The sequence below is a fragment of the Rana temporaria genome, chromosome 1 (assembly GCF_905171775.1).
Source record: "Rana temporaria chromosome 1, aRanTem1.1, whole genome shotgun sequence".
NCBI classification, from domain to species: Eukaryota; Metazoa; Chordata; class Amphibia; order Anura; family Ranidae; genus Rana; species Rana temporaria.
The window spans coordinates 492,069,787-492,213,965 of NC_053489.1; the positions used below are offsets into that span (position 1 = coordinate 492,069,787).

The following is a 144,179-nucleotide window of genomic DNA, read 5'->3' on the forward strand; positions in this document are numbered from 1 at the left end:
CATGGCTAATTCCATGTATTCTTTTGTTGTCTAGTTACAAACATTTGTGCATGGATCTTGTTTTCCCCTGAAGAAGCGAAAAATGTAGGGAACATGCGATCTCCATGTATTGTAAATCAGAATAATGTGTTTTAATGACCATCACTAATCTCAGAATTGATTGAATTCTGCTCTTACTCATTTGTAATACAAATATTTTTGTATTTTCGTGAAAATGTGTTCTTTCTCATCATTACCGCCATACCCTATGCACCGCAAAATATCTCCTTCCCTCTCTTGCTTTGAATTTAGTATATATGTGTATATTTTTTTCTTTAACCACTTCCATACAGGGAATTTTCACCACCTTCCTGCCCAGACCAATTTTTAGTTTTCAGCGCTGTTGCACTTTGAACGACAATTGCTCAGTCATGCAACACTGTACCCAAATGAAATCTTTATTTTTTTCCCCCCACAAATAGAGCTTTTGTTTGGTGGTATTTGATCATCTCTGCGGTTTTTATTTTTTGCGCTATAAACAAAAGAAGAGCAACAATTTTGAAAAAAAACACCATATTTTTAACTTTTTTACTTTTTTCCTCATTTTAGACCGATATGTATTCTTCTACATATTTTTGGTAAAAAAAAATCGCAATAAGCGTATATTGATTGGTTTGCGCAAAAGTTATAGCGTCTACAAAATAGGGGATAGATTTATGGCTTTTTTTTTTTTTACTAGTAATGGTGGCGATCTGTGATTTTTATTGTCACCGTGACATTGCGGTGGACATATCGGCCACTTTTGACACGTTTTTGGAACTATTCACATTTATACAGCGATTAGTGCTATAAAACTGCACTGATTACTGTGTAAATGTGACTGACAGGGAAGGGGATAACACTAGGGGGCGCTGAAGGGGTTAATATGTTCCCTGGGAGTGATTCTAACTGTAGGGGCAGGGGGACTCACAAGGGGAGGAGACCGATGTGTGTTTCTCTGTACTGGGAACATACATCGGTCTCCTCACCTCTGACAGGGGGTGGATCTGTGTTTTTACACACACAGATCCACACTCCTGTCGTGATTGCCAGCAATCACGGGTGCCCGGCGGACATCGCAGCCGCCGGGTACGCACACCGGGTCGCAAGAGATCCTGCAGGCGCGTGTGCCCCCTAGCGGCCACGAACCCGACGTCATTTTACTATGGCTCAGTAGGGAACTGGTTAATGCTGTCACCAGTCAGTGTCCCTGATCACCAGCCCCGACCAAGTATTGAGTGCATACTATACTGTACATTGACATACTTTTAGTAAGCCAACAGTTTTGTATTAAAATCTTTTTTTTATTTCTTTTTTTTATTGGTCTTATGTAATAATCAAATTTTCTGAGATACTGAATTTGGTGTTTTCCATATCTGTAAGCCATAATCATCAAAATTAAAAGAAAGACATGCTTGAAATATATCACTCTGTGTGTAATGCATCTATATAAAATATAAGAGTTTCACTTTTGAATTGAATGTACTAAAATAAATAACTTTTTGATGATATTCTCTATGCACATGTATTAAACTAAATAATATACACTGGGTTATTTTCACCAAAAAAATTAGCAGAATACACTTTGACCTAAATTTATGAAGAATAATTATTTATTTGTAACATTTTATAACAGAAACAAAGAAAAACACTTTTCTTTTTCCAGAATTTTCAGTTTTTTTTCTTTTGTTCAGCAAAACCCCAGTGGTGATTAAATACCACCAAAAGACAGCTCTATTTTTGTGAGCAAAATTATAAACATTTCATTTGGGTACAGTGTTGCATGACCACACTGACAAAGCTGGGAATTGGCTTGGGCAGGAAGAGGGTAAAAGGGCCTGGTATTGAACTGGTTAACTTATGCCTAGTATTAGAGAAGAAAAGGATCCAGAATCTGCTGCACTTCCTCAGTCTTTATTGCATATGCCATAAAATCATCACAGACAGTGTTGGGTGCAGCTGAAAGTTAACACATTTCGTGCTACAACTAGTGTTTACTTACTTTATGGCACATGCAATAAAGGTTGAAGAAGTGCAGCAGATTCCGGTTCCTGGCCCCTCGGGCCTGGTATACATTGTATTTGGGACCCAACACAAAAACCAAGAACCAAAAAAATAAAATTCCATACCAGGCCTTTATCCAAGTATGCAGCCTAGCAGGCCAGGAAAGGTAGGGGGCCCAATTCTCAGTCATGTAAATGAATAGGGCTGGTGATATCACTGGTTGTTAAGGACTGCAGTGTCTGTCATGTATAATAGCAGTAGTAACACCATTATTATCAGGGCTGGCCCAAAACATGCATCAAAAATCACAAGACAAGCAAAGCGAGTCATTTTAGACAGGGTTATTGTTGCCTCGTTGTATGAGAAAAAATAACCGGCTTGTGATTTCTTTCCTATTAATAACTGTACACAATAAAAAAAAAATTTTGCTGAAAAAATACCTAAATGCACAAAAGGAGGCTTTTCTGCACAATAGCAGGTACTTTGTGGTGTTTGTAGGCTGCTCTTTTAGTTTTAATTTTTTTTTCTCGATGGCCAGATGACCCTATATATTTGGGGAAAAGTAAAAAACGATGTATTATTAAAAAAGTATTAACAAAACATTAACAGCGCTAAAAAGAGCCTATAAATGGCTTATGAGTCCAATACGCATGTACTGCAATGGTAAATTGAGAAAAAGGTTTGTGGGACTGTATATATATCGCATAAAAATTATGTAACATGTATTCCCACTGTTTGTGAGTCAATTAATAATAGTCCGTGCAATTCTTCAAATGTACAGTTCTTTGTTAGGAGTGATCTCACAGTATAGCTGTTTGTCTGCTCAAATGCTGATAGGGACTCTCTGTGATTTCCCCCTAAGGTTTTGTACTCACCAGAATGTAGTACTTTAAAGGCATTGGATACATCCACTTGTAGTAATCACGCATCGGTTCTCCTCCTCTGGTGTGTGGTGATGATCCGTGTGCTCTTCAATCAGTGTAGCTTGGCAGTCATGCAGGGAGGCAAGAGAGACTTTGCATAGTGTAAAATCCTTTTATTTAGACAGTAAAACCCCTGCTACCCGCTCATGCTTACACAAAGTTAAGATAAAAAGCGCTTGTCATAAAGGCTGCTGCCTCTGCTCACTCAGGAATATGGCTCCAAATTGCTCAGGCTCAAATTTTCCTTCGTAAGTCCCGGGTAGAAGCTAGGCTGCCTTGCAAGCTGAATCGTCGTGTAGTCACGCCCTGACGCGTTTCGTGATAGGTCCACGTCTTCAGAGGGCGTGGCTACACGTCTTAGTCTATTTAATTTATAGTGGGGACTCTGCTTTGGGTACCTCCCCTCTGTGGACCCTATTGGACAGCATTTGACAGGGCTGTAGAGAACCTCCCCATCAGCTGTGCATCATTGCTCTGGGTTCACTTGCCGTGACGTCTACCGCTCACCTCTGATTGGTGCGCGGCGGTCACGTGGTCCAAGGGATCGGGATACAGAGTTCCCACCCCTCTGCTATGCTGACTGGACGCACGTCAGCAGCCTTGGTAGAAGTCCTCCCACTTTGCTGACCGTGCGTTCCAGTCACTGAAACCAGCCCTCGTTTTGACCATCGCTTGTATTAGCTGATGTGTCTAATCGGCTGATGGATACTCGCACTCCAGCCATTCTTATGCGATTGTGGAGCTATGTATCCTTCCTTGTTAACCCCTCTGGCTCAGTTATTCCTCTCGGATTGTCGCTGATCCTAGTAAGGGAAGTAAGGGGATCATTTAAAATAACTTTTAAACAAATTTATATTTCATATTGTTTAAACTGATTATTTAAACGGATTTTTTTTTTTTTTTTTTTTTTTTTATTTAAAAACTTTTTTTAAAAAACATATGTTATGAATAAACTCTTATTATAATAATTAAGGTTTTATAATAGTTTTATACAAACTATAAATAAATATATACATATCTTGGTGACAATATATATGTGCGGCTGTCACCCTATTACTGTGTGAGCAGACACTTCTGACAGCCGAAAACCATTGAAACCATTATGCATATCTAATAGTATTATATGTAAAGAAATATATAGCAGCATCCATCATTAATGTAGCTAGAGTGCAATCTCTGATATTTATCCACAACAATTGTACATAGCTAATTTTACAGAAAGCAATGATAAGAATCCTCTCACTATAATCGTTATTATCATCTGATAGATGGATCTGAGTCAAAAGTTTTTAAATAAAAAAAAAAAAAAAAAAAAAATCCGTTTAAATAATCAGTTTAAACAATATGAAATATAAATTTGTTTAAAAGTTATTTTAAATGATCCCCTTACTTCCCTTACTAGGATCAGCGACAATCCGAGAGGAATAACTGAGCCAGAGGGGTTAACAAGGAAGGATACATAGCTCCACAATCGCATAAGAATGGCTGGAGTGCGAGTATCCATCAGCCGATTAGACACATCAGCCAATACAAGCGATGGTCAAAACGAGGGCTGGTTTCAGTGACTGGAACGCACGGTCAGCAAAGTGGGAGGACTTCTACCAAGGCTGCTGACGTGCGTCCAGTCAGCATAGCAGAGGGGTGGGAACTCTGTATCCCGATCCCTTGGACCACGTGACCGCCGCGCACCAATCAGAGGTGAGCGGTAGACGTCACGGCAAGTGAACCCAGAGCAATGATGCACAGCTGATGGGGAGGTTCTCTACAGCCCTGTCAAATGCTGTCCAATAGGGTCCACAGAGGGGAGGTACCCAAAGCAGAGTCCCCACTATAAATTAAATAGACTAAGTCGTGTAGTCACGCCCTCTGAAGACGTGGACCTATCACGAAACGCGTCAGGGCGTGACTACACGACGATTCAGCTTGCAAGGCAGCCTAGCTTCTACCCGGGACTTACGAAGGAAAATTTGAGCCTGAGCAATTTGGAGCCATATTCCTGAGTGAGCAGAGGCAGCAGCCTTTATGACAAGCGCTTTTTATCTTAACTTTGTGTAAGCATGAGCGGGTAGCAGGGGTTTTACTGTCTAAATAAAAGGATTTTACACTATGCAAAGTCTCTCTTGCCTCCCTGCATGACTGCCAAGCTACACTGATTGAAGAGCACACGGATCATCACCACACACCAGAGGAGGAGAACCGATGCGTGATTACTACAAGTGGATGTATCCAATGCCTTTAAAGTACTACATTCTGGTGAGTACAAAACCTTAGGGGGAAATCACAGAGAGTCCCTATCAGCATTTGAGCAGACAAACAGCTATACTGTGAGATCACTCCTAACAAAGAACTGTACATTTGAAGAATTGCACGGACTATTATTAATTGACTCACAAACAGTGGGAATACATGTTACATAATTTTTATGCAATATATATACAGTCCCACAAACCTTTTTCTCAATTTACCATTGCAGTACATGAGTATTGGACTCATAAGCCATTTATAGGCTCTTTTTAGCGCTGTTAATGTTTTGTTAATACTTTTTTAATAATACATCGTTTTTTATGTCACTATTTTATTATAATAGCTGCTTTTCTACTGCATAAAACAATTATACATTTAACTACCTTTCCATTGAGCGCTAGGATCAGAATAATCCGTAGGTTTTTTCTGATATAATTTCTTTCATTTGGGGAAAAGTACTCACCGCATTCTGTGTAACTAAAACCTAGCTGTCCAGCATACATAAATTCTAATGTCTCACCAAAAATTAACATAGAAAATAGCTTTTTGGGAATCCTAGTTGTATAACGATAATGACATTTAGCTATACAAGAATGCATAAAAAATCATAAACATTCAATGAATTGATTTAAAAACATCTTTGACAATCGGCATATTTAATTCAATAATGCAGGACAACACGTTTTTTATTTACATCTGATTAAAAATCGTATAAAATATAATATTTTTTAATTTTTTTTATAAAATACAATTTATACAAGCATTAAAGAAAAGGTTACATTATCACATTCATTTTAGAACTACAGATGCATAATGTGACAAATGAAGTGGAAAAACAAAATTATACTATGAAATAGCGTACAAAACTGTGGAAACATAATAGTAGATGATTGTTTTTTAAAAAAGGCTTAAAACACTTTGAATTCTGTTAGTAACGATAAGTAAAACAGTAAAACAGGAAACAGACTTTTTTTTGCTAAAGTTTAATAATTTACACACGCACAAATTCTTTTTACATAACATTTTATTCCTACATTGTGGCCTTAAAGTGGGTTACCAGGGTTAAGGCTGAACCTATCAGCCCATTTTCTTTCTCATAAAAGCGATCCGAGCAGCTGACTTGCCACTGGATCGCTTTTAGAAGCAGGGGGAAGGGTCTTTTCCCCACTTCCGCCGGTGTTCCTCTGGCTTATTGTTCTTCCATGCGAGAATGGAAAACGATCCGACGGTTCATGCAGCTGGTCACAGAGGTGGGGAGAGACCAGATCATGTCTCGCCACCTTTCTGATCTAGGAGGAACAGAGCGACGTCATGATGTCACTTCAGGTCTAGGGCAGAGTAAGCTATTTTTTTTTAAAGCTTCAGATCAATGAGTTTTTTTTTTTTTTTTATCTGATGTTTTCAAATGTAGAAGACAGATTTGGGGTCTTATGGACCCCAGATCTCTCCATAAAGGGGACCTGGCATCCCTTATTTCTATCACAAGAAATGTTTACATTCCTTGTGATAGGAAATAAAGTGATCAAAAATAACAAAAATTAAAGGTACAGTGTAAAAATGTAAAAAATAAATAAATACGTTTTTTTTTTTAAAAGCGCCCCAATCCCTCTGTGCTTGCGCACATAATTGAATGCATACATAAGTTGCGCATGCATATGTAAACAGTGTTCGCACCACACATGTGAGGTATTACTGCCAGCGTTATAGCGAGAGCAATAATTCTAGCACTAAGCCTCCTCTGTAACTATAAACAGATAACCTGTAAAAAAATATGAAAGCGTCGCCTATGGATATTTTCAAATATCGTAGTTCGTCGCCATTCCACAAGCGTGCACAATTTTAAAGTGTGACATGTTAGTTATCTTTTTACTTGGCGCAACATCATCTTTTAGTTTACCCACAAAATGTGCTATATATTGTGCTTTTCTGCCTTAAAATCCCATAAATTGTATTTGTTCTAAATACACCCACGTTTGAAATATGCAGTGCAAATACTCTGTGAAATAAAAAAATTGCAACAATTGCTATTTCATTATCCAGGGTCTCTGTTAAAAAAATATATTATGTTTGGGGGTTCTAAGTAATTTTCTAGCAGAAAATGCAGATTTTTATTTGTAAACAAAAAGTGGCAGAAAATGCCTGGTCATTAAGTGGTTTAATCCACCTTCAAAAATGATACAGTTAACTTAAAAATATGATGGTGAACAGTAATTGCTAAAAATTACACTAAAATGCAAACAACTGGAACAAAAGACAAGCACTTGTGTTGCCTATGGCAACCACTCAACTTTTTACATTCATTGTTAAGCTGAACTGGAGAAATTACAAGTTCCTATGAGTTTCTATGGGCTGCATTTTAAGGCTTATAAATAAATAAGCACTTTGAACCTTACATAATAAAAAATTAAGAAACTAAAATGTGGAGGTCTACCGTCTTCCTATAACAAACACATTCTTGCTAAAAAAAATATGTAACAGAAAAATAACACCTTAAGCGTAGATCAATACTGGAAAACCCCCCGTGCTTTGCTACACTATAGTTTTACAAAATGTTTATGGTCTGTTTATAAATGGTAACTATGGCACAGAACAGTTTATTTTCGTGAAGTATGAGTTGTTCAAAACTTGTAATGCCGCATACACACCATCACTTTATGTGATGAAAAAAAACGACATTTTTGAAACTTAAATTTTCAAAGACGAAGTTGCCTACACACCATCGTTTTTTCACAATGCTCTAGCAAAGCGAGGTTACGTTCACCACTTTTTTCCATTGAAGCTCGTTTTATAACTAGCTTCTGGGCATGCGCGGGTGTAAAAACGTCGTTTTAAACGTTGTTTTTTGCTACACACGGTCAATTTCTGTGAAGTAAAAAGCGACGTTTTGAAAAACGACACATAAAATTGAAGCATGCTTCAATTTTTTTTTGTCGTTTTTCACAAGACATAAAACAACGTTTTCCCCCACACACGGTCATTTAAAGTGACGTTTTTAAAAACTTCGTTTTTTTTTCATCACATAAAGTGATGGTGTGTACGTGGCATAAGAGTTCTAAAAATAAAGGTAGTTGGTTTAAGTGATTTAATAAAGTTTATTAATAAAAAAAATTTAGATATTCTATGGCCCCTTTCACACTGAAAATACGACTAAATACCGCTTGAAAAACACCTTGAAAAACTGCTTGAAAAAAATCTCCTGCAAGCAGCATCTTTGGAGCAGTGAGAGGAGCGGTGTGTATACCGCTCCTTCCCATTTAAAACAATGGGAAACGGCGCTAATACCGCCCGCAATGCGCCTCTGCAGCGGCGCATTGCGGGCGGTATTTAGCCTTTTTCAGTCGCTAGCGGGGGTTAATACCGCACCGCTAACGGCCGAATACCTCTCGCCCCAGTGTGAAAGGGGCCTAACTGTGTGAATTCACTATCTCGAAGAAATAGAGTTCTGACATAAAATATTCTTTACGGTTTTGTAGGATTTGAGTCACTGTGGTGTTGTCAGGAATATGGAGTGTGGAGCTGTTTGGAATTCCAGATTGCAAAACAATGGTGACATTGGACTGGGTTTGAATAATGATAATGTTAAAGAGAAGCTCCAGGCTCCTTCAGAAAAAAATTAAAGTCAGCAGCTACAAATACTGTTTTTAATCGGCTCATTTTTGGTAAGAAAAACCGACAGTGAAGCCTTGCGGCTAGACATGTGCACTGCCGAAAAACTAGTTTGTTTCCTTTCATTCGTATTTTGTTTCTTTTGGTGATACTCGCACTACCACCACCCCCCTGGCAATCCATAGCCTCCTTATCTTGTACAGCAAGAGGTGCGGGGAGGACGAGGTGGTGGTGCACTGCTGAATCAATCCAGGGTAGGGCTCTAGGAGAGAGTGCTTCTGCCGGGGGCCTATGGATGCTTCTCCTACTGGCCGAACAGAAGGCAGGTCCTAAGACCTGTCCTGAGGCTAGTGGCCATTCGGGTCTCAGGAGTCGCTTTCTGATTGGCCGGAAGGAGAAACAGGAAGACATCAGCAAATATTAATTCCCTAATGTCACACAAGTGGGTGGGCTCGAGGCACAGTGCTCTGCACCCCAAGTCCACCCCTTTTCTTAAGCCAATTAGAGCCTCCACCTCTAATCACATGCTTAAAAAAAAAACACATTGAAATGAATGTGTTCTGCACCCTGCATGGAGATTAGGGGCTGCGCGCATGGACCAGAGGGGGGGGGGCGGCGCCCCTAATGAATGGGACACCACTGGATTGGTTTAAGTCTATTGCCAATGACTTTGAAGTATATGTGGACATCTAACAAGTGTCAAAATTAGTTTTCTGTAAAAGACCAATTCTGACCTTATGTATGCAAACAGAATTATGGGTTTGGTTGTTCTGATTTATTCCTCTGGTGTTGAAAAGCAGATTTTAATTGGAGCTGTTTAGATCTAAAACATTGTCAGTTAGAAAGCCATTGATTGTATTGATAACAGCAGTTGTGCAAGTCAGCTATTTAAAGTGAAACTTTACCCATAACAATAATAATATTAATAATAAAAATAATGTTTTTAGCAAGAAACATACATTCCACATGAATAATTATGCTACCAAAATTAGAGTGTGCTGTAAATTGCCTCCAGCATTGTTCCTGTCTATTCTTGCTGGAGGCTGCCATTTTGCTGAAGCCCAAAGTCTCTGAGCAGCAGTAAATCTTTAGGGTGTCAGCAGACCGGCCTCTACAAATTCAGTGTAGTGCCTAATAATAGAGAGCAACTGAGCATGTGCAGAGAAGGCTGAGATGGTGTATTACTGGATTTTAAACAGTATAGGCACTTATTTCTATGTTTTATTTAGCTATACAGGCAAAAGGGACCAGCCTGACCTGACCTAGCAGGACTTAACTTTCTGACAAAATTTCCACTTTAAGGACACTGACATTTTGTACATTCCTCTCTTTCAAGGAGAGATACACATGGGCACGGTCAGACCATAAACAAGTTACCTATGGTAGACTTTGAGGATAAGGTAAAATGTGAACTGGTGAGGGGAAAAAATCTATTCTGTCATAGGCAATGTGAGCTGATGGGAAGGCTTAATCCTTATCATTAGATTGAGATAATCTCCTAATATCCACAAGATTCTAGGCCTGTGTATGTGGACTTCTATGTGCAGACAAGTCCATATCAGGATCTAGTATAAAGCTGAAATTCCTGATCTTAAAAATGACCACATCTCAATTTCTGAATGCTACACTATTAGATTGGGAAATTAGGAGTTTGTGCATCCCCGCCCCCAGGAGTTTTTATAAAGTTTCGATTTTTTTCCTTAAAATAATGAACACAACACACTGACCTGCTCTGTGCAAAAGTTTGGCATAAAGAAGCTCCAATCCTCCTTTTCCTGGGTCCCCCTTAACCCCTTCTGGCTCCTCCCCCTTGTGGGGTGCACCCAGGCTGCTTGCTCTGGGGGCACTCGTGCATGTTCGCTCCCGAATCACCTCTTTGAGTCTATGGGACAGTATTGCCTCTCCCATGTTTCTGTCTATGTAGTATCTTCTCTTGCCATTGCAGCTGGAGATAGGATGGGGCTGTCCATATCCAACACATCCCGGGAGTTTTCGCTGGTATATTGTTGGGGTATATAAAGGGTATGTTAGATCTTGGCATAGAGCTGTATGAAGACACACCTCTAATCAGTTATCTACAACCCACACCCTCTCCTGCAGGTCAATTGTGAACCAAAAAAGAGAATTTGAGGTTTGTATGTGTGGAAATCTGTTTGCCGCTTTGCAAAACTTCTCATCTCTTTGTGCTACCTCACTGAAGCTTCAATTTTTATTATCAGAATGCTTGCATATTGAAATCGCCATACAGCTTAAAAGTATAATATTCATTAAAAAAAAAAATCTAATAAGTTTTACTTCTGTCACATATTTCTGTCTTAAAGTATAACTAAAGACAAAACTTGGATAGTTGAAGAGGGATTAGAACCTTTTTTCAAATTGTTATTGCTGTCTGTGACCCCATTAGGGAGACTCACCCTCTCTAATTGTCCCATTTACCATTAAAAGTGAAAGTAAAAGAAAATCCCCAATTTTGGGTTGTTCTCAGAAATGTAATAGAGGAAAAAATCTTCCAATAGGAGCATTAGTTCTGGTGACCTGGGGATCCCCAAGGAATTCCCATCATTTGCAGGGATTTGGTCCCACTTCTATTTGACTATGGCACAGAAAATGAAGGGAAATCTTCCCTATGGGACATAGTTGGAAAAAAACACAGGGGTTATAACCCTCCCTTACTCTATCCAAAATGAAAAAAAGAGTTGCCTGTATTTCTACTTTATTTCCAAGATAAAAGTTCTGATTATAATGGGCTTATGGTGTCCAAAAAATAGCAATGAGTATACATTTCTTATGAATACATGTTCTGTTTAAGTACAGTATACGTAAAACCCTTAAAGGAAATTTAAGCCTTGAGAGAAAAGGATGCAATTTAACACCATCAAAAATAAATACTTTTTTCTCTGACGAAATACACATTTGCTGGCCTCAGACATTATAACCACAGGCATTAGATACTTTTATTTGAAGGGATTTATAAAACACAGTTAATCTCATATAAAAGACACAATAATAGCATTCGTTCAGATGATTTTGTACAAGTGTCATAAAATTATAGAAATTTAGTTACTTGATATTGTCTGTACATTTGATGTGCTGTTGACTGGAGTCCATTGTATGCTGTAAGACAATTTCGGCTAAAAAAATCTCAACAGTCAGGCCCCGTACACACGACCAGTTTCCTCGGCAGAATTCAGCTTCCGACCGAGTTTCTGGCTGAATTCTGCCGAGAAACCCGGCCGTGTGTACACTTTCGGCCGAGGAAGCCGACGAGGACCTCGGCGAGGAAATAGAGAACATGTTCTCTATTTCCTCGTTGTTCTATGGGAGCTCTCGGCCCGCCGAGCTCCTCGGCGGCTTCAGGGCTGAACTGGCCGAAGAACTCGATGTGTTTGGCACGTCGAGTTCCTCGGCCGTGTGTACGAGGCCTAAGTGTAGCATAATCAGGGCAGCCATCAGAAATTTTGGGGCCCCTTACACAGCTTACGCATCTCACCTCGTCCTCCTCCTGCCGCAAATTGAGAACGGGGAGGGGGGGGAACATGCTGCTGAAAATGAAAGTTTTTTTCTCTCCTCTCCTCAGCCGCAACATGAGGGGGGGGGCAACCGGGCCCCTGGGAACATTTGGGCCCCTTACAGGTGTAATGCCTGTACCCCCTGATGGCAGCCCTGATTAATAATCACTTTTTCAGGTTCAAATCTGTCACAAACACATTTACTGATAATTTTTGTAAATGAGAGTGATTGATGTGTCCTCTTTTGGATCCGGCACCTCATCCCTATAGAATGTATTGTAGGATTGTGGAAGAGTGGGAGGGATTATAGCGGTGCCTTTTAAACACGTCATACAAAGTAATCAAATCAAAATTGTAAATATAAACATTTTAGTGATAATAGAAAATTGGTATAAAAACTTTAAGGATGTATGTATTCTTTATTAGATTGTACAAAATATATTGACTGACTCATACCTCTGAGGAAGGCAATGATTTGCCGAAACATGACGGGACTCTGTAACAACTCATGTCAATTTTAGTCGATCCTTAAAGTTTTTATACCAAATTTCTATTATCAATAAAATGTTTATATTTACAATTTTGATTTGATTACTTTGTATGACTTGTTTAAAAGGCACCGCTATAATCCCTCCCACTCTTGCACAATCCTACAATACATTTACTGATACGTTTAAGACATTCCAGGAAACTGTGAATGCTATCTATATCTCTTTTATATACAGGAAATGGGTGTTTTGTAACACATGCTCACGAATTAACAATGAGTTCGGAGGAAAATAAGTGAAGATGTCTTTTTGAGGTCTTTTTAGAAACAGGTTGTTCAAAAAATTTCACCTCAATATTGCCTTCACTAAAAGCTTCTCTCCTAGTCTCTTCACTTGTATTGTCTCTTGATTTTTGTTGAGTTAATGTAATGCCAGAGTTTCCAGGTCTCCTTGAGGGTGAAGAGGAGTCTTTTATGAAACAAAAACATATGGCAGACAAGAAGTTTTTTTTAAAGTTTTCATTCATAAAAGCATATACAATTGGATTGCAAATTGAGTTGAAAAATCCAATAATTTGCACAACAGCAAATATTATCTTGATCGTGACATCATCATAGTCATTTTCAAAATTACCTGGAAAAAAATTGTCTTGGGTTAAAACATTGTCAAAAGGAAGTTACCATTATTTTTGTGCTAGCAACCCTATACAACATTTTAAAGCCATCATTTTGAGATTCTTCATCTTCTTTTCTTATATTGCTATCTTATTCCATCATTTTGTATACACCCTCTTTCAACAGATAGTGCCTCCTAGACAGTGTCGTTCTCAATTCAGACCTGAGAGACCTTTACAAATTTTTCAGATCATGAGACTGTAAATATACTTGGGTTCCTGATGTTTACAGTGTGGCACTGGCTATATATATGTAGCGCTACCCCCACAGTAGCTGCTGGTTTAGATATATTCTCGCTGTCCAGGGTAAAAGGAGAGTCCAAAGTATTTCAATGCCCACACACAATGTACCTCTTTTCGCTTTGGGTTTATTTTGGAGAACATTAGTAGAAAAGAGGAGTAAGGGGTGGAAGGGTAGGTAGGTTCAGATGCACAGTCACAAAGTAAGGAAACACTACTGTCTCTGCCACAGACCTTCCTTTCTCGGTGAGATATTTTTTTCCGGAATCCTCTGCCACAGGATTCAGCACCCGGATCTCTTTAGCTTTTCTCACTAAAACCTTTAGACCCGACAGGCGACACTGTCAAGCCTCTCAGTGTATGGTGCATGAATGAAGCTTCCAGGCCTTCTCCTAAGGATCCAGCCTCTTGCATAGTCCCTATCAGGATAGGTCCTCCCCTGGTCTCCTTCCTCAAGTGGCTTCCTCCCTCAGAACGGACAACACATGATCACTTCTGCGGTACAGCCACAGTCAGACAACTGGGCCCAACAAACGAAGCCGCAGCCCCGGAGCTAGGATTCACAACACGCACCTCCAGCCAGGCGGGCCACGAGGCGCGAACGGACGGACCCCGCACCAATGGTGTCTGTCTCTTAAGTACCCCTCCCCAGAATGCACAGCGGGGTAACCACTCCCACAAATTCGTTGCTGAGGGGGACACTCAATATACCATGACCTGACTGCTGCCACCCTTGGTCTGGGGTGGTAATAACACCCCCAGGCGATCAATGGTGGATCACTCCCAGCACAGCCATGGCTAGAACAGAGGCTAAATTGCCTTTTAATCACTCTGGTCTGATCCAAATAACAGCTCAGACCCCCATTAGATTTGAGGCAGCACCTATTCTTCAGGAGCAGGGCGCTACATATAAATATATATATATATATATATATATATATATATATATATATATATATATATATATACACACATATACACGCACACACATAGGGGGTTATTTACGAAAGGCAAATCCACTTTGCACTACAAGTGCAAACTACAGGTGCAAAGTGCACTTGATATTGCACTGAAAGAGCACTTGGAAGTGCAGTCGCTGTAAAACTGAGGGGTAGATCTGAAATGAGGGGAAGCTCTGCTGATGTTATCATCCAATCATGTGCAAGCTAAAATGCTGTTTTTTATTTTCCTTGATTGTCCCCCTCGGATCTACAGCAACTGCTCTTCCAAGTGCACTTTCAGTGCAATTTCAAGTGCACTTTGCACTTGTAGTTTGCACATGTAGTGCAAAGTAGATTTGCCTTTAGTAAATAATCCCAATAGTATATAAGCACACATATACACGTTGTATATACATTTATATAATGTACTTTATAAATATACTGAGATTAGACCCACTATAACTTCCTACAGCCTAAAGAAAGTCCAAATAGTGGTGCTATAATTATTCAGGACAAATAATAATTGACAGAAAACATAAAAAATATTGGGTATTATGATAATGAGGAAAATTACAACCATAAAGTACCACCAAGGTCAATAATGTTCTCATAGACAGATAGACAGATACACAGTGGTATAGGAATTGGGGTAGCACTAGGTCAACAAATATGGATGTCTATACTTTGATAATGTCAGGTCTTTCATCTAACTTTATTGTACCAAACAAAGCAAACTGCAGTCCCGCTTGGGACTACCCCACTTTGACGCATCTCATCCTTACACAAGACTAATCATTGAGATCTCTGTGATTAAAACTGCATAAAAGTGAAACATGTCCAAGTGGGGTGCATCCAGGCAGGGCTGTAGTGTGCTGTGTCTGGTACATTAAAGTTGGATGAAAGATCTAATGCCAAGTACACACGATCGGTTCATCCGATGAAAACGGACCGATGGATTTTTTCATCAGATATCGGAGCTGACTTTCATCAGTCTTGCCTACACACCATCAGTTAAAAATCCAATCGTGTCCAACTCGGTGACGTAAAACACTACGACGTGCTGAGAAAAATTAAGTTCAATGCTTCCGAGCATGCGTCGACTTGATTCTGTGCATGTGTGGATTTTTGACCAATGGATTTCCCCACAGACGATCGTTTTTTTCTATTGTTTTTTTAACCATCAGAAAATTTTAAAACAGGTTCTATTTTTTTTCACCGATGGGAAAAAAAAACGATGGGGCCCACACACGAACGGTTCGTCCGATGAAAACGGTCCATCGGACCGTTTTCATCAGACGAACCGATCGTGTGTACAGGGCATAACACTGTCAGAGTGTGTCCATCAATTTTAGCTGACTCTATACCCAGAGCCTGGATGAGCGTCTATTTGGTCTGTACCTATTATTCCAGAGGCTAAGTACTGACAATAAGTGGAGCAGCGACATCTATTTGCCTTCTAAACTGAGATAGCACGGGGGATAATGCTAGATCTTTTCTACCCTACCGTAAACTTAGATTTTGGTAAGCTCACAGTGATATAATAAGGTTGGGGAAGTGGTACAAAACAAGGGGGAAATGTTCAGAAAATAAGAAGGGCACAGTCAAAAAATTGTACCAGGGCCTTACATTAGTAGATATGCCTCTAAAGGTGTATTCATTTTTGTCAGTAAATCATCCCATAATATGTTATTTTATGTGCACAAAAGGCCAGTTTTATCTGTGGTAGTATTAGAATGTTTAAGGAATTGTGTGGGTACAGTGCCCAACAGAGTAAGGGATTATTAACACAAATTTTCCATGAACTATTGTCCAAATAAATTACTGGCCAAAATCACAAAATGGAGCTGTGCAAATCTTTAGGGGGGCATATTAGTTAAAAATTCATTGGGAAACAGGACAAGAATCAAATAAACCCAATTCCAGTACATAATAACAGTAGTACTACTCCATTTAAGAAAACTAAAGGCCCAATTCAAAAAACTTTATCACAAATATAGTTTTTTTTATTTTAGCCACATGGCTGTAATTTTTAAAATGGGCCTAACCATCATTTTTTTTTCAATAATCGTGATGTGTCAGCTATGCAAACACAGCCTAATGCCGCGTACACACGATCATTTTTCGGCATGAAAAAAATCTTGTTTTAAAAAAATGGCCTTTAAAATGATCGTGTGTGGGCTTCACATCATTTTTCGGGTTTCGAAAAACGACAATTTTTTTTTCCGAACATGCTGCATTTTTTAACAACGTTTTAAACAATGTAGTTTTTCGGGTTGTAAAAAATGATCGTATGTGGGCTAAAACGACGTTAAAAACCCGCGCATGCTCAGAATCAAGTTATGAGACGGGAGCGCTCGTTCTGGTAAAACTACCATTCATAATGGAGTAAGCACATTCATCACGCTGTAACAGACAGAAAAGCCTGAATCGTCTTTTACTAACACGGAATCAGCTAAAGCAGCCCCAAGGGTGGCGTCATCCGCATGGAACTTCCCCTTTATAATGCCGTCGTACGTGTTGTCGGTCACAGCGCTTTGCTAGAGCATTTTTTAAAAAACGATGGTGTGTGGGCAACGTCGTTTTAATGATGAAGTTGGAAAAACTTTGTTTTTTCTACATGCCGAAAAACAACGTTTTTTTTTCATGCCGAAAAAATGATCGTGTGTACGCGGCATTAAGCCCCATACACACTATCAGTTTTCCTGCAGGTTTTTCACTTCAGATTTACCAAAACCATGTAGTGCAATAATGGCACAAAGATGTATTGTAGTCCTAGACGAACTCTAGTTTGTGTCTAATTTATATGGGAACAATTTAAGTTTCTTTTAGCGATTCCCACTAGATATAAATTCTCCTTCTCATTATGAGTTCTTTACAAGCAATGGAGGAAGAAAATCCTTAAAAATAGGATCGAGCATTATCACTAACTAAAAGACACAGCAGATACTTACTGTATTCTATCATCATGTGCACAACATGAAACGGTGCCCAGCAGACTGTAAAAAGCACAACCACTGTTATCATCATAATGATTGCTCGTTTCTTCTTCCTGGTATGAAAATGGTTGCAGATTAATCAGGATCATGTATCATGCAATTTGTTGTTTAAACAATTCTTTATCTTAATTGTTGTGTTTTTTTGTTCATTTATCTGATTATACACTCACACATACATATATCTATATATATCTATATATATCTATATAGATATATATATATATATATAATGATTTGTATATCACACTTTTTAAAAGATTTTCTTTGTTGTGAATTTCTCTTCAGCCTTCTAGTGGTCAGCAGTGGCATCACATCCCGGCTGTGCCTTTTTTGTGTTTTCCTGTGCTTGAGCTGCTCTCAGTTTTGCCTCTTACAAATTCATACAGTATATAATCTACTGAGTAGCCCTAGGATAGACAGGCTGAGGAAGAAGCTTGATGCTTGGAAACACATCCCTGTATCCTAATGCGCATATGAACATGAGCTATGCCGGGCGATCTCTGGTTCTGGGTTTGTACATCGATAACAGTGTTTTTTCAGTGACAGCGGCTTTATTCCATCACAAGTGCTCTCTTATACCCTTGCCGGTGGCCAACGCAGAGGTCCTGGTTCCAGGGCCATCCTAATAGCATCATGGGCCCCTGGGCAAAGTAATGCTCTGGGTCCCCTACAATGATGACAGTGCAGGTAAACAGAAATCAAGTAGGTAGGAGGTAGACTGCCTCCCCTGTGTATCTATCACTCTGAGTGCCATCATGGGGCCCCCAATTTCGGGGCAGCGTGGGCTCATGGACCAGCTGCTTTGGGGAAAGTGCAGGGGCCCCCCATGCAGCTGGGGCCCCTGGGCAGTGCCCAGGTGTGCCCTCTCATTAAGACAGCCCTGCCTGGTTCACACCTCCTCACTGTTGGCTTTCAGGTGACCCAGACTGTTATGTCTAGCACATGCCATCTTTGAGAGGACAATTTTATTAATTTAATAAATGCTTTCTGCTTAATATTAATAAAGAATAGGTTTTTGAACCCTTGTTTTTTCCTTATGTTTCACAGCTCCAATGAAACTTGCCATATCTCTGTGATATAATTATCTTGTATATTCAGTGGTACCATCTAGTGGCCATAATGTGTTCATTTTCCTTCATTGAGGTAATAAAAAACAAATACCACATTATGGCCAGTACATGGCACTAACAATTATAGGAGATAACTACATTACACAGAATACAGGAAGTTTTTTTTGGAGCTGTGCAGATGTGTGTCCTATTTTTTTCAGCAAGCTTTTTACACATAGACCCCATAAACTCAGTGGACAAAAATATTGAGTTTAAAGGGAAGAGGCGAGGAACAAAAAATCACCCCTTTAGAACTATGTGCTACATGTTAAGGAGGATAATGAATTGGACAATAAGGTCAACAGAGAATCTACCCACACACTAGTATCTGCTTTTTTACTCTCACCGCCCATTGTAAAACAAACTAAGGGTCTATTAGAACTCTGCAACATCAAGCTGAAATTGTAATAACAAACACAAAGTCTAAAGACAAAACATGGAAATCTCAGGAGTTCTTTAAAAGTTTGTGGTTATGGTCCATATGGAAAACCTTTTGCAGATTCACCTTAAATGTCCTAACCACCGTTTCTCCTTTCTTTCCTTCTTTTACCACACTGGTTTCACACCTTGTTCGTTGTTCGTACACCCACTGATACAGATTGCAGGAAGGGTTAGTAGATCTTGGGCCAGATTCACAGAAGAAGTACGCCGAAGTATCTACTTATACTCCGGCGTACTTTCAAATTTGCCGCGTCCTATCTTTAGTTTGAATCCTCAAACCAAGATCCGACGGCTTCTAGCTTCGATCCGACAGGCGTACGGCTTCGTACGCCTTCGGATCGTAGGTGCAATACTTTGGCGCCTGCTGGGTGGGGTTTGCGTCGTTTTCCGCGTCGGGTATGCTAATTAGCTTTTTCCGGCGATCCACGAAGGTACGCGCGGCCGTCGCATTCTCTTACATCGTCGCTAGTCGGCTTTTCCCGGCGTATAGTTAAAGCTGCTATTTCGTGGCGTATAGATAGATCTGCCATGTTAAAGTATGGCCGTCGTTCCCGCGTCTAATTTTGATTTTTTTTTTTTTTTGCGTAAGTCGTCCGTGAATAGGAAAGGACGTAACTCACGTCTACGTTCAAAAAATTACGTTTGTGCGACGTCATTTCGCGCAAAGCACGGTGGGAAATTTCAAAACAGAGCATGCGCAGTACGTTCGGCGCGGGAACGCGCCTAATTTAAATGATCCACACCCCCTACCCGGATCATTTGAATTAGGCGGGCTTGCGCCGGAGGGATTTACGCTACGCCTCCGCAACTTTACAGGCAAGTGTTTTGTGAATCAAGCACTTGCCCGTAAAACTTGCAGCGGTGTAACGTAAATGCGATACGTTACGCCGCTGCAAATGTACCTGAATCTGGCCCCAAGTGTTTATCGACCCTCGCTAGAAACCCAAAGTCTCTCAGCAAATCAGCTCAAGCTTTTATTTTTTATTTCCGTTTCATTTTTTTTTTATGTCTGAGTATAGCATGACTTATTGCACTCAGTATGGGAATTACGGTTCCAGGTTTAACCACATAAATGTGTTGTTATTAGATGTATATGCATCTTCATGGTAAAGATTCATTGGGGGTTATTTACGAAAGGCAAATCCACTTTGCACTACAAAATTACACTGAAAGTGCACTTGGAAGTGCAGTCGCTGTAAATCTGAGGGAAAGATCTGAAATGAGGGGAAGCTCTGCTGATTTTATTATCCCATTATGTGCAAACTAAAATGCTGTTTTTTATTTTCCTTGCATCTACAACAACTTGTAGTGCAAAGTGGATTTGCCTTTTGTAAATAACCCCCATTGTCTTAATTTTCTCTATTCTCTGTATTTTGATGAAACTCAATAAAAAACATTTGAATTAAAAGTTTGTGGCTATCCAGATCGGGCTTTCACTAAATATCCAAAAGTTCAAGTGAAAAACATGGGACCATCATGAAAAGCAGACCACATGCAGTTATATAGCCATCCAATATATACTGTAGCTGGTGTGTGTAGGAGAAACTCAGATGGATCTTTAACAAACATCACATTCTTATGTCCTTCAAGCCAAACAATACACAGAGGCTTGAACATCCAAAAACCCAACACCCCAATGTAACCTCAATAACTTGATAGGCCGTGTCAGTGATCCGTCCTCCTCCGGTCCGGTTCACTTTCTCTTCTACAAGTTCCAGTTAATCAAATCCCCCCTCTTCCTCTTCCCTTCCACTCTTTTCTCTAGTTCTTCCAGTGGGCACAATGCAGGAAAATGTACAGGGGGCAGCAAATAGAAGCTGCATAGGAGAAGCATTGGGAGTGGCTGCATATAAACATATAAAGGTACCGAACTCTCTCCATTACCCCCCCCCCCCTTCTCCTCCTCTCCCTCCCGCAGTCATTCAGCAGCTGCAGGAGGAAAATTGAGAGATTCTATCTTCTATGCCAGTGTTTGTCAATCTTTTTCCAGTCAGGGCACCCTTGAAGTATACCCCTAGGTGAATGGGCTGCACTGCAAACACCCCGCAACTGTGTGCATTGCACGCAGTTGCCACATAGTGAGGATGAATTTAGGGGGTTAAAACAGGCAGTGAAGAGACAACATATTGCCTCTTTACCGGCTGTCAAATGCCGCTGAAAAAGCGATCTGAGCATGGATCGCTCGCTTTTCAGAGGAACGGCATTTTCTTGCTGGTACTATGAACAAGCAATGAAAAAAAAATCTGTTCTGATTGTACACATATAGGGGGTCAGGATTAAAAGTAATGTGCATACATACACATGCATGTAAACACACACGTATGCACATACACACACACACACACACACACACACACACACATGTACACACATATAAACGCACACACATATACACATACACACACACATATATAAACACACATACAGTATCTCACAGAAGTGAGTACACTCCTCACATTTTTGTAAATATTTTATTATATCTTTTCATGTGACAACACTGAAGAAATTACACTTTGCTACAATGTAAAGTAGTGAGTGTACAGCTTGTATAACAGTGTAAATTTGCTGTCCCCTTAAAATAACTCAACACACAGCCATAAAAGTGAGTACACATCTAAGTGAAAAATGTCCAAATTGGGCCCAAAGCATCAATATTTTGTGTGGCCACCATTATTTTTCAGCACTGCCTTAACCCTCTTGGGCATGGAGTTCACCAGAGCGTCACAGGTTGCAGCTGGAGTCCTCTTCCACTCCTCCATAACGACATTACAAAACTGGTGGATGTTAGAGACCAGGGGCCAAATCCTCAAAAGGGATACACAGGCGGAACTGCTGTTCAGCCTGCGTATCCCTGTGCCTATCTTTGGAAACGATCCTCAGAATCAGTTTTCCAAAGATAGGCAGAAGATCCGACATCTGTAAGAGACTTACACTGTCGGATCTTAGGATGCAGTACCGCATCCGCCGCTGGGGGCATTTCGAGTCGAAATGCCGCTTTGCGTATGCAAATGAGGACTTTTTAGCTTTGTGTTTTCTGCGTAAGTTACGTTTTGCATGCGTAAAATTAGGGATGCTTTTACAAGGTGTAAACTAGTAACACCTTGTAAAAACATACCTTTTTTTCGATCGCCGCGTTTTTTTTTAAATTTCAAATTTTATTTTCCGCCGCGTAACTTTTTTTTTTCCCGACGCAACTTTATTGTCCCGTCGCAATCCACAAAGCCCGACATAACGTAATTTCGCGCGCTGCCCGTCGGGAAAAATGACGTCACACGCATGCGCAGAACGTCCGGCGCGGGAGCGCGCCTCATTTAAATTGTCATCGCCCCCTGGATGAGAAGACCGCCTTGCGACGGAGGCACTTAAGTTACACAGCCGAAAATTTCTAGGTAAGTGCTTTGTGGATCGGGCACTTAGGTAGAAATTTTCCGCCAGTGTAACTTAACTGCTAAAAGTTAAGTTAGGCAGGTTTTTTGAGGATTTGCCCCCTTGGGTTTGAGAATGCCCCACAGATGCTTGCGGGCTTTCTTGTGCATTATCTTTAGAAGAGGCTTCCTTTTGGGGAGACAGCCATGCAGACCAATTTGATGCAATGTGTGGCTTATGGTCTGAGCACTGACAGGCTGACCCCCCACCTCTTCAACCTCTGTGGCAATGCTGGCAGTACACATACGTCTATTACCCAAAGACAACCTCTGGCTATGAAGCTGAGCACCTGCACTCAACCTCTTTGGTCGACCATGGAAAAGTCTGTTCTGAGTGGAACATTTCCTGTTAAATCGCTGTATGGTCTTGGCCATGTGCTGCAGCAATACTTTTTTTCAGATCCTCAGGGAGTTCTTTGCCATGAGGTGCCATGTTGAACTTCCAGTGACCAGTATGAGTGAGAGCGATAACACCACATTTAACACACCTGCTCCAATTCACACCTGAGACCTTGACACCTGGGAGGGAAAATGGCTAATTGGGCCCAATTTAGACATTTTCACTTAGGGGTGTATTCACTTTTGTTGCCAACGGTTTAGACATTAGTGGCTGTGTGTTGAGTTATTTTGAGGGGACAGTAAATTTACACTGTAATACAAGCTGTACACTCACTACTTTACATTGTTGAAAAGTGTGATTTCTTCAGTGTTGTCACATGAAAATATATAATAAAATATTTTCAAAAATGTGAGGGGTGTACTCACTTTTGTGAGATACTGTACACACATGTACACACACATATACACACACACATATATAAACACATGTACAGTACATACATGTACACACACATATATAAACACACATACATGCACACACACATACATAGCCTAAAGATATATAGATAAAAAAAACAGCAGTCCTTTACCTTAGCTCTTCTTGCTGGGCACTTTAGGTGTGAACAGTGTGCAAGCTCCCCACAGTGCCGATTTACAGTTCGGCTGAGAAAAGGGGAGCTCGGTCTCAGCCACCCTTATCACCATGGGTACTACTGCAACCTCTGTACATCCGCCCCTGCCGGGGATGGATTCCATTACTAGGGGTAATAGGCAGAGAATGTTTCTGCAGTCTGCTCTGGCTTTACACTTCTGCACTATACCTCACAAGCCGGTTCCTCTATCTACCACACATTCACCCGAAGTGCACCATAATGATGTGGGGATCCTTACCTAAAAGGTTCCCTGACTGAAGATGGTCACAAAAGTATCTTGAAAGTTTGGTGTCCAATTAGACTACCTTCCTCTTTCAAGGCACTGTACAGAATCTCTAACGGACCAATTCCCTTACAAGACAACCCTTCCAATGCAATAGTGGCACTAGGCCACCTACAGGTAGGAAGCCTAATTACACCTCACTACAGGTAGACAGAAGGGTTGGGGGGTGGGGCTTTAATTAACAATGATTGCTCACACAAATAAATAAATAATGATAAAACTAACCTGGCTATTTTAGACATCTCATTGCCATGGATAGTTTGAAGCACTGATGCATCTCCAACTCGTTTCTTAATCCAAAGTTCATAGCCAATTTTACTGTAGAGCAGAAGCATCAATGTTAGTGGAAGGAGAAACAGGATCACTAGAATAAAGGTTGTGTAGATTTTCTGGTGAACAAGTCTGTTCCATTTTTCCAAGCAGCACACGTATTGTTTTTCATACAAAAAGTCATATTTAATCTGAAATACAACAATAAACATATTAGAAACCTAATTATGGAATAAAAAAAATGTATTATATAAAATACCACAAATGGCTTAACAGTCAAACTTATGTCGCATGTATTTGACCATAGCAGCTAGAATAAACATTGTCACCTAGGACTTTATATAGTAACATTAAAAAAAGATCAATCAAGTTCTGTATCCTGCCTCCAACCTGAAAGCTACATATCACAAGCTGATGTGAGAACAGTTGATACATACATTTACTACATACAGTTGTTTTGTACTTGATATCACCATATAAAGTCCATAATGATATTACTCCAGTAAAAAAAAGATCTGAACAAGACAGACATTGTTCCCTCTTTTCTAAACTTAATCGTTACTCTAATGCACCAACACATTTCACTGATTTATGGAGGTAAAGTGAATCCGATCGAGAGTTGAATATTAATATCTTGATTATTGTGTTGTTTGAAGAAAGCACACTGTCTGCTTTATATTCACATCAATTTTTTAGCTGTATAGGCCAACGAACAAGAGAAAGTTGAGATGAATTATGTTTTCTGACTGCACTTTATATCCCCTTTAAGTCCCTTACCACTGCAGTTATCTTGCTGAATCCAGCTATAGATGTCCATAGGAGACCAGGAAAGGGAAGAACAATAAGGAAAATGTTGTCATTTTGATGTACATTATGATACTTAGTGCAGACTCCATTAATGACACTGTCCTAAGTAGTTGCTCACAAATAATTAGCTAGATTCAGAAAGAGTTAAGCCGGCGTATCAGTAGATACGCCGTCGTAACTCGGAATCTAAGCCGTGTATTCTCAAATTGAGATACACTTAAATGTAGCTAAGATACATGTAACTATGCATAATAACATTTACTGACTTGACATGCTTGCCATGACTTGTGATATAATAGATCAAGGACAATACAAAATATTATTAGCTTTTATGCAAATATATACATTGTTTATATAGTTAACAGCTGCCCGTACAAACATTCATAGCTATAAAGCTACCTATTAAAATATAAAATGGACAACTAATGTAAATGTACGGTTACCCCCTATAGGGCCCGCTGGACGATGCCTTGTCCTCTGGTGCTGCCTTAACCCTATAAACTCCTCAACCCTTCTGACACTCTAGGTTCAGACATATTCTGCACACACAACAGCTCTCTGATAGCTAAGTGAGAGAGAGAGAGAGAGAGAGAGAGACTTGTAAAGTGCAACACATGCGAACTGAATCGCCTCTGGGCGCTGTATCCATTTCATGGGTAAGGAACCCCTTGACCTCAGAAGAGAGGGGTTTTAATCTTTCTCCTGAAGGCCAAGTGGTCCGACTCCAGTCGGATGGTGGTTGGTAGTGCATTCCACAGGCAAGGTCCCTGGACTGCAAATCTTCGATCTCCTTTGGACTTGTATCTGGCCTTGGGTATCTGGAGGAGGTTTTGATTGGTGGATCGCAGAATGCGATTGGGGTTATGGGCTTTTATTTTTTCGCATAGATATTGGGGGGCGTTGCCTTGAATACACTTATGTATTAGGCAGAGTGCCTTGAAAGTGATTCTGTCTTTTACTGGCAACCAATGAAGGGATCTCAGTGAAGGTGAGATTGATTCCCATGGTTTTTCCCAGTCACTAGTCGAGCGGCCGTATTTTGAACGACTTGCAGACGAGTGATTTGGTATTTGGGGAGTCCTAGATAGAGGGCATTTGCGTAGTTGAGTCTGGAATTGATGATTGCTCCCACCACGACTGCAATGTCCTCTTTCGGGATAAAGGGCGTGAGTCTGCGTAGTAGGCGCAGCAGATGGTGGGATCCGCTGACTACTGACCCTATTTGTGCATCCATTGTCATGTAGGTATCGAAAATGACTCCGAGACTTTTGACTTTGGTGCTAGGGGTGATAGTTTTACCCAGAATGGGTGGGGAGTCCATGTTGACGCGGGGTGATTTTTCCGGTTAGCGTGAAACAGGAGAAGTTCTGTTTTCGAACCATTGAGTTTAAGATAACTGTTTGTCATCCAGTTATCTATTAGAGTGAGGCATTTCTCTAGTCCAAGAGAAGTCGTGTGTCGTCTGCATAGGAGTGGTAAAGTAACTTCTGGTTACTGATGATTTCAAAGAGAGGGCGAAGATAGATATTAAACAATACGGGCGATAAGGGAGATCCCTGAGGGACTCCGCATGACACCGTACGTTTTTCAGAAGTGAAAGACCCCAGTTTCACTATTTGTGATCGGTTTTCCAAGAAGGAGGAGAACCAGGGTAAAACACATTCAGCGACTCCGGCTACTTCAGCTAGCCTAGCCAGTAGTAGTCCGTGGTCTACAGTGTCAAAAGCCGCGCTTAGGTCCAGCAGTATCAGGAGACAAGATTCTCCTTCGTCTGCAGCCTCTAGAGCGTCATCCCATATTTTAAGCAGCGCCGTTTCTGTTCCGTGACCCGGACGGAAGCCTGATTGAAACGGATCGAGTAATTTATGGGTGTCTAAATGCAGTTGCAGCTGTTGTACAACTACTTTCTCCATTACCTTCGAGAAGACATTTAGTGCTGTTATGGGCCTCCGGTTGTTTGGGTCTTTGGGGTCGAGGGTAGTTTTTTTTAGAATTGGTTTTATTGTACCTTGTTTTAGCAAGGTGGGCACCATGCCCTCCTTGAATGATTGGTTAATGAGCTGCGCGATAGCTGGTGCCAGTATATCGGCACTTTCTTTCAGCAGTTTAGTGGGGATGATATCATTGTGTGCTGTGCTATTACGCAGAGTCCCGATGATATTTTAGTGGCATCGATGGAAATGGGTTTTAGAGTGAATTTTGGTGGTTGCGACTGATTTATGTGGGTATTAGGTTTGTGATTTGGGGGGAAGTTGGTGACGGTTCCATTTTGCTGAATACTTTCACGGATTTTTTCAATTTTATTAATGAAATAATCTGATAATTCGTTGCAAAATTCTTGTGAATCAGAATTGGGGGCCTCTAAACAAGCTGGATTCATAGTCTGAGTGACCACCTTGAAGAGTTCTCGGGGGCGGTTAAGGGCATTTGCGATGATGTTGGAGAAATGTTTTTTTTTGGCCGTGAAGATTTCTTTGTGATATTTCTTTGTTATTATCTTGTAAATGGTGTGTTTTTTATCTGAAGAGCACCTTTTCCACGCAGCTTCTGCTCTTCTACGCTCTTGCTTTAGCATTAAACCAGCTGGAGTTGTTTTTCCGGATGCAAGTTTTGCGTTTTGGTGCTACTAAGTCAGCTGACTGTAGTAGCGCCTTTTTGATGGCGTCAAGTGTTTCTGTGGCTGTTTGTTTTTGTTGGGTTGTTTTTATTTTGTTCCCTAGTGTTGTTTTGAAGAGTTCCGAGTGGAGCTTCTTCTGAGATCTAGTCCAGTGAGTTGTCACCGGTTTTGTCGTTTTTTTTTTGGGCTGGCATTTTTGGTGATTGTGAATTTAATGGCATGGTGATCGGTCCATGGTTGCGGCTCATTTCCCAGGACGTCAATTTCCAAATCTTGTTTGAAAATGAGATCGAGCGTATGGCCTGAGGCATGAGTGGGGCCTTGTATTAGTTGCTGCAGACCTAATCCTTCCAAATGGTCGATGCAGGCGTCGGCTACGGGGTCCAGCGAGGAGTTGGCCCAGAGGTTGAAATCCCCAAGCACCAAAAGGTGTTTGATGTTTAGGGTATATGTGGAGATGAATTCAGTCAATGACGTGAGAAGGTGCGTTTTTGGGCCTGGTGGTCTATAGCAAAGTAGCATATGGACCGTATCTTGGGGATTTGTTTGCAGCTGCAGAGTGAGGGTTTCCATTAATGGAAGCGAGTTTTGAAGGACTGGTTTGGTGATCGAGAGGTGAGTCTTGCCCCCTCTTTGCCCCACTCTGTTTTGCATTTGTATGCGATAATTTGCTGGCATCAATTCTGCTAGAATGGTGTTGCAGTCGGCTGTCAGCCAGCTTTCTGTGATGAAGAGGCAGTCTAGATCGTGTTGAAGGATGAAATCATAGATTTCTTGTCTGTGTTTTACTGCCGATCTTGTGTTGACCAAAGCGCATATTAAGCGCTTGGGCTGGGGTACCTGCGTGTAGTTTTTGACTGTTGATCGTCGATTGATTCTCAACAGTCGCTCATTCCGTAGAGCTTTTTTGGTGACAACTGGGAGTATAGAGGCAAATGGTTTTAGTTCCCGGATGGTTTCTGCAGAGTATTTTAGGTAACCCATGGTCGCAAAAAAAAAACGCAGGGAAGTAATGTTGATTGGGGGGGTCTTATATGGTGATGGGTGGAAGACTGTCCAAGTGAGCCGTCACTCGTTGAGTCTTCCCTTCCCGATTGGTCCAGAGGAAGGCGAAAAACCCCAGGTGTGCTGTGCCAATCTGCAGCGATCGGGGGAAAAAATTCCTTCCTGACCCCTTAACTGTGATCGGTGCAACCCTGGATCAATTGCCTAGGGGGGGTGGGGGGGTATTAGTCCTGTTTTTTTGTGCTGTGTCTGCAGCAGCCGAGAGATGGGAGGACCCTGCCTGGCTGCACTATCCCTGGGGAGAGCCGACTCGTTTGAGAGCGGGGTGAGCAGACTAAGATGAGAGCGTCTGCTGCACCGCTGAATCTATATCTAAGTAGACAAATAACATGGAGATCTGGCTCAGCAAATACTGTATTGCGAGAAGCTGAGTATATGATTTAGAACAGCAATTAAACAATTATCAGGTCAACTTCAGGGGACATTCAAATATTAAATCGACGTTTAAATAACACTAGATACACTAGCAATATGATTACAAGGATGCAAATCTGGATATGTAGTTAGCTGTAGAGATGCAGGACAATGATGTTATAAAAGGACAAAATGTACCTGAAGAGTATGATCAAAGTCAACACAGATTTATGGGAAAGAGACTTCAAAGCATGTCAGCTCCCTCTGGACTACTGAAACACTGAGCCCTCTGATATTACACCAGCGATAGAACAGAGTTCCCCTTTAAGATATCCATAAACTATCAATAGTAATATAAGGACAGTTCAGATTTAGATGCAAGGTGGTATCTTCGCTAGCACATAGGGGCCCATAAACGAGATTTAAATCTTTGAAGACATGTAGTGTCAGGATGACTGAAATAATGGTGTAGTTGTTCCTTTAAAGCGTCCTGAGTATGATGTCCGCATGCAGTGTCTCTAAGCAAGAGAAGGACAGGATGAAGAGTTTGGGCATTCTCCCGCAAACCAATCCAGGTTTGGAGACAACCTCTGCGGGAACAGGACAAGTGGTACAGGCACCACAACCTAGCAGAGTGATGAATGCTTGGCCAACCTGCCAAGTAGATAAGTCACCGGTCCACGTCAAAGCCCGCTATGCTGCTCTCAGGCTGCTGAGCAGGAACGATGCTTAACCTTCCAAGTGGTGAGCAATACAAGATCCGCTGTCTGTAGCCAGAAAGACCACCACAGTGTCTTGTCACTGTGTGCAGGTCAGCGCTCTAACATTCTGTAGAAGGTCCCAGGCCAAGGGAGCGAGCCCACCAGTTGCAGTCTTTTATATATCCTCTCCCACAGTCCCTTTTGCTGGCTGTTTTTTTATGGGAAATTTAGTTTAGAAGGGATTCATAAGTACATGGATGGCTGACTGCAGGACTACATGTCCCAAGGAAGGAAGGGAAACTCCCCTGCTCTATAGTCAGGAAGTGAAATAAGGGTTGAATTGCAAGCAATAGAGGGGGACTAGTTGGTCTGTGGTCCCAAGGATTATGTCTTCCGTATTCAGCTTGCAGTAGCCAGCACCTGGCTACATAAAATATAAACTCGTCAAACAGAATCTTTAAAGGTTTCCGTGTATGATAAAAAAAAAATGTTTTCCTTTAAGCTATCTACACACTTATGGGAGAATGCAGAAAATAAGAATGCTTTCTATCAAGTTGGCTAACAAAGCCTACGTTTTGCTTATCTCTATGGTAGTCATAGGGGCTTTTTAACATTTTACTGGTGTACACTATGAAGCACAATGTATTTAAATTTATTGCAGGAAGAAGTAATAGTAAGTTCATGTACCCTCTGTGATGATAGAGTCCAACACTCTCTACAATGACATCCATCAACTGTGTAATCATGGAAACTAGTTACTTACCAACACTGAAACAAACTGGAGCAATAATTAAGCAGTTTCCCTGCTTTATTGTTTCAGATAAATCAAGAAGGTTTATTGCCTTTTGTAAATCAATCACAATGCAACTGTATATTGTGCTGTGGGACTGCACCACCAGTGGTGGTTTGTATGTATATCCAGATATGTATTGTGCCTTTGAGCAAAATAATACAACTGCTGCATAGTTGAGCAGTGGCTATCACTGATTTGAATCACTGATGTCCTGGTTTTAAAGCCCACTAAGACCATTAGGCACAGAGCTTTTATTTCTTCCTATCTACAATATATATAGATAACTTTGTTGTTCCAGAAAAAAAAATCAGCAAATAATATCATAAAAAAAGCCCTGCTGTATGTATCTGTTTGAATAAAGCAGGGATATCATTTTGCATGCACCAATGGGAAAGGAAACAATGTGAATCGTAAATCTGCTCTGTAACTTTCTTCAGAATTTAATGATGATGTTGTAAAACGGTATTTAATATATATACTATTGTAACTTTGCCCAGTTCAGCAGGGGTTATTTTACTGATTTTTCTAAGGTTAAATACATATACTAACACACACCACTGATATTTCAGCTTTTATCAGTTTAGAGTAGCCACAGCAAGAAAAGTTGATTTCAGATTATAAAGTTTGTAATACATTTTATAAAACAACGCATAAAAAAAAGAAACACAGTATGATTTGCATTTCTATTTTTTTTACACTATCAGATGAAAAGATGTGAGAGTAGAAATCTCTGCACATACAAAATTAGGAATAAGGGAAAAATCTTTTTACTCCGTGGCCATTGATCTTTCCAGCCTCTAGATTTTTATGCCTGATGCCCAAAGATTCCGAGATGCATTGCATCTTAAAATAGCCAAGGTAATATAAGAATGTTTAACCTTTCATTTAAAATATGTAACCTCTCTGTGCAGTGTTTCTCACTAACCAACTCTCTTTTCCAACAGTATGACTCTGAGCATTACGCTCAACATTTTCCACATTTTGTCATGTTACAGCCAAAAAGGTAAATGTATTTTATGTCATAGACCAACACAAAGTGGCACATAATTGTGAATTGGAAGCAAAATGATAAATGTTTTTCAAATATTTTTACAATTAAATATCTGAAAAGTGTGGAGTACATTTGTATTCAGCCAATACTTCGTAGAACCACCTCTTGCTGCAATCACAGCTACAAGTCTTTTTTTGGTATATCTCTGCCAGCTTTGCACATTTAGAGAGTAACATTTTCCTCCAATATGCCTGTTCTCTTTTAAACCATGTGTCATGGACTCTAGTTACTATGGACATTTTTCATCCCGGTATGGGCAGCACAAGTTACCTACGCACCAATCTTGTGCCGCTAGGTAGACAGTCTTGATTTAGTAGCACAGCCAATCTGACACCAAAGATAAATTGCACATGTGGAAGAGATATTCTGAACAATGATGTGCAATGCTCTTGTAAACTTTTGAAGAAAAAGGACTTTGATTAACCACTTTGGGTGTTTTTCAGATTTGGTGTTTACAAGACTAAAACGTTTTTTTTTGCTAGAAAATTACTTACAACCCACAAACATTATATATTTATTTTTTTCTAACACCCTAGAGAATAAAATGGCGATCATTTCAATACTTTTTGTCACACCATATTTGCCCAGCGGTCCTACAAGCGCACTTTTTTTGGAAACAAATAACTTTTTTGAATTAAAAAATAAGACAGCAATAAATTTGGCCCAATTTTTTTAGATATTGTGAAAGATAATGTTACGCCGAGTAAAATGGTACCCAACATGTCACGCTTACAAATTGCGCCCGCTCGTGGCATGGCGTCAAACTTTTACCCTTAAAAATCTCGATAGGCGACGTTTAAAAAATTCTATAGGTTGCATTTTTTGAGTTACAGAGTAGGTCTAGGGCTAGAATTATTGCTCTCGCTCTAACGATCGCGGCGATACCTCACTTGTGTCGTTTGAACACAGTTTTCATATGCGGACGCTACTCGCGTATGCGTTCGCTTCTGCGCATGAGCTCGTCGGGACGGGGCGCTTTAAAATTTTTTTATTTTTTTTTCCTATTTATTTTTATTTATTTTATTATTTTTTACACTGGAAAAAAAAAATGATCACTTTTATTCCTATTACAAGGAATGTAAACATCCCTTGTAATAGAAAAAAGCATGACAGGTCCTCTTAAATATGAGATCTGGGGTCAAAAAGACCTCAGATCTCATATTTAGACTAAAATGCAAAAAAAAAAAAAAAAAATTGGAAACTGTCATTTTTTCAAATGACAAAAAAAAAAATGTTTCTTTAAGAGGCTGGGCGGGACTGACGTTTTGACGTCACTTCCGCCCAGCAGAGCTATGGGGACGGGCGAAGGAGATTTTTCCTTCAGTCTCGTCCCCAGTCACCAGCCGAACGTTCCCGATCTCCTCCGCTGCTACCGACGGCTACGGTAAGCGGCGGAAGGCCCCCTCTCGCGCCGCCGATAACGGCGATCTCGCGGCGAATCCGCCGCGGAGACCGCCGTTATCGTTAAGAGAACCGCTGACACTAAAGATTGATACCTCGGTTGTGGCAGCAGCTGCTGCCGTTACCGAGATATCAATCTTTAAAGTTAGGCCGTATAAAGACGTACGGCGGTTTAGAAGTGGTTAATGAAGAAGTTGTCTTTGTCACTTTCTGTAAAGAAGTGTTTTAGGTAAGACAAAAAGTGTAATTATGGTGTCTCATAAGAATGTGAATACTGGGAGTTAAAGCTTGTTTACCTCTGGTTAGAGCACACAAATGTGTACAAGACAACACATACAACCATCTAGTTCAACCAATAAAAGGGGAAAAAAATGTCATACAATCCTATACCCAGCTGATCCAGAGGAAAGCAAAAAAAAAAAAACAGCAAAGCATGATCCAATTTGCTCCAGCAGGGCAAACAATGTATTGCTGTTCCCCCAAGAGGCAATCAGATGTTCCCTGAATCAACTTTAATTATAAATATTAGTATCCAGTTAAAGTAGGTTTATGTAGGAAAGAATCCAGACCTTTTTTAAAACAATCGACTGAACTGGCCAGAACCCATCTCTTGAGAGAGTCTATTGCACATTTTCACAGCCTAAGGACTCTTAAAGGGTCACTAAAGGAATTTTTTTTTTAGCTAAATAGCTTCCTTTACCTTACTGCAGTACTGGTTTCATGTCCTCATTGTTTGTTTTTGCTTTGAAGTAGCTGTAATTCTGCTGTGATCTCCACACTTCCTGGTTGCCTGTTTCCTTATAACCATCATACTGGGAGATTTTCACGGTGGTCTAAGCTGTCATTATTGTGTGTCTAAAACTCCTCAGAACCAATCAGATTAATTTTAAAAACAAAACACTGCCCTGGATTTGTTGTTTTTGTTCTGTGAGTCTTTCCGACTCACCTCTCACCCGGAAATTCATGTATGTACATTTAAAACCGAACGTGAAACTAGAGGCACATTATATGATAGATTAAATTCAATTTTTAATCATTTTTAAAAGGAATCCGTTAACTTTTATGTCTCTATACCCTGTAAACAGTCATTTCAGCAAAAAAAATGTTTTCCTTTAGTGACCCTTTAATGTGAAGAAGCCTTTTGTATTTGAAGGTGAAATCTCTTTTCCTCTAGACATAAAGAGTGGCCCCTTGTCCTCTGTGATCACCTTAAAGCAAATAACTCAACACTAAGTTCATTATATTGACCACCTATGTATTTATACATGTTGATCATATCCCCCTAATCTCCTCTTCTCAAGAGAGAATCAATTCAGTTCCTATAATCTTCATAGATGAATTCCTCCATGCCTCTTATCAGTTTTGTTGCCCTTCCCTGTACTTTCTCAAGTTCCCCATTATCCTTTTTGTGAACTGGTGCCCAAAACTGAACTGCACATTCCAGATGAGGTCTTACTATTTGTATGATTTGTACTGGGGGAAAAATGACATCTCTTTCTCTACTGTCAATACCTCTCTTAATACAAGAAAGGACTCACTTAGGAAACCACAGCTTGGCATTGCATGCTATTATTAGGCTTATAAACTACCAAAACAACCCCATTGTTTAACCTAGTTGTACTCCCCCTAGTATGTATGATGCATGCATATTCTTAGCCCCCAAGTGCATATTTTTATATTTATCAACATTAAACCTCATCTATCATATAGTTGCCCAATTAAATAGTGAATTGAGGTTGGCTTGTAAGTTGGAGGCTTCCTGTAAGGACAATATTCCACTGCATAGCTTGGTGTCATCTGCAAAGACTGAAACAGTGCTTTTGATCCCAGACCCTATACATAGCAACCAGCTGGTTTGGAAAGGGTGTTGGCAACCCTGGTGATAGAGGGGAACTGTGGTGGTTTTTGGGAGGCTTCTGTAGCACAGGATTGGTCTAAACTTGGCCTGGGGGTCAAGGGAGGGAAGTCTGGCATATAAATATAAGTTTTGGTGTCAAGGAGAGACATGGGGGGATGGTGAAGAACATAGCATGTTCTGCATTATTGCATTGAAATGCTATGGAATACTGTGAGTGTGGGGTCAAGAGGAGACTGTCTCTGTATTTTTGGCATGAAGAGTTACTGCTTAGAATGTCCAGTGGTGTAGAATGGTACTTAAAATGAGATGAGATGAGTAGTTAGGAAAAAAAATAAAAAAACTTGGCAGGATTGACAACACTCATTCCTCAAAAATGTTGTGCAGCTGCAAACTGAACTTACTTGTGTTTGGTTTGGAAACATTTGTCAAACTTAACTGAAGTTTGAATGCAGAATCCAAATCCTATTAAATTCAATGGGATCCAAAACTTAGAAATCAGTAATGGTCATTTAGCTAGACTAATAGGCAAAGAATTGTCAAAGGGCACAGGGGTCGGTCAGTGCCCCAGTGTAGGCAGGTGTAGTTAGCCTATCCACCTGTAGGTGACCTAGTTTCTTTGCTGCATGGAAAGAAACTCACAGGAGAGTTGTAATTTTGGGTAAGGGAAACTTTTAAATAAGGGAACCCACAGCACCTTTGTTGTGCTTCGGTCGTGTGGACATGGACAGAAACATGATTGTGAAGGAAATGGGGAGTGGTTCCAGGTGAGCAGGGGAAGCTCACAGAAGGCTCCCTCAATACTACATTTACTGTGGTGATCAACACAGGAGCATGGAACCAGTGCAGTTTGCTAAAATCACAACTCTGACCGATGACCGACTGGTGTCCATTGTGGGGATTTTTTAAATAACAGGAAGAGAGGATTCTCTTGCTCCAGAGCTGGGCCCCTGAGCCTCGGTGATAAGCAACCTGAGGTAAAACTAGGCCAAAGGAATTTCCTCACTTGAGGCTACCCTCAGTTCTTGGCCTTTCATGCAAACGTGCAGAGTCCAGAGAGTTTGAATGTGATACCAGAGTGTGTAAAGTTATCAATGAGGAAAAGCACTTTGACCTGACCATTGAGAGGTAAAATCTTGCGCCAACTAAATAATTAATGATGTGAATATTAATAATATTACTGAGCTGCACCCCAAATTGCAGTAAACTGAAACAATAATGGATAAAGTGAAAGATAGGGGGTGCTGCAGATAGTAAATAACTAAATGATCATAAATATGAAATAATAAATACGATAATAATAATAGTGAAAAATGTCCAACATTAGCAAAACAGTGAGTAACCCCCAACTTTAGGAGGTTAAGTGTAAAGTCAGAATAAATATTGTGCCAAAAAAGTCCATTGATAAAGTGCCGTTGATAATAGTTATGGTGCAAAAAAGTCCATTAATAAAGTGCTGTTAATAATAAACTTGTGCTCGAAGAATAATTCCAATCCTCTAATAGAAGGTTCCCCTTCCACCAAGCGAAACAATCACCAAAAGTGTGCTCAAGGATGGCACCTTACCACAAGATGTTGACCTATTTATTTAAAAAGAGGTCAATAACAGCATATGGCATAAGCCATGGATTCCATGCGCAGCTCTTAATCACTTGATTCCACCAGACTCCATACACATGAAGTAAACCAGAAAAAAGAAAAAAACGCCGCTGGCTCTCGGTTCCGGAGAGCCAGCGGGACCGGAAGTGCGTTGATTTTGCGTGACTAGGTGCCTCGACGTACGTTTCGTGTTACCACGTCGAGGCGCCTGGTCACGCAAAATCAACGCACTTCCGGGCACGCTGGCTCTCCGGATCCGAGAGGTGGAACGCACGCTATCTTGCAAGCTTCCTCAGCGGGGAACCGTCTCTTCACTAAAATATACAACGCTGATTAGCCTCAGTTCCGGGAAAGGCACCAACAAAAGTACAGGGCCACTTGGCGCTGTCTGATTTTATATATTTTATTAAAAACTTTATTACCCTATGGCGGTTTTTTCTTTTTTCTGGTTTACTTCATGTGTATGGAGTCTGGTGGAATCAAGTGATTAAGAGCCGCGCATGGAATCCATGGCTTATGCCATATGCTGTTATTGACCTCTTTTTAATTAAATAGGTCAACATCTTATGGTAAGGTGCCATCCTTGTGCACACTTTTGGTGATTGTTTCGCTTGGTGGAGGTGGAACCTTCTATTAGAGGATTGGAATTATTCTTTGAGCACAGGTTTATTATTAACAGTACTTTATTAATGGACTTTTTTGCACCATAACTATTATCAACAGCACTTTATCAATGGACTTTTTTTGCACAATATTTATTCTGACTTTACACTTAACCTCCTAAAGTTGGGGGTTACTCCTTGTTTTGCTAATGTTGGATATTTTTCACTATTATTATTATTTCATATTTATGATCATTTAGTTATTCACTATCTGCAGCGCCCCCTATCTTTCACTTTATGCAGGACCATTGAGATATTCTCAAGGCTAGCTGGTTCCAGTGACAATCTCTGAAGCTCTGAAGGGTCTGGACCCATCCAAATTACTGAAAAATCTGGAGGATTGTGTCAGGTTGCTCAATAGAGCCTGCACCAATTACTACCTTAACAGGAGGTCATCTAAAGAACCCACCATGAGCATGTTTCAGGAAGGCAATTAGCATAGTACTGGGTCCAGCATCCTGGTATACAAAGTGGTGACGAGGGGATGAGGGGTAGGACCCCAGGTTGGTAGTACATGGGCCTAAATTAATGAAGGGATATGAATATTAGTTATCTTTGATGCCCACAAATGTACATTTTGTATATTTCTATGGAAAACTTCAATCTGAACCCAGCCCAAAGGAGGGAGCTTCAGGATGCAGAACAGGTAATGCCCACCATGGGCTTTAGAACAGGGATCTGTTTGCAAGCAGAACTGGGGCAAAACACCTTGACCAAGAAACTTATAGAGGACATGCGGAGGTCGAGAGTGGTGATTAATAAATCCACTACAAGTCCCATCTTCCACCACAGAAGATGGATTGTTGTTTTCAATGAGCTGCTAGGGCTTTGGTGAACATTCTCATAGGTAATTGACACTTCCAGCAATTCAGTAACTGTCTGCCCATACAGGAGGTACAGGTAGTCAGCTGTACTGAGTGTCTGCAGGAGCCTGACATTGCACCCGTGATCTGCTAATTGCAATGGTCTGCAGACTCCTAGGAAAGAAATAATGAATGCACATTTTTTACCTATAAAAAAAATGTACATTCATTTATTTTTTTCAAAGTGAACTTAGCCTTTAAGGTAATTGTAACACACTACTGAAGGCAGCAATTCTTTGTGGCTAAGCATAATGGACAGGAGAGATTTTGTCTGTGTTTTTAAGGCAGTCCTGACATACTCTTCAGGCCATAGTGCTGGAGTGTGCAGTCTAGATGAAAACATTCTATATAACTTAAATCGAGAGAGTCCTGTTAGTACCTGAATGCACTCTTTTTAAAATACCTACCTCTCTGATGACCCTTACCTATAGGGAACCATGTGGATCTTAGTTATAGTTCAGGGCATCTGCAATACTGACATACTGATCCCCTGCAGATTTTGTATGTTTGCCCACTTACAAAGAAACCAAGGGTCTATCATTTTTATCATAGGTGTACTTTAAATGTTAGATACAGAATATCAACCAAAAATCCCGAAAAAAACACATAATACAAATATTATAAATTGAGTTGCAGTTCAGTGAGTAAAATAAATATTTAATCCCCTACCAACCAGCAATACTTCTGACTCCCACAGACTGGCTACAGTATGTTCTCATGTGGTACACAGATTAGTCCTGTCAATTTAAGAACTTGTTATTTGCATAACAGACACCTGTCCACAGAGTCTCTTTTTTCCATTCAAACCTCACTATCATGGGCAAGACCAAAGAGCTGTCAAAGGAAGTCAGGGACAAGATTATAGACCTGCACAAGGCTGGAATTGGCTACAAGACCATCAGTAAGAAGCTTGGTGAGAAGGCGACAACTGTTGGAGTGATTATTTGCAAATGGAAGAAACACAAAATAACCATCAATCGCCCTCGGTTTGGAGCTTCATGCAAGATTTCACCTCATGGGGTTAGGATGATCATGAGAAAAGTGAGAGATCAGCCTAGAACTACACGGGAGGAGCTTGTAAATTATCTCAACGCAGTTGGGATCACAGTCACCAAACAAACCATTGGTAACACAATATGCCACTATGGATTAAAATTCTGCAGCACCCACAAGGTCCCCCTCCTCAAGAGGGCACATGTACAGGCCCATCTGAAGTTTGCCAATGAACATCTAAATGATTCAGAGAAGGATTGGGAGAAAGCGCTGTGGTCACATGAGACCAAAATGGAGCTCTTTGGCATTACCTTGACTCGCCGTGTTTTGAGGAAGAAAAATGCTGACTATTAACCTAAGAACACCATCCCTACAGTCAAGCACGGAGGTAGAAACATTATGCTTTGGAGCTGTTTCCCTGCTAAAGGTACAGGCTGACTTCCGTCCTGAGAAGCAGCATTGATTGAGGCTTTTATCCACACTAGGATTAGCTATAGTGAGTGGCGGTTTTATGTTTAAATGTTCATTGTTTACTGGATGAGTTTTTTCTTACTCTGGCATCCCTACTATCCTGGGTGCAAATGGGGCTCTACACCTCAGCCTGGAGTGGCACCACCAAGTTCTAATAGCTTGGTTGCATCTACGGGTACAGGTGTGGACCCGCAGCAGGAACCACCAGCACAGATGTGAACCTAGCCTAAATCCCTGACTGCTGCAATCCTCTTGAATATGGCATTTATTTCTACAAGTGTCTCAGTCTTCTCCTATCTGATTGCCTCACTTTTTTAGTTTATGCAACTATTCTCTTAACTGGCTTATGATACTCCATATACAGTATGAGAACTATGGTTGTGATCCCATGATCAAATCAAACTAAACAAAATAATAGCAAAAAAAATTTTCACCGGGCAGCCAATTTTCTAAAATGTTGCTTTTATCTTTTCTTAGAGCCCATTCACACCTAGGCGTTTTGTCGCCTGTAGTGTGACGCCCGCTGCCGCCCCGACACGCCAGAGGGATGATGTAACATTGCCCTCTATGGAGATGGTTCACATCTCCACGCCGAACGCCGAACGCCTGCCGCCTGTCGCCTGAAAAAAAGTCCCGGACCTTTTTTTCAGGCGTCTTTCGGCGTTCGGCATAGGAGATGTGAACCATCTCCATAGAGGGGGTGAAGGCTGCATTCACAATTGCGGCGTTTTGTCGCCGTGAATCGCGGTACAAAACACTGCTATTTAGTACGCCGCGGTGTGAATGTAGCCTTAAAGCCCATTTGAACTTTAATTGGCTGAATCCCCCTTTTAATATACCTTTCTACAATACTTTTGAAGCATGTTTTTCATTGGATACTTTTATTATATGTCCAGTAAAATAATAATATCAAAACATTGATTCAGGAGAGATTATAATGCTGCTAAAATAATTTAATATATAAATTACATTAAAAAATATAGGAATTACATTTGTGAACAATACAACCATTAGTCTAATGAATAACTAATTAACTTTGAGTAAATTTCCCATGATACCATGCACCTTTATTCAAAATAGTGATTCACAATCTTCATAATCACAAAATGTAACTTTGCTCTTATGCTTTTTGATGCTTGTCAAACATGCTTAAGCATAACTGTATTGATGGTCCTTCAGAATTGTATTATACACAGTGAGTGGGCACGTTCCTAATAATCTCCTATGATTTCATATTGAAGCACTTGCTCTCTCCATTAATATATCAATAACTCCTTATCCCTAATGCTGTTTTGATGTAACTTCACTGACAATGGAAGCTTGTTAAACATAAAAAGAGAGCATCAATCACTGACAAACTTTTTTCTTTTTATGTAAGGTGAAGTAGATCTCAAAAATGCCATTTATAATGCAACCAGTAAAGCAGCCAGTGCCAGGTATGTGTAGCATATTATGACCTTGCCAGAGGTGTAGCTACATGGGTCGCAATGGTCGCACTTGCGACCCAGCCCCATGCTTCAGGGGCCCATGAGGCCCTCCTGTATAGCTGAATAGGAGGAACGGCATATATCGGAAATCGATCCCTGCCTTCTATGCCCACTTCCTCTCCTTTCCCTCCTGCAGGAGGCAGGAATTGATTCCTCTATATGTTACTGCCCCATCGCCCTTCCAATACAGCTTCCCTCTGCTGCTTCTAGGCCCCTCTCTTCCAGCTCCACACTGAGCTGGTCGGGAACACACCTTGACATCAAGGCACGCCGCGCAACCCACTGCTCTTATGAGTGAGATATTCCTGAGCTGCCGGATCCAGGTCACCGAGCGGGTTAGAGCTGTGAAGGGGGGATAAGCCACCCTAGGGGACCCCAGCGGGGTTGCTGGTTGCAGGGCTCTGAGTTGAAAGAGTATCTCTAATATGGCTCAGAGCCTGCACCAACAGTCCCCCCCTCACATGAACAGAACAGGAGAGAGCCGATCTGCTCCTTCTCCTCCCACCCCTCTCCAACTATGTGCACCATGGGAACTGTGAATCTAAGCAGCCAAGTTTGATCACTTAGCTGCTTAGCTTAACACATTCCACGGTGCACACCAATGTCCGGGTGAGAGAGGAGGGAGTGGTTCCGGACTGAATGAGAGAGATGCTCTCAGCTCAGAGTCCTGCTGATGGGTACCGATAGGCGACATTGATGAGCACTGATAAGTAGCACTGATGGACACTGATAGGGGGCATTGATGAGCACTGATAAGTGGAACTGATGGGCATTGATGAGTACTGATATGTGGCACTGATAGACAGCACTGATGAGCATTGATTGGCAGCATTGATGAGCACTGATAGGCGGCATTGACGAGCACTGATAGGTGACACTAATGGGCAGTGATAGGACTAATGGGCACTGATAGACAGCACTGATTAGCACTGATAGGCAGCACAAATAGGCAGCACTGATAGGTGGCACTGATGAACACTAATAGGTGGCATTGTTATACAGCACTGATGGGAACTGATAGGCAGCACTGATGGGGCTGCACTGATCATCAGGGCACTGATGATCAGTGCTCTGATTATCAGTGTAAACAATATATTGACAGTCTTGCTGGTTAATGGCTCCTCTTTTTCAACAAACAGACACATGTGGGAAGAAAGGACTGCCGATAACTGACAAGTCTGTTTATATGTGATCAGCTGATCGCATGGTAAAGGGCCACTGTGGTTAGCCCTTTATTGTGATCTGTATTCAGCTGTGTCACAGAGCGTGCTGGATGCACACCCCAGGTGGCACGCGGGAGGCAGGGTTCTGGGAGGATTTCCATGGGCACCTTCCCAGAACTGGGATCCTAGGGCTTGGGTGGAAGGGGGGGTTAGGGGGGCCCTTCATGGTTTCTTGCTCCGGGGCCCTGAATCTAGTTACGCCTCTGGACCGTGCATATATCTTCTTGGGTATTGTGAAAAACTTAAGATTGCACACCAATGATGCACTTTCTTCCTCAAACAACATAAAGCATGTCCCCAATAGAGAATTGCTTCTATAATGTGTTTCACCCCCATGAGCTTAATTGTAGAGATCTTTCTACAAATAAGCCCATGGGATGAAACAGGTAGGAAGGGTGGTTCTAAGGCAGAGGCAAGCTGCATGCTGCTTGTTTTTATTAAGAAATTATGTCAACATTGTGCAGCCTTCACTTTGTTGCAGTCTCAGAACTACAGTAGGATTGGGGATGGGTGCCTGCTAGTACCTGACATGGACAAGAGCCACGTTCTGGAGCAGTGCTGCTTGGTTTGGACCTTCTCAAATATGGTATATCCTAAAGAGTTTTACTTTGGGTATTGTTGCCTGAAAACATATACATTTTTTTTTTACAAGGATACCTTATTGAAGAGCTTTAAGGACTGTGTTGGTGGAATGTTGGCTTGTGGGGATGGCATCAGCTTAACATAAGTATGTGACATTTCTGAAAACATTCAGAATTTATATATAGGTGCATTTTACCTGCAATTGACCTGTTTCAAGTGGGTTTTGTATTTCCATAGACTTGTACAGTAATGCAAAATGGGAGCAAAAGTCCAATGACCCTCTAAAATAAATGTCAGCCATCTACTTTTAATCCATTAAACTTTACATCCATTACGGAAACATAATTAACAACATAACCAAATTAAAAAGTACACAATAAACCCAATCTTAACTTTCTCCATACGGATCTGTCCACTCTCACATGGTTTCATCTAAATCTTATCCATTCCACCAAAGCTCTAATCACTGTGTCAACTACAATCTGGGAATTACTCAAGACATTCTAGTTTATTGGTAAGAAATATGTTACCTCTAAACGCTGTACATGCCACATAGGTACACCAACCAGTGCTGCTATCAACCACACGATACCTGTAAAAAGATTCAAATATTATAATAATTATGTCATTTTAGTACACAGGAACACTACATAAAAAGTTATACCTTCTCTTTTTTTTATCACAATGCTTATTTTCTTTGGAAGGAACTCACCAGCAACCTCAATGATATCATAGATTCACACGTATGTGTATAAATGTCTCCTATGTTCCTATGTAGCATATTGTACACATGTGCTTGTGCAAGTTCACGCTCCCACGCATCTCGTTCTTCACCTCGTGACCTATGAGGCGTCGTTTACACGATAGGTTAACCAGAGGACAACGGTCTGAAGGACCGTTTTCATTGGTCCAAACCGATCGTGTGTAGGCCCCATAGGTTATTTAACATTAGGTTAAAAAAATGGCAACCTGCTTTAAAATGTAACCGATGGATTGCTAACCGATAGGTCAAAACCGATCATTAGTAGGCACAACCATCGGTTAAAAATCCACGCATGCTCAGAATCAAGTCAACACATGCTTGGAAGCATTGAACTTCGTTTTTTTCAGCACGTCGTTGTGTCAGTCAGCTTTATAGGTTAACCTAGGTCCTTCAGACTGTTGTCCTCTGGTTAACCTATCGTGTGTACGTGGCCTTAGCCTCTAGTTCAAGGATATGCAATTAGCGGACCTCCATCAATGTATAAAAACAGGTTACTTTCACAATGATCCTTTTACAAAACATTTCTCATTCACCGCATGTCATAACCTTGTGTGTTTCCCCCACTGATTTGTTTAGCCTACCGCCCCCCATCCTCCTCCCACCCTTATTCTCCAGATTAATAAACATCCTTTTACTCATGGGATTTGTAGTTCTGCAACAGCTGGAGGTCTGCTAATTGCATATTCTTGCAGTCTAGTTCTTCATGGGTAAATTCCATGTAGTTTATGTTTTGTGTTTTGTCTCTTCCTGGTGACCTGTGACCTTTGCTCCTACTTAATCAATTGGGAGTGACCTTTGCTCTTTTCCACTTCCTCTTTGGTCACATGGGGGTGACCTTTGATCTTGATCCCTGATTTGTTTTCTTTTCTATTTAAAAGGATTTTCTACTTTTCTAAATTTGTTTTTGATAAAGTTTACTTTGATTCGTGGATGTGTCTGCTGTTTGTTTCTTTTGGATTTCTGAGTCAGCCTGAATCCTGACCTTTGTCATTTTGCTGCCTGATCTGCCATTAGGGATGGAGCTCTGTTTTGTGTGCCCAGTTTTCAGACCTCTGGCTTATCCCCAACAATTATTTAGGAGTAACCTTGTGTGTGCTACTTCCTGCCCACCAGCGAGGTAATAAAGTGGTTTGCTATCTAGGGTGGCTAGCAGCACAAGTCCATTCACACCATCAGTAGCCCCCAGGAATACCGCTTAATCCCAAAAGTAATATTTCATTTCACCTACATTTCAGCAGAAATCAGGAATATTCACTGTTTTGGTGAAATGCAATGGAATCAGCAGTAAATGTGAAATAAAAGACCATCTTAAGGTTATATTTTTCCATTTATCTTTTTTTTCTTTTTTGTCCTTGTAAATGCATACATTTAAATGCATGGATACTCTGACACCCTGCTAGACAATGCTGGAGGCACGGAAAGGAGTGGTCATGGCTTTAAATCACTTCCTTTAAATGCTATCCAAAACCTAGAATATTTAAGGTTCAGTGAAACAGATGGGTTAGAAGATTATGAGGAGAGCTGGACACAGTGAACAGAATTCAAGCAGACAATGAAATTTGCAGAAATAATGGGAGCATAAGAATATTAAGAATATACAGAATACAAGAAAATAGGATAATAATAAAAAAAAAAATAGAAAACAAGATCGACTAGAAATGAGATAGAAAAGGACCTGGCGGTTCCGGGGTGGGGGGGCGAATGGGTCTGAGGTTTTCTATATATAAAAATAAAATAAAGTAATAAGTGTAAATGACAAAACGTTTGTTAAGTAAACCAAATATATATTCTCACCAGAAAAAAAAGGGGGGGGGACCACAAATGATGCAAAACCTCAACAGAGACGTTATAAGCAATCTTAAAGCGGTGGTTCACCCTGCTGAACAACATTTCAGCATACAATTCGGCACCGTAGCGCGAGCTACAGTATGCCGGTCTTACATTTTTTATCCCCGTACTCACTGTTTAATCGTACCTAGACGATTCCGTCTGCCGCGGGGAATGGGCGTTCCTAGCAAGAGGGAGGGTGATTGACGGCCGACTCTGGCACGTCACGCTCCCCGAAGACAGCCGGAGTAGGTCTCGGCTCTTCACGGCGCCTGCGCACAGGCTATGCGCAGGCGCCGTGAAGAGCCAAGCCTATTTCGGCTATTTCCGGAGAAGCGTGGCGCGCCAGAGCCGGCCGTCAATCACTTTCCGTCTGGATTGGAACGCCCATTCCCCGAGGGGCAGTCGGAATCGTCTAGGTAGGATTAAACAGTGAGTACGGGGATAAAAAATGTAAGACCGGCATACTGTAGCTCGCGCTACGATGCCGAATTTTATGCTAGAATAATTTTTTTTTTTTTTTAATAGGGTGAACCCCCGCTTTAATGTGAGCGGGTCTCATGTTGGCCGGTGGAGTCTGAAGTGGTTTTAAAAAAACAAAGAAAAGGAGAAAAAAAAAATCACTTCCTTTAATTTGGTAGATAAAGCAAAGTGCTGTCAATCTAAAATGATTTGGGTAGAGCTAGGCATGGCTATTTACTAATAGGTAAAAAATGCTAACATTTAATCTAATATGACTATAGCAGTAACAAGGATAACAACACTGCAGTGAGTCCACCGAACCCAGTCAAAGGAAATCCCTACCTATCTAACGGTTCTACAGGCAGAATTAACTGGATATCTTTTGACATAGGCAGCCCGCATCACATATATCATTTTTTTTTAGCTTGACCAGAATTCTACTTTAAGATACTTTTGCAGTTTTTTTTTAAAGAAGGGATTGGCTGTAAATCGCTCCCAAGGGTTTTTAAAGCTTATTTCCTGGACCTGATCTTGTGCCCTAAAACAGTTTCTTATTAGCCTCAGTATTATGTTGTTTTTTTTTTCACAAAAGAAAATTTGAACAGTGAGAAAAAAGGAAAACTAAAAATGTAAAAAAACAAAAACAAGGAACACTAATTGAAATAAGCAATTTAATAAACTAAACTATCCTAAATTCAACAAAAAAATAATACAAATTTGTAATATTGCATTAGGAAATGCTAAAGAACAATTCTAGTATTCAGTATAGCTTTGTTCTTTGTGCAGTCCTAAAAACACTATAATCAATATTTTCCAAAGAATCTAAATAAAAGAGTGACATTTTTACCAAAAGTTGACAGAAAATAATACATAACTGTTAGCGAATGAGAATGTTCAAAGAACTGAAATTATTTACTTCGGTAAATTGTAAATTTAAGTTGCTTGATTACACATAATACATAATTACTGCACTTATTACATTAAACCTCTGGTTTTATGCCGAGCACTGTGTGGTTTGACCATAAACGCAGTTTGATGGGCACTCTGCCAATCTGACAAAGTATAAAATGGTTACAGGTGGGGGGTAACCTTGAAGGGGTCCAATTAGGAAGTCAATGTATGAGATGAAGAAATTAAAGTGGGAGTCACCTAACATTTACATACACTAAGTTAAAGAAAATAAAAACGTGAGTTGGGCATGCATGAGTAAGTATAAAGTAGCAAGTGACCAGGCAGGGAGAAGAAACAAGAGTAGAAGGGGTGAGGGGCAAAAGGATGGCATAGAGGGGATGGGGAGAAGAGGGTAGTTCCCAGGGATAAAGTATAATTTGTTTTTATTTAGCAATAAACAAACTACAAAGTGCATAACCAAGAAAAGCAACACAGATTGTTGTGTTTTCATGCATAAGCAAGTCAGTTGGCTTTGTTTCCATATCAGAGTTATTGCTTTTTAGCTGCAAGTCTTCCACAAGGATCATTTCTGACTTTGAGGCCGCGTACACACGGTCGGTTCAAACCGATGAAAACCGCCTGAAGTCCAGTTTCATCGGTCCAAACCGACCGTGTGTACGGCCCATCGGTCTGTTGTCCTTCTGACAAAAATTGGAGAACTTACTTTAAAATCGAACCGATGGACGGCTGACCATCGGTCAAAACACGCGCATGCTCAGAATCAAGTCGACACATGCTTGGAAGCATTGAACTTTGTTTTTTTCAGCACGTCGTGTGTTTTACGTCACCGCATTCTGACCCGATCCGTTTTTGAACTGATGGTGTGTACGCACATCTGACCATCGGTCTGCTTCAGCGGTGAACCGATGAAAACCGTCCGTCGGACCATTCTCATCGGATGGATTGACCACGTGTACGTGGCCTTACTGCGTCAGGATCCCATGCAAGTCAGGGGCAGCAGGCCCATGGAAGGGGGAAACACAAATTGTGTCTCCCCTATCTATTTTCATTCAGCACGTGCTAATATAGCATAAGCATTTTAATGGCTGCCACTACCCCACCAACATTAGCTACATTGGAATGTTATGCTAAACCCAATATACAGTTGTGTGAAAAAGTATTAGCCCCTTTCTGATTTTTTTTTTTGCATATTTGTCACACTTAAATGACTCAGATCATAAAAAATGGTATTATTACACATAGATAACCAGAGTAAATACAAAATGCAGTTTTTAAATTATGGTTTTATTTATTAAACTAAAAAAGCTGTTAAAAAGTAATTGCCCCCAAACCTAATAACTGGTTGTGCCACCCTTGGCGGCAACAACTGCAATCAAGCGTTTGCGATAACTGGCAATGAGTCTTTCATTGCTGTTAAGCAATTTTGGCCCACTATTTTTTGCAGAATTGTTTTAATTCAGCCACATTGGAGGGTTTTCCAGCATGAACGGCATGTATAAGGTCATGATACAGCATCTCAATTGGATTTAGGTCCGGGCTTTGACTACTCCAAAACCTAAATTTTGCTTTGTTTGAACCATTTGGAGGTGGACTTGCTGTTGTGTTTCGGATCATTGTCCTGCTGCATAACTCAGGTGCACTTGAGCTTGAAGGCATGAACTGATGGCTGGACATTCTCCTTTAGGATTTTCTGGTAGAGCTAAGAATTCATGGTTCCATCAATTATGGTAAGTCATCTAGGCCTTAAAGGAGTTGTAAAGGAAAACATTTTTTTGCCTAAAATTAATGTCTGCAAGGTAGACAGACAGAATAGTGTAATGATTCTGTTAAAAAACGAGTAAATACCTATTAAATTCCTTCATCTATATCACCTCCGGCATTCTAGTTTCTGTTCTCTCATTCACTTCCTGGTTTGCGGCGCTCGTTCATGTAAGAACTACATTTCCCAGTATGCATTGCGGCACGCCCAGTAATTCACACCTCCTTGAAGTCTCTAACACGTAGAGAGTGTCCTGCCGCACAGATGTAGTTCCCAGGAGGGGGGGCGAGCACGTCACTGACCACTGCAGTAAAGCCTCCCTTCAAGGTGGTGAGTAACAATCAGACAAGCAGGAAGTGAACAGAACAGAGAAGAAATAGAGCAACTTCTGAGCAAAAACAAACAATGAGGAAGTGAAAAGAGGAATGTCTGCAGGTAAAGGATGCTTATTATGAAAAAAAAAAATCTTTTACAACCCTTTTAAGCTGCAAAGCAGCCCCAGACCATCACGCTACCACCACCATGTCTGACTGTTGGTATGATGTTCTTGGTATGAAATGTTGTATTCGCTTCATGCCAGATGTAACAGGATGCACACCTTCCAAAAAGAAAATTTTTGTCCAGTCCACAGAATATTTTCCTAAAAGTTTTGGAGATAATCAAGATGTTTTTTTATGGTAAATGTGAGATGAGCCTTTGTGTTCTTTTTGGTTAGCAGTGGCTTTGGCCTTGAAACTCTCCCATGGATGACATTGGAGGCCTGCAGTTCTTCAGATGTTTTTCTGGGTTCTTTTATGACCTTCTGGATGAGTCGTCATCATGCTCTTGGAGTAATTTTTGTAGGCCGGTCACTCCTGGGAAGGTTCACAGCTGCTCCAAGTTATCTCTATTTGTGGATAATGGCTCTCCTCGCGGTTCACTGGAGTTCCAAAGCCTTAGAAATGGCTTTGAAACCCTTCCTAGACCGATACATCTGTTCTTAAATTTCTTTAGATTGTTGTATGATGTGTGCCTTTTGTGATTTGTTAGCGTGCTTCACTTTGTCAGACAGCTTCTATTTATGTGTTTCCTTCATTAAACAGGTCTGGCAGTAATCAGGCCTGGGTGTGGCAAGTGAAATTTAACTCAGTTTTCAAAAAATAGTTGTTAATCACAGTTCATTCATGATTCATCATGGGAGGTGGCAATTACTTTTTCACATAGGGCCAGGCAGGGTTGATCATCTTTTTCTCCTTAATAAATTAAATAATAATTAAAAAACTGCATCTTGGATTTACCCGGGTTATTTTTGTGTAATAATAAAATGTGTATGATACTCTAAATCATTTAAGTGTGAGAAATATGCAAAAAAACAAAAACTTTTTCACACAATTCTATAACTGTTCTACTGGTAAATTGAAAAAAAATTCTGCATTTTTATTATTAATTTAAATTAATTAAATAATGTTTTTTGTTTTGTTTTAGCTGTTGCTTAAAGAGGAAGTAAACTCCCCTGGTTTGTTTGTACCTATAGGTAAGCCTATAAAAACACCTACCTACAGGTATTGTAAATATCTCCTAAACTTGCACCGTTTAGGAGATATTTACTGTATACCCTGCTGATTACATCATCTGCACAAATGCTCTGAAGGAACAGCCGCCCATGCGTTTCTTCAGAGGCGTGTGCCATGACCGAAGACTCCAGCGCACATCATCGGGCTCTGGCCACTCACAGTGCCAGAGCCCACGAACTCGGAAGAAACCCCGGAGAATATGTCAGCCATCTCAGCGGTGTGCAGGCGCCACTGCGGGGGCTTCCTTCTAAGGTTAGTATTTCATAACGAGCTAATATGCGATGCATACTAGCTCATTATGCCTTTGTCTTACAGCTTTTTATTCATTTTTTTGGGGGGTGTACTACCTCTTTAACTATGTACATTTTAGCTACCTATATAGTCATTTGCAGGTTACAGGGGTGGCTCCTGCTAAGCCACATTTCCACCACTCCCCAAACACTCCCACTTCACCTGAAAAGCCAATGGATGGGGGTGTACACATGGCATGACTGCACAGAAAAATTGATGCCCCTTTTGTGCTTTTGACCTGCTAAATGCAACCCATTTACCTGAATGGGACCGAGCTACAACCACCTTCCGACCTCTTGCAATACACGGGTCTTGTGGTGTGGGTTTTAGGGGTTAAAACATAACACCTCCTCTTTGCCTGTCAAATGTCCTCTGAACAATAATCCACCACAGGACCACTCTTCAGAGGGCTAAAGCTAGTGTAAACTAGCCCTTACTGTGTATCCACTTGGAGACCAAGCCTTTTCTGGCACTTTTTGTTTACAAGTTTTAAGGCTGGGTTCACACTGCTGTGCGGAGTGGCTCACAGCAGGGGTCTGGTGCGTCCCTGTTCACCGTTTCAGGTCTGATTTCAAGTTCAAATTTTGGGCTGAATTTGGACCTGAAACAGACCAGAAGATGCACAGGACTCTTGTACCATTCGCTTTGTAGCCGTCCCAGAGATATGTAAACCGGCTCCACTGATCTCTGTATTAGTGTCACTGGTCTCCAAAAAGTGCCATTAGTGTCCAATTTGTCTGCTGCAATGTCGTAGTCCTGCTAAAAATGTACTGATTGCTGCCATTACCAGTAAAAAAAAAGTCCCTAAATCTATCCCATAGTTTGTAGACGCGATAACTTTTGTGCAAACCAATCAATATAACCTATGGCCTAAACTTATGAAGAAATTTGATCTTTTACATATTTTTTTTATTGGAGATGTTTTATAGCGGAAATAAAAAATATTTTTATTTTTTTTCAAAGTTGTTGCTCTTTTTTGTTTATAGCACAAAATATAAAAACTGCAGAGGTGATCAAATATCACTAAAAGAAAGATCTAATGCCGCGTACACACGACCATTTTTAAAGGTCTAGAAAAAACAATGTTTTTTTCCGACCTGATTCTTGTAAAGCCTGCCTTGCCTACACACGATCGTGAAAAAAAAAATGCTCGAGCAAAGCGCGGTGATGTACAACACGTACGACAGCACTATAAAGGGAAAGTTCCATTCGGATGACGCCACCCTTGGGGCTGATTTTGCAGATTTCGTGTTAGTAAAAGTTTGGTGAGAGACGATTCACGCTTTTCAGTCTTCGTGCTTGTCAGTCTGTTACAGCGTATCTCCATTACGAATGCTAGTTTTACCAGAAACTTGCTTCTGAGCATGCACGTTTTTTTCACGTCATTAAAGCCTACACAAGACCGTTTTTCACGACGTGAAATACGAGAACAAGAAAAACGATGTGAAAAAATAGAGCATGTTCTAAATTTTTAATGGCCATTTTTCAAGTCATGAAAAATGCTCTGGAGTCCACACACGATCGTTTTTAATGACATTTAAAAAAAAAAAACATTTTTCACGTCATGAAAAATGTTTGTGTGTACGCGGCAAATCTGTGAGGAAAAAAAGCACACCAATGTGGTTTGGGTACAACATTGCATCACCGCACAATTGTCAGTTAAAGTAATGCAGTGCCGTATAGCAAAAAATGGCCTGCTCTAGGGCCGAAACAACTAATTGATTAATCGACAACTAATCGATTATGAAATTAATCGCTTACAATTTTCATAATCGATTAATCGGGCAGTAACATAATGGGGTTAAAAAAACTAAAATTAGCCCTTTATTGTACAAAAAAGCAAATGGCTACTGTAAATATTACTTTCATTGTCCCACAGTAAAAAAATGAACCCCTTACAGTAGTGATTATTTGCTCTTTTTGTACATATTTTTGTTTTTTTAACCCCATTATGTTACTAAACATCTCAGGCCGGGGTTCACACCTCAGTTTTTTGGTGCTTTTTGCAGAAACACACTACAGTTCATTTACACCTTTTCCTATGGGACACGTTCACATCCATGATTTTCTTTTCAGCTGCTGGGTATTTGTAAAGGGCAAGGACTTTTTAACGCAAAACGGTGCTATTTTTTTTTTTTTTTGGTGCAATAATACTTCAATGGAGAAGCTGCAGAAAAGCATATAATGTGTTTTTGCGGCAATTTGTGTTTTGTAATCTGCCCAACAACAAATTGGCCCATTTTTTAAAAAAAAATGCACATTTTTAAGGCTATTATGCGATTAATTGATAAATCGAAACAATAATCGGCCAACAAATATCCATTATGAAAATAATCGTTAGTTGCAGCCCTAGCCTGGTCTTTAAGGGGGCAAATCCTTCCGGGGCTGAAGTGGTTAAAATTGTGAACACACTTGGAAAGATGGTACTTAAAAATCTTTATAGGCAATGCTTTAAAAATGTTATCAGGTTACCTGTTTAGAGCTACAGAGGAGGTCTATTTTTACACTGACCCTTTAATTTTTTTTTTTAACACTTTAATTCCTATATTAAGGAATGTAAACATCCATTGTAATAGAAATAAGGGTGACAGGTCATCTTTATGAAGATATCTGGGGTAAAAAAACCCAAATCTGTTCTTTACCTTTAAAAGCAAAAGATCAAAAAAAAATTATGTTTTGCTTTTAAAAAAAAAAAGTTTACTTCCACCCTGGACCGGAAGTGACATCATAGCATTGCTCCGCTCCTCCAAGGCCATAGAGGTGATCAAAGGTAAAGTGTGGACACATCAAATATTGATTAGATTTTGTTTTATTCTTTTGTGTATGTGCAGTTTGCACGTTGTTAATCGGTAGATAACAACTGTGTATTGCAATATTTTTCAAAGCATCCTCATTTTACAGCATTTTTTCACAAGTGCCTAAAACCTTTGCACAGTACTGTTATCTCTGATATGCTAATAATTGTGACTTCAGAAAAATTACTCACCTAGCATTGTGAACGCTCTTCTGTTTGTGTATTGCCATTTCATCTTCAGAGGATGTATGATTCCCTGATGTCTTTCCACAGCAATACATGTCATTGTGAGAATTTCAGTGACAATAGCAGTAGACTGAACAAATGGGACCATTTTACAAGCAAAGGCACCTGCAACATGATAAAAACAGAGATAAATGAGTTATAACATGTATTCTTATGAAACACAAAAGTCACATTTACATTCACGCTGCATGTTCATGCTTGCAATTTTGTTTGGTCAATTCTCACGCAATTCTGTGTGTTGCGCTAAGGACAGTCCGGTCACTTGAATGAGCTGCCCTATGCGTGTTTATCGCCCAAAAGGACTCCATTCAGGATGCATCGCACCCAAACACGTGTTGTGCATTTTGCTGTGATTTTGAATTGCGGGCAGAATCTGACCAATTCTGTTTGCGATTCCAAATCGCCCAAGTGTGAACATGCAAAGTATTATTACTAATCTCCTTCTGCAAGTATTAACAATTGTAAGGTTAATGTTTTTATACAACAATTATTTTGATCTCTTGCCCTTTTAGGAATATCTTACCATAAATCTTATTCCATGTCATGAATCTAAAATATCTAATAGTTCAGCTTATGCATATCCTAATGCAGACAAAGAAATTCAACTGCTAAAAGACATTTCCCTTGAAATGTCACCGGAGTGTGCATATTTATCCCAATGCAAAACAGAGTGACAGAAAGGCAAAGTTACCTGAAATATTAGCTTTTCTTGGGGAAAACAATACCAACCAGCAGAAAATATTTAACATCATTAACTGCTTTTCACCAAAAACCTGGTATTGAACGCAGTCTGATAACAAACGGGCTGTTAAAGGTCAAGTTACCTTTAGAATAAAATGAAGAATGCCGTAAATGGGCCCAGCTGGTTAAACTTTGCTATACAGTTTTAAAAACATGGGCCCAGACTCACAAAGCACTTGCGCCGACGTATAAACTAAGATACGCCTAAAAACAGGCTTCATCACGCCGACGTAACTTGCCTACGCCGGCGTAGCGTGGGCGCATATTTAGGCTGGACGCATGTGGCGCTCCCATTGATTTTCTATTCAAATATGCAAATGAGGGAAATACTGCGATTCACGAACATACGTGCGCCCGATGCAGGCTACGCGATGTGCGCGTAAGTTGTACGTCCGGCGTAAAGTTAAGCCCCATAAAGGAAGTGTAACCCAGCAGCAGACATGCAAAGGTCTGCACCAGGGAACACAAGCCGGCGTATTTTACGGAGTTTATGTTGGACGTGTGTGTGGCTGGGCGTAGGTTACGTTCACGCCGTAGGCAGTGATCCGGCGTATTTTAGGCAGTTGTTCCGACGTGGTTATGAGCATGCGCAGAGGGATGCATCCTCATCTCGGCGCATGCGCAGTTGATGATACGTATCTGTCTGGCGCTCGGCCCATCATTTGCATGGGGTCACGCCTCATTTGCATGGCTCACGCCTACTTCCACCTACGCCGACTTACGCCTTCGAAACCCAGCGCAGTTTTGGCAGCACTGACTTTGAGAATTCCATGCTTGCCTCTCAGCGCTGCGTCGGCGTAGCGTATATTATTTGCGCTACGGCGGCGTAATGTGCGCCCGCTCTCTGTGAATCTGGGCCATGTTGCTTAATGTAATTGACATACATGTAGGCCATTTGTGACACCACCGAAGCCTGGTAAAAAAAACTCCCATATCCCTTGCTTTCTGCTGTCCTGGGTATTTGCTGGAACATGGCAGATGTCGAGCGGGTACATGCATCATCACAGGTGTGAGTGCTTTCCTAGTTCAAAAGCTGCTCATGCATAGTGCACTCTGTCAGTGCAAAACTCAGTGATGCTACAACAGGGGAAGAGAGTGTGCTGTGCACATGCAGCCTTTTAACTAGGGGGAGCAGTCACTCCTATGACGTTGGAGGTGAACTATGGTGTGTTTTGTCAACTAGCCAGGGAAAAAAATGCAAGCAATATGGGAGTTTTTTATCTGTCAGTCTTCAGAGTAGACGCAAATGGGCAACAGGTATAGCAATTATACCTTCAGTAATTTTTTTCATCTTTCCTTCAATTAACCACTTGCCAACAAGCCGCCATCATTATACTGCGGCAGGTTGGCTCTATTGTGCGAATCGCCACAGCTGTACGTCGGTCCATGCAATAGATACAGTGGGCACGTGCACGGCGCCGAAGCAGATGCACATGACCGGCGGCCGCAACGTACGTCGCCCACCCATGATCGCTTCACAGAGAACTGGGATCTGTCAATGTAAACAAACAAATCCCCATTCTGACAGGGGAGCAGAAAGAGATCGTCTGTTCCTAGTGATCAGGAACAGCGATCTCTCTCCTCCTCCAGTCAGTACACTCCCCCCACAGTTATAAACACCTCCCAGGGAACATATTTAACCCCTTGATCATCAATAGTATTAACCCCTTCCGTGCCAGTATCATTTATACAGTAATCAGTGCATTTTATAGCACTGATCGCTGTATAAATGTCACTGTTCCCCAAAAATTGTCAAAAGTGTCCGATCTGTCCACCGCAATGTTTCAGTCCTGCTAAAAATCGCTGATCACCACTATTACTAGTAAAAAAAATGCCATAAATCTATTCCCTATTTTGTAGACGCTATAACTTTTGCGCAAGCCACTCAATATACACTTATTGGGATTTTTTTTACCGAAAATATGTAGAATACATATTGGCCTAAACTGAGGAAGACATTTTTTATATATATATATTTTTCAGGGATATTTATTATAGCAAAAAGTAAAAAATATTGTTTTTTTTTTTTTTTCAAAATTGTCGCTCTTTTTTTGTTTATAGCACAAGAAATAAAAACTGCAGATCAAATACCACCAAAAGAAAGCTCTATTTGTGGAAATAAAAAAGGCTACAACATTGCACGATGGCATAATTGTCAGTAAAACAATTCTCTGGTCTGATGAAGCAAAGATTGAACTCTTCGGCCTGAATGGCAAGTGTCATGTCTGGAGGAAATCAGACACTGCTCTTTACTTGGCCAATACCATTCCTACAGTGAAGCATGATGGTGGCACCATCATGCAGTGGGGATGTTTTTCAGCAGCAGGAACTGGGAGACTAGACAGGATTGAGGGAAAGATGGATGCAGCAATGTACAGAGACATCCTTGATGAAAACTTGCTCCAGAGCACTCTGGACCTCAGACTGGGGTGAAGGTTCATCTTCCAACAGGACAACAACCCTAAGCACACAGCCAAGATAACAAAGTGGCTACGGGACAACTCTGCAAATGTTCTTGAGTGGCCCAGCCAGATCCCAGACCTGAATCCGATTAAACATCTCTGGAGAGATCTGAAAATGGCTGTGCACCGACGCTCCCCATTCAACCTGATGGAGCTTGAAAGGTCCTGCAAAGAAGAATGAGAGGAACTGCCAAAAAATGGGGGTGAATAGCTTGTAGCATCATACTCAAAAAGTATTGAGCAAAGGCTGTAAATACTTCTGTACATGGGATTATTTTATTTTTTTATTTTTTATATATTTGCAACGATTTAAAACAAACGTCTTTCACATTGTCATTATGGGGTATTGTTTGTAAAACTGTGAGGAAAAAAATTAATATAATCCATTTTTGAATAAGTCTGTAACACAACGAAATGTGGAAAATGTGAATACTTTCCGGATGCACTGTATACAAAGAACCAAAGAAACATAAATAATAAGTCTAATAAGCACCAATGTAGTCTTATAGTCTTATTATTTTTGTTTGCCTTTAGTAAATCCACCCCAGTGTGTCATCTGCTTGGCCATGCAGTGTGCTTCACAAGTTAGAAATTAGATTTCTTTCGAAAGAAACTTGTATACAGTACAGTAGATGGATTTATATTGTGGCTGTGTATTCAATTGTTAGCTAGTTGCTGAGCTTTCAGCATATATTTGTGTACATTTACTTAAAATATGTCAAACACACAACAATAAGTAAATCCTAAATTGTGCCAGAGTAATTAGGGCGAATTTCTGTGATGCTTGACTGACTATTATAGTGGAACCTTGGATTACGAGCATAATACATTCTAGGAGAATGCTCGTAATCCAAAGCAATTTCCCCGTTGAAGTCAATGGAAACGAAAATATCGTATTTATCGGCGTATACCGCACACTTTTTCCCCCTGAAAATAAGGGGGAAAATCACGGGTGCGCGCTATACGCCGATAGCATACCTCGGAGGGGTAGGAGGGGGACGAGTGCCCGCCGGAAATCACCGAGCCGGCATCTCCTCTCGGCTCTCACTCGGCTGTCACGTCACACACGCACAGTCCCGCCTCCGCCACCAGCATTAGACCAGTGTTCTGTCTGTCACAGGAGAGGGTCCAATGCCGATGGCGGAGGCGGGACTGTGCGTGTGTGACGTGACAGCCGAGTGAGAGCCGAGTGGAGATGACGGCTCGTGATTTCCGGCGGTGATTTCCGGCGGGCGCTCGTCCCCCTCCTTTCCCATCCTCCTTGCAGCAACTGCTTGTTTTCTCTCTGCCCCATAGCTTTACCCGTCAGATTAAAGACTGTAGGTACGCGCTACAGTCTCATGCCAGCGCTGCCGCGCTGCCCGCGTTTAAGGGTTTCCTCACCCTCCCCTTCACCACAGACTGCTGAACATATAGAAGCCCCAAGCTCCAAGCCGCGCTACAGTCCCGGTCAGCGCTGCCTGCTAAGGTACTGTGTATAAGGTACTGTGTATCTGTATCTCCTTGAACATAGGAGCTGCTCTCTGAGTTGCTTGTACATTGCTGCTTATCTCATTTTTAATTTAACTGCATTTACTATTTGGACTTAAAAAAAAAAAAATTCCCGAAAATTCCCTCTTAAAATTGGGGTGCGCGTTATACACCGGCCCGCGTTATACGCCGATAAATACGGTAATTTGTTCCGCATTGACTTCAATGGCATGCAATACCACATGCGGCCAGAGGTGGGGGGGCGCTGGAGAGCCTCGGAAATGAACAAAAAAGGCCCGAGGACACCTCGGCTGACCTTGGCAAACCTCAAAAAAGGCTCAGGAATGGAGTATTTCCATGTCTTTCTGAGCATTACCGAACAGCTCTGGCGCCCCCCACCTTAGGCCAAACGCGGTACTGCACACTGCTTGGCCTGAATCCTGTTCGTTTTGCGAGACAACACTCCCAAACCCAATTAGGATTTTTTAAAATACAGTGCTCGTATTGTGAAACTCGTTAACCACGTTACTCGCAATCGGAGGTTCCACTGTATTTACCTTTAAACTAGGCTGCTGTTTTTTTGTTTGACACAAAGCTACACCATACCTCCCAACTTTTTGAGAAGGCAATGAGGGACACCTATTAGCAAAAGTATGTAGGCATAGGACACACACCCTGGCACGCCCCTTTAATGGAGAATTATACAAAAAAAAGGTTAGTTAAACCTACAAGTGTCTTTTTTTTACCACTAGTATTCCTTTATCCTGGAAAATTTACGATTGAAGCAATTTAAATACCGGATAAAAGGTGCAGCTCTGGGAAACACTTTTTGAAAAGTAAAAGGTGCATTTTATATACACCTATATAGATCAGACTAAAATGAGGGACAAATGAGGAGGAGGAGGGACGGAGTGACTTTGTTCCAAAAATCAGGGACTGTCGCTCCAAATCTGGGACAGTTGGGAGCTATGGGTTGTGATGTTCCATCTTTTTCACCTCTAAAGTTGATTCTGAATTTTGAATGGTGATACATTCTAACTTAATTTGATGAATTTGAATGGCAATAATGCAGTGTTATTTTTTGTGGTTCAGAATTCCAAATGACTTCTTGAAGGAAGTGACAAGAGACTGCTCAAAAAGCTATTTCCCCCTTAAATTAGTGGTAACCCCAACACCAAAATGCATTATATTGCTTACCAATCATCTTTTCTTTAGCTTTTTTCCCTCTGTTTTCACCTGGTGATCTAGTCAGTAACACACCTTCAGTATTAGTGAGACACAACTCTGGATGAATGAGAACAGGAGGCACAGCAGCATTGTCAATCTAAAGGGGGGGTACATATATTAGCAGACTTAAAGCCACTAACAAATTGAAGCCAAAGTCCGGCTCATACTTTATAATCAGTTACAGCAACAGTTTTTTTCCTTTTGCGATAAAGGTTTTTTCATGAATAAATTATAGTTGATTATTTAAAAAATTCCCTGCCAGTGTAAATGAACTGAAAAATTCTGAAAAAAACCCATCAATTGCAGTCTCACTGTGCCATCAAACGCAGCCACTGTGCCATCAAGCACAGCCACTGTGCTATCAAACGCAGCCTCTGCACCCATCAATTGCCGCCACTGTGCCCATCAATTGCCGCCACTGTGCCCATCTCGCAGACACTGTGCCATCAAACGCAGCCATTGTGCCTATCAAACGCAGTCACTGTGCCATCAAACGCAGCCATTGTGCCCATCAAACGCAGTCACTGTGCCCATCAAACGCAGCCTCTGTGCTATCAATTGTCGCCAATGTGCCCATCAAATGCAGCCACTGTGCCCAAACGCTGCCACTGTGCCATATCAAATGCTCCCACTGTGCCCAATCAAATGCTCCCACTGTGTCATCCAATGCTCCCACTGTACAATCAAATGTTCCCACTGTGCCCATCAAATGCTCCCACTGTGCCATCAAATGCTCCCACTGTGCCTCATCAAATGCTGCCACTGTGTCATCAAATACTCCCTCTGTGCCCATCAAATGCTGCCAGTGTGCTGCCGGCCCGTCATCTGCACGGCACGAAGGAAGCTCGGGTCGGCTCGGCTCTATTCCGCGCCTGCGCACCAGCGCCGAATAGAGCCGAGCCGACCCGAGCTTCCTTCGGGAAGTCGTGACGCGCTGTGTGTGCCGTCGTTTAGCATGTCAATCAATTGGCATGTCGATAGAAATGCCCACTCCCGCGGGATTCCCTACCCGGAAGCGGCGGTCAAATTCTACGGCTAAATGCTATCTACGGAAAAGAAAAAAAAAAGGTCAGTGTCATTTTATATGCACAACTGGGCTGGATGAAGTGTTAGAAATTTTTTATAGGGTGAACCTCCACTTTAAAATTGCCACCAGCATTTATTATGCCTTTTGGATACTACATCCCTTGCCAATTATACGTAAGAAAACATCTTATCTTTACATTTCCAAGACATTATGGCTTCTGTAATACCATTCAATATGATAGCAGCAATTATCACCTTCTGCTGAGAATCTAATGGATGGAAACAGCTGAACTTAAAAAGCCCAGATCTGAAACCACACCAGATGTGTCATAATGTACTCTTTCTCACACTGTAGTAGCAATCTTTTCCCCCTCCTCATTACTGTAGAATAAAGCGAGAATATATTCTCACCAATATATTTAGGTAATAGTAGCATATAAGCATACCATTAAAGCTGAACGTTACCCATAATAACTTGATAAAAAAATAATGTTCTTTAGCAAGGAACATATATTCCACATTAATAATTATGCTACCAATATTAGTGTGTGCTGTAAATTGCCTCCAGCACGCTCCTTTCTCTTCTTGCCAGAGGCTGGCATTTTGCTGAAGCCCAAAGCCCCTAGGAAGCAGTAAATCTTTCGGCTGTCAGCAGAGTGACCTCTAGTGGCTCTGATTTTCATCACAATGCCAAAAATGGCAAGTGAGAGCCACTGAGGAAGAGCATGGTAAGGCGAGACTGTGTCTTACTGGATTTTAAACAGTATAAGCACCTATTTTTAATGTTTTACATAGCTATACCTGCAAAATTGGCTAGCCTGAAGTAATCTATTATCTATCTATATATATAAAACTCAAGTGTGTGTATGTATGTATGTATGTTCCAGCATCACGTCCAAACTGCTAAAGATATTAACATGAAACTTGGCACACATGTTACTTATATGTCAGCAACAAACATAGGATAGGTGGTTTAACCCTTACCCACCCCCATTTGCCATGGTCGGGGTTTTCCTCTAAAGTCCCATTCAACTCTATGGGAAATACATGTTACTTCATAACTTCCAAACGGCTGTATATATTTCGATAACACTTGGTCACATGTTACTTATATGTCCACTTAAACTATAGGATAGTTAATTTATCCCTTAACTACCCCCATTTGTGAGGGTCGGGGTTTTTGTTTAAAGTCCCATGCAAATCAATGGGAAATGTATGTTCCCACATAACTTCTGTACGCCTGGAGATATTTCAATAATACCTGGTACACATATTACTTATATGCCAAATAAAAATATATGACAGTTAAATTAACCCTTACCTACACCCTTATATAAAAGATGGGTATATTTATATTACTATGATTTTCCTCCCCAAAAGGTTAAGATAGGAAGACCGGGCAACGCCGGGTATTCAGCTAGTTATTATTATAATGCAGGATTTATATAACGCCAACAGTTTGTGCAGCACTTTACAATGTTAGGGCAAACAGTACAGTTACAATACAATTAAATACAGGAGGAATCACTAGCCCTACTTGTGTTTACAAAGAGGAGAGTGTGAAGCGATACAAAAGGTAATAACTGTGGAGAATGAGCTGATGAAGATTAATGAAAGTACAGTCGTTAGGTGGAGGCAGGATAGGCTTCTCTAAAGAAAAAAGTTTTCAGGGACTGCCTAAAAGTGGCCATAAAAGGGGTATGGGGGTCTGGGTACTGCCCTGGGGGAAACATATCAATAACATATTTTTTTTTAAAACAATCGTTTTTGCAGGAGCAGTGATTTTAAATATGCTTAAAGCGTTTGTTAACCCCCCCAAAAAATATGGATCCTGCTCCTTTAACCGGTTCCCGACCGGCGCACGACTATCTACATCGACAGAATGGCACGGCTGCACATATGGGCGTATATATATGTCCCCTTTAAGATGCGAGCCGTGTGGTCGCACGCGCATCACCGGCGGCTCGCTCGCAACCCTGTCGCAAGCTCCGCGGACTCGATCATCTTCCTGTTCTGCCTAGCTTACACTGTCACTGATCGTGTTCCCTCTCATCGGGAACAGCGATCAGTGATGTGCCACGGCAAGCCACACCCCCTAACAGTTAGAACACACCCTAAGTCACACTTATCCCCTTCAGCACCCCTTACAGGTTAACCCCTTCACCGCCAGTGTCATTTTTACAGTAATCAGTGCATTTTTGTCCGCAGACAGCCACATTGGCTAAGGATCAGGGCCAGGTCCAGAAGTACAGGAGGCAGTGGGGCCAAAAAGCTAATAAGCAAAGCCCCAAATCTTCCTCATGAAGAAGCGCCCCCGCTCGGCCGAGTGGAGGGGCGGCACCGGCAGTTTTTAGCGACCTGGCAGACAGAGGTCCAGGACAGATGGGTAGTATCTGCTCTATCCCTAGGGTACAAGCTGGAATTTTAGGAGATTCCACCCCATCGGTTCCGAAGTTCTGGGGTCTCCAAAGATCCAATAAAAAGAGATTCTTTGTTCCGAGGTTTGGATCATTTGTTGTCTCAAGGGGAAATCAAAGAAGTCCCCCTAAAAGAGCAAGGTTCAGGGTTTTACTCAAACCTTTTAGTGGTTCCAAAACCAAATGGAGACGTTTGACCCATTCTAGACCTGATAGATCTAAACCAATTTCTGGACATTCGCCATTTCCGAATGGAAACCATTCGATCCTTGGTTGCCACCTTACAAGGCGGAGAATATTTAGCGTCAGTAGACATCAAGGACGCCTATTTACAAGTACCTATTTATCCCACTCACCAAAAATGTCTAAGGTTCGCGGTAGAGCATCGCCATTTTCAGTTCTTTACTCTACCTTTTGGTTTGGCAACTGCACCCCGGGTATTTACAAAAATCCTGGCTCCTGTGTTAGCAAACTTGAGAGCACAGGGTATGATGGTGTCAGCCTATCTCTACTTGTAATAGATCAGTCAAAGGCAGGACTAGAGCATGCAGTGTTCAATACAGTGAGATACCTGTAACAGTTAGGATGGGTTATAAACCTACAAAAATCCACTGTTCAGGCTCAAAGAAGAGTAGAGTATCTTGGCATGATCATAGATACAGCCCAAAGCAGGGTATTCCTCCCAGAACCAAAGGTAAAAGCCCTAAGAGAGTTAATCCACAGGGTCAGGACAAAGAGAAGACCATCTATTCGCCTGTGCATGAGGCTATTAGGAAAGATGGTGGCCTCCTTCGAGGCGGTTACTTACACCCAGTTTCATTCGAGACTCCTACAGGGCGGCATTCTGGATGCCTGGAACAGGAAGAACCAAACTTTGGATTTTCCCATGAGTCTGTCTCCACAGGTGCGCCAAAGCTTTAGTTGGTGGTTAAAAAGTCAAAACTTGCGCAAAGGGCGGTCCTTCCTTCCAGTCACTTGGAAGGTGGTATCCATTAATGCCAGCCTGTTAGGCTGGGGAGCCGTGTTGGAGGAAGCCTCAGCCCAGTGTACCTGGACCAAAACAGAGTCTGCCCATCAACATACTAGAGATTCGGGCAGTATACTTAGCTCTCAAGACCTGGACACACAGGTTACAGGGTTACCCTGTTCGGATACAATCCGACAATGCTACTGCTATAGCCTACATGAATCACCAAGGAGGCACCCGAAGTCGGGACGCCCAGAAAGAGGTGATTCGGATTTTAAGATGGGCAGAAAGACATATACCTTGCCTGTCTGCGATTTTCATTCCAGGGATAGAAAACTGGCAAGCGGACTATCTAAGTCGCCAGCAATTGCTGCCATGGGAATGATTTTTCAGGCAATATGCCAGAAATGGGGGACCCCGGATATAGACCTGCTAGCCTCCAGACTCAACAGGAAGTTGGACAACTTTGTGTCCAGGACAAAAGATCCGCGAGCCTACGGCACGGATGCATTGACAATTCCATGGGATCAGTTCTCACTGATGGCCAGATTCCCCCCTTCCCAAAGAGTCCATTCCCCATGTTGAGGGCATGTGGTCTGGTATGGTTCAGGAGGGGGGGTGCTCACTTTCCCCCCTTTCCTGACCTGCCAGGCTGCATGCTTGGAAAAGGGTCTGGTATGGATTTTAAGGGGACCCCACGCCCCAAAGAGCCTGGTATAGACTGGGGCGAACCCCATGCTGTTCTTTCTTTATTTTGTAAACTGAAAAAATAAATTTGTTCAGCTATCAGCAGGTAAACCCGTTAGCAGATGATGACTCATCGGTTGTTAAGGACATCGCGACCGGCTTCCCGTCCCTGCTCCTTAACAACCAGCATACACGTGGACCCGATTGGACAAATTTGCCCAGTCAGGGCCCAGAATAAACTTTGCAGTGTTCAGTGCAGTGCAGGGTGTTCGCCCTGCAAATTCAGATGTTTGTGCAGTACCATGTTTTTTAGCAATGATAATAACCTGTAACTCTTAAGACAGTTATTACCCAAAGTGTCAAATATAAATAAACGTCCACATTAAATTATTCCTGATCATTCAGTTGCCAGAGTCAGTCAAAGATAATTCAATGCTTGGGAATCATTTATATACAGTGCCTTGAAAAAATATTCATACCCCTTGAAATTTTCCACATTTTGTCATGTTACAACCAAAAACATAAATTAATTTTGTTGGGATTTTATGTGATAGACCAACAGAAAGTGGTACATAATTGTGAAGTGGAAGAAAAATTATAAATGGTTTACCAAATTTTTTACAAGTAAATATGTGAAAAGTTTGGTATGCATTTGTATTCAGCCCCCCGAACCAATACTTTGTATAAACCACCTTTTGCTGCAATTGTAGCTGTTATGCCGCATGCACATGATCGTATTTTCCGTCGGAAAAACCTTGGATGTTTTTTCCGACAAAATTCCGCTCAAGCTTGGCTTGCATACACACGGTCACACAAAAAATCTCTGAACTTTCGTCCGTCAAGAAAGCGGTGATGTACAACACTACGGTGAGCCAAGAAAATTAAGTTCAATCCTTCCGAGCATGCGTCAAATTGTTTCCGAGCATGCGTCGGAATTTTGCGCGTCGGAATTGCTACAGATGATCGGATTTTTCAATAGGAATTTTTTCCATTGTAGCTCTGGGTGTATGTTTAGGGTCTATATAAATAGATCTTGCTATAAAAAGTGCATAGAACACAGGGCGACTAGCGCTGTGAATGCCAATATAACAGTGTACCAACGTCCCGATAATATGAAACTAGGAATTAAGCTGGGCTAATGAAGTGGACTTTAGGCGGTACAAGTAGATATAGTAAAAATACTATAGGTATATTTATTCATAAAAATAGAAATTTTACAGAACAAGAAATGATATACAAAACTTTGTGAACATCATACTATAATATCGGCATATTTATCACAGTACATACATAGGAAAAATTCCATAAAAGTTGATACTAATGCATGTATGTTAATGAGACAAAAATCATACAGCACCAGAAATTATATACAAACTTTTTAGGTCCTTAGAACTGGATTGAATATGTGGAGTGATGAGGGTTGCTTTTACTCGCTTTTACTCAACATGTTTTGCTTTGAAAAAACGCTTCATCAGGAGCATAACGGTCTAATCTATATATATAAAACTCAACGTGTGTGTGTATGTATGTATGTTCCAGCATCACGTCCAAACGGCTAAAGATATTAACATGTAACTTGGCACACATGTTACTTATATGTCAGCAAAAAACATAGGATAGGTGGTTTAACCCTTACCCACCCCCATTTGCCATGGTCGGGGTTTTTCTTTAAAGTCCCATTCAACTCTATGGGAAATACATGTTACTTCATGTTCCAGCATCACGTCCAAACGGCTAAAGATATTAACATGAAACTTGGCACACATGTTACTTATATGTCAGCAACAAACATAGGATAGGTGGTTTAACCCTTACCCACCCCTATTTGCCATGGTCGGGGTTTTTCTTTAAAGTCCCATTCAACTCTATGGGAAATACATGTTACTTCATGTTCCAGCATCACGTCCAAACGGCTAAACATATTAACATGAAACTTGGCACACATGTTACTTATATGTCAGCAACAAACATAGGATAGGTGATTTAACCCTTACCCACCCCCATTTGCCATGGTCGGGGTTTTCCTTTAAAGTCCCATTCAACTCTATGGGAAATACATGTTACTTCATAACTTCCAAACGGCTGTAGATATTTCGATAACACTTGGTCACATGTTACTTATATGTCCACTTAAACTATAGGATAGTTAATTTATCCCTTAACTACCCCCATTTGTGAGGGTCAGGGTTTTTGTTTAAAGTCCCATGCAAATCAATGGGAAATGTATGTTCCCATATAACTTCTGTACGCCTGGAGATATTTCAATAATACCTGGTACTTATATGCCAAATAAAAATATATGACAGTTAAATTAACCCTTACCTACACCCTTATATAAAAGATGGGTATATTTATATTACTATGATTTTCCTCCCCAAAAGGTTAAGATAGGAAGACCGGGCAACGCCGGGTATTCAGCTAGTAGTATATAAAATATGACACGAACAAGAAAACATCAAAAAACATATCAGTTAATACATATAAAGGAGAATAGAGATGACGAAACAGTTAAATTACTGTGTAAACTTACAAATACGATAAATCTCCGCTGGAATGTGTGAAACAAACCACCAAGAATAGTCATATGGCATATACACTGATGTTACCTGGCCTGCCTGGTAGGCTAGTGACAGGTTGTTTAAAACATCTAGAAGAATAAGAAGAAAAACAATGCCCTAATGACATAAGGCTGTTGCGATAGGTAATGAGAAAAAGAGGGAGGGGGGGGAGAAGGGGGGAAAGGAAAAACAATTTTTTTCCTGATCTTACCACAAGCCCACAAGCCTGGGCCTTCCTTTGTAGCATCATCAGCGATATCAAACATCTTGATATCTCACCACGACAGAATAACCTTACAAAAATACAGCTTCAGACCATTTCGAAGATTCAAAATCATCCTGACATTATCGTAAAAGGGGCCGATAAAGGGGGTAATATTGTTCTTATGACTAGACTTTTCTATGTCAACATGTGCCTCAAAATTATTTCCAATCCTGACTGGTACCGTCCAATCAGTCTTGATCTTACGTCAAGACACTACTTCAAGGGACTCATAAATCAAGACACTTATAACTACCTAAATGTCCGTTCTCCCAGGGTGGCTACTTTTTACGCACTACCCAAAGTGCATAAGAATATGACTTCGCCACTCAGGCAGACCAATAATATCGGGCATAGGTAGTTTAACTGAAAATGCCAGTAAACTGGTGGATTCAGTGCTGATGCCCCATGTCACGGCACTGCCATCCTATGGCAAGGACACATTGGCCCTCCTCAAACAGATTGAGGGGATGGTCGAACCTCCCGGCTCCCTGCTCGTGACTTTGGACGTAGAGGTCCTCTACTCCAGTATCCCTCACGAGTTGGGAGTCGAGACTCTATGTACCTTCCTCTACGAGGAGGACCACCATAACTGGCCATACAATGACTTTGTCATCAAGTTACTACAATTTATCTTGACCCACAACTGGTTTGCGTTTTGCGGCTCCCACTACCTCCAGGTGCAGGGCGTAGCCATGGGCACTTGTTGTGCCCCTGGCTACGCCAATCTGTACCTGGGGGGGTGGGAGAGACACTTATTTTCCAGCGAGTCCATGGCCAACTACCTTGGCCATGTGCTCGTCTGGATGAGGTATATCGATGATGTTTTTATTGTGTGGACCTGCACGCCAAATTTACTACTTGAATTCATCGACAAGCTTGGTGATAATCAGTTTAATTTGAAATTTACCTTTAATTTTGATCTAACTACCACCACCTTGACGGTATTCAAAAACAGTGACAATACCCTTGCCACTGATTTGTTTAGAAAAACGACAGCTGGCAACACCCTGCTCCATGCGGCCAGTAGTCATCCCCCTGCCCTTTTACGAAGCATCCCCTATGCTCAATATATCAGGCTACGCCGTAATTGCACATATATGGCTGATTTCCAAATACAAGCCAATGGGTTAAAATCTAGACTACTGGCCCGAGGCTATAGTAAATCCGTTTTGCGGAAAGGCCTATCACAAAGCCATGAACAAAACTCGCAATGAACTACTGTATAAAAATAAGATAGTTCCCCCCCAATCCACGGTTAAGCTGATCACAACATTTTCAAACCACCATCTAGACATAAGGACGCTTCTTGGCAACCACTGGCACCTTTTGCAAGACGATCCTATCCTTGGCAAATATGTGGGCAACAAACCTGAGATTATCTTTAGACGGGCTGCATCCCTATGGGACAAATTAACCACCAGCCACTATATGGAAACCAATGATGATTTACCCCAGTTACCCCTGGGTACTTCCAAATGGGTCTGCTATATGCTACCAGTAACTTTCTAGCAGTTTTTATCCCACACATCTGTTTTGTTACTGTTCTAATATGTTTTAATGTATGTATTAACTGATATGTTTTTTGATGTTTTCTTGTTCGTGTCATATTTTACCTCCTGTATTTTACCACCTGTAGCGGTAGCCCCATGAGGGCTGCTAATAGACTCTGTGCCCCACTGGTTGCCACGACTCTTCAAATCCTCCATCACCTCTGACACCCTGGGTTCAGTCATCACTAGAGGGAGCCAACCCCACATTAATAACACAACAAAATGTCTCTGAATTGCAGGCATTTTACAGCTTAAAGCGGAGGTTCACCCAAAAATCCACTTTTTGACATTAGTTGTAGCATACTGCTAACATCTGCAGTATGCTGTTTTTTTTTTTTCTTGTACTTATCTTTATATGAGCCCTTGTTATCCGGCTCCGAGCGGGGAATCCTGCGGGGAATGGGCGTTTCTAAGCGAAGAGGAGTTGATTGACGGCTGCTAAGGCGCGTCACGCTTTCCGAAAAAACCCGAAGTTACACTCGGGTGTTTACGGCGCCTGCGCCTGCCGTGTAGAGCTGACTGCGCAGGCGCCGTAAACACCCGAGTGTGACTTCGGGTATTTTCGGAACGCGTGATGCGCTTTAGCAGCCGTCAATCAACTCCTCTTCGCTTAGGAACGCCTATACCCGGAAGTAATCCCCCGCTCGGAGCCGGATAACAAGGGCTCGTATAACGATAAGTACAAAAGAAAACCCAGCATACTGCAGATGTTAGCAGTATGCTGGAGGGATGTAGCTAATGTAAGAAAGTTTATTTTTGGGTGAACCCCCGCTTTAACTAATTAGATCTTAATATTGTCAAAACATACATGCTGCAATTTTTGATTGTACAAACCCTGTACAATCTCATTTAAAACCACCGAAATCAAAGCAAAATGGAGACAAATTTATACAGTGTAATCACTTTCTATACAAGCGCGAAGGCCCTTACACTACACAGCTATTGGTAGATACACAGCAAACTGCAGACTCAGATTGTGTAGTATATGGTCAGCGATATACTTACACGATTAACCTAAAACCAGGAGTATAGATATTAAAGGAGAAGTATAGCCAAAGCTTGTTTGGCTATACTTCTATGGATCACAGGAGTGCAATTAGTTTTGCACTCATGTGACCTGTTTTCAGCAGAGAGCGGACTGAAGTTTGCTCTCTGCTGACGCCACCAATGTCAGTCCAGGCACCGCGTCATCCCGACTACTGTGTCTGGATCTACCAGGTGCCTGGACTGACACCCTGCTCAGACTCTCAGCATCTCTGCTTCCTACATCACCAATAATGATTCAACTTCTAAAATAGGCTGAGGTGTAACTAAACAGAATTTTTTTTTTAAAGTTTTGGATAGAGCAAAGATGGATTAGAGAACCAGTCAGGATTTGTTTTGCTTTCTGTACCCTCGTTAGGAAGATTCACCCTTACTATTTGTCATATGTACTTTTATCATTGACAGTGAAAGTAAAGAAAAATCCTACATTTTGGGTTGACACCAGAAATAAATGGGAGATCTTCCAGTAGGGACACTACAGTAGTTCTGATGACCCTGATGATACCCCGTATTTCCCTTTATTTGTAGAGATTTCCACTTCCTGTTTTTGGCTAGCGGAAAGGAAGTAAAGGCCAAATCATCCCAACTGGACATAGATGGCAAAAAAAAAAATAGGGTTATAAACCTCCCTTAAGCTATCCAAGAAAACAAAATGTATATAAGGCTTCCTCTTTATTAGCAACAACAAGGACCTCTCCCTACTCCTCTAATTGTATTAGCTGTAGTTGTAATTTCATCTACATAAAGTAAATGATGAAATCAGTGCCCCTATTATGCCACAAAAACTGCATGAACAAAATGCAGAGATGAGAACAGTCTTTATGATAACAAGGGCAATGAGTAGATAAAACTATTTAAAAATAATTGTACACGCTTTTAACTGTTTTAACTGTAACCAAAACATTTTTGTACCAAAAAATACACCGATGTGAAGGGGCCTTGGAGGCAAATAATATCTTCTCTAGTTCATAGATTATGATTTTTTATATATATATATAGTGTAATGTTTGGGGGACCAGCTTGATCGCAGGACACAGGCTTCTTAAATCAAAACTATGGTTTATTAAACTTAAATGGCTTAGCAGCAGCAAAAACAAAAGAAATAACAGTCTCACCGACTTGTACAGCTCAGAACTGCTATCGCAGTTAAACAGTCCTTCCAGGTAAGTCCTTCAGTAGCAGGTTTTTAGGCAGGACACTGCCAAGTCCTTTCATAGCTTCTCATAGCTTTTCATAGCTTCCACAGCTTTCCTTGTCCACCATTCACCATGCATTGGACTCTCCTACACTCCTTTACTCTCACCTGCACTTCCTGTCTGCTTTAAACTACTTCCTTACACAGGTGCGTTAACCCTTTCCATTCCCTTAAAGGCACCACAGTCCAAACAGAGGGGAAATATAACGTCCTTCCAGGACCCAGCCATGGCGTCCTGTACATATCCCCCCCCTGTGCCCCAACGCCAAGGAGGTGGAGGCAACAGTGGAGCTCAAACAATGGACTCGGGAGAGGGCATCTGCATTTTGATGCAGTCTCCCGGGCCTATGCTCCACTACAAACTTAAATTCTTGGAGCGCCAGGAACCAACGTGTAATCCTGGCATTAGTCCCTTTACCCTGCCTCATCCATGTTAAAGGGGCATGATCAGAAATGAGCCTAAACTTCCTCCCCAAGAGGTAATACCTGAGGGAATCCAGAGCCCACTTAATGGCCAGACACTCTCTTTCAATAATAGCGTAGTTTTTCTCCGCTGGTGTCAACTTTCTACTGAGGAAGACTACTGGGTGTTCCTCACCACAAACAACCTGTGACAACACAGCTCCCAATCCTACATCGGAAGCATCAGTTTGGACAACAAACTCTTCTGAAAAATTGGGCGCTATCAAGACAGGGTGTTGGCACAGTGCTGACTTGAGCACCAAAAAAGCCTTCTCAGCGTCTGCATTCCACTCCACCATGACCGATTTCCGACCCTTAGTCAGATCGGTCAATGGAGCCGCCAATGTGGCAAAGTTGGGTACGAACCTCCTGTAGTATCCCACCATGCCCAGGAATGCACGTACCTGCTTTTTTGTGAGGGGGCGGGGCCAACTCTTTATAGCCTCTACCTTGCTGACCTGAGGTTTCACCACCCCTCTACCCACAATATAGCCCAGGTATTTCACCTCCTCCATTCCCAAAGCACATTTTTCAGGGTTTATTGTAAACCCCTCTTTCCAGAGAGAGTCCAGTACTGCCTGGACTTTGGGCAAGTGTGACTCCCAGTCTCTGCTAAAAATGACTATGTCGTCCAAGTACACTGAGGCATACTCCCGATGAGGTCGTAAAATCCTATCCATTGCTCGCTGGAACGTGGCTGGAGCAGTTTGCAGTCCAAAAGGCATTCTTTTGTACTGAAAACTCCCCTCTGGAGTAGAAAAAGCAGTTTTCTTTTTAGCAGCCTTAGTTAATGGGATTTGCCAATACCCCTTGGTAAGGTCTAATGTTGTGATATACCTAGCTGGACCTAGTCTCTCAATAAGTTCATCTACCCGGGGCATGGGGTAGGCATCAAACCGTGAAACTTCATTAAGCTTCCGGAAATCATTGCAGAATCGCAGAGTCCCGTTGGGCTTTGGTACCAACACAATCGGGCTCGACCACTCACTCTGCGATTCCTCAATGATCTCCAGGTCCAGCATCTTCTTTACTTCCTCTGAAACGGCCTTCCTTTGAGCCTCTGGGATGCGGTAGGGCCTGACAAAAACTTTGACTCCAGGTTCCGTGATAATATCATGCTCTATGATACTAGTTAGCCCCGGCAAGTCTGAAAACTTCTCTTTATTTCTCTGCAAGAACTCCTTTGCCTGCTGACTTTGGTATTTAGATAGGGTATTTGCTACTTGGACACTCTCCACCCCAACCTGTGGCTCAAGCCTTGCACTAGCCAGGGAGGTCACCGGTTCCCTGTCTGTCCAGGGCTTTAACAAGTTGACATGATATATTTGATACGGTTTCCTCTTGCCTGGCTGGTGGACTCTATAATTGACCTCTCCCACTTTTTCCACAACTTCAAAGGGTCCTTGCCACCTGGCTAAGAACTTACTTTCCACAGTGGGAATTAGCACCGCTACTCGATCCCCCACTTGGAAGTGCCTTATTTTAGCAGCCCTGTTATAGACCCGTCGTTGAGCCTCCTGGGCTTTTTGCAAATGCTCTTTGACTAGCGGCATCACGGTTTGGATCCTTTCCTGCATTTGGGAGACATATTCCAGGACACTCTTATGCTGAACAGGTTCACTTTCCCACTCCTCTTTAACCACGTCAAGAAGTCCGCGAGGTCTCCGCCCATATACCAACTCAAAGGGCGAAAAACCCGTGGAGGCCTGGGGCACTTCCCGGATAGCAAACAGGAGAGCTGGTAACAGGCAGTCCCAATCTTTCCCATCCCTTTGTACCACTTTCTTGAGCATAGATTTAAGGGTCTTATTAAAGCGTTCCACCAACCCGTCCGTTTGGGGATGGTAGACCCATGTGCGTAGCTGTTTAATCCGGAACAGCTTACACACATCGGCCATAACCCTTGACATAAACGGGGTACCCTGGTCTGTGAGTATTTCCTTGGGGAAACCAGTCCGTGTAAACATCTGGAATAATTCCCGGGCAATGGCCTTTGAGGAGGTATTCCGCAGGGGTAGCGCCTCAGGATATCGGGTGGCATAGTCAAGAATCACCAATATGTAGGAGTGACCTCGAGCTGACTTTACCAAGGGACCCACTATATCCATGGCTATCCTCTCGAATGGGACCTCAATTATGGGCAGAGGGACCAAAGGGCTCCGAAAATGAGTCACTGGAGCGGTCAACTGACAGGTCGGACAAGAGGTACAGTATCTCTTTACCTCTGCTTTCAGACCTGGCCAGTAAAACCGGTCGGTGATCCGTGCCTCCGTTTTTTCAACTCCCAGGTGTCCCCCTAACACATCGTTATGGGCCAGGTCCAGAACCTTTCGTCTATATTGTTGGGGTACCAACAATTGCTCTACCACATTTTCTCTCTCCTTGGTAACCCGATACAGCAACTCATTATATATTGCAAAGTGTGGCCACCTCTCATTCGCACCTGGCTCTTGGGGAACCCCATTTACTACTACCACTTGTTCCCGTGCATGGGCCAAAGTGGGGTCCTGCATCTGAGCAGTCCCAAATGCCCCATGGGGAACACCCAAATCCGGCAGCGCAGGGGTAGAGGCCACTTCCTCATCCTCTTCCCCCAGCATTACCTGAAGTGGGAAAGGCTCCTCCCCCTTAGTGTTTTGGTAGGCCTGTGGACCACATATCTTGACATCCTCAATAGTATCAACACTACTTTCATCACCATTAACCCAATCATTAGCATTTTCCCCATCTGGGTCCACATTAACGTTTGGCAGTTCAGGGTTATCCCTCTCAGCAGCAGGAACAGGGGGGCTAGTTTCTCCCCAGTCTCTGAACTGTTCTCCTTGTTCCCACAGTTTTGTAAACAATGGACAGTCTCGTCCTATTATAACATCATGCACCAAGTTCTTTATCACCCCCACCTCTTGAGTAACAGTGCCACATGCTGAGGAGATAGACAACGTGATGAGCGGGTACTCTCTAGTGTCCCCGTGAATGCATACCACCCGTAAAGTTTTTCTTACCGGACCGATCTTCCCAATCACTCTAGGATGAACCAGGGTTACCATGCTTCCAGAGTCCAACAAAGCCCGGGCAGGGAGGTGGTTCACTTGGACTTCACACTCAAACTTTTCCTCATCCAGGTCGAGGTGTGTGGTGCACACTTTGTGGGCACAAAAAGACCCCCTCCGAAGAACCCCGCATTCCATGGGCTCCTCTTGCAGTGGGCAGTGTGCCCGGGTATGACCCCAGGAATGACATCGCCAACATTGTACATCCCCTCCTCTCCGAACAGGAACAGAACGCTGCGAAGGTACCGGGAGTGTCTCTTGGCCTTCCGGGGTGTTTGTCCCAGGGCTCCTTGGAACATCCTTTCGAAGGGCAGCAGTTGGTCGAACAGGCCGTGGCAGACTAGGCCCTATGCGCTTGGTAGGTCCGAGCAGGTCCTCCACCACTGTATATCGTTCCACCATCTCAACAAGGAGGTTTGCTGTTTTGGGGTCTCCATGGCTGACCCACCGTTGGAGGTCATCTGGCAGGGACCTCAGGTATCGGTCCAGCACGACCCGCTCCACAATTTGGGGGCCAGACAACACCTCAGGCTGCAGCCATTTTTTTACTAGTTGCACCAGGTCATGCATTTGAGACCGGGGTGGCCGATCTGGACGATATTTCCATTGGTGTACACGTTGGGCCCGAACGGCCGTAGTCACCCCCAGACGAGCCAGAATTTCTGCCTTTAGCTTTTGATAGTCTTTAGCATCATCTGGTGGCAGGTCAAAGTAGGCTTTTTGAGGATCTCCAGTGAGAAAAGGAGCAATGAGGCCGGCCCATTGGTCCTGAGACCATCCTTCTCTCTCCGCTGTCCTCTCAAACGTAGCAAGAAATGCCTCTACATCATCGCTCAGGGACAACTTCTGTAGAAAATGGCTTGCCCTCACAGTCACCTGGTTGCCAGGGGCAACAGCCGCTGGCTCCTGAACCTGAGACAGCTGTTGCACCGCTTCCTTTAAGGCAGTCACCTGAGCCTGCATAACCCCTTGCTGGGCTGCTTGCTGGGCTGCTAACTGGGCCACCAACAGGCGAGTATTTTCTTGCTGCAGAGCCAGCGCCTCTTTGTGGTAAGTTTGCGCTTGTATGTTAGCCAGGGTCAGCTGTTTAATTAGCTCCTCCATTGCTTCAACTTTCAATGTTTGTGCAGCTTTAACCCAGGACATAAATTCAATGTACTGTCCCTTTAAATGTTAGTTCAATATAAAGTCCAATGCAACAGAAAAAAAAAAAACGTTTTTTTTTTTTTCCTCTTCTTATGCCTGTTATTCAGTCCTGCCCGCATTCGAGCACCAGTGTAATGTTTGGGGGACCAGCTTGATCGCAGGACACAGGCTTCTTAAATCAAAACTATGGTTTATTAAACTTAAATGGCTTAGCAGCAGCAAAAACAAAAGAAATAACAGTCTCACCGACTTGTACAGCTCAGAACTGCTATCGCAGTTAAACAGTCCTTCCAGGTAAGTCCTTCAGTAGCAGGTTTTTAGGCAGGACACTGCCAAGTCCTTTCATAGCTTCTCATAGCTTTTCATAGCTTCCACAGCTTTCCTTGTCCACCATTCACCATGCATTGGACTCTCCTACACTCCTTTACTCTCACCTGCACTTCCTGTCTGCTTTAAACTACTTCCTTACACAGGTGCGTTAACCCTTTCCATTCCCTTAAAGGCACCACAGTCCAAACAGAGGGGAAATATAACGTCCTTCCAGGACCCAGCCATGGCGTCCTGTACAATATATATATATATATATATATATATATATATATATACATACATACATACATATACAGGGCTCAAAATTTCAAGTCCTGAGCTACTAGCCAGGCCTCAAGAGTTACTCGCCACCAGTTGCCCCACCTAATTCATACACTGCCCTGCGCCTAATTGCACCCGTAAACACGCCCTCGTAGATTATCTCATGGAATGACAATGTTTTATGCAGAATCAAGTTACAAAATTAAATATTACCAACAACAACTTTAACAAAATGGGACAGGGCACTGGGGGCAGACCAGAGGGACAGGGCACTGGGGGCAGACCAGAGGGACAGGGCACTGGGGGCAGACCAGAGGGACAGGGCACTAGAACTGGGTTTCTTCCCCATTCTCTTGCTGTCTCCTCTGCAACTCCCATCCATCCTCTCTCTCCCATTCATCTCATCTTAAGGAGCCTGTGTGTGCGGCTCCACGCTTGCATGTCCCCACTTCCCCCTTTTATTCAGGCTGGCAGAGAGGAGAGGAGCTGCAGCACAGCGGGAGGGAGTACAATCCAGCGCTGAGATCCACACAACTGCACAGCCATTGACACCATAGCACAGCGCACACTGACACCGCACAGCACACATTGAGACCAGTCTGTTCACAGTGCTCAGGCTAAACTGTTGGACACTTACATAGAGCACAAGGAGAAGAAAACTGCACAAACTCGAAGACTGCCGCTCTCATGTCAGGGCAACTTTCAGTGAGCGCTGCACCGGAGTGGTAATTTTTGCAATCCTCCACCTCACTCATTACTTTCTGCTCTCCAGCTACATTGGTTGGGGCCCGGGGGAGGGGGCAGGCTCAGAGAGGTCATACTGTTAGGTCCCATGGCTTAATGAGAATTGTAAGGAGAGCACCTGTGTACTGCTCTGCCTGTGCGCGGCTCAACAGACTACTTTTCCCGAGCATGCACCTTTCCTCTTCGGCCGCCAATCTCATCGGGACTCTAAGTGTAGGCACAGATTGGAGGGAGATTGGTCATGTAGCCCTGTCATCACTCGCCCCCAGCTTAAATCCACTCGCCAAATGCTAGTAGGCGAGTGGAAATTTTGAGGGCTGTATATATATATATATATATATATATATATATATATATATATAAAATTGTATAATTTTCGACTTAAAAGTTACATAAATATATAAAACTGTTGCACTCAACATGCTGTCTCATGTTTCTGCACTAGAAATTAATCCATAAATAATGCAAGTGGAAGTTTTATGATTGCATCAATAAAGCCAATAAACTACAGTATATCTAGTAATTATTTACTTTAACAAGAAGATATTTAACACACGGCAGGTTGAGGCATTGTATCAACATGTTATGAAATTCATATTTCTTGATGGAGGACCAGTTAACCAGTAAACACTACCTGTGCCTCTTCGTTTTCACTTAAAATTTTCTTATAGTTATGGTATGTATATGTATATCAATATCATAGCAAACATAAATCTCTGTCTCAGCACCTATAATTTATTAAATGTTTTTATTGATTATTTGCTTCTATGGTTTAGCACTGGTTTTGGAACTAAAATAAACATCAATATTTAAATGTATAGTATTAGGGGTATCTGTATATTTCATTAGCTGGGCTTATGTGCATGTGTCTTCAGGGACTCCCGCTGTGTGGCACTGGCACACTCCTAGCTTGGCTATGGTAATGTTAATCAATTAAATGTCTATCACAGGAGAGATTGAGACATATCTTATAACCACATGTTCAATTCCTCCTGAGAGTAGCCAGTTGAGGTGACTTATCTCATGTCTGTGGTCAGCCTGACTCTTTTTCTATGAATAATGTGAATTTCACATAGAACCTGTTTTGCTGTCGTTAACAATAATGTAGTGAAATGTAGTGAAATGTATATAACTAGCAGCAAGTGAACAAGCTCAAGGCTAGGGTATTTTATATGGTTTTCTGTATTTTATGCAATACTGCATGTTCAAGGAAAGAAATTCCTCTGCACTCAAGGTCAGACTAATTGGGCAGCAGGTCCAAAGAATAACACACTGATGTTAATTTACTAAAGGCAAATTAAGGCTCCATGCACACTGGCCTTAAAAAAAAAAGCCAGTTCCCTTGGCAGAAATATATGCTCATACAAATCATTTTTGCACAGGAATTTGGGGGAGCTTAGCATTTTCTTGCTTTACTGCCAGAAAGCTCCAATCAAAAATGCAAACCAGTTTTTTTTCCACCCTCTAAACACTGAACTTAAAGGGGTTGTAAAGAGAATTTTTTTTTTTTAAATAACAAACATGTTATACTTACCTCCACTGTGCAGCTCGTTTTGCACAGAGTGGCCCTGGTCCACGTCTTCTGGGGTCCCTCGGCGGCTGTCTCTGGTCCTGCCCACAAGAACTTTCCACCTTAATGTGAGTGAGCTTGCATGGTGTTAAGTTCTTGCGGGCGCGCTCCCATGATACAGCCATCGGCTATAGCCGCTCACTGTATCACTCGGGCCCACCCCTCGGCGCGCCGCATCATTGGATGTGATTGACAGCAGCGCGAGCCAATAGCTGCGCTGCTTTCAATCCATCCACTCTAGCAAATCAACGACCAGGCTGAGCGGCGAAGAGGACGTCGGGGGCGAGCGCCACAGGTGAACGGGCTCAGGTAAGTAAAACGGAGGGGCTGGGGGGGGCGGTATTGTTGGATGTTTTTTTACCTTAATACATAGGATGCATTAAGGTGAAAAAACATTTACCTTTAGTGTCCCTTTAAAGCATGCTTATTCGTCCTAATGTGCATGGACATGTAGGATAACTTTGAGCTGCTTCTACAGGCAAAACACAAAACTCTGATTTGTAAGCCAGTGTGCATGGACCCTTAGAGCTTAGTAAATGTGGTAAAGTTCTGCTGATTTCCATCATTCAATCATAAAGAAGCAAAATGCTATTTTTTTTCTTTTCCTATTATCCTTCCACCGCATTGGGTATTCTTTACAAAGTGAAACTTTTCCACATTTAGATTTACTAAGGAAAATGACTGCAACTGCACTTACAAAGTTTACAGTCTATTTGCTTTTATTAAATCAACCCACATGGCTTACCGTCACTGACCGACCAAAAAAAAAAACACCAGCCGCCCACTGATCAACAGTGACACTAATATAATGATCAGCTAAGGGAGAGGAGTGCAGAGTATATGGCAGTGGGTAGTATGTGCAGGAGAAGAGTGTGGAGTATATGGTGGTGGGTAGTATGTGCAGGATGGTGTCAGTAGGGCAGTGGATATTGCCAGTAGAGCAATACAAAGTGTCAATTGTTTTTGTTTATTATTATTTATTTTTTTACAAACATTATGTCAGAGCAGTGGACTGTGTCAGTAGATATGGAAAACAAAGCAAATAAACTGCGCTGTCTCTTTAAGAAAATAAAATAGCAGCCAGCACAGCAGGGGGTCAATTTCAAAATGTGAAATATATAAAACAATATTATTTAGTGCAGCGCTAATAAAAAGTCTCAAAATGAACAGAGACAGGGAAGTGGAAAATAATGTCCGAAAGGGCATAACATTGGTGGATGTAACAGTCAGTGGAGGCGTTCCATCAAACAAACAATATATTACTGAAAGTGTCCAAAACGTGATTCAAATAATTAAAAGTAGACTGAACATCAGTGTGAATTGAAGACAAAGAAATGTGCCACAAAAACCAAAGGCTTACTAGAAAGTTTGAACTCAAACAGGTATACACCTAATGTGTCAATCTGGCTTTATGGTGTAATACACCCAGGGAAGACTGCCTCTGCAGATACGACCTCCGGGTAGACGTAAATTCAGACGGTGCACCTCAATGGGATTCGTTTTTAATCAGAAAACCAGATGGATAAATATTCCAGAGTATTGTAGTTATAAAGAGAAGAAGAAAGGCACATAGTGTAATTCCGTTTTGAAACCAGAAAATATTTTGTATAAAAAAAGGGAATTGCACTCACATTTTGGTAGATAAAAAGCACTTGTAGTAAACAGCAGTGACTTCAGCAGAGCGTCCCAACACGTTTCGTCTCAGAAGACTGTAGACACTGTGCATATATATATATATATATATATATATATATATATATATATACAGTACAGACCAAAAGTTTGGACACACCTTCTCAATCAAAGAGTTTTCTTTATTTTCATGACTATGAAAATTGTAGATTCACACTGAAGGCATCAAAACTATGAATTAACACATGTGGAATTATACATAACAAAAAAGTGTGAAACAACTGAAAATATATTTCATATTCTAGGTTCTTCAAAGTAGCCACCTTTTGCAGTAGACACATCTCTAGAACTGTTAACCCTCCTGGCGGTATCCCTGAGCGTGACTCGGGGTTGATTTTTTCTACCAAAATCGGTAACCCTGAGTCACGCTCGGGGTAGCTATGCAGAGCCTGCAGCGTGCGCTGGCTTACATTCTCCTGGATCCAGCGATGTCACCACGCTGTGTGAGCGAGCGGGACCTCACTCGATTCACACAGCGTCCTCCTGTGCTGCCGATCTCCGTTCCCTGCGACGTTACGACGCACGGGAGCGGAGATCGGCGCCAAATTCAAAAAAGTAAACAAACACTATACATACAGTATACTGTAATCTTATAGATTACAGTACTGTATGTAAAAAATACACCCCCCCCCTTGTCCCTAGTGGTCTGCCCAGTGTCCTTCATGTCATTTTATATAATAAAAACAGTTCTTTCTGCCTGCAAACTGTATATTGTCCATAGCAACCAAAAGTGTCTTTTTATGTCAAAAATGGTTTTAGATCAGCTAGAAAACAGTGATAATAAATTATAATCACTTGCAGAATTGTGCGATAGCGATTTGCGGGGAAATTCGTCATAAAAAAAAATAATAATGACAGCAACAATTCTGCAACTGAGCAAATTTCAGTGATTTTGAGTTGATTACATTATTGAATAATTTTTATTTTTATTATATTATTACTTGCTATAATTATTTATATTTATTTATTATATTATAATTTAAAATTTTGTTTTTAAAAAAATGTCATACCCGGGATGCCTATTAGATTCTTGTTTGGTTAGATTTAAGTGAGTTATTCCTAAAAATCACAGGCCTACAGTATAAAACACCAAATTTCCTTGCAAATAATTGTACCGCTTTCAGCATGTTTTTTCAGAAAGAATCATACCGCAAGGGAGGTTAAGAGGAGACTGTGTGAATCAGGCCTTCATGGTAGAATATCTGCTAGGAAACCACTGCTAAAGAAAGGCAACAAGCAGAAGAGACTTGTTTGGGCTAAAGAACACAAGGAATGGACATTAGACCAGTGGAAATCTGTGCTTTGGTCTGATGAGTCCAAACTTGAGATCTTTGGTTACAACCCCCGTGTCTTTGTGCGACGAAGAAAAGGTTAACGGATGGACTCTACATGCCTGGTTCCCACCGTGAAGCATGGAGGAGGAGGTGTGATGGTGTGGGGGTGCTTTGCTGGTGACACTGTTGGGGATTTATTCAAAATTGAAGGCATACTGAACCATTATGGCTACCACAGCATCTTGCAGCGGCATGCTATTTCATCCGGTTTGCGTTTAGTTGGACCATCATTTATTTTTCAACAGGACAATGACCCCAAACACACCTCCAGGCTGTGTAAGGGCTATTTGACCAAGAAGGAGAGTGATGGGGTGCTGCGCCAGGTGACTACCTCTTGAAGCTCATCAAGAGAATGCCAAGAGTGTGCAAAGCAGTAATCAAAGCAAAAGGTGACTACTTTGAAGAACCTAGAATATGAAATATATTTTATTTATCTTTATATTTAGTTTTGATGCCTTCAGTGCGAATCTACAATTTTCATAGTCATGAAAATAAAGAAAACTCTTTGAATGAGAAGGTGTGTCCAAACTTTTGGTCTGTACTGTATATATATATATATATATATACGGTATATATATATATATATATATATATATATATATACGGTATATATATATATATATATATATATATATATATATATATATATACATACATATATATATATATATATATATAAATATGATGTTTACTTCTGGGGAAACCGCAAAATGGCGTAGCCAGGTGCGGTTCAAGCCTTACTCTGAGAGGTCCGAAACCGGAAGTGACATCACCATGTGTAAAAATGCCATGTGTGGGACAAGCCTTATTTCGAAAGGTCTCGCTTTATTATAAAAATATAAATATAACAAAAACAAAAAAGGGGCCTCTCATCTCCAAAACAGGAGGCAGAGGTCGACTTTAATGATGAATCGATCATCCATACTGACAGTATTAAAACAAGAGACTGTACGAGGCATGTGGTTAATATATGAGTCAATTTATAAAAGTACTGTTCAAAAATCGAATGAAATATCACAGATTGAATAATAAATTTTGTAATGAAAAGCAGTGTTAAAAACACCCTAAATAAGAATGAAAATGTGAAGTACTGCACAATGGAGCAAACATTCAGCATGGGGTCTCCATATAAAACAAGTGATATTTGGAATGTATATACTATACGATCAAGAGGTTGTCAAGGATATTAAAAGATAGAGAATTATAGAATAGAACATAGGTTTATATATGTACAGTTGCCACAAAAAGTTTGTGAACCATTTTGGAATGATATGGATTTCTGCACAAATTGGTCATAAAATGTGATCTGATCTTCATCTAAGTCACAACAATAGACAATCACAGTCTGCTTAAACTAATAACACAAACTAATAACGCAAAGAATTAAATGTTACCATGTTTTTATTGAACACACCATGTAAACATTCACAGTGTAGGTGGAAATAGTATGTGAACCCTTGGATTTAATAACTGGTTGAACCTCCTTTGGCAGCAATAACCTAAACCAAACCTTTCCTGTAGTTGCAGATCAGACGTGCACAACGGTCAGGAGTAATTCTTGACCATTCCTCTTTACAGAACTGTTTCAGTTCAGCAATATTCTTGGGATGTCTGGTGTGAATCGCTTTCTTGAGGTTATGCCACAGCATCTCAATCGGGTTGAGTTCAGGACTCTGACTGGGCCACTCCAGAAGGCGTATTTTCTTCTGTTTAAGCCATTCTGTTGTTGATTTACTTCTATGCTTTGGGTCGTTGTCCTGTTGCAACACCCATCTTCTGTTGAGCTTCAGCTGGTGGACAGATGGCCTTAAGTTCTCCTGCAAAATCTCTTGATAAACTTGGGAATTCATTTTTCCTGTGATGATAGCAATCTGTCCAGCCCTGATGCAGCAAAGCAGCCCCAAACCATGATGCCCCCACCACCATACTTCACAGTTGGGATGAGGTTTTGATGTTGGTGTGCTGTGCCTCTTTTTCTCCACACATAGTGTTGTGTGTTTCTTCCAAACAACTCAACTTTGGTTTCATCTGTCCATAGGAATATTTTGCCAGTACTGCTGTGGAACATCCAGGTACTCTTGTGCAAACTGTAAACGTGCATGAATGTTTTTTTTTTGGACAGCAGTGTTTTCCTCTTTGGTATCCTCCCATAAAATCCATTCTTGTTTAGTGTTTTAAGTATTGTAGATTCGCTAACAGGGATGTTAGCATATGCCAGAGACTTTTGTAAGTCTTTAGCTGACACTCTAGGATTCTTCTTCACCTCATTGAGCAGTCTGCGCTGTGCTCTTGCAGTCATATTTACAGGGCGGCCACTCCTAGGGAGAGTAGCAGCAGTGCTGAACTTTCTCCATTTATAGACAATTTGTCTTACCATGGACTGATGAATAGCAAGGCTTTTGGAGATACTTTTATAACCCTTTCCAGCTTTATGCAAGTCAACAATTCTTAATCGTAGGTCTTCTGAAAGCTCTTTTGTGTGAGGCATCATTCACATCAGGCAATGCTTCTTGTGAAAAGCAAACCCAGAACTGGTGTGTGTTTTTTATAGGGCAGGGCAGCTGTAACCAACACCTCCAATCGCATCTCATTGATTGGACTCCAGTTGGTTGACACCTCACTCCAATTGGCTCTTGGAGATGTCATTAGTCTAGGGGTTCGCATACTTTTTCCACCCGCACTGTGAATGTTTACATGGTGTGTTCAATAAAAACATGGTAACATTTAATTATTTGTGTGTTATTAGTTTAAGCAGACTGTGATTGTCTATTGTTGTGACTTAGATGAAGATCAGATCACATTTTATGACCAATTTGTGCAGAAATCCATATCATTCCAAAAGGGTTCACATACGTTTTGTGGCAACTGTATATTACACATACAGCAATTGCACCCAGTGTCAGTAGAGCAGTGGATAGTGTCAGATTTTTTTTTTATTTTTTTTAAAAAACCACAGTGCTTCGGTTGTGGGTGGGGCTGTGGACATTTATGGATGGACGTCAGTATTTTATTTATTTTTTATAATTTTTTAACAAATGTATTTATTTATTTTACAATTTAATCTTCTTCTCTTTTTGTCCACAATTATTTGTTGGGGGGAGGAGGTTGGCAGTGGATTGTATCAGTAGGGCAGTGAATGGTGTCAGTAGAGAAGGGTACGATGTTAGTAGTTTTTTATTTATTTATTATTTTACAATTTTATTTTTTACAATAATTTTCTTATTTTTTTGTGGTTTTTTTTTTACAATGCTTTTTAGGAGGGGGGGGGTAAATTTTTGTTTTATTTATTTTTATTATAATTACATTTTTAAATATTTATTTATTTATTACATTTTTTTAAATCAGCCCTGTTGGGGGGATGGCGGCTGATGAGATATTAGGGGTCTAAACAGACCCCTGACAGCCCCCCCCTTTGAGACAGGGAAAGGGACTGAGGACACAGATTCCCCAGTCCCTTTCTCTGCAGCCTCAGCTGCACTGAAGATGAATGAAGTGGAGACAGAGGCTCCTCTCATTTCATAAACTAAAGCATCGTAAACATAGTTCACTGACTGTTCATTCAGAAAATGAAGGATCCAGTAAATTATATATTTACCGGCTCCTTCCTCCGCTCTCCATCCTGACAGATCCTGGACAAGGGGGGACTAGAGGGGTACAAAGGGTAACCAAAGGAGGACCCGGGGAGCTGGAAGAGGAGGCGGTGAGCCGAAGGAAGAAACGGGGAGCCGCAGGAGGACACCGGGAGCCGCAGGCAATGGCGTCCCTAGGGGGGGCAGAGGGGGCCCTGACCCCCCCAACATTATGCTGTGCCGCACCATGTACCCCCCCCCCCAAAAAACATTTTTTTATTTTTTTTTTGCATTTTTTGTATTTTGCTTGGGCCACGGCTGGAGTAACACAGTCTCTCCTGAGAGGGAGAGCGTCCCCAGTCAGCTCCTGCAGGGATTCCTCCCCCCTCCCTCTGCTCGCTGACACTGCATAATGCGAGTGCTCACACAACCACAGCAGCCCGATCTGCTCCTTTCCCTGCATCCTCATTGGCACAGAGAAGAGCGAGTTGCAGGAAAGACTCCACGAGCACTGTGGGGTGGGGGGGCCCAAGCCTTCATCTCAGTTACTGAAAAAACAGACTTATTTCTTCTGTCGTTAGGACAGGAGAGCCAGCCTGTAAATTCTGAGAGTGGTGACTGCAAGCTGAGCCGAGTGTCAGTCTATGACACTCTTTCACAGCCCAGCGAGTCCAGTCACCCACCCCCCTCACTCTGTTCACATACGAGCAGGGAGGAATACTCCCCCTCCTTCCAATCCCACCCACACTATCCCGGCATGCTGTATCTGAAGAGAGGGGATGTGTGGGCGGGAAATATGAAAATCAGTAACATTCCTGGCTGTGTGTGAATGATGCCTGAGATTTTAGCATGGGCCGTGGGCAAGTGTGTGCTCTGCAGACTGCAGTACACTGTAATCACTGAACTGCATTATCTCCATCCCTTCTCTCCCCCATCTGTCTCCATCCCCCTCTCCTGTTCTTTCAAGAGATTCACAATTTACTTTCACTTTCAGTTAGGCAGCTAATATACGGTGCAAATTTCTTTCCTGCATCCACAGATTGCAGGAAAGAAACTTGCATGATTCCCCCATCAACACAGACAGTGCTGATAGGGGAATATCCCTCCTCCCCAGAAATTGTATTCTCCCAACAAACAGTGATTATCACTACTGGCTATAACAACTACTAGTGATAATCATAAGAGAATCTGCTCATTAATGGTTCAAATCTCATCCAGTTCCTGCTGAACCAGCTGAGATTGAAACTGTCTATGGCTGGCCTTAGCTCTTAGGCAGCCCATACATTGATCACTTTTTTTCATTCAACAGTGTGGACCAGTGCTGGAAAACCCAGAGTTGCTGTCCTGTCCCAGCTACTCACAGTGCTGGTCCCTGTCTCCATGGCAGCGGCAGAAGCACATTGGAACCCAGTGCTGGTTACATTGTGGGGCTGATGTACAGGAGGGCCATCACAATTTGTTGTTAGAGATGGGCTGGGCATGTTCAAAATTCCACATGCCAGAGCCTGCCAGGAAGCCCACACTGCACAGTGCTAATCACAGGGAGTGAGACATTTCCCGGTCCGCAGCTGCACAGATCAGGAAATGTCTCACTGGCTGTGATTAGCACTGTGGAGTGTCGGCTTCCTGGCGGGATCGGGCATGTGGGATTTCTAACACACCTGAGCCCATCTCTATTGGTTGTAGACAGTTGAACTCCCTGCAGGTTGTTCAGCAGCAGTGGAGCCTTCTCTGACATGCTGATCGGGATGCAGTCCAGGTGATGTTCCTAGTCAAATCCTAGTGTTAAATATCAGTGATTTTATTGATCAAAGCCCACACTTTACAGGCATAGAGCCAACAAGGCTGCTGAACATACGGTTGATTATATACAGTATATGTGGTTGTATTCTTGATGCTAATAAATCCTGTGTTTATTAGATCTGACTGGGAGCATCACCCCGGAAATGGTCTGGTCACCCTACTCTATATGCTATGTTATACATAGTCTGATTACTCTGATCACTCTGATAGTCTGATCACTCACTCTATATGTAATGGTTTAACTTACAAAGTCCGAGCTGCTATATTCTATACTCTATTGTACATTATACAGTCCTGACTGCTACTAATGTATACTCTATGTTGTACATAACATATTCCTTACCAAGGTGTCACGTGTCTCGAAAAATGCTGGTTGCAAAGTAGTTCCACCACTATTTTGATTAATACCCTCGGAGCCCTGTAAATGTGATCGGGTGGCTCTATAGCTGCCTGGATGACTTTTACCTTAAAGTTCCTCACTGACTATAAAAATCAATATCAAGCTTACAACAAGGCAGCAGCCTTAAAGCGGATCTCCCATGCAATTACGTTTTTTTTTTTTTTGTCTAGTTACATAGCTAATTGCAGGGGTTAAATTAACTTACTTCTCTCCGCTCTAACGTCCGCTCCGCTCCCTTTGTGTGCTGAAGAAAGACTTATGTTCCTTCCGTTGCCATTTGTAGTGTGGGCATTCGATACGGGCAGGGACTTCCTGGTTGCGGTGATGCTGTGTTCCCAGCATCCACCGCTCGATCTCGCGCATGCGCACACGCAGCACGGACCATGGGCGTCAGCGTCTGTGTTGCCATAGCAATGGCCCCCGAAATCACGCGATGTTTCGTCTAGGCCAGAATAGGACAACGAGGGAGCTATGAAACAAGCTCCCAGAAGACGCAGCGTGGGACAGGAAATAAGAATAACCCGAGGAAAACCCGAAGGCTCCAGACCGGAAGGCAAACGAAGAACTCAGGTAATGTACATATTTATTAAACTTAAATATCCATTTCGGTATTGTTTTTTAGTATTAGAAATATTACAAATTACTTAAAAATCGGGTGGAGCTCCGCTTTAAGTTTGTTTTAGCCCATAGTTTGCCATACTGTATATAAACATACCTTTGAAGACAAGGGGTTAAGGTAGAATCAGATGAACTGTTAGTTCTATGTTTATATACTGTGTGCAGAAAAGCACGTTATGGAAGAGAAAATTGCAGCATTGACCAAATCTACTACTGACCCCAGCATACAAAAAAATAATAAAAAGCATAAAAATTGGTGAAATCACAAACAGAACTTTTGTGGTTTTAATGAAGGGAAAATACCACTATTACCATAAATTAGGGGTGGAAACTAAGCATAATGTAGGAACTCACAGCATCATAAAGGTTGTATTATGTGCTCTTTACTCCAAATGGATGTAATCGTGGATACCTCATTAATGTCAAGTGGTAGTTCGCACAGACACTCACCCAACATCAATAAAGCACAAAAGAAAAAAAAGATAGAGTAGTAACATTTCATTAAAATCGCATTCCATGAGGCATTCAATTATAAGGAAAATATATGAAATGCAATACATTCTATTTTTCCCTGGATGTGGAAGGTGCAAATTGAAACAGAGGGGTCTCACTCCTAGCCCTGCAATTTGTTCTATGTTTATTTATAAGGACTGCATTTATTATAAAGTGATCGCTCGTAAGATTACGATATGCTGACATAGACTGTTTAGCTATTTCATACTGTATGTTATGGAAAACTTGAACTTTCTAAAAAGTGTTCCTTTGTCCTCTGTGTTATATATGACACTGTAACTTGTGGCACAGAATTGAATACATACAATATTTTGCGGATACAAGAACTGAACATATATTGTATGTGTTGAGTGTATACATCAAGTAGGCTGAAGTTATATTTAATGTATTTCTCTTAAAGCAGAACTAAACCCATTGATTTCAATCTTTCCCAAAACAGTTATATTCAAAGCCTCCTGTGAATGAGACCTGTCCCAGTTGCTTGTGCTCTCAACCAAACTGTTTTTAAATGGCTTGTTTTACAATTGACCCAGAATCAGCAGACAGCAAGCTAAAGCCTGCTGTCAGCTGATGTCACAGAGCTGCTAAAGGCTTTGGAAGAATCCCAAGCATATTGTGGGAAGCTACTCAGCTGCCTGATTGACAGCTGGCTCTGCCTCTTAGGCCCCATACACACGAGAGGATTTATCCGCGAATACGGTCCAGCAGACCGTTTCCGCGGATAAATCCTCTTGAGGATTTCAGCGGATTTCTATGCGATGGAGTGTACTCACCATCGCATTGAAATCCGTGCCGAAATCCTCTGGCGATGACGTGTCGTGCCGTCGCCGCAATTATGACGCGGCGACGTGCGCGACGCTGTCATATAAGGAATTCCACGCATGCGTCGAATCATTACGACGCATGCGGGGGATCCCTTCGGACGGATGGATCCGGTGAGTCTATACAGACCAGCGGATCCATCCGTTGGGATGGATTCCAGCAGATAGATTTGTTTAGCATGTCAGCAAATATTTGATCTGCTGGAATCCATCCCAGGGGATAAATATCCGCGGAAACAGATCCGCTGGAGTGTACACACCATAGGATCTATCCGCTGAAACCTATTCGCTGGGATTTTTCAGCGGATGGATTCTATCGTGTGTATGGGGCCTTAGTGTGTGATTGAGAGCTAAAGCCAACTGTGCCCGCCCCCACTCCAGTCTGGGGCAGTGCAGAGAGCGATGACTGATAGTCACTGATCTCTGCTCAGAGTTGACCAATAACTGAGCTATCAACAGTCACGTGATCACTAAGGCCCCGTACACACGATAGAATCCATCCGCTGAAAAATCTCAGCGGATCGGTTTCAGCAGATAGATTCTATGGTGTGTACATTCCTGCGGATATTTATCCGCGGAAATTTCCCAATTCCAGCAGATAAAAATTTGTAGACATGTCTACAAATCTATCCGCTTGAATTGGCTCCCGCGGATCGATCCGGTGGTCTGTACAGATTCACCGGATCGATCTGTCCGAAGGGATCCCCCGCAGGCGTCATAATGATTCGACGCATGCGTGGAATTCCTTTTATGACAGCAGTATCCGCGGATAAATCCTCTCGTGTGTACTAGGCCTAAGTTCTCGGGCTAATGCCGCGTACACACGATCATTTTTCGGCATGGAAAAAAAAGAAGTTTTTAAAAACGTCATTTAAAATGATCGTGTGTGGGCTTCACATCGTTTTTCTGCTTCTGAAAAGCGACAATTTTTTTTTTCAAACATGCTGCATTTTTTCACGTCGTTTTTTAAAATGTCGTTTTTCGTGTTGTTAAAAATGATCGTGTGTGGGCAAAAACGACGTTTTAAACCCGCGCATGCCCAGAAGAAAGTTATGAGACGGGAGCGCTCGTTCAGGTAAAACTACCATTCATAATGGAGTAAGCACATTCATCACGCTGTAACAGACAAAAAAGCGCTAATCGTCTTTTACTAACAAGGAATCAGCTAAAAGCAGCCCAAAGACGAATAGAACTTCCCCTTTAGAGTGCCGTCGTATGTGTTGTACGTCACCGCGCTTTGTTCATAATTTTTCAAAAACTATGGTGTGTGGGCAACATCGTTTTTAATGATGAAGTTGGAAAAGTCGTTTTTTGGACATGCTGAAAAATACGTTTTTTTTTATGCCGAAAAATGATTGTGTGTACGCGGCATTAGAGCTAGCAGGGGACAGCTGCAGAATCAGTGTGAGGATGGAGGTGAGAATATATGTTTTTTTTTATAACATCAAAGAAATGCAGCGCTAAAATATATATATAAACACGTGAAATGTTCTTTCTGCCAGTAAATCCCTTATACAGCCCACTTCCTGTTTCTTGTCTGGTCATTAGCCTAGGCTTATGACATAATGCAAAGTTCTCTCTCTCACTTGTGTGAAAGTTTGCCAGGAAGAGAGGGGGGTGAGTCATAAGAGGGCGAATGAGAGCTGCAGAGCCGGAGGTGTGCCTCTGTGTGAATCCAAGAAGTAAACAGGCAGCAGCTTCAGCTTCCCACAGTTAAAATAGCTGCAGCCAGACTCAGTGGAGGGAGGGAGATTTCTGCCGCATATTTGGCAAGTACAGAATCACAGTAATACAAAAAAATATGCAAAGTGGTTGGAATATTCAGAATGGCAAAGATGTTTTTATTATAAATCATGTGGGCAGACTGCAGTTCCTCTTTAAGAAAAGTTCAAAGTGCAAATAAAAAAAAGTTTTTAAAGTAAATGCTGTGTAAAATAAAGTGATGTGCCCAAGGTGGTCCTCCACCGGAATTTGTAATTGCACCCAGTGCCACCTCCTTCAAAAGCATAAAATGGCAGTCTAGTTTTTTTATTATTATTATTATTATTATTATTTGCATTTTGAACATTTCATGTGTTTATATATATTTTTAGCGCTGTAATTCTTTGATGGTATTTTTGTTTTAGTGCCTTGTGTAAATCTGCACATCTGTCTAACGCAGCTGTTTGTACCATTATGCACTGACATCACCATAGCTCCCAACTGTCCCTGATTTGGAGCAATGTCCCTCTGTCCCTTATACCTCCTCATCTGTCCCTCATTTTGGCCTGACTTATGTAGATGTATATAAAATGCACCTGTTTCCCAGTGTATTACGAATTCCGGTGGAGGACCACCTTGGGCACATTACTCTATTATTTTACACAGTATTAACTTGATCTGATTTCGAAATTGCTACATTTGTCAATTCCAAAAGCCAATATAAAGGAATATCAGTGGTAAAAAAAAGCACTTGTGTGTTTAAAGCGGGGGTTCACCCAAAAATAAATTTTTAACATTACATTCAGCGGAGTTGTCCTAATGACAATCGGCATTTTTTTTTGTTTTTTTCCCCGTACATACCGTATTTCACCGCCGTTTCTGGGTATGTCTTCTCCGGGACTGGGCGTTCCTATCTGATTGACAGGCTGCCGACCGTCGCATACTACGCGTCACGATTTGCCGAAAGAAGCCGAATGTCGGTGCCGCTCTATACGGCGCCTGCGCACCGACGTTCGGCTTCTTTCGGCAACTCGTGGCACGTAGTATGCGACGGTCGGAAGCCTGTCAATCAGATAGGAACGCCCAGTCCCGCAGAAGATATACCCGGAAGCGGCGGTGAAAGTATGTACGGAAAAAAACAGCCGATTGTCATTAGGACAACTCGGCTGAATGTAATGTTAAAAATTTATTTTTTGGGTGAACCTCCACTTTAACCAATCTTGTTTTTTGTACAATTCTCCTTTAAGGGGGCGTGACAAGGGGTGTGTCCTATGACTGCATACTTTTGCTGATAGGTGTCCCTCATTCCCACCCCAAAAAGTTGGGAAGTTTGCATCACACTTATTTCATATGTTTTTTTTTTTTTTATGACCCCAAACTTTCTTATAAGTACAAGTCTGTGATAGACTGATAGGGAGTCCTTACCTCCCAGCCAGTTGGATGAGATGTTCTGCAGCATAGTGAATGGAATACAGAAGAAGGCAATGAGCAGGTCGCTGACAGCCAGGGAGCAGATGAAGATATTGGTGACTGTCCTCATGGCTTTGCTCCTGGTGACCACATAGAGGACCAAAGAGTTCCCAAACAGAGCCAGCACGAAGATGACCACACAGATGACAACAAAGGCGACCTTAAAGGGAGCAGGGAGCTCAGGAATGTAGATCAAGGGCTGCAGCTGGTAGAGCTCAATGAACTGTTCCCTGGTGACATTATTCTCCTGAAGAAGTCTGGCGATCAGCTCTGGGGTGATGTTCAGGGAATGCATCAGTGCAGCTTCAGATCATAAAATCAGTCACCATGAATGAGAACATCTTCTGGGGTGCAGGTGGAGGTGACCACTCTGGAACACAACCCATAGGATGCAAAGGTTCCTCTCCACAGCCGTATTATGCATTGTTCTGGGCATGCTGCTAATCCATTGGGTTGGATCCAGGATTACACAATGGCAAAATAAAGTCATTTATAACAATCACATTTTTGCAACGATTTTCAATGAAGCTAAGGCTAAAGCACTTGTGAAGAAACTTTTCTGGGAGAAGATAAAGTGCACTATCACTGTAGATGAGACCGCAGCAAACAGACACAGCACGGCAATAATGTCCCCCCGGCCGCTGTGGCCGCTTCCTACAAGTGACCGGCCGCCACACACTGTTATACAGCAGCCGCGTCCCAGCACTGGCACTGCGTGGTGCTGAAGGAAAGCTCCTCTTTATGTAGAGCGGAGCAGCCAATCACGGCACAGCACAGAGACGGCAGCCTCTTGTCACAAGGCATCCCCAGCACCCGCCTAGCTGTGCACTCCTGTCAATCAGTCCTTCAGTTCTAAGAATCTGCTACAGTCACTGCTGTACATCTTCAGAAACGCTTCCTAAGGTTAACCACTTAACTTCCGGAAGGTTTCATTGACCAGGTGATTTTTTGCTTTTCTTCACTGACCTACATTAACCACTTACAGACCGGAAGATTAACCACTACTAACCACTGCTTAACCACCAGTCCACCGGGCCTATTTTGGCACTTCTCTCCTTGTAAAATGTAAAAATCACAATTCTTTTGCTAGAAAATTAATCAGAACCCCCAAACATTATATATTTTTTTTTTAGCAGACACCCTAGGGAATAAAATGGCGGTCATTTTCTCGCACGTTTTTTGCGCAATAATTTTTCAAACACCTTTTTTGGGGGGAAAAAAAACGGTTTCATGAATTAAAAAATAACAAAACAGTAAAGTTAGCCCAATTTTTTTGTATAATGTGAAAGATGATGTTACGCCGAGTAAATTGATACCTAACACGTCACGCTTTAAAATTGCGCACACTCATGGAATGGCGCCAAACTTCGGTACTTAAAAATCTCCATAGGTGACGCTTTAACATTTTTTACAGGTTATAATTTTCGAGTTACAGAGGAGGTCTAGTGCTAGAATTGTTGCACACGCTCTAACGCACGTGACGATACCTCACATGTGGGGTTTGAACGGCGTTTACATATGTGGGAGGGACTTGCATGCGTGTTTGCTTCTGCGCGCGAGATAACGGGGACAGGGGCGTTTTGAAAAAAAAATCATTTTATTTTTATTTTACTTAATTTATTTTATTTTTACACTTTTTTTTACATTTTTTTTTTATCACTTTTATTCCTATTACAAGGAATGTAAACATCCCTTGTAATAGGAATCAGTGTGACAGGTCCTCTTTATGGAGAGATGTGGGGTCAATAAGACCCCACATCTCTCCAGGCTTACAAGCAGGCTTACAAGCATGCCGACAGCCGCAATTGCGGCTATGTTTACTTCCGGGAACCGGGCGTGACGTCATAACGTTGTGCCCGGGCCTCCGACGGTCATAGAGATGACTGGTGACCATCTGGTCACCAGTCATCTCTATGGTTTCCAGGCAGCGCTGACCGATTCGCTCTCCGGGCCCCCCGATGGCACGGGAGAGCCCTGAGAAGCACCGGATGGCGGGGGGGAGTCCCCTCCCACAGCCTATAAGAATGATCAAGCGGCGGAACCGCTGCTTTGATCATTCTTATCGTGCACAGAATCGGCGGCTGAAGACGGCGATATCTGAATGATGCCTGTAGCTGCAGGCATCATTCAGATATCACCGCACAAAGTGGAGGACGTCCCGTGGACAAGTGGTTAAAGCAATCCATGCCTTATCCTAGTACAACACCTCCCCCACAGTAGTGAAGCACATGTCAGGCACACATTTAACCCTTTGATCGCCCCTGATGTTAACCCCTTCCCTGCCAGTGTCATTAGTACAGTGACAGTGCATATTTTTTAGCACTGATCCCCAAAAAGTGTCGCTGGTCCCCAAAAAGTGTCAGTAAGTGTCCCGAATGTTTGCTGCAATATCGCAGTCCCACTGTAAGTTGCTAATCATCGCCATTACTAGAAATAAAACATATCCCATGGTTTGTAGACGCTATAACTTTTGCGCAAACTTTTGTTTATAGCGCAAAAAAACAAATAAATAAATAAAATCAATTTTATTCAGGTACATGGTCGCCGTTGCACGACCGCACAATTGTCAGTCATAGTAACGCAGTGCCGTTTCGCAAAAAAGGGCCTGGCCGGGGGGATGGGGTTAAACCTTCTGGAGCTGAAGTGGATATATACCACCAAAAGAAAGTGTGTGCGTGAAAAAAAAGGATATACATTTGTTGGGGTACAGTGTTGCATGACTGCTTCAATTGTGATTTAACCACTTCCAGACCAGCTCACGCGATACACGGTGGCAGAGTGGTTTGTTCCTGCGAATCGCTGTATTTTTAGTGGTACTGCTACATTGCGGTGGACAGATGGGACATTTTTGAAACTTTTTTGGGACCATTGACATTTATACAGAGATCACTGCTAGAAAAATGCACTGATTACTGTGTAAATGCCACTGGCAGGGAAGTGATTAACACCAGGGGGCGATCAAGGGGTTCAATTTGTGTTCCCTAGGTGTGTTCTAACTGTGAGGTGATAGAACTGACTGGAGGAGGAGACATATCGTTGTTTCTACTTAGTAGGAACAAATGATATGTCTCTTCTCTCCTGACAGAGCAGGGATTTGTGGGTTTACACACACAAGTTCCTGTTCCTTCTCTCAAGCATGCGATTGTGCGTGGCCAGCGACGATCGCGCCCGCCAGCCATGTACATCGGGTTCCTCGCTGTGCAGTGGGTGTCTGCTATCGCCCTTAGCGGTAAACCCGAGCGTGACTCGGGGTGGGTTTTCAATGTTAGGATCGGTATCCCCGAGTCACGCTCGGGGTGGACGTGCAGAGTATGCAGCGGCGCGGCTTACCTTCTCGCTGGATCCACAGGCAAGTTACTTACCTTGTCCCTGGATCCAGCGATGCCACCCCGCTGTGTGAGCGAGCGGGACCTCCTCGCTCGATTCACAGTGTCCCCGTGTGCCGCCGATCTCCGTTCCCTGCGACGTTACGACGCACAGGGGTGGAGAACGGCGCCAAATTCACAAAAGTAAACAAACTCTATACATACAGTATACTGTAATCTTATAGATTACAGCACTGTATGTAAAAAATACACACCCCTTGTCCCTAGTGGTCTGCCCAGTGTCCTACATGCACTTTTATATAATAAAAACGTTTCTTTCTGCCTGCAAACTGTAGATTGTCCAAAAGTGTCTTTTTATGTCAAAAATGGTTTTAGATCAGCTAGAAAACAGCGATAATAAACTATAATCACTTGCAGAATTGTGCGATAGCGATTTGTGGGGAAATACGTCATAAAAAAAAATAAAAAAATAATGACAGCAACAATTCTGCAACTGAGAAAATTTCAGTGATTTTGAGTTGATTACATTATTGAATAATTTTTATTATAATTATATTATTTGTTATAATTATTTATAATTATTTATTATATTATCATTTATAATTTTGTTTTTTTTAAAAATGTCATACCCGGGATGCCTACAAGACTCTTGTTTGGTCAGATTTAAGTGAGTTATTCCTAAGAATTGCAGGCCTACAGTATAAAACGCCAAATTTCCTTGCAAAATAATTGTACCGCTTTTGGTACGTAATTCCAGACAGAATCATACCGCCAGGGAGGTTAAAGATACAGATGTACCCATACGGCGATTTGCGGGAACTAACCACTTTGCCGCCGTGTATCACGTGAGCTGGTCGAGAAGTGGTTAACTCACAATTGCCTCAGTCATGCAACACTGTACCCCAAAAGAAAAAATCCTTTTTTATTCACACACACTTTTTTTTTTTTTGGTGATAATTAACCACTTCAGCTCTGGAAGGTTTACCCCCCCCCCCCTCCCACCTGACCAAGCCCTTTTTTTTGCGATACGGCACTGCGTTACCCTGACTGACAATTGTGTGACCATGCAATGGAGACGCTGTACCCCAAATAAAATAGATTTTATTTTATTTTAGTTTTTTTGCGCTATAAACAAAAGAAAACCAACAATTAAAAAAAATAATAAAAATCGAATTTCTTCTCATTAATTTAGGCAGCGCACATTCGGGACACTTACTGACACTTTTTGAGGACCAGTGACACCAATACAGTGATCAGTGCTAAAAAATATGCACTGTCACTGTACTAATGACACTGGCAGGGAAGGGGTTAACATCAGGGGAGATAAAAGGGTTAAATGTGTGCCTGACATGTGCTTCACTACTGTGGGAGAGGTGTTTTTACTAGGAGAAGGCATGGATTGGTGCCTCTGCTTAGCAGAAACACAGTATCTATGTCTTCTGTAGTGACGGAACGGAAATCTGCCTTGTTTACATGCTGCTTGTTTATTGAAGCATCAGCAGGTGGTGGCAAACATAGAGTCCGCCGTACCCGCCAATCAGCTCCCGGTGTGTCTAATCATGGAGGGAGCGGGCCTCAGGCAATGTGCCCCAAACCCAGCGGGTGCTGGCGACTGTGGGCACTATGATACAAATTTTCTGGAAATGTTCAAAAATAAGGAATTTTTGGCAAATGGTCTCAGAAACAATAGAAGAAATGATAGATGTGTCACTTGGAGATAATCCAGCAGCCTTCCTGCTCTTTGATATTCCTCTGTCGGCGGAAAAATATAAAAATTCATTACTGAGACATCTGCTGTCAACGGCAAAAGCATGCATTCCAGCTCTCTGGAAAAGTAATGTCTCTCCAAGCAAAGCACAATGGATGACAAAAATACCAGAAGTCCAATTAATGGAAAACCTTACTATGAGTATGAAAGAGCAGGAAGACAAGTATCGGCAGACCTGGGCTCCCTACGTTGTATATAGGGAGCGGGTGGGGTGAGGAGAGAAGAGAGAGCGGAGGGAGGAACCAACAGGAAGGGAAGATTTAACCTCCTGAGACCCGCGCTATAGTCAAATGACGGCTACAGCGCGGATCTCAATATCCAACTGGACGTCAATTGACGTCCGCCCCTTTGGGCGTTCCCCACGCGCGCTCCAGAGCGCGCAGCGGGGAACTTCTGTGTTGGCCGTGTCCCTTGGACACAGCCAATTACAGATCGCCGCGAACGGCCAATCAGAGTGGCCGTTTGCGATGCGATCTGTGTGGCCAATGAGAGATGATCTCATATGTAAACATATGAGATCATCTCTCATTGCCTACTCACACAGAGACAGCGTCCTGTTTCTGGAGAGGAGACCGATCTGTGTCTCTTGTACATAGAGACACAGATCGGTCACCACCCCCCCCCCCCCCACCTACAGTTAGAACACTATATAGGGAACATATTTAACCCCTTTCTCACCCCCTAGTGTTAACCCCTTCAATGCCAGTCACATTTGTACAGTAATTAGTGAATATTTATAGCACTGATCGCAGTATAAATGTGAATGGCGCCAAAACTGTGTCAAAAGTGTCCGATGTGTCCACCACAACGTCGCAGTCCCAATAAAAATCGCAGATCGCCGCCATTTCTATTAAAAAAAAAATTATAAAAAAATTATAATTCTGTCCCCTATTTTGTAGGCGCTATAACTTTTGCGCTTATTGCGTTTTTTTTTTTTTTTACCAAAAATATGTAGAAGAATACGTATCGGCCTAAACCGAGAAAAAAAATGTGTTTCTTTTTTAAATTGGGCTATTTATTATAGCAACAAGTAAAAAATATTGTATTTTTTTTTCAAAATTGTCGCACTTTTTGGTTTATAGCGCAAAAAATAAAAACCGCACAGGCGATCAAATACCACCAAAAGAAAGCTCTACTTGTGGGGAAAAAAGGACGTCAATTTTGTTTGGGAGCCACGTCGCACGACCGCGCAATTGTCAGTTAAAACGACGCAGTGCCGGAAGCTGAAATTTCACCTGGGCAGGAGGGGGGTATATGTGCCCAGTAAGCAAGTGGTTAAGGAGAGAAAGAGAGGGGGGGAGAGGAGGGGGAAAGATTGTGTTTTTTTTTGTGTTCTTGTTTAACTGTTCTAAGATTAAACCGATATTCTCGGTTTATTTCTTTCTTGGGGGGAGGGAAGTACGTAGTGGAAGGGTTAGAAGGATAGCCAAATTACAAGGATATAATTAAGGAAAAAAATGAAAAAAAAACAAAGATTTCGAAACAATGAAAGCAATATTTTTTACTTTCTGCTATATAACATATACAATAATAAAAAAATCGAAATTCTTCATAAATTTAGGCCAATATGTATTCTGCTACATATATTTGGTAAAAAAAAAAAAAAAAGCAACAAATGTATATGGATTGGTTTGTGTGAATGTTACATTGACTAAAAACTACTATAGATAGTGGAATTTTTATTTATATATGTTTTTTTTATACTAGTAATGGCGGTGATCATCGATTTATAGTGGGACTGTGATAATATGGCAGGCAGTCTGACACTTTTGATACTTTGTGTGATCTAGTGACACTAATACAGTGATCAGTACTAAAAATATACACTACCACTGTACTAATGACACTGGCTGTGATGGGGTTAACATCTTGGGTGATTAACCGCTTGCCGACCAGCTGCCGTTATGTGTTGGTCGCTTTAAACAGGATAGAGGGCACATCCCTGTTCTGTTTAGTGAGGAAAGACAGATTGTGAGTTCCTAATAGCTAGGAATCACGATTTATAGATTCCTCTAGGTCTGTCCCCTCCCCCTACAGTTAGAAACACATTAGGGAACACAGTTAACCCCTTGATCGCCCCCTAGTGTTAACCCCTTCCCTGCCAGTGACATTTTTACAGTAATCAGTGCATTTTTATAGCACTGATCGCTGTAAAAAAATGCCAATGCTCCCAAAAATGTGTCAAAAGTGTCCGATGTGTCCGCCGTCTCCATAAAAAATGCAGATCGCCACCATTACTAGTAAAAAAAAATTATAATAATAAAAATGCTATAAATCTATCCCCTATTTTGTAGACGCTATAACTTTTGCACAAACCAATCAATATACGCTTATTGCGATTAATTATTACCAGAAATAGGTAGAAGAATACACATCGGCCTAAACAGAGAAAAAATTTGCTGTTTTAAAAAAAATTGTGGATATTTATTTTAGCAAAAAGTACAAAATAGTGTGTTTTTTTCAAAATTTACGGTCTTTTTTTGTTTATAGCGCAAAAAATAAAAATCGCAGAGATGATCAAATACCACCAAAAGAAAGCTCTATTTGTGGGGAAAAAATTTTGTTTGGGTACAGCGTCACAGTGCCGAATCACAAAAAATGGCCCAATCTTTGGGCAGCCAATTCTTACTGGGCTGAAGTGGTTAAAGGGTTAAATGTGCACCTTGGTGCATTCACTGTGTGATGCTTTTACTAAGGGATGTGCTGATTTTTATTCCCTGCTTTGCAATGAAACAAAAGCCAGCAGATCTCCACTGACAGGAAAGAGCTCTGTATTGTTTACATTCACAGAGCTCTGTCCTGTTATGCCAATTAGCAGGTGCTTACAGTCAATCATTGGCCGGGACCCGCTGATCGACTTGTGCTGTAATGCGACTCTAACCAGAAGCGCTAGATCCCGTGCTGGGAGAACCGCTCTGTGCCATACTCTGACATGAGGTGGTCGGCAAGTGGTTAAAGTGACTCTGAATTCCGGTTTAAAGGATAAATTCAGCAAAAAAAATATATAAATATATATATTATAATAATAAAAAATTCACAAGGAACCTGCAGAGCGTTGCACACATGATCAGTGGATCACAGGTGCAATCTCAGGCCTCGTACACATGACCGAGAAACTCGACAGGTGAAACACATTGAGTTCCTCGTCGAGTTCCTCGTCGAGTTCCTTGTTAGGCTTGTCGAGGAACTCGACAAGCTTGCTTTGCGTACACACAGTCAAGCCAAAATCTCCTCGTTCTCAAACGCGGTAACTACAACACATACAACTGCAGGGGAAGTTCGATTCCACTGGCTAAACTCTTGGGGCTGCTTTTGCTAATTTCATGTGTTTGCGTGTTAAATAAAAGTTTGGTAAGAGACGATTTGCACTTTTCAGTCTGTTACAGCTTTAAAAATGTGTTATCTCCATTACAAATGCTGCTTTTACTCCTGTCTCATACTTTAATCTGAGCAATCGCCATTTCGTCATTGGTTAGACTTCATCTGAGGGCGTCAGATGAAGTCTAACCAATGACGAAACGCGTCAGGATGTGACTCTTATCCTCTGACCAGAGACGCTGTACAGCCCCCAGGAGCAGGAACAGGAGATTTGACAGACACCTGCATCTTCACAGGCTCACAGGGAGAGGCATACAGGCACAGTACGGATAACGTTTTTATGCTTGAATATTTTAACATTGTGGTACGCACAATTTATAAAGGGGATGTTGGGGGCTTAATAAATGTTTTGAAACTTTATCACACTATGAGTCTTTTTCCATTATATGTGTTTGCCGTTTTGAACTTAACATACCTGCTGGTGGAGAGTGCATCTTCCGGGATATACACAGATATACAATCCTGGCCCTTTTATTTCAGTCTTGTGGTGAGTGCATCCCCAACAGGGGAGTTAATATCCCCCCACGTGGTGAACGCCCCCCCTCCCCCTTGGTGAAAGGAGCACTTGTTTAAGGACTTGTCTGTGTGTGGCCCATCCGCACTATTATCGAATGCCTATATTTCTCTTTTTGGCTCGTCGAGGTTCTCGACAGTTTCCTCGACGAAAATGTACACACAACCGGTTTCCTCCGCAAAAAAATATCTCCCAGCAAGGTTCTTGCTGGTTTTTGCCGAGAAACTCAGTCGTGTGTATGAGGCCATAGGCTTATGCAGACTCTCAGCATAGCTGTCTACTCGTACCTTGTATGGGCAGGCAGTTACCAGAGGGCAGGAAGATCAATGGACTAACAGAGCACTCACCAGCGCCCTCTCAGTTCATTAAGAACTGCAAGCCATTAGCTGCAATGGCTCACAGTACTTGTAGGCATTCATTCACTGTTTCCTGTGAATGAATGACATGGCCTTGTGTGTGGAGCCCCGCAAGGCTACGCTGTTTTCAAATTGTAACAGCCGGTGCGGGGAGAGGATCCATTGTCACAGGGAGGGGGATTGAGGACCACGGTGATTGTGTCAGGGACCATGGACTATCGGATTTGTAGTGTGCACAGAGCAGTGCACATGACCACAACTAACATGCACTGCTCTTTACAAACAAACAGTAGTGAGGAGGAATAGAAGAGGTTCAGGAACTCACGGAGGATGTCACAAGGAGGCTGAAAAGTAAGAGATGATTGAATGAAAAATAGATGACAGGCCCATTAAAGTGATATTGAGGTTTTTATAACAGAAAATACAGTCTCTTCTGCCATAAGTGCTTCCTTCTGCCTCTTAACTATCATGTACAGTGAGCCGCGCATGAGTAGGTCAGTGAACATGTACAGCATCCAATCTGTACGTAAGCACAGGAGTGACGTTATTGCAGCACAGCTATCCAAGTGGCTGTACAGGTGGAACCCAGAAGGATGACTGGGCAAAGATGGAAGCATCGGGGACCCACAGGATCAGTGACAGCACAGAGCTTGATGGCACATTATGATGGGTAAACCTGTCATAATGTGCTAGTATGTGGTGCATACTAGCACATTATAGCACAAACCACCTGGCAGACAATGTAAGTAAAAAAAAAAAGGATTAAATACTGTTTTAAGTAGTGAATGTGTATTTATTATTTCAATCATTTAATGTCACTTTAACACTATTATGCCTGCCCTTTAACCCCCTCAGCGGTATTCCCGAGTCTGGATTGAGGTGGAATTCCAGAACCAAATACAGTAATCCCGAGCCAGACTCGGGATCGCCTTGCAGTGTCCACAGGCAGGGAATTACTTACCTTGTCCCTGGATCCTGCGATGCCTCCCTGCTGTGTGATCAAGCTGTCTCCTCGCTCAATTCACACAGTGACTGTGTGCCACCGAGCTTCGTACCCTGCGACGTTATGACGCACGGGTGTGGAGATCGGCGCCAAATTAAAAAAAGTAAATACACACAATACATACTGTATACTGTAATCTTATAGATTACAGTACTGTATGAAAAAATTACACACCCCTTTGTCCCTAGTGGTCTGCCCAGTGCCCTACATGTACTTTTATATAATAAAAACTATTCTTTCTGCCTGGAAACTGTAGATTGTCAATGGCAACCAAAACGTGTCCCTTAATGTCAAAAATGGTTTTAGAGCAGCTAGAAAACAGCGATAATAAATTATAATCACTTGCAGAATTGTGTGATAGCGATTTGTTGGGAAATTCTTCATCAAACAATAAAAGTAATGACAGCGACAATTCTGCAACTGAACAAATTTCAGTGTTTTTGATTTGATTACATTATTGAATAATTTTTATTATAATTATATTAGTATTTGTAATAATTATTTATAGTTATTTATTATATTATAATTTATGATTTTGTTTTTCAAACTTTATCATACCCGGGATGTCTACTAGACTCTTATTTGGACATATTTAAGTGAGTTATTTCTGCGAATTACAGGCCTACAATGTAAAACGCCAAATTTCCATGCAAAATAATTGTACCGCTTTCAGCACCTAAAATCTGAAATAATCATACCACCAGGGAGGTTAAAGAGCATTTACTGAAACTATTATTGCTCTACTATTACTTATCTTTGACTTTACTGATTTACTGAATGACTCATTGACTTAACAGTTCATACAATTATCCTCATTTTTCTTTCTAATACTGAGTTATTTGTGTAGGAGAATACAGGGCTGACTTACAAAAAGGAAATGTACAACGGCAGTAAGAAATCACTTTGAAGATAATTGACAAGCTACTCCTACGGCTCACTTGAGCAAGCAGACATTTGCACACCCGGCAAGTGAAAAACCTCTTAACCTTTTACTAAACTGCACTTTCTTTGAGGCTATGCTTATAAATGGTACTTTAGCACTCATAGTATTTACTACAGCAGCATTGTTTAACCGCTTCAGCCCATGAGTATTTGGCTGCACTGCGTCGCTTTAACTGACAATTGCACGGTCGTGTGATGTTGTACCCAAACAAATATTTTTGGTAAAAAAAAAAAAATCGCAATAATATTGATTGGTTTGCGCAAAAGTTATAGCGTCTACAAATTATTTATTTATGTGGCGTTTTTTTTTACTAGTAATGGCGGTGATCTGCGATTTTTTGCGGTATTGAGACGTTGCGGCGGACAGGTCAGACACTTTTGACACATTTTTGGGACAATTGACATTTACAGAGCGATCAGTGCTATAAAAATGCACAGATTACTATGTAAATGTCACTGGCAGGGAAGTAGGGGGCGATCAGGGGGTTAACTGTGTTCCCTATTTTGTGTTCTAACTGTGGGGGAGATGGGAACTGACTATAGGAGATGACAGATCGTGGTTTCTATTTTGTAGAAAGACATGATCTGTCTTGTCTCCTCAGACAGCATGGGGATTTGTGTGTTTACACACAGGGGCACAGCCGTATATATGCAGGGGGCGAAGCCGTATATATATACGGGATTTTCACCCAGGAGAGCCATTCTGCCGCAGTATATCTGTGTGAACCGGTCGGAAACCGGTTAAAGTGAATATGGCATGCTCTCATATAGCTTCCTACAGCACGTGTCCACAAGATCTATTCTACCCCCTACTGACTGCCCTACTTGAGCCTATATCTGTGTTAGAGAAACATTGGAGTTGATATACTAAAAAAGTGGAGAATTTTCACTTTGGGGTGTGAATTTTCACCCCATAAGCTAAACAGTTCATTTTAATTAGCCAATCATGTGCACACAAAAATTCAGCTTCGATTTCTGTTACATATAATTGGGTATTTCAAGTGAACACATCTTCACCGTATTTACTAAGTTAAGTGAACATTTACTTAGCAAAATTAATATTCAGTGTAATAAAACAAAACTCTACTCTTTCTTGGGGACCTTACATGTTTTTTTGTGTGTGTGTTTTTTTTATTATTCTGCATGAGGTACCCCCTTTAAAATCCACATTCAAAGTATCTGGTATGGATTTTTTCTATTTTTTTTTAAAAGATGCTGGCAATGAAATGTCATTTGCTGCCAATTTTAATTACTTTTAACTTTATAAATAAACACCTTACAGCACAAAAATGCCAAGTTATTCTACATGAATTCAGTTTATATAATGAATTACAATACAAGTAAAATGCCAATATGTCTACATCTCAGGATATATATCGGTAAGCAATACAGAACATTGAGTGTGCTTCATTGCTAAAAATGCTGAAGGATTTCTGTGCACTTAGGTGTGCTGTTAACCCATTCAAAATGAATGGACTGCCTAATACATCATGCCTCAACATATGAAAACACATATATTAACATATGTGTGTTAATACAAGCACCAGTCTAAAGGGGCCCCAAGAGAATAGGGAAAGATTAGACTATCTATTGAGTTTTATTGCTGTCTCCATTCTTATTTATGAGATTCCCCTCATTTCCCACCCCAGTAAGAATGAAGTGACTGTGATGGGCTTACTATGGGGGAGCTCTGCTGGACATCTGACGTGGATTGAAAGCCAACAACATATATTACATTTTGATTGTACAACTACAACCTATTAAAGCTGACCATAGATTACTGCAAGAGGGCGATAACAAGCCCCCCAAGGCTTTCACTGACCTTTCACTGCAGCGAACCTTGATTATAGGTTGCAACAGATCTCAGGGTTGTATGAGAATGGGCAGATGTTTCACCACTTGTCATTCTCAAAGAGATATCTGTTGCCTGTAGTCATCTTACATTGGATCTAAAGTGTTTTGCTAATTTCTCATATAAGCTTTACAATGTCAGTGCAGTTTTAAAAGATATTATTAATCTTTTTAAATACACAATACCCAGTGATAGTGTCATGGGGTCCTTGTTTGGGGTCTTCAAGTTATAGGGCGACAACTGTTTCCCAACTACAAGCAGCCATACTGATACATGTTGTGCAGGCATTAGTCATCACCATAATTTAGGCTCGGCACACTATGAACTGCATGTGAATTGCACGGGAGCCGCACCTCATTCCTGCTCAATTATTGTGATTCAATGCAGTAAAATTTGAGCCCATTCATTTTGAATAGGCTCAAATCGTACCACATCACACCAAAGACATGCATACAGCAATTTTGAAACTGCACTGAAAACAAATTGCATGGTCGTTTTGTGCCGTGCGATCAGGTGCTGGCAAATGCACTTTGTTTGCATTTGCCAACACCTGGAAGAAGTAAGTTTTTTACGAAACGGACGTAGGGCAGAGCGGCGCACTGACGTCACCTCGAGCTGCAAACGATCCCCCAGCAGGACGGGTGTCTGGATTTTGTAAGTGTAACACTTATTCTTATAATAAACTTTTTATACGTTTAATGCGCTATGTGGAGCCACTGTTGTCTCTTGCATGTCGGGTATTTATGCTGTTGATCCACAACTAATATTGGATGAGATCCATAGCTGTTAAGGCTGAATTTGTCTGAGCTGCGTGGCTGAAGTGAACATCTTGACTACAGGCTTTAATGATCCCCTGTCATATGGGATCCTGGTAAGCTGGTAAGGAGCCATTCTATCTGATTGGTGGAGGATCATCACTTTTATCCTTAGATTCCTGGATTTCGTCACAGAGCACTGGTGTTCAGCAACATTGATGATGTATGTAATACATTTATGGACTATAGTTTGTCACATGAATTTTAGTTCACAATTTTTTATGGTCACTTTATAACTTATATTTATTATATTGGACATATTAGGTGTCACATCATTATATGTCACGAGTCAGATACATTTATTAACATTTATTATTTGATTTTTTTGGTAATTTTAATTTTGGTGCATCAAGTTTTTCACTAGGATTACCATAAAGTTAGGGGGTAGCGCAATTTATATATTTTCTATTTCTATGTTTACATGCTAATCGCAGCTTCCATATTGAACACACTGTAACTTGGTTACAGGTGTTTATCTTTTGTACCATTTTCTTTCAATATTTTAAGCGCAGTTTTTCCACCTTTTTTGCAACCTGCATTTGGGGTGTTGTTATCATTGCTCTTTACCGGTTGTGGATTGCAAAGCTATCATGATTGTCCGCAAGATCTATTTTACCCCTACTGATGGCCTTACTTGAGCCTATATCTGTGTTAGAGAAACAATGAAGTGTATATACTAAAGAAGTGGAGAATTTTCACTTTGCAATGTGAATTTTTACCTACCATAGAGAATAAGCTAAAGGGTTCATTTTAATTATCCAATCATGTGCACACAAAAATTCAGCTTTTTAAATTTCTGTTACAGATGATTGGGTATTCAAAGTGAACACACCTTATTTACTTAAGTTAAGTGAACATTTACTTAGCAAAATTAATGTTCAGTGTAATAAAAAAAAAACCCTACTCTTTCTGGGGGACCTTACATGTTTTTGTGTGTGTGTGTTTTTCTGCATGAGGTATCCCCTTTAAAAGTCACACTCAAAGTATCTGGTATGGATTTTTTCATAGTTTTTTTAAAAGATGGCAATGAAATGTCATTTGCTGCCAATTTTAATTACTTTTTACTTTATAAATTAACACCTTAAAGCACAAAAAGGCCAAGTTATTCTACATGAATTTTGTGTATACATATACATATATTGTGATATATATATCGGTAAGCAATACAGAACATTGGGCCAGATTCGCGTACAATAGCGCCAGTGTAAAGTAACCCGTTTACAATACACTGCCGCAAGTTTCCAGTTTTAGTGCCCGATCCACAAAGCACTTACCTGGAAACTTGCGGCGGTGTATCGTAAAGACGTCCGGCGCAAGGCGGGCCAATTCAAATGGGCGTGTGCCATTTAAATTAGGCGCACTCCCGCGCCGGACCTACTGCGCATGCTCCGTTTCGCAATTCCCGTTGTGCTTTGCGCGCAGTGACGTCATTTTTTCGAACGGCGACGCGCGTAGCGTAATTCCGTATTCCCGGACGGCTTACGCAAACAACGTTCATTTTTAAATTTCGACGCGGGAACGACGGCCATACTTTATACAGCAATACGATTGCTGTGTAAAGTTAGGGCACCTAAAACGACGACTAACTTTGCGATGGGAAACTAGACTAGCGGCGACATAGCGAACGTGAAAATCCTTTGTGGATCGCCGTAACTCCTAATTTGCATACCCGACGCTGGTTTACGACGCAAACTCCCCCCAGCGGCGGCCGCGGTACTGCATCCTAAGATCCGACAGTGTAAAACAATTACACCTGTCGGATCTTATGGATATCTATGTGTAACTGATTCTATGAATCAGTCGCATAGATAGAAACAGAGATACGACGGTGTATCAGGAGATACGCCGTCGTATCTCTTTTGTGAATCTGGCCCATTAAGTGTGCTTCATTGCTGAAAATGCTGAAAGATTTCTGTGAACTTAGGTGTGCTGTTAACCCATTCAAAATGAATGGACTGCCTAATGCATCATGCCTCAACATATAAAAACACATATATTAACATATGTGTGTTAATACAAGCACCAGTCTAAAGGGGCCCCAAGAGAACAGGGAAATATTAGACTATCTATTGAGTTTTATTGCTGTCTCCATTCTTATTTATGAGATTCCCCTCATTTCCCACCCCAGTAAGAATGAAGTGACTGTAATGGGCTTACTATGGGGGAGCTCTGCTGGACATCTGACGTGGATTGAAAGCCAACAACATATATTACATTTTGATTGTACAACCTATTAAAGCTGACCATAGATTACTGCAAGAGGGTGATAAAAAAAACCCTCAAGGCCATCAGAAACGCTGTTGTTATCACACAAGAGATTATCTAACCTATAGGAGAAATTTCTTGCAAGCAGGTTCTGATCCTTTGACCTTCTACGAAAGAGAAAATAAAAAATAAAAAATCATTTTTTTGCACTGCAGCGAACCTTGATTATAGGTTGCAACAGATCTCAAGATTGTATGAGAATGGGCAGATGTTTCACCACTTGTCATTCTGTAATGCCCTGTACACACGATCGGAATTTCCGGTGAGATAAAATCCAATGGAATTTCCCGTCGGAATTCCATTCAAGCTGTCTCGCATACACACTGTCAGACCAAATTCCGACAGTCCAAAACGCGGTGAGGTAAAACACTATGACGAGCCGAGAAAAATGAAGTTCAATGCTTCCGAGCATGCGTCGACTTGATTCTGAGCATGCATGGTTTTTTCTTCCTCTGAGTTCTACACAGACGATCGGAATTTTCCAACGGAAAAAAATAAAACATGTTCTATTTCTAAACTCAAAAAAGTCAAATGGAGCCCACACACGGTCGGAATATCTGATGAAAAAATTCCGTCTGACTTTTTTCATCGGAGATTCTGACCCTGTGTACACGGCATTAGAGATATCTGTTGTCTGTAGTCATTTTAGCCTTGGAACACACTGATGCGAATTGGATGCGTATTTCTCCGCATTCCAATTCGCATTACAGGAGAGTGTGACCGGTTCGCAATGGAGCCAGTTCACATATCTCCGGGGTGGCTGCAAAGCGGATTGCACAGGGGTCCTGTGCGTCTTTGTTTCCGTTTCTTGTTTGAATTAACACCGGACCTTTTTGGAAAAAAAATCACTTTTTTGGATTAAAAAATAAGACAACAGTAAAGTTAGCCCAATTTTTTTATATATTGTGAAAGATAATGTTATGCCGAGTAAAATGATACCCAACATGTCACGCTTCAAAATTGCGCCCGCTCGTGGAATGGCGTCAAACTTTTACCCTTAAAAATCTCCATAGGCGACGTTAAAAAAATTCTATAGGTTGCATCTTTTGAGCTACAGAGGAGGTAGAATTATTGCTCTCGCTCTAACGATCGTGGTGATACCTCACTTGTGTGGTTTGAACACCGTTTTCATATGCGGGCTAGGGTGACCACATTTCCAAACTACCATTCAGGGACATCCTCCCTTCCCAAAAATCAGCTTGTGCTGTAACGAATCACAGCACAGTGATTGGACACAAGAGGCGGGATTTATGAGTTCTCCAATCACAAGCAGGGGGTGGGGATTGTGCTCCTCCAGGCATTCCCGACCAGGACAAATACTGTCAGTGAATAAAGTGGTGATGTGGTGGTCTTTTTTGGGGGCATCAGATTCAGTTTCATTCCGGGACACTGTATTGTCCTGGAATGAAGGTGCCCGGGACAGACCTGCAAAATGCGGGACTGTCCCGGGCAATCCGGGACACATGGTCACCCTAATGCGGGCACTTTTCACGTATTCGTTCGCTTCTGCGCGCAAGCTCGTCGGGACGGGGCGCTTTAAAAAAAAATTAGTTTTCTTATTTATTTTTATTTATTTTATACATTTTTACACTAAAAAAAATGGATCACTTTTATTCCTATTACAAGGAATGTAAACATCGCTTGTAATAGAAAAAAGCATGACAGGTCCTCCTAAATATGAGATCTGGGGTCAAAAAAAACTCAGATCTCATATTAAGACAAAAATGCAAAAAAAAAAAATGTGTCATTTGAAAAAATGACAACCAGAAAATATTGCTTTAAGAAGCATGGGCGGAAGTGACGTTTTGACGTCACTTCCGCCCTGCTATGCTATGGGGACCCAGCCGAGCAAGGGAGAGGACCCGATCGCCTCCGCCGCTGTCGACGGCTCCGGTAAGGGGGGTAAGAGGGAGCCCCTCTCCCGCCGCCGATAACGGTGATCTTGCGGCGGAGACCACCGCTATCATTGACAGGACCGCTCACTGAAGAGATGGATATCTCGGTTGTGGCAGCAGCTGCTGCCGTCACCGAGATATCCATCCTTAAAAAAATGACGTATATATACAGTGAGCGGTCCTTAAGTGGTTAAATATAAAGCTTTCATTAACAATTGTTAGTGATTTTTTCATGGGGGTCCTTGTTCAGGTTCTTCAAGTTATAGGGCAACAACTGTTTCCCAACTATGCTACTGCATTGTTATTGTGTCATATGCCTCGGAATGGGACTCCAAGCAGCCATACTGATACATGTTGTGCAGGCATTGTTCCCCACCAAACATTTAGGCTCAGTTCACACTATGAACTCTATGAATCACAGAGAAAATGCACCGCAATATTGGAACTGCACTGCAAACATATTGCATGGTCATTTTGTACCGTGTGCTCTGGTGCTGGCAAATGCACTGCATTTGTGACCTACGTTTGGGGTGTTGTTAACATTGCACTGTCACACGCTGTGGATCGCAAAGCTAGTGCAATTTGAAGGTGATACGGGAAACACACACAGGTCATGGCATTTCCTGCACAGCATTAGTGTGCACCTAGCCTTAGGCTACTTTCACACTGAATTTTCATGTGTTTTAGCGCTAAAAATAGCACCTGTGAAGCGCCTGAAAACTGCCTCTAATACCTTCCCAGTGTGAAAGTCCGAGTGCTTTCACACTGGGAAATTGCACAGGCGAGACAGGAAAAAAAGTCCTGCAAGCAGTATTTTTGGGGCGGTTTGGGACACTGTATGCTCCTACACTGGAAGCTTCCAAAGCGTCTGAAAAGCGATTCGGAAGTGCTGCAACATGGGCACTTTTAACCCCTTCTTAACCCCTTCTTGGAGGTTAAAAATGCCCTGCTCGCAGGCGAAAAGCGCCACTTAAACAGCGGTAAAGTGTCGCTAAAACTAGCAGCGTTTTAATGCTAATGGACCTGCCACCCCAGTGTGAAAGCAGCCGTATAGAAAGTTGGTCCAAAGCAATGATATAAAGAAAAGAAGAGGTACAGCGCAAATTCTAGTGTATAGAAATTCTGATGTGATACCAGAAAATTCCTGACGTGACACAAATAAGTGAAGGTGACACAAAATCGTAAGGTCAATTGCTATGCATCACTGAAACTAAACAATTGACTATAAATAAAAATGCACGTGAAAATGACTATAAATAAAAATGCACGTGAAAAGCAAAAATAACTTGTAAATGAAAACAATATATGAATGTGTATAAAATCTGTGAATGAATGAGATTGTGCAAGCAAAAAAGACTACAGGTGAGGTATTAGTCCATATGCTCCCAGATATCTTTAAGAAAACTTCATTAAGAAGAATGAACTTCACAGCGAATGTCTTCAGAAAAAAGGATAGTACAGGGCTGACACAACCTTCCACCAAGGCACACCTGAGTGACAAAACAATGCCCTTACCAGATGTGGAGACCACAACGGTGGTCAGACTGGACCCGGGTATATTTAGAGTCACCCAAATGACTGTATGTAGCACACTGGATCTGCTTCAAGCTATTTCCCATCAGTCAGAACGGATGAATGGAGATAGGTGGAGAATCATAAGCCCAATAAGGTGCACAAAGTGCGGTTTCAAAAGCTGGATCTCGGCGTCCTCTATGGCTTCCCCTTCCTGGGTCAGTTCAGGTTAGCGTGTTTTTCACGCTAACCTGAACTGACCCACTGTGTCACGTCAGGAATTTTCTGGTATAACATCAGAATTTCTATACACTAGAATTTGCGCTGTACCTCTTCTTTTCTTTATTTTGTTTAAATATTTGTATCTATATTTTTGGTACTAGCAGCATTTTTCAATTTTTTGTTTAGCGCAGTGTTTTTTCCGTTTTTTTCCAAAGCAATGATATGCAGCTGAGACTTGTTCGATTGCATGTAGAGAGGAATAGCTAGATTCAGTAAGAGTTAGGTCGGCGTATCAGTAGATATGCCGACCTTACTCGGAATTTGCGCCGACCTAAGTTTAAGGCCGGAATCACACTAGTGCGGTGCGAATTTCAGCTCTCTTATCTCTGTAGAGCGATAAGAGAAGTGTTCAGCAGATTAGCAACGTTTTAGATGTGAATTTGGAGACCTGGGAGAAGTTACGGGTGAGAGGAGAGTGGGGGAGAAGTGTATTGAGCTGAATGAGAGAAATTCCTGAAGAGAACTGAACACATCTGCGAATCAGCTGCGTACCCATAGAAGATAATGGGCTTGAATTCGCACCTGAGCCGCACCGCAATGCGTAAAAGACGCACCCGGTTTGGCGGAAATGCGCAGTGCGAATGCATCGCACATATGTGAACCAGCCTCATTGAAAACAATGTATTTTAAAATGTTCTGCGAATTGGATGCGTTTTAAGCCGCACTCAATTCGCATAGGTGTGAACCTAGCCTCAGTGTATTCTCAAACAGAGATACACTTAAACCTATCAAAGATACGACGGCTTGCGCCGTCCTATCTAAGGGTGCAATATTTAGGCTGGCCGCTAGGTGGCGCTTGCATTGCGGTCGGCCGGGCGTAGAATATGTAAACCACTAGATACGCCTATTCACGAACGTACGCCCGGCCGACGCAGTACAGATACGCCGTTTACGTAACGCATTATCAGGCCTAAAGATATTCCATCAAATAGTTGAGGACAGGTAATTTTTTGGAATTTCTATCTGGTGATTAGCATGTGTGGGTGGGGGAAGGGAAGATGTGCCAAGTGTGTGGATCCAACAACCTGTGATTGTGTTTTGTGTCCTCCCCAGATGGCCAGGAGGTTGCAGCCCCATCAGCCCAGGAGTTTGCTGGGTCATCAGCCCAGGAGGTGGCAGCCCCATCAGCCCAGGAGGTGGCAGCCCCATCAGGTCAGGAGGTGGCAGCCCCATCAGGTCAGGAGGTGGCAGCCCCATCAGGGCAGGAGGTGGCAGCCCCATCAGGGCAGGAGGTGGCAGCCCCATCAGGGCAGGAGGTTGCTGGCCCATCAGGGCAGGCTGCTGCACCACCCCCAAGACAGGCTGATGCAGAGTCCCAAGAAGGGCAGGATTCGCCATGGGAGGGGAGTGCCTACAACTCCCCTAATTTGGATGTTGAGTGGGAGGAGGATGAGGGGGAGGAAGATGACAATATTGAGATTGGGCAGCAAATCATGATGGGCCAAGATATGACCTTTGAGTCATCCCCTGAGGGAACCCCACAGGCGCCCAGCAGTCAGGCCACCATCATGGGTCGCCCCTTCCAACCCTTCTCCAACATGCAGCAGCACCCATGGCTCACTCCAACTCCTCCTCCAAGGCCACAAGCCTCAGGGGCAAGTAGGAGGCCGACCCCGGAAAACAGGGGGGGGTTGGTGCGTCTGCCGGTCAGTCTGTTGAGGGACAATGTCCGGCAGACCCGCAGTCTGTCTGCAATCCAAAAAACTATGACCAACGTGGAGCACAGCCTGGGTGCAATGAGGGAGGGGGTCATCACGTGTTTGTGGGACCTGAAAAACGCAACAACAGGCGTGGCCCAGGAGGTGACTGCCCTCACCCAGGCTGTGCAGGCCAATACCCGGGCTGTGCAGGCCAATACCCGGGCTGGCCAGGCTAATACGGCTGACATTACTTCCTGTCTGACAAGGATAGCCGTTGCCTTGGAGGGAAGGCCAGCAGGAGGACAGACACCAGGGGAGGCTCCTTCTTCCCCTGCACAGACCCCCCCCCATGAAAATACTCCCTCCCCTGCACAGACCCCCCCCCCCCCGTGAAGATCCCCCAGTCGGCCGTGGCCGTGGCCGTGCCCGTGGGCAGCCCAGAAGGAGCACTCGGCAACATCCTTAAGTTGCAGGGGTACTTTTGATTGTTTTTTTTTTATTTTTATTTTTTTTGCTACTGTACTTATGATTTGGTTTATGTGTGTGAATGATGTGTGAGTGTGGGGGGTGGCATTCCTGAAAACATAAGGGTGTCACCCTCAGTTTTGGTGGAGTATGGATCCCCAGGACCAGGGAGAAGTCATCCTAGGTTCCTGAATGGTGTATGAATGCACAGTGACATAATTGGAGCCGTGGCGGGGCGTTACTGCTTCCAAGTACCAAAGGGGGGGGGGGTACTTGGATCTAATCCAATTCGATGTGCATGTGATGTGTCTGTGCTAGGGACCACAGTGACGTGCATTCATGCATTCTCATTGTGAGATAATTAATGTGCGTTTTGTACCAAAAAAAAAATGAAAATGTTTAAAGGTCACATAATCTCTGTGATTTATTCTGGGCAAAGCAAAAAAATAAAGATAATTAGGGTCCATTTACTGGGTAAAGATGCCTTCAGCCAGTTGTCTCCTTATTACCTGGCCCTCAGCAGTCCGGGTAGAGGGGTTTGGGGGGGGGGGGATTGCCTGGGTGGGGGGTTAGGTCAGGACATATCTCAACATGCAGGCCCCTTCTCACAGCATAATTATGGAGGATGCAACATGCCCCAATAATTTGGCAGACAAAGTCTGGGGAATACAAGAGTGTACCCCCAGTCTTGTCAAGGCATCTGAATCTGGACTTGAGAAGGCCAAATGTCCGCTCTACTATTGCCCGGGTCTGGATGTGCACCTCGTTGAATTTGCGTTCTCCGGGTGTTTGGGGGTTCCTAAAGGGGGTCATCAGGTGGGGTCCCAACGCATATCCAGAGTCACCTGTAAGGGAAAAGACAGGAGGATATTAGTCATGCCTGTGCCCCTTGTGATGTCTGCATCACGGGGGGGCATACCTGACACCAATGTCACTCACCAATCAGCCAGCTGTCTCCATACACATTCTGCTCCAAGTCTTGGTAGATCTTGGTCTGCCGTAGGATGTAACTGTCGTGGCACGACCCTGGAAACTTGGCACAAACGTGCCAGATGAGGCCATGGGCATCTACGATCACCTGGACATTGATCGAATGCCAGCCTTTCCTGTTTCTGAACAGGTGTTCAGTTTCATGGGGGGGCTGTAGTGCCACATGGGTGCAGTCTATCCCCCCGATGGTCCTTGGGAAGCCAGCAATGCTGTAGAAGTCTGTCATGGCTTGCAGACGCTGCTCCTCCTGGGTGGGCATCACAAACTGGTTGGTCATGCGCCGCAGTATGGCAGGGACCACCTGATGGACACATTTGCTCATTGTCGACTGCACCATCCCAGCCAGACCTCCAGATGCACGCTGGAATGAGCCACTGGATAAAAAATGGAGGGTTGCCATCACTTTATGAAGAGGTGTCAGGGCATGGGAGCGTCTGGTTGGGGTGATAAGATCCTCATGAAGTAGTTGGGTGATCTCCAGGATGGCCTCCCTATCAAACCTGTAGTTGCCATACACCTCATAATCTGGCATTTTCAAAAGATCACGCCGTGGACGATAAACTCTCGCCTGTGCCCTCATCCTCCTCCTCTGTGCCCTCCTCCTCCTTTGTGCCTGTAAGGCAGCAAGTGCCGTCAGAATCATAGCTGGCCCTGGCATTTTTACACAAAGATCCTTCTCAACTATAGCTCTAAGCTCTAGTCACTACCTACAGCAAACCCTTCCACAGCATGTGTAAAATTAGGGCTGGTTTTATATGGAAATTTAGTCAGAAAAACTAACAGGTGTGCACAGGGCGGAAAATACGGCGCACACACTTAATTTTGAGAATCGCCCTAACTCCCTCATTTGCATCTTTGCCTATCAAAAACAGCGGCGAGCCTAGCGTAATTTGCGCCCGGGGATGCGCAGGTGTAACTAATTTAAGTACGGCTGAAAATACGGAAATCTTTGCTTAACTCGTTTTGAAGATCGTGCGCAAATATACGCTGAAATAAATATAGCATTATAAACCCCATTGTAATTTCAGGGGGCCGATATCATGGCATAATGAAAAATTACAATATACATAAGTGTCACAAATAGCTGATGTAAGGAAAACTTTTCACCTAGTTTAAGAAATGTATGTCATCTTTTTCACTAAGCTCTGTAATCAATGAACTTTGATTCGGCTCATCTTTGTTTAAGATAAAGTATACTACTATAGTGCTTGTGTAAACTCATAAACCAAAGGTCATATTCTATGTGTTAAAATGAACTCAGGTAACAGCTAACAGTAAATTATTAACTGAAATGTATACTTGAAAAACCGCACAGTATGTATTTTAGAATTACAAAGGTTGTTCTGAAATTTGTATAAATATGAATGCATCTTGAACTAAACTTCAGAGAATCACTTGTCACAACACCTGCTCGTTTCCTCTGTGTCAAATGATTTTCTCCGGGCGCCTGTGGCAGACTGAAATCTCCGTTCCGTCATTTGAACCTAACAACCTACCTGGGTGGTCTTATAGAAGAACAGTTTCGCCTTACAGATGGGAGCTCTTCCGGGATAAGCAAATCAACTGAGGTAAGGGTCTTTTTTTGTCTTTATTTGACTAAAAATCTTGCCTCAGCTCTGATTAAAGCTTTTTTAGAACCATAAAATTAGTAGGGGATAAGAACCATGCCAGGAGGTTAATAGAAGGGTTTTTGGTAAGCCCATAGTAGGATTTTTGGTAAATCCACATAGAAGGGTTTTGGGTAAACCCAAAGGAGGGTTTTGGTAACCCCACATAAGATAAGCAGTACTGCATAGACATTCCTTTAGGGAAGGAAAATTAAGTGGTTAATGAGGAAGGAGATTCCAGTAGCCTAAAAATCTTTGCTTTTTTTCTTTCTATCGCATAGAAGTATAAGTATTATTAAAGTATAAGTATCATTTGTTGTGTGGATCAGAAGACTGTGTGGTAAGTCAGTCATCTCCCACTTTCAATATGGGTCAGAAACAAGGTAAAGAAGGTCCTCCCCCTCCACCCAACCCAGGGGAAATATGTAAGGATTTTGTAGCTAGAATTTGTGGTACTAATTATGAACTTATAGACCCATGGGTTTCAAATTTAGCACGATGGACCACAGCCTTACACAGTGCAGACCCCTTTCCACACACAGGTAGCAATACAGATTTCCACATAGATATGGTCAAAGGATTGTGTTTAGGAGATGGAGAGCTTTCCCTTGGTACACCGGGGACCCTCAATGGGATATGGATTATATGAAAAAGGGAGCAGAGAATTGGTTAAAATATGCCCCATATTGGTTCCCAAAGGAAAATATTAAGCAGAAAAAGCCCACCAAATGTTTAAGTAAGGAAGATTATGACCACAAATAGATAAAAAGCTGATAAAAAGAGAGTTGTCCCTGACCCAACAGCAGCCCCCCCCTCCCACTTTACAACAAGATAGACAGCACCTACAGAGGCACGGACAGGAAGCCAGAGTCGAGGTAGCTGAACCAGAAGAAGATCGGGGAGCTATAGGAGGGGTAGTTTCACCACCTGGCCAAGAGCAGGAGGAAGAACAGGGAGATGCTGGAACAAGTAAAACATTTAGCCCCCCTAAAACAAAGAGGTTCCTGCAACAAGGAATTCTTAAAGAGACACTGTCACCCTACAACACCCCCATCAACCCAATAAAAAAAAGCCAGACGGCTCTTACAGGTTTGTTCAAGACCTCAAAGCTATAAACAACCTGGTGGTGCCCATTGCACCCATAGTGCCTGATGTGCCATCACTCCTAACCTCCATACCACCCGATGCAGAGTATTTTTCTGTGATTTATTTAACAAATGTATTTTTTAGCATCCTTGTTGATGAGGAGACACAGCCAATCCTTGCTTTCTGTTTTTAAAAACAATTTTTTGCCAGATGACATGGTGTAGAATGCCCCAGGGTTATGTGGACTCCTGTAGTCTACTCAGTTGTGCCCCAGGCCACATTGCGGTCCTGGACTCCCTGCCATTGTTCTGTCCTACTCCAATATGTTCATTGATATGTAACCCAAGCCAGGTAGCCTACAAAGAGGATGGTTCAGATCTGCTACATTGGTTGGCAGATAATGGTCATAAAGTTTCCAAAAAGAAACTTCAATGGTGTCAGGAACTGTTGTATACCTTGGTTTTGTACTCACAAAAGGTGAAAGGAAAGCCAGTCACGAGCTGCGGCTCTCCGTGGGTCTAGCCCCCCCACAGACCAAGAAGGATATGCTGTCCTTTCTTGGCATGATTGGCATGACTGCTGCCAATGCATACCTGACTGTTCCTACTATGATAACATTTTGAGACAAACCACAGGTACTTACATGCCAGATTGTATGACATGTATAATGCTTTTGTATACCTCAAAACTATGATAACAGCTCCTGGTCTTGGCCTCTGAGTATAGCAAAGGGTTACACCTATTTGCTAGGGACAACTGTACAACCATGACAGGAGTCCTGACGCAAAAACATGGGAGGCAAACTGCGCCCTAACATTTTTTCCCCCAAGGGTTGTGCCTATGCCAGTGAAGGGCATGCTGGCGTGTATCAGAGCTCTAGCATCCTGTGCGATGGTGGTGGAAATGGCCACATCATTCACTCTGGGTCATCCCACCACCCTGCATACTACACATAATGTATCAATTTTACTAAAGAATATCCATACCCAACACATGTCAGCCCAACGGCTGAGTGGGTATGAGGTTATTCTTTTGTCCAACCCACAGCTTGAAATAAAGTACACCTCTCTTACTTCTGGCCCCGCCCCAATTCTGAATGCTTTGTTAGGGTTAAAAGGAGAACAGGATGAGGTTGTCCCACAGCATAAATGTATAGATCTCATACATCAGGATACATCCCCAAGGCCAGACATGTCTTCTGTGGCTCTTCCAGATGCACAGAATGTCTTTGTGGATGGTTCCTGTTCCAGGCCAAATGACAACACATACCATGCTGGGTATGCTGTTGTGCAATTACCTGATAAAATCCTAGAAGCAAATCCAGTTCCTTTCCAGTCAGCCCAGGCTGCTGAATTAATTGCGCTTACCAGAGCTTGTCAGCTTTTTGAAGGGCAAGATGTAAACATTTACACTGACTCAAAATACGCACATGGCGTGACGCACGATTTTGGGGTCATATGGGAAAGGAGGGGCTACATAGCAGCGGATGGTAAATCAATTTCACATTCCACACTTGTCACAAATCTATTAGAAGCCATACAGTTGCCAAGGTCCATAGCTGTACTACACTGTAAGGCACATACAGGGCAACAAAATGACATAGCTAAAGGCAATGCCTTAGCTGACAAAGCAGCTAGAGAAGCAGCATCCACACAGCCAGCAGACATCCAAATTCCATTGCTCTCACCTGAAATCCCACTCCTAGATCAAACATTGCATGACCTCCAAGCACATGCCACAGACCAAGACATCCAGCAATGGAACAAAATTTGTGTGCAGACAAGCCCAGAAACTGGCCTTGTCTGCCAAGAGGGGAGACCATGTATCCCTGTAGCCAGCGCACCCATTTTTATTTCACAATACCATGGCATAGGTCACAGAGGTTGGAAAGTCACATGTGAACTTTTGGATAGGGATTTTTACATTCCAGGTCTTCCCTCTCTCGTTAAGGCATATGTTTCCAGATGCATCATATGCATTCGGAATAAACCCAGGAACCCTCACAAGGCAAAACATGAACATCTGATATATCCATCCACACCATTCACTCATTTACAAATTGATTTTACACACATGCCCAAACTAGGTAAAAGACAGGAATATTTTCTAGTAATAGTGGACATGTTCTCAAGATGGATAGAAGTGTTTGTAACAACAAAGGAAGATGCACAAACAGTAGTAAAAATTCTCACACAGGAAATCATTCCCAGATGGGGATGTCCACTTCAGATCAACTCAGACAATGGTCCTGCATTTGTGACCAAAGTTTGTCAAGATCTAGTAAAAACACTGAAAATAGAATGGAAGTTTCATATTCCGTACCATCCCCAGAGCTCAGGTATAGTTGAGAGAATGAACAGAACCCTTAAAGATAAGATCAGGAAGGCCACTGGAGGTACATATGCAAATTGGAAGAAGGTCCTACCAGCTGTACTAGCCGAGGTAAGAATGACACCCTCTAAAAAGACAGGATACTCTCCTTTTGAAGTCTTAATGGGTAGACCATTCCCCACCCCATGGGCCAGACAGCCACTTATGTTAGAAAGAGGGGACCTAGATCTTATTCAGGAAGAATATGTAAAAAAACGTATTGAAACTTTAGATCAAGTTGAAAGGAATGTTGCTCGCACCTCTCCGTTTTTCTTCACAGAAACCAACTCATCCCTTTTCAAGTAGGAGATGTCGTAGTGGTCCAGCAACTGAAGCGTACCAAGAAGGAAGAGTATCCATTTGGACCTCCGACTACAGTGATCGCGGTTACCCGAACAGCTATTCTGGTAGAGGGACAACAGGCTTGGATCCATGCTAGTCGTGTGAAGAAGGTGAACCAAACACCTAAGAAGCAAGCCAAAGATAAAGGAGGTGAAGAAGGTAATACAAATCCTCGAACAGTGAGTGAAGCAGGTGGAAAAAAAGTCTATGAAGAAGATGACGTCGCTTATTTCACCACAGACTTCTGGGAAAGCCTTGTGCCTCTTATTCTGGGCTGCCCTGATCGTGTTCCTGCCAATTTGGCTGACAACTAACTGTATTTATCATCCTGAAGATTTGGGACACATAATGAGCATTTGTGGAGCTTCTAACAGTCCACAACAGAATAATATGAATAATATACATGACAGACACAAGAGAAATGAAAACTCAGAAAGTTTTACAGATAAAATGTTATTATTGAAGTTTAAATATGCCTATGCACAGAAATCAGGATATGAAAAATGTTGGATATGTAGTAAATTACACCCCTCCACTGTTAGTATTCCTCTCATGGCTGTACCTTTAAATATCACAAATGTTCTATTATTGATAAAATACAATTAGTACTACAATGGCAATTAGAACTAAGGAAGATCACCCCAGGGAAGAGATAGAGTGTTATCAGATTGTCAGATTAGCAGATTTGTATGATGCCAAAATGGGTGATATGAATGAGTAAAATATATGTATCCACATACACCTTAAGAAGATCTTTGCTCCACATAGATGTGAAGTAGTACTGTGGACCCTTTGGTGTCATACTAGGTAGAGAAGATATGGTAGTGACCCCGCAATAGGGTACTGATAATGTTGAGATATATATATCTATAAAGAAGTAAGCAAATTACAAGATGAAGCTAGAAATATTGCCAAAACATGGGATCCTTTTGCAAACTTAAATTCTGGAATCGGAATTCTGACATGGTTAAAAAGTGCTGCCATAACCATCATTATGATTATTCTTTTTGTTTTGTTCCTATATGCGTGTTATAAGCTTATAATGTGCATAATTGCCAAGGCATCCCGAACCCCTGATCCTGCTGCGGCAAATAGGATTTATCTAAGTATGTATTATGATAAAAGAAATATTATCTAATTGTGAGACATATTGTCTCAAAGAGGGGAAATGAAATAAATATAGCATTATAAACCCCATTGTAATTTCAGGGGGCCGATATCATGGCATAATGAAAAATTACAATATACATAAGTGTCACAAATAGCTGATGTAAGGAAAACTTTTCACCTAGTTTAAGAAATGTATGTCATCTTTTTCACTAAGCTCTGTAATCAATGAACTTTGATTCGGCTCATCTTTGTTTAAGATAAAGTATACTACTATAGTGCTTGTGTAAACTCATAAACCAAAGGTCATATTCTATGTGTTAAAATGAACTCAGGTAACAGCTAACAGTAAATTATTAACTGAAATGTATACTTGAAAAACCGCACAGTATGTATTTTAGAATTACAAAGGTTGTTCTGAAATTTGTATAAATATGAATGCATCTTGAACTAAACTTCAGAGAATCACTTGTCACAACACCTGCTCGTTTCCTCTGTGTCAAATGATTTTCTCCGGGCGCCTGTGGCAGACTGAAATTTCCGTTCCGTCATTTGAACCTAACAACCTACCTGGGTGGTCTTATAGAAGAACAGTTTCGCCTTACATACGCGCCGTGTAAATTTAGAAAACTTGAGTTAAGTCTGCGTATCTCTTTTGGGAATCAGGCCCAGTGTTCCTGCTTAGCAGGAACACAGGATCAGTACATTCCTCTTCTCAAGAATGGCGGTCTGCCTTGTTTACACAGGCAGACCACTGTTCTGCCTTTCTCCCGAATGATCAGTGGGTCCCGGCGGACATCACGTCCACCAGTCCCGCTGATTGGCTCCCGCTATCACAGCAGGAGCGGGAAGCTGGCGGCAGATGGGGTACTAGGGACGTGATCTAGCACTGAGCGGCTGTCCTTTCTCAGTATATGTGCATGGACAGGTCACTAAGCAGTTAAAGCAGAACTTCACTCCCTCAATTAATATTGACTATCTTTAATCCTTTAATTTCTTCAGTTACTTCCTGGTTTCCAGGCCTAGCGTTTTTGGTTTGTGGTGCTCAGATGCACTGTACTTATGCTTTAAGGACATCTGATTCATCATGCATAGAACACACTTGGGTGGTTGTGAATGTTTGAAGCACTTTCTTTGTAGATAAATATTCCTCCTTTCTGCTGGTTATGTTGTATTTCACTATGGCTTTAGGCTCGGTTCACAAATATGCGAATCTAATGCGTAATTCTCATAACATGTGAATCAAACCTGCTTTCAATGGAGCTAATTCACACATGATTCACACATGTCCAGGACAGTCCATTTCTGAATGGGTGTAAAAGAATGAGTGTTTCACTGTGCCAGTTTAGTAGTTTGTTTTAATACCTACAAGTAGATACACAGCAATAGATGGCTGGTTTTGCTGTTAACAAAGTCAGTCTGTGCTGTGTGGAGCCAGTTATTTTTATTCACTAATTGGGCTATTTAAAGAAGAAAAAAAGCGAAATTACTACCCATAGAGACCAATCAGATTCCTTATTTTGTTGTCCTACGGCACATCATATGAACTGGACAGGGCTTTTTTATAAATAGCCCCCAGATTCAGTTGCTTTTAATTAACCATTTGTTGACCAGGCTTTTTCTGGCACATTAAATCAGTTTTTTTTTCTAGAAGATTACTAATGCCGCATACACACGATCAGTCCATCCGATGAGAACGGACCGATGGACCGTTTTCATCGGTTAACCGATGAAGCTGACTGATGATCCGTCACACCTACACACCATCGGTTAAAAAAAACGATTGTGTCAGAACGTAGTGACGTAAAACACAACGACGTGCTGAAAAAAACGAAGTTCAATGCTTCCAAGCATGCGTCGACTTGATTCTGAGCATGCATGGATTTTTAACGGATGGTTGTGCCTACTAACGATCGGTTTTGTCCTATCGGTTAGGTATCCATCAGTTAATTTTAAAACAAGTTGCCTTTTTTTTAACCGATGGTTAACTAACCGATGGCGCCCACACACGATCGGTTTTGACCGATGAAAACGGTCCATCAGACCATTCTCATCGGTTGAACTGATCGTGTGTACGCGGCATTAGAACCCTCAAACATTATACATTTGTTTTATACATTGTTTTCACATGGCATTTGCACAGCAGTTTTTCAAATGCATTTTTTTTTTTGGGGGAAAAAAAATTGAGTGAATTTGAAAAAAAACAAAAACACAATTTTTGAGTGAAGGAGAGCAGTGAACAGAAATACTTCTGAAGAGGTGAGGTGCTGTTGATTTTTCTATGTAATTAAAATCAAAAAGACTATTTGTTTTTCTGCTGTATGACCAACAGTGTCTGCTCAGCAGTAGGCTGTGCCAGACTCCATAGATAGGTTCCTGTGTGATAAAGGTAGATGCCCCAAGTGGCCAGGGTTTATTTTATGTTTGATTTTGTTTATGCTGTTTGGATGCTTGCACTTATTTCCAGATGGAAGAATAAATCAAATTCTTTGTTTTCAACCATCTTCGGCTGTTTCTCTGTATCTCAGATAAGAGGTTCACTGCAGCTGACTTTTTATAAACAGTCTAATTGCCAGGAACTAATAAATGGCACTAGACATTCAATGCTCATTGTCCATCTGTGCTCCAAATTTTCCACACAAGCTATAAGAATGGGAATAAAACAAGACAATTGTTATCTGGTTGTACGTTAAGCATGACCTACTTTTTACAGCTGCCTATATGGCTTGTATTACTGTAATCAGTTTGGATGTTTAATGTTTCCCAGTGCTAGTTTAATTAATGCAGTTTCATCTTCAGAATTTAAGACCTTGTTATTATTTAATGCTTTCAATTACTATGATTACATATGATGTAATCACTCTTTAGGTACAAGTTCCAGTTGCAACCACGTTGGCTTTGTAGACTGGCTAGGGCCATTTCTGACTAATAAGAAACATTTGTATTTGCAGTCCCAGAAGAAAAAAGTACCATAATGAACCCACCACATAGAACCATTATCCTCACAGTATAGTAATTACAGTATACAGTTACAATCAGTTAACCTATGTACAAGGGTACAAATCACAGACTAAAGTAAAGTGACCTGTGTAAAACATCCAATCATCTGCAGGCGAAGAAAAATAAATTAAACCTTTTCACATGTTTGGCACATGGCCATGAGATTGCATACCCCATTAACATCCATCATACCATGGTGACACAATTAATTAAATTATATAGAATATCTTCGTGCTCACCTATACATTGTGAAACAATACTATTAAAGAAAATCAGCAGCACTCAAAGTAGACCAACCTTCTATATAAAATTATATTCACCAAAATGTGCCGCGTTAACCATCAAAAACATATTTAAATGATTCTTCATCAGAAAAGAAAACTGAAAAAAAAAATTTATGCAATTAATTAATAAAAATCCATAAAATAGAGTGTCAATATCTATGACAAAACGTGAATACATCAATAGTTCATGCAATAAATAATCCATGTCACAAACGTGAAGAGCCTTCAAACCGAAGATCATAACATTTCCAAAGTAATTGCCCATGACAAATGCCACCGGAGGCAAAAGGATGGGTTCTCACCTTGTAGCCTAGACAGGTCAGTTACCACCTTTTCCCTTTTAAAAGCTGGGATCAGCTAAACATCACTGGCATTTCACAAAGCTCTCCAATGACAGGTCCACTCTGCAATTATGCATTTGGCCATAAAAGGATACAAAATAGAGGATATGAATAGTGCTCTCTGTATGTTGCAAATTGTAAAAAAAATTTGACTGTTTTTGTCACAAAGTTGTGTACAAAGTCAATTAAATCCATGGTCACTCGAAACTGAGAACAAAGAAGAAATTTACCGTCCAAGCAAGAAACAACCAGTTTATTACTGGTTGTACACAAAGGGGCAGATCCACGTACCTGCGCGTAAGAATCCGCCGGGCGCAGCGTACCTAAGATACACTACGCCGCCGCAACTTATTTTTATTTTTTTCAAGTCCACAAATAATTTGCACCGTAAGTTACGGCGGCGTAGTGTATCTCTGGTGGCGTAAGGGCGCAGAATTCAAATGGATGTAATGGGGGCGTGTTTTAAGTTAATACGTCGTGACGCGACGTAAACAACGTTTTTTTTTTAACTGCGCATGCGCCGTCCGTGGGAGTATCCCAGTGCGCATGCTCGAAATTAACCCGGAAAAAGCCAATGCTTCTGACGGTGACGTCATTCTACGCAAATCCCTATTCGCGAACGACTTACGCAAACGACGTAAACATTTCAAAATTGTACGCAGGAACGATGGCCATACTTAACATTGAGTACGCCTCAGAACAGCAGCTTTAACTATACGCCAGAAAAAGCCGAACGAAAACGACGTAATAAAATGCGCCGGCCGGAGGTACGTTCGTGGATCGCCGTAAATAGCTAATTTGCATACTTTACGCGGATTTCAAAGGAAACGCCACCTAGCGGCCGCCGAAAAAATGCATCTAAGATCCGACGGCATACTAAGATGTACGCCTGTCGGATCGATCCCAAATGCCATCGTATTTTGTTTTGTGGATACAAAACAAAGATATGACGCAGGAAATTTAAAATTACACCAGCGTATCAATAGATACGCCGGCGTAATCCTTTTGTGGATCTGCCCCAAAGTCTGTGGTACAGCTGTCCTTGCATTGTTTGAAGTGATATTAGAGGCATTTTTATTTATTTAAATAACAAACATGTTATACTTACCTGATTTGCGCAGTGGTTTTACATAGAGCAGCACCGATTCCGCTCTTCTTGGGTCCCCCACCAGACCTTCCCTCCTGCTAAATGCCCCCATAGCAAGCTGCTTGCTATGGGGGCACCTGAGCTGCTGCTTTGTGTATCCATTCACAAACAGAGCAGGGCTTGGCCCTGCCTCAGCCCTCTCGTCATTGGCTCACTGGCTGTGATTGACAGTAGCAGGAGCCAATGGCTCCTGCTGTTGTCTCAGCCAATGAGGAAGAAGAGACCTGGGAGAGCCGCTGTTCTTGTGCACATGGTTGGATTAAGAAAGGACTCAGGTAAGTATTAGGATGGTTGGGTGGGAGGGGGGTTTGCTGCACCCAGAAGTTTTTATCTTCGTGCATAGAATGTATTTCGGGGGCCCTGAAATGTAAAAATGAACAAAACCCCCACTAAATGACCCCTATAAAAATGTATTTTCTTCCTTCATTTTCCAAAACATTGTGGCAACAAATGAGAACTGCAAAATACTCACCATGCCTCTTAGCAAATACCTTGGAGTGTCTACTTTCTGAAAAGTGGTCATTTGTGGGGGTTTTGTGCTATCTTGGAATCTCCAGGCCTCCAAAACTCTGAGGCCTCGTACACACGACCGAGGAACTCGTCGTAAATGAAACATAATTTTCCTCGACGAGTTCCTTGTTAGGCTTGTCGAGAATCTTGACAAGCTTTCTTTGCGTACACACTGTCAAGACAAAATATTGTCGTTCTCAATTGCAGTGACGTTCAACACGTTCGACGGCACTATAAAGGGGAAGTTCGATTCCATTGGCACCACCCTTGGGGCTGCTTTTGCTAATCTCGTGTTGCCGCGTGTTAGTAAAAGTTTGGTGAGTGACGATTCACGCTTTTCAGTCTTCGTGCTTTCAGATAATTTTCTCCCGTTCAATTTGTGCTTGTGGGTTCGTATCTTGTCTTTCAGGGTGTGTGGTCAGGTCGTATTTGTTTCACAGTGCGTTCCTGTCCGCTTGTTTCTGGTTTTCAGGTCGTTCTTCATAGGACTTGCTGTTCTTCAGTGCTTTCTGTTTAGTGCGTTCGTTCTAAATAAGCCATTCATTTCTAGCCATGTTGCAGGCACCTGCTCGTCGTCGAGTTCATGTTTTGCAGTTGGTGTGTGTTGGTCTTCTTGTTTTAGACCTAGACGAGTCCATGAACAGGGTGAGGAGGCGCTCATGGACCAAGACTTGGTTGCTCCGTAGGAACCAAGGGCCAAATCCTCAAAAGGGATACGCAGGCGGAACTGATCCTCAGAAGCAGTTTTCCAAAGATAGGCAGAAGATCTGACATCTGTAAGACACTTACACTGTCAGATCTTAGGATGCAGTACCGCATCTGCCGCTGGGGGCATTTCTCATTGAAATGCCGCTTTGCGTATGCAAATGAGGACTTACGGAGATCCACAAAGCTTTTCAGCTTTGTGTTTTCTGCGTAAGTTTACGTTTGCATACGTAAAATTAGTTCTTCTTTTACAAAGTGTAAACTAGTAACACCTTGTAAAAAGAGATCTTTTTTTCGATCGCCGCGATTTTTTTTACATTTTGATTTTTTTTTCCCGGCGTGTAACTTTTTTTTTACCCGACGCAACTTTATTGTCCCGTCGCAATCCACAAAGCCCGACGTAACGTAATTTCGCGCGCTGCCCGTCGGGAAAATGACGTCACGAGCATGCGCAGTACGGCCGGCGCGGGAGCGCGCCTCATTTAAATTGTCATCGCCCCCTGCAGAAGAGGACCGCCTTGCGCCGGAGACATTTAAGTTACACGGCCTGAAATTTCTAGGTAAGTGCTTTGTGGATCGGACACTTAGGTAGAAATTTTAAGTCAGTGTAACTTAAATGGGAAAAGTTAAGTTAGGCAGGATTTTTGAGGATTTGGCCCCAATTTTCTCATATGCCTCTGCTGCGGGAGATCCAGGAGAATAATCCTGATGATTACAGGAATTTCCTTATGAGGTCTGACCCCGTTTTCCAGCACCTCTTGGCTTTGGTGTCGCCATATATCACCAGGCAGGTCACCGTTATGCGGGAAGCCATCAGCGCTGAGCAGAGGCTAGTTGCCACGTTACGCTATCTGGCAACTGGGAGAAGCCTGCAGGACTTGAAGTTCACGACGGGCATCTCCCCCCAGGCTCTGGGCCTCATAAATCCGGATACCTGTTCTGCTATTATACAGGTTCTGCAGGACGACTATATGAGGGTAAGTTTTCTCCTTTAATATCACATTCAATGGGGCAGATTCACGTACATCGGCGCATTATTCCGTCGGGCGTAGCGTATCCAAGATACACTACGCCGCCGTAACTTATATTTTTTTTCGAATCCTCAAAGAATTTGCGCCGTAAGTTACGGCGAGGTAGTGTATCTTTGGGGGTGTAAGGGCGTGGAATTCAAATGGATGTGATGGGGGCGTGTTTTATGTAAATACTTTGTGACCAAAAAACAACGTTTTTTTTGAACGGCGCATGCGCCGTCCGTGGGGGTATCCCAGTGCGCATGCTCGAAATAAAACCGGAACAAGCCAATGCTTACAATGGTGACGTCATTCTACGCAAATCCCTATTCGCGAACGACTTACGCAAACGACGTAAAAAATTCAAAATGCAAGGCGGGAACGACGTCCATACTTAACATTGGTACGCCTCATAATAGCAGGGGTAACTATACGCCGGAAAAAGCCGAACGCAAACGACGTAAAAAAATGCGCCGGCCGGACGTACGTTCGTGGATCGCCGTAACTAGCTAATTTGCATACTCAACACGGAAATCTACGGAACAAGTCGAGAACCTTGGAAACATCCCAGGTGGATTGATATTTAGGGCGGGGAGGCCGCTGGAATTTGATGCCCCGCAGCAGTCTACATATCAGGGGATGTTTGCCGACTGGCAAAGAATCCACTGGGTAATGGTAAGCCGATATGGCTGATCTGTACACATTTATGGAGCTGTATGATTTACCAGATCCGAAAGAATCTGCCAGGTAGTTTACTATGACAGTTACAGGGGCTTGTACGGGATCAACCTGTCGTTGATCACACCAACGCACCCAGAGTCTCCAGGCTGATCGATATGCCGATCGAGTCCCGGGGGCCCAGGCCAGGGCGAGAAGATCCCTAGCTGACTTAGAAAGGCCGCTGTCCGCGTCTGGCACCCTGAAACCAACCACGCCAGGAGAGTCAGCGTGCCTTCCGCTATCAGAGGGTGCATGCCCTTGGTCGGATGGGAGAGGATGTAGAACTATACTCATCTGTGTCATCTGTGTCTGCCATGAGCAGAAAGAAAGAGGAAGATCCAAGAGGGGGCAGTCCTTACATAGGGACTACAGGATAGGAGTGGCTACTGTGGCCCTAGGACTTCTGGGAGTTGTAGTCTTTACAGTTTTTTCTGTTTTCACTTACATTAAAATTGAATAATGAATTTTTCTGCTATGGGCATTAATAAAGAAGGATTAATGCATAAGATACTCGCCTCCTGTCTTCATATAACTAATATTTTCTGTCACAAGCTAGGAAAATCTCGATATACGACGCGCAAAATTTTTAATTATACGGCGTATCAAGAGATACGCCGATGTAATTATTTTGTGGATCTGCCCCAATGTATTTAATGTATGCTAATGTATTGTATTCATTTCCTCCTTTCCTAATTACCATGATTGTAATATGCTGTGAATGTCCCCTTTGCCCCCATGCATGCTGTAAGCTTTTAATGCCCCTTTTTTGGCCTACATGCATATTTCCCTAACCTCTCCAGAATGCTATTCTGGGCCCAAACACACCTAGCCTAGTCACTTTCCAATGTATTTTGTAAGATCCATTGTAGTGCTTTATCCCCCCCCCCCCAAATGTGTTTTAAAGTATAGCTTCACCTTTTTTTTTTAGAGGTCCCAAACTCATCTAGCCCCCCCTAAAATGTGTTTTAAGTATAGCTTCACCTTTTTTTTATTTATTTTTTGAGGTTCTAAACTCATCTAGCCCCCCCCTAAAATTTTTACAGAGGGGGTGAGGAATGTGATAATTAGGCCTTATATTTTTGGGGTTAAATGCTCCTTAAAATAAATGTTATAATGATATTGGCCAATAATGTTTTTGTATAACCTGCTTGCAATGTTATGTGCAAAAGTAAAATTTTTTTTTGGTTTGATTCCACAGCTTCCGTTCATGCCACAGGAATGGCAGACTGTGGCATCGTAGTTTGCTACGCGGTGGAACTTCCCCAACTGCGGTGGAGCCATTGATGGGAAGCACGTTCGCATCGTGCCACCACCCCGTTCTGGTTCCTAATTCTACAATTACAAGGGGTTTAATAGCATTGTGCTAATGGCGGTGGTGTCAGCACAATATGAATTCCTCTATGTGGATGTCCTTTCAGGGAATGTAAATATACCCTATGATAGCAACAGGTAGTGACAGGGGTCTATTAGACTCTAGATTTCTCCTCTGCCCTTAAAGCATCTGACTACACCAAGATCGGTGTGATAAGATGCTTTCCCAATTTAAATATGATGCTGTTTATATGGAAACTGAAGTGATGAAATGCTCGTAGCTTCCGGTTTCTTAGGCCATAGAGATGATTGGAGCCATTCTGGTCTCCTACCAACTCTATGGTCAGCTAGCAGTACCACTGGCTGCATTGTCGGATTCCCTAGTGGGACAGGAGAGCCCAAGAAAACCTGGAAGGTGATGGGAGGGGGGAGTCCCATCCCACTGCTTGTAAAAGCAGTCTAGCAGCTAGGATTGCTTTTATATGAAAGCCAAACTCTGGCTGAAGAAAACGATACCAAGATTATGCCTAAACCTGCAGGCATCATTCTGGTATACTCCCTCAAAGTTCAGCAACATACCAGTATGGTGCTGGTCCTTGTTGGGCAGATATTGCAATGTTCTTTTTTTCCCCACACAGCCTGTGGGCTGAATGAAAAAAGAGAACCTAACAGATTCCTCCATTCGCATTGATCGATCGGGATGAAGAAATCTCTGCCAGAAAAGGTGTGCGGTATGCCCACTATTAGAATATCACCCTGCATCCACCCAGTTCTAATGATGGGCATACTGTACATGTTCTATTTTTTGAGCTAAATGAAAACAAAAAGAACCTAACGGATTCCTCCATTCACATCGATCGATGTGGATGAAGAAATCTCCACCAAGAAAAGTGAAAAAAAGTATGCCGAAGCATAGCGACAATCCGCCCGTTGTCCACCCCAGCCCCTATGCTTCGGCATATATATGTTTTCCTTTTTTTAATTGCAGTGGTGAAATCACCTCCTACAGCGCTGGAGTCACTGAGTTATGTATTGTGAGAACAAAACCTGTTCCTGTCAAAATAAACATTCAGTGCTGCAGCTGAATGGCGTGCCTGAAAAGCAAACAATGGTTAAAAATAAAACATAATAACAATAAAACATTACAGCATAGCAGTATAGTATAAAATATAGTAAAACAGTAAGAAAAAAAACCACAACAATTTTTGGCTTTTATTATTTTTAATTTTTTATTGTTTTTATTTTTTACACTTTTATTGTAACTATAAAAAACTTTAAACGTTCCAGGCTAGAGTTTCTCAAAATGCGATAGCCATCTAACATCTTTCGAAACCCTGTGTGAATTTTTCCCCTAAACTGTACCCTGCTGTACCCTATACTAATAATCCACTAGTGTGTGGTAGCGACAAAAACAGTCCCCTATGCAGAGACCAGGTTCGCCAGACAGGAGGGACAGGTGTCAAGCCTAAATCTGCACTTGCTACAGACACTGCATCTTTTTTGGGGTGTTCTTTGGGTAGGGGTACAAGAGAAGACATCTGGAAAATGCCCTTTATGCAGCCGCCTCACTGCATCTGGATTGAGAAATTGAGTCACAATACCTTCTGGATACAAAGCAGCTGTGATGATCTCATCCTGGAATTTTAGGAAGGTTCCACTTTTTACTGACGCTTTGTATAGTACATAAGCATTGAACAGAGCCAATTGGAATAACTATACAGACACTTTTTTATACCAGCTTCTGGCCTTATGGGCAACTTAGTACGGCCCCATCATCTGGTCGTTGAAGTCCACCCCTCCCATTTTAAGGTTGTAGTCCTGGGCACAGAGGGGCTTCTCAACAACACAAGTCGCCGTTGTAGTTTGGACTTCCATATCTGCGCGAATGGAAGACAGAACGAAAATGTTCCATTTGTCCTTCCACCTCATTATAATTCATTACACACGTTGCAGGCACGTTTTTCCACATGTATATAATTAGAGAGACTAGATAGTGTGATATCGTTTAAACTCTATTTATTATTAAACATTAACCCCTTATTTAGGGTACTCACATTTTGTGGGTGCTATAGTGCACCACTCTTTAAAAGACCAGGTAAATCTTTTTCTCCAAGTTTATATACTGGCTGTAATTCTGCTACACATTGGTTACAGTTTAAAGGCACTTTTGCATGTGGTGTAAAAAGTTGCTTCTATTATCCATTCATAAAAAGAGGGGACGAGGTACTTTCAGTAAGCACAGGCAAACCATTCAAAAAATTTCATCTAAATACCAGAAAGCCAACAGGTTTAAATTGAATGGAAAGTATCCCATTTTTTTTTATTTTATATAAATTCTTTATTTATTTCTTTACAGGAGCAAAAAAAAAAGACAAGAAAACATAGAACAACATTTCATAGCAAATTCATTTCTTAAATACGCCTTACTCGAGGTGAGGCCCTGTAGAGATAATCTACTATTTCCCTTTTTGCTTATTTCTCCTGGGGCATGTTTCTATTTCGTTGTTTCTCTGTGCAATATTGATTCTCCTGCTATTTTTAATCTTTTTATACATATATACATCTGGGATCTGATATTCAGGGAATCTTTTAGTAATACTTTGTACTTCCTGCCAGTATTGTCTAATTATTGGGCATGACCAAAAAATATGGAGTAGAGTCCCTTGTTCTTCACAGCCTCTCCAGTAGCGATCTGAGGCGTCTGGTAAAAATGTATTAAGGGCTGTCGGTGTGTAGTACCAGCGTGTTAATAATTTGTAATTTAATTCCTGTGTTTTTGTGCATCTGGATGATTTTAGGGACAAGTGTATAATATTTTGACGTTGGGCTGGAATGAAAGTTCGGTCAAGGTCTCTTTCCCATTTATTCAGGCCAGGTATTATGAAGTCCTCTGGGGGTGTCATTAACAGTGCATACATCCTAGAGATAATGTGGTGGAGGAGTTCCCCTTCCCCACAATATGTCTCAAATTTTGTACCCGACCTTCTATAGCCCTCTGTGGGACCCAGTGTTTCCAAGACGTGCTGTACCTGTTGCGCTTGCCAGAAGGGTATTTCAAACTGTCCTCTCTGTTGTACAAATAAATCTATAGTTGGCCAATAGGGATGAGCTTCGAGTTCGAGTCGAACTCATGTTCGACTCGAACATTGCCTGTTCGGCGAACAACGAACAATTAGGGGTGTTCGTGGCAAATTCGAAAAGCCGCGAAACACCCTGTTAAAGTCTATGGGAGAAATCTAAAGTGCTAATTTTAAAGGCTAATATGCAATTTATTGTCCTAAAAAGTGTTTGGGGACACAGGTCCTGCCCCTGGGGACATGTATCAATGCAAAAAAAAGTTTTAAAAACTGCAATTTTTCCGGGAACAGTGAATTTAATAATACTAAAATTGAAACAATAAAAGTGAAATATTACTTTAAATTTCGTACCTAGGGGGGGTGTAAAGTTAGCATGTGAAATAGCGCATGTTTCCCGTACATAGAACTGTCCTTGCACAAAGTGTCATTTCTGAAAGAAAAAAAGACTGACTTGCGGTTATAATGAATTGTCGGCTCTGCCAATTCAGAGAGAATTCATTCATATAAAAAAAAATAGCGTGGGGGTCCCCCCAAATTCCTTTACCAGGCCTTTCAGGTCTGGAATGGATATTAAGGGGAACCCCGCCGTCAATTTAAAAAAAAATGATGTGGAGTTCCCCCCAAATATACATTCCAGACCCTTCAGGTCTGGTGTGGATTTTAAGGGGAAATCCACCCCAAATTTAAAAAAAAATGGCATCGAGTTCCCCCAAAAATTCACACCAGACCCCTTATCCGAGCACGTTAACCTGGCCGGCCGCATAAAAGAGGGGGGGACAGAGTGCGGCCCCCCCTCTCCTGAACCGTACCAGGCCACATGCCCTCAACATGGGGAGGATGTCCCCATGTTGATGGGGACAAGGGCCTCATCCCCACAACCCTTGCCCGGTGGTTGTGGGGGTCTGCGGGCGGGGGGATTATCAGAATCTGGAAGACCCCTTAAACAAAGGGGACCCCAGATCCTGGCCCCCCCTATGTGAATTGGTAATGGGGTACATTGTCATGAAGGAAGTGTAAATAGTTGGAAAAAACACACACACACCGTAGAAAAAAGTCCTTTATTAATAAAAAAAAAAAATCTAGCGGTGGTAATCTACTCGGTCCCAGCTCCCTGCTCCCTGCTCCAACGTTGTCTGTATCCAGCGACCGGTGATCTCCGGTCCAGCGATGGGAAGATCCCATCCATCCAGAGCGCAGCCACGCCAACCTCCTCTCTCCGCTGGACACAGCCCAGCGAATGACGCAGCTGAATATATATAATTTCTTATATAGGGGAGGCAGGGCCACCCGTCACGTGACCACGTCCCCTCTGATGCAAGGGGGAAGACTGGGCTTTCCCAGTGATGTAGAAGAGGGTGCGTCAGAAGGGGCGGGGTCACGTGACGGGTGTCCCGGCCTCCCCTATATAAGAAATGTCACAGCTTCAGCCGTGTCATTTGCTGGGCTGTGTCCAGCGGAGAGAGGAGGTCGGCGTGGCTGCGCTCTGGATGGATGGATCTTCTCATCGCTGGACCGGAGATCACCCGTCACTGGTTACAGACAACGTTGGAGCAGGGAGCTGGGACCGAGTAGATTACCACCGCTGGATTTTTTTATATTTTTTTTATTAATAAAGGACTTTTTTCTACGGTGTGTGTTTTTTCCAACTATTTACACTTCCTTCGTGAAATGGTAGGGGTACAATGTACCCCATTACCAATTCACATAGGGGGGGCAGGATCTGGGGGTCCCCTTTGTTAAAGGGGTCTTCCAGATTGTGATAAGCCCCCCGCCCGTAAACCCCCACAACCACCGGGCAAGGGTTGTTGGGATGAGGCCCTTGTCCCCATCAACATGGGGACATCTTCCCCATGTTGAGGGCATGTGGCCTGGTACGGTTCAGGAGAGGGGGGGCCGCAATCTGTCCCCCCCTCTTTTCTGCGGCTGGCCAGGTTAACGTGCTCGGATAAGGGGTCTGGTGTGAATTTTTGGGGGAACTCCACACCATTTTTTTTTTTTATTTGGGGTGGAGTTCCCCTTAAAATCCACACCAGACCTGAAGGGTCTGGAATGGATATTTGGGGGGAACCCCACGTAATTTTTTTTTTAAATTGACGGAGGGGTTCCCCTTAATATCCATTCCAGACCTGAAGGGCCTGGTAATGGAATTTGGGGGGACCCCACGCTATTTTTTTTTTTTTTATGAATGAATTCTCTCTGAATTGCCAGAGCCGACAATTCATTATAGCCGCAAGTCCGGTTTTAAAAGACTTTTTTTATTTTCAGAAACACTTTGTGCAGAGACAGTTCTATGTACGGGAAACATGCACTATTTCACATGCTAACTTTACACCCCCCTAGGTACGAAATTTAAAGTAATATTTCACTTTTATTGTTTCACTTTTAGCATTATTAAATTCACTGCTCCCGAAAAAACTGCCTTTCTTAAAACTTTTTTTTGCATTGGAGTTTGCGTCGTAAACCAGCGTCGGGTATGCAAATTAGTAGTTACGGGGATCCACGATGGTTTTTCGCGTTCGTTACGTCGCTGCTAGTCTAGTTTCCCGTCGCAAAGTTAGTCGTCGTTTTAGTTGCCCTAACTTTACACAGCCCATGTTAAAGTATGGCCGTCGTTCCCGCATCGAATTTCAAATTTTTTTGTTCTGGTGTAAGACGTCTGGGAATAAGAAAGTACGCTACGCACGTCGCCGTTCGAAAAAATGACGTCACTTCGCGCAAAGCACGGCGGGAATTTCAAAACGGAGCATGCGCAGTAGGTCCGGCGCGGGAGCGCGCCTAATTTAAATGGCACACGCCCCTTTGAATTACGCGGGCTTACGCCGGAGGCCGCCGGCGTAAGTTTTCACGCAAGTGCTTTGTGAATCAGGCACTTGCGATGAAAACTTGCGGCGGTGTAACGTATCTACGTTACGCCGCCGCGATTCTACGTGAATCTGGCCCCTTGGGACTATATTAATCTTTATGATGTTGCATCTGCCAAACCATGAGTGGGTACCCCTATTCCACTTATCTAGGAGAGTTCTCACTGTTTTAAGTAGAAGTTCAATCCAAAGATATCTGTTGTATGGAACATATGTGCCCAAATACTTTAATGCCATTGTCGTCCACATAACTTATGCCGCATACACACGATCGGTTTGTCTGATGAAAACGGTCTGATGGACCGTATTCATCAGACTAAACTGATCGTGTGTGGGCCCCATCGGTTATTTATCTCTCTTATATAAAATACGGAACTTTTTTTTAAATTATCTGATGGATAAAAAACCTATAGAAAAAAACAATCGTCTGTGGGTACGTCCATCGGTTAAAAATTCACGCATGCTACTAATGCGTCAGTCGTTCTGGAGGCAGCTCACTTGGGATCCTTTGAGGCCCTTCGCAATGCCCTCTTTAGGGGTTCGGGGGGTTCTCCAGTAATTTTGACAACGGCTATGAAAGCGATTATAAAAGCATGGTACCTGGTAGTGATCAAATCTAACTTGGCGAAGGCCAGATGGTCCCCCAATACGCCACTCTGGTGTAACCCCAGGCTGCGGGAGTTCCACTCTCTGCAGGACCCGGGTTTGTGGGCTGGCAGGGGCATCAGGTATCTAGGGGACATATGTGACGAGTTGAGGCTATTTACATTTGACAGGCTTAAAAATAAATTTCAGCTTACGAACTTTTTCTTCTTTAGGTTCCTGCAACTCCGCCAAGCCTTTAATTCACAGTTCAGGTCACCCCAGCTTTGGCTGGAACTTGATGGCTTGGAGATTCTCCTGGCTGAGGTCGATCTTTCCAAGCCACTATCCCAAATGTATCGTGCACTTCTGCCATCCATTCAGGTAGGATTGGATGGTCTACGTGGTTTGTGGCGGGCGGAGGTGGGGGAGCTGGATGGAGAGGATTGGGAAGATATGTGGGACTACCCATTCCAGCAGCTGGTTGCCACTAGGGACAAATTGATCCAATTCAAGATCCTCCATAGGATCTACTATACGCCCCAGCGTCTGCATCGCATATACCCGACCCTGTCGGCCAGCTGCTGGAGATGCTCTGGTACCCCAGCAGACTTTGTGCACATATTTTGGGATTGCCCTCAGATTGGGGACTATTGGAGGGAAGTGACTAAATTTATTCATGGCCTAATTACCATCCCTATTTCCCTAACACTTAGTGTCTGCATCCTCGGCCTGGTGGAGCAATTGGCACTTGCCAAAGCAACACGCACCCTCATAGGTATCCTTCTTTTTTACGCAAGGAAAGCCATAGTCTTGAAGTGGAAGTCAGCCGCCCCTCCCACGTTGAACGCATGGAAGCAGATGGTTAATGCAACGATACCCCTATACAAAGCGACGTATCTGTCCCGAGGATGCCCCAAAAAATATGAAAAAGTCTGGCACCTGTGGACAGACTCGGAATCCACAACAGACGATCAGCCCCCTGGGGAGTAGCTCAGAAAGACTGCATTGGTATCCACCTGTAACACTTGGAGTTGAGACCCATATTCCGATCTAGTAACAGGAGGTGAAGCATAGATAATGTGATGACCATACTTACTCCCAAGGGCCCCTCTAGCTTTCAATTCAGTTACTGAGGATCGGGAAGAGGTTCTGCAAGATGCAATAGCTCCTTTTGTATTCCTGATGTGTGCAACCTGAGAGGTGTTTAGGTAGTGTTTAGTTAGACATGCCTAGTGTTATGGTGTGAGGTTAACTGCTATGTCTGTTCTTTTATTTTGTTACTTTTTGTGCACGTTGCCACGTGCAATGATTGGCCGGGGTATGCCCCTATGGCCCTGTTTTGTATCTCAACAACATTGAAAATACCTTAATAAAAAAAATAAAAAATAAAAAAATTCACGCATGCTCAGAATCAAGTCGACGCATGCTTGGAAGCTTTGAACTTTTTTTTCAGCACGTCGTTGTGTTTTACGTCACTGCGTTCTGACACGATTGTTTTTTTAACTGATGGTGATCATCAGTCAGCTTCATCGGATAACTGATGGACCGATTGTGTATACAAAGCATTAGAGTTTAGCTGTAGGGAGTTACACCCGAAGTCCGGCAGAGCCACCCCCATCACCTCCGACTTACTATAATTTAATTTTAAGTTCGACAGAGAAAATAATAAAAAGCAGGTGGTGGCGCCAACCTAAAGTGTAGAATATAGACTGATGTCAATTAATAATTAATATTGTATAAGTGATATAGTAAAACAGAAAACCAAAAACCAAAAAATGTTGCGTGATGATCCAAAAACCAAAAAACAAATAAAATCAAATCAAAGAAGTGTTCCAGTGCTAAAATCTCATTCCTTCTCTGTTTCATGCAAAAATTGAGTGAATCAATAAAAATATATATAGTGCAATGTGCTTTCAACAAACAGTGTTCATACTGTAAGTAAACAGTCTTTATGCAAAAAAAGTCCCATGCAATAAAATGATTGAAACAATTAAAAAGTGCTGTGTGCTTCTTCCACGTGAGAACAACGTAGATGTAAATCTTCTGTGCAAAAAAACGTGCTCTCTCCCTGTGGTCCCGCACTCACCAGATACTTGAACCCCTGCAGGGGTAACAGGCGTTCCCAGTATAATATACTGACAAATCCCTGGATCTTCCCAGAATCTAAAACTCCACCGCTCAGAAGAGGAGACAAATAGATTGCCCAATAGTGTGATACCGTTTTTAAATGATGAACAATTTTTTATTCACATTAAACAGGGTACTCACATTTAGTAGACAAGTTAAAACACATAAAGCATAAAAACGTGTGCTGTAGCTTAGAGTAGCGTCTGCTCTACCGGTTTCGTCGATCTGACGTCATCTGGAGCGCGCCTCTAAGCCCCCAGCACTTCCTTATTTATATAGGACGTTTATGTCTGAAACGTCCGCCATGTTGTAGTTTTTGAGGACAGGAGTCCAGCCGCTAGAGGTCCTATAATATAAAAATCGCGTCCGCCATGTTGTAGATTATGGCAGACAGAAGACCAAAAACCTAGAGTTCCTATGAGGGCTAAACACACTCTGGAATACATTCGCCATGTTGTAGTTTATGAAGACCGAAGTCCTGTGTTTAAAGTTACTCTATGTATTTACGAGTTTATATTAGTGTGAAAAACGAGTTATATTAATGTAAAAAAGTAAAAAACGTCTGTCGTATTATGGCTTTTTGGAGACCGGAGTCCTGTTCTGAGGTTACTCTATGTATTAAAACAACAGAGTGAATAACAATGAATCTCCCTGTTATAGTTAAAATACTTTGCGATTGTAAACAGAACGGCAATATGGTGCAATATTCAAGACATAAAAGCATGTGTCTTTCAGACATAAAGTGCTACAATAGAAATTACATAATTCTATAGGTCATTGCTGTTAGACCATAAACAAGAAAAAATATATCAATTAGGGCCATAAAAGGATTATTATATAGGTCATTGCAATTGGACCATAAAAATGTAATTTAAAACATATAATGTCCATAAAATAAGAGAATATGATATCTTTAATAATAATAAAATATGAATATATATGTGTGTGAGGAGGCTGTGAAAAGTGATAAATAGTAATAAAAATGTAATGAAAGTATAAGTAAAAATATAAATATATAGTAAAAAATGGCAATTATTGTAATGTGTCAGCTCACATTATTAATGATATTAAATGTTAAAAATTAGTTAAAAAGCAGTTCAAATCTACGTCAATGTTCATGCCTGCCGGCTGGAGGGTATCTAATGTATAGATCCATCGGGTTTCATTTTGGGATACCTTTTTAGTTTTATCTTCACCTCTCCAGTGTTCTTTTATCTTATCTATCCCATAAAAAGTCATACACCCAGGGTCTTTGTTGTGGTAATCCCTGAAGTGCCTAGACACACTATGTTTGTGGAAACCCTTTTTTATATTGGCAATATGCTCTCTTATTCTAACATGTAGTTCTCTTGTTGTTCTGCCCACATATTGTTTGTGGCAGGGGCATTCTAAAACATACGTCACATGTGTGCTGCTACATGTAATGAGTTCTCTTATTTTGTGTGAGGATCCATTTGTTGTTGAGGAGAACTCTGTTTTTTTCTTGTTAGTTTTTTTACTAACACGACATGGTAAACATTTTCCACATTTGTGGAAACCTTTCAGGTTCTTGAAAATTTGGATTTGTTTAGGAGGGTCTATTGCATTGTGGACTAATCTATTTCTGAGGTTAGGGGCTCTTCGGTATATGAAACTCGGTTTGTTTGGTAACAGATTTTTTAGACTTTTATCAGATTGTAGAATAGGCCAGTGTTGTTTAAAAATTCTTTCAATGTCCTTGTGTTGTATATTATAACCTGTTAGGAACGCTGTATCCATAAATTTCTTCTTTTTCTTGTTGTGTGTACCTTTTATAATGTTGTCTCTATTCATTCTCATGACTTTTGTTTTTAAATTTTTCAGCTCTTTTCTTTTGTAGCCTTTTTCAACAAATTTATTAATAATTTGTGTCGCCTGTGCTTCAAAGTCAACACTATTACTACAGTTTCTGAACAGTCTCATAAGTTGTCCCTTAGGGATATTTTGAATCCATTGCTTGTGATGGCAACTGTTTACAGGAATATAACTATTCCTGTCAGTTTTCTTAAAGAAAGTTCTAGTGTGAATCCTATTGTCCACTTTAAATAACTGTAAGTCTAGATAATCTATAGATTCTGTATTCCAGGTCCCCGAGAACGTGATGCCGTAAATGTTGTTGTTGATTTCGTCAAAAAACATCTGTAATTCTATTTCCGTGCCTCCCCATACAATCAGAATATCATCTATGTATCTTCTGTAAAATTTCAATGGTGGTCTCATTACTCCTTGTATTTGTTCCGCCTCCCAGTGATTCAGAAAAATATTAGCTACACTGGGGGCGTACTTAGCCCCCATTGCCACCCCTTTTGTTTGGACATAGTATTGTCCCTTATTCCAGAAATAATTGTGGCTCATAGCTAAAGTTAGACCCTCCAAAATATAATTTATTTGTTCCTGCTTTAGTTTGGAATCTCTATGTAAAGCCCATTTTACTCCTTCAATACCATCTTCTTGTACTATATTGGTGTACAAAGAGTTCACATCTATGGTGACTAAGAGGTCAGTAGGTTCTATTACCATGTCATTGAGTTCTATTATAAGCTGCCTGCTGTCCTTGAGGTACGATGGTCCTTCTTTTACTAATGGTTGTAGATACCCATCAATGTATGCCCCAAGTCTTGAAAAAAGCGAATCAATACCGCTTATAATTGGCCTCCCTGGAGGATGAACTTCATCTTTATGTACTTTTGGAACATAATAAATAATGGGTGTTTTTGCTGTTTTTGGAGTTAAATATTTTGCCTCTTTCTTTGTAAGGATGCCCATTTTTTTGCCTTTTTCTATGAAAGTGATCAGTTTCTTATTATATTCTTTCTTTGGATTTGTCTTCAATTTCTTATAAGTGTTAGGGATGGTTAATAATTTGTTCATTTCTTCTTCATAATCTTTTTTCTTAAGTATAACCAATCCTCCCCCTTTGTCCGCGGGACGAATAATAATATCTTTCTTCTTTTCAAGCTCCTTAATAGTTTTCCATATTCTGTTACGTTTTGATTTATTCACTCTTAGATTTCTTATATCTTCTTCAACCATTTTTCTAAAAACTGTCAGACTTTCATTTTGTTGACTCTTAGGATTAAAAGTTGAATTATTTCTCAAGTTGGAATGCTGATATTGTGTTGTGTTATCCATTTGTTTTGGTGTTTTGTTTGCAAAGAATTTTTTATATTCAATTTGCGCACAAATTTATGTAAATCTATGTATGCTTCAAACTTATCCAATTCTTTATCCGGTGCATACTTTAATCCTAAATCTAAAACTTTCATCTCTTCTTCCGTAAAAACTTCATTACTTAAATTAAAAATGCCTCCTCCTAATATTCTCTCCTTCTTTTTCTTGTGCCCCCCTCGTTTGCCTCGTTTGCGTATCCTCTGTCCCATCCTTGTGGTCTGTAAGTCTGGTCTCTCCTCTCTTCCCACTCGTTGTCTTCTTGGTCCCAGTATTCCCCTCTCGGGTGTCTGTATGTTCTCTGGCCCCATCCTTGGCCCCATCCTTGTTGTTCTCCGTACGGGCCTCTCCTCTGTGGGTGCCTGAAGGGTTGTCTCCATCCTTGTGACCTGTAAGGTCGGTTGTCTTCTCTCATGACGGGTGGTCTGCCTCTGTATCTCCTGGGAAAAAAAACCCTATTTTGTCCTCCTCTATATGGAGTTTCTTGTGGGTAATTCCTTAATGGGGAGAACCTATTTCTATGTCTTGGAATCCTTGGTGTATACGGTGCTTGAGGTCTTCTTTCTTCGTTTTGTGGTCTCTCTGTATATGTCTGACGTATGGGACTTATTTCTTCCCTCCTCTGTGGTGCTGTCATATTGGTGGTACGTACGGTTCTGTTTGGTCTCGCTTCCACATTTGTGGTAGGTTGCCAAATATTGGTTTCCATTTCTGGGGAATTTTCTCTCGATTCCTCTTCTATGGAATTATTGTGATAAATTTCATCTGTTTGCCATTTATATACTTGTTGGTTTTTATAATCCAAAACATCTCTCTTAAATTTCTTTTGTTTCTTTTGCTGGATTTCTATATCGTATTCTTTGCAAACAAAACACCAAAACAAATGGATAACACAACACAATATCAGCATTCCAACTTGAGAAATAATTCAACTTTTAATCCTAAGAGTCAACAAAATGAAAGTCTGACAGTTTTTAGAAAAATGGTTGAAGAAGATATAAGAAATCTAAGAGTGAATAAATCAAAACGTAACAGAATATGGAAAACTATTAAGGAGCTTGAAAAGAAGAAAGATATTATTATTCGTCCCGCGGACAAAGGGGGAGGATTGGTTATACTTAAGAAAAAAGATTATGAAGAAGAAATGAACAAATTATTAACCATCCCTAACACTTATAAGAAATTGAAGACAAATCCAAAGAAAGAATATAATAAGAAACTGATCACTTTCATAGAAAAAGGCAAAAAAATGGGCATCCTTACAAAGAAAGAGGCAAAATATTTAACTCCAAAAACAGCAAAAACACCCATTATTTATTATGTTCCAAAAGTACATAAAGATGAAGTTCATCCTCCAGGGAGGCCAATTATAAGCGGTATTGATTCGCTTTTTTCAAGACTTGGGGCATACATT

General features: G+C 41.9%; 1 protein-coding gene across 1 annotated transcript; it reads right to left on the reverse strand.

Moving 5' to 3' along the window:
• Positions 1-12,916: 12,916 nt before the first annotated feature.
• On the reverse strand, positions 12,917-93,023 carry QRFPR (pyroglutamylated RFamide peptide receptor). The gene is made up of 6 exons (XM_040330291.1): positions 92,342-93,023; positions 53,240-53,398; positions 43,217-43,278; positions 24,118-24,353; positions 17,598-17,695; positions 12,917-13,425 (listed from the first exon to the last, which is right to left on the reverse strand). Exons 1-6 carry the CDS (start codon positions 92,679-92,681, stop codon positions 13,055-13,057), a joined length of 1,266 nt encoding a protein of 421 aa, XP_040186225.1. The 5' UTR covers positions 92,682-93,023; the 3' UTR covers positions 12,917-13,054.
• Between the last annotated feature and the right edge of the window lie 51,156 nt (positions 93,024-144,179).

Bases quoted from the DNA above. Each gene is read 5' to 3' on its own strand.
- QRFPR (XM_040330291.1), bottom strand. From the start codon at position 92,681: ATGCATTCCCTGAACATCACCCCAGAGCTGATCGCCAGACTTCTTCAG. The intron at 17,696-24,117 runs GTTAGTTTTATC...TTTTCATACCAG, and splicing joins GAGATGTCTAAAATAGCCAG to GAAGAAGAAACGAGCAATCA. The intron at 13,426-17,597 runs GTAAGTATCTGC...ATTTTTTTCCAG, and splicing joins GCACATGATGATAGAATACA to GTAATTTTGAAAATGACTAT.